The sequence below is a fragment of the Uranotaenia lowii genome, chromosome 2, assembly GCF_029784155.1.
Source record: "Uranotaenia lowii strain MFRU-FL chromosome 2, ASM2978415v1, whole genome shotgun sequence".
Lineage (NCBI taxonomy): Eukaryota > Metazoa > Arthropoda > Insecta > Diptera > Culicidae > Uranotaenia > Uranotaenia lowii.
This window is the reverse complement of record NC_073692.1, coordinates 312,587,455-312,716,775: the sequence shown is the minus strand read 5'-3', so window position 1 is coordinate 312,716,775 and position 129,321 is coordinate 312,587,455. Positions and strand designations below refer to the sequence as shown.

At 35.9% G+C, this 129,321-nt stretch overlaps 1 protein-coding gene across 1 annotated transcript; it reads right to left on the bottom strand.

Annotated features, from left to right (window-relative positions):
- Positions 1–8,124: 8,124 nt before the first annotated feature.
- On the bottom strand, positions 8,125–78,737 carry LOC129747772 (uncharacterized). Its single transcript, XM_055742120.1, has 4 exons — positions 78,476–78,737; positions 57,085–57,603; positions 21,456–22,157; positions 8,125–8,670 (listed from the first exon to the last, which is right to left on the bottom strand). The coding sequence occupies exons 2-4, from the start codon at positions 57,380–57,382 to the stop codon at positions 8,615–8,617; spliced, it is 1,056 nt and encodes a 351-aa protein (XP_055598095.1). The 5' UTR covers positions 57,383–57,603; positions 78,476–78,737; the 3' UTR covers positions 8,125–8,614.
- Positions 78,738–129,321: the final 50,584 nt, after the last annotated feature.

Sequence of the window (129,321 nt, the reverse complement as noted above, 5' to 3'; positions counted from 1 at the left end):
ACAAAATTGTATGAAAGTTCCCCTCCTCCCTTTTTTTCATTTCATTGGATGGAAGAAAGAGCATCAAACTTTCCTCGTATACAAACACTCAGCAATGGAAAATTTGGTTTCATTTACTCTATTATTTCTCTAGTTACTCAAAAACAATGTATTAAAACCTCCTCTTTTTTTCTTATCCCGCATTGAAAAGATAGAAGGGTCTCAAACAATGATAGAAACAATTTTCGCATCCAAATACCCTTTAAAAAAATTCAAAAAAAATCTTTGTGCGCTAAGTATAGCTTCTTACTTCAGCTTTCTTGGACACAGTGATTTTTTTAGCATTTCATAGCTGATCTACAGTCTTTTTCCCGAAGCATGTTTTTTCAGATTTTTTTCTTAGACTTTTAATAACGGAAAACTGACATGGTTGGAACAAACTCCTGGTGGAAGTTCTTAGCGCCCACGTATCTGGAATTTTGTCAACTTCACGTAGGTATTTTTGAAATTCCGCAAATCGACTGTACTTTGCAAACAATGAACATGGAAGCCGAAAGAAGGAAAAAATCTGCACAGTTTTTTTGAAAATCCATTGTGGTCTGCATCTAGGCTAGCTAAACAGCTGAAATTGTCCAGAAATACCGTATGGCGCGTTATCAAACGGTATAAGGAAACATTGACGACTATTCCGAAGCCTCAAGCAATCGTCGGAGTGGAACTGTCGACCGGAAAATGCGTGGTAAGATTTTGAAAATGATTAAAAGGAATTCCAATCTGTCGGATGTTACAATTAATCTTTTCTGTTATATTTAAGATACGATATGAGCGCATTAGCAAATTCTTATTATTTGTAAACCCATTCCCTCATAAATGATTTGAAGCGTGCTTACACGAAGCAAGCAAATAATTCATATTTGAAATCATCAAACCGTTTAACACTGAAAAAAAACGGAACAATCTGCCTGGCATAGAACAACCTGGTCTTAAAAAGATCGAAAAAACAAATTGGCACCGAAAAGTTGGCAGCATTTTTTTTTCTCACTTGTCAACTGGAGGGAAGTTTCCGGAAAAAAGCGGACAAGTGCGGTGGCTGGTGCGTCGTGCGCCGAAAAATTGGGTGGTTCCCCGAGAACCCCGAGCACAACCGAGCCGAGACGGGCCGAATCTGGAGGAAATTTTTTTTATCTTGAAACCCGGAGTGTGGTGTGTTTGCTTGTCAAGGGAATAATACTTCCCAAGTGGAAAAAAGTAGCTGGCCACGTCGTTCGAGTCGGATCCTTGGTGATTTCGACCATCTTAGGGCAGGAGTGTCGCCCGCGTCTGTAAATTGAATTTTTAACTCGCACGTTTTGACTCGCCAACATTCATCATCGTCCGGAAGGAGGAGCCTCTCGGATAGCGGCTCACACTTGTATTCTCCGCCAACCGGAGGGCACGCTCATCAACTTTCTATCCCATTGTGCGGCAGTTCCGGGAAGCGCGCTGGATCTCAGCGTTTTTTTTTGGTGCTGATGACAAGTCACCAGCAAGGTGCTATGACTGGATTGTCCGACGCGAAGCTGTCGGCGAAGCGCGAGCAGGCGCGAAGACAGAAGGAGGTTCGGTCCGGAATGGTGGCGCGGTTTAGTGGTGGCACAACAGTTTTGCCCAAAATTTTGGCAAGGAGCCTAGAAACGAGCGTTGGGTGCGGCACGGGTGAGGTCATCCGAAGCGTGTCGCACAGCCCGGGAGATAGCAGCAGACAAATAGCAGCGTGGCAAATACGGCGCAAGTCGGTGCTGGCAGCCCAAATCAAGCATGACGCATCATCAAAGGAATCTTCGAGGGAGGCGCGATACAAATACACGTAGGTCGCTAAAATCTTAACTTTTATGGGGGGAACAACAAAATGGGTTCATTCAAAAATGCAACAAAATTGAAGTTGCCAACAATATGTTTGCTATTTTGTTATTTTTATTTTGTGGCATCGACAACAGAAAGCCTCCATCACACGGACCATGATTTGGCCGGAATATTCGGGGCTGCCCATAGTACCGTGAGGAGAATTCGATCCTGGGTAGGAATCAAGTCGTATCGAGCTAGCAAACAGCCAAATCGGACCATAAAACAGAATAAATAGTGTGGCCAAAATCCTTCGACCAGGTGCTGACCTAGTCCGACGGGTGTCTTCTGATGGACGATGAAACTTATGTCAAAGCTGACTTCGGGCAAATCCCAGGTCAAAAGTTTTACTTGGCAACGGCTCAGAAGATGTTCCAGCTAAATTTAAATTTGTTTTTGCCTACAAATTTGCACAAAAATCTAGGATTTGGTAGGACATTTGCAGCTGTAGCAAAAAAAGAAAGTTTTCGTTACAAATAAGATAATGACGTCGGAACTATACCAAAAATAGTGTCTCCAAAAACGAATTTTGCCGTTCATTTGATTCCACGACCATCCTGTAATGATTTGGCCAGATTTGGCAAGCTGTCATTGTAGCAAAGTCGTTCAAAAATGGTATGCAGAGAAAAAGGTCCAGTTTGTTCCGAAAAACCTTTTTTTGATTTTTAAAATAAATCACCTGTAATTACAAAACCTGTAATTTTAAATTGTTTTCCTTGAGAGTTAACGAAGATTTATATATTATTACAGCAAATGTCCTGTAAAAAAGTTGTACACTAAGAATTAAATGTCACGTAATCATGTTTTCGACCTGTAAAATTACGGTAAATGTCCTGCTTCTTTTTGTTACAGGACATTTGCGTAAATTTACAGGAAATATTTTTTTCTGTGCAGTTCCGCCCTTTTAAGAAATAGTGGGCAATCATGAAGAGGAGACTCAAGGCAAAGGATAAGGTTGTCAAATCAGATGAAGACCTGGTAGAATAAGATAGCCAAAACGATGGACGAAAAAGGTGTGCACCACCTAATGAGCCGTGTTCTAGGCAAAATTAGAGAATTCCTTCGAAACCATGACGAATAACTTTAACCGTGTTCTTTCTTAAAAGTATGAAGAAAACACTTTATTCGTATTTAAAAAAGATCCGGAATTCAATAATAAATAACTGACAGCTAATTGTTTTTTATCCAATTCTATCTGAAGAAAGCTTTAATTCGTGCTACTGGTTCTTTTTATTTTTTTTTTCAAAAAATTTTACTTTGAAGCAAATCTTCATTAGGGTTTTTAGCTTTAGGTTTATGAAGATCTACAGTTTTAGATGGATTATTTTCGCCTTTTGAGTTGATTACGCTGTGAAACCAATTATAGTTTCACTTCCGATGTTTCGGTAGTTTATTTCATCTTTATTAAGAATTCTATAAAAGTTTCTAAGTTGTTTAGTGTGTGGTACAATTTTTGGAAAAAATTTGAAAATTTACATTACTTTTAAAAACCTTGTTTTCTTGTCTAATTTGAGTTTTTCGAAATGGTTGAAACTGACATTTTGGGCGAAGAACATCGATTTTGTAATGTCAGAACTGTAGTATATTGAATGGTAACTCTAAATTTTATGCTAAAACGCTCTCAGTTGTACTGAGCTTTCGAGATGATTAATAAACGGAAGGCTCAGCTGCTGATCGAGAGATCAGTTGAATCTGAGGTCTAGAGCTGACAACTTGTCATTATTTTATTTCGTTGGAAGAAACCCTAAAGTGGCGACGAGGAAACGTGAAGTGTGAAAGGAATTATAAGAAAGTGCAACAAAGGTTGTTAAATGTGGTGAAATAAAAAAAAATTGAACGTGCATTGGGTTTTACATAAAAGAAAAAAAAAAAAAGGTTGAACCAAAGAGCGCCAACGGGCTGTTGCATGCTGGACCTTTTCGTGGAAGCTGTGTTCTGCAAAGGCATGATATAATATGGTTTATAATTGAATACAAAAAATAACGACGAAACGAAAAGTTTTTTTTAAAAAAAAGTAGATATCTAATGACCATTTTTTTTCCCTCTTCTTATTGTAGGTAAAGTATTTGGAGTTGTTAAAGAACAAAGCTGATCGAGTCTATTGTTACTCAACAAACCACGTTTATTACTACATCAATCAGCATACTACTTGGTTGCTACTAGCGCTGGTAATTTGATCCATCGCGACGTTTCATACTAGTGTGATACATTCCGGATTTTGTTGCATGCAAAATTTGTGTTGCATATGCTGCACCAGTAGATAGATCAAGTGTATATCGCTAAGTTATCTGGAAGTTGTTGCGCAACATCATGGCGAGCAACATAGTGGGTTCAATTGAACCATATGTTCCTGGAACTTCGTTCAGCAATTATGTTGAACGTTTGGGATTTATTTTCCAGTATAACCAGATACCAGCTGATTCGAAGAAAGCTTTATTTATTACTCTTTCTGGGCCAGCAGTTTTTGAAGAGCTTAAATTGTTATATCCAGCAAGCGATTTATCTGGAATACCGTTTGACGACATCATTAAGAAATTGAAAAGTAGATTTGATAAAAGCGATTCGGACTTGATTCAACGGTATAAGTTCTATATTCGGGTACAGCAGCAAGATGAATCAGCCGAAAACTTTGTTTTGGCAGTTAAGTTGCAGGCTGAATTTTGCGCGTTCGGTGAATTTAGAGATACTGCTATAAGAGATAAACTATTAATGGGGGTTTTCGATAAAAATTTACAACAGAAAATGCTTGCAGAAGAGAACCTAACTTTAGCAAGTGCAGAACGGATGATCATAAATTGGGAATTGGCAGGAACTCGGGCGCAAATGATATCAGGCAATGGGGTTCAAGGAGTTGGCTCTGTTAAGACGCGTTTGGGGCGGAAGGATCAGTTCAATAGCTATGAATACGGTAACAATTTTAGGAGAAATAGAAGTAGAAGCCGGTCAAATAATAACCGCTTCTCTAGAGCTGATTTTCTTCGCAATCCCAACAAAGATTACGAAACGAGAAGACATAGGGAGCCAAGGGATATCAGCAGTTCGCGAAGGGCCGGCCAATTTTACAATTCAAGAAATCTCAATGGAAATCAACCGATAGTTTGTTACTATTGTAACAAGGTGGGACACGTAGTGAAAAAGTGTTTTAAGTGGATTAATGACAATCGTAAACCCACGGTTAAGTTTGCTGACATTGAACAGCCAACGGTTCAAGCTGGTACAAGCCACAATATGCAGTTGGAAGAGTTGTTCAAGCGGTTCAATACGCAAACTGATGATTCAACGGATGACGAATCAGGTGATTTATTTTGCATGATGGTTTCTAGTAATACTTCTGCTAGTGAACCATGTATCACTGGTGTTTTAGTACAGGGGGTTTATCTAAAAATGGAGATTGATTGCGGGGCTTCTGTATCTATTATTGGAAAGCGATTATTTTTCAAACTTTTTAATTTATCTGTGAAGTTTTGTGAAAAAAAATTGGTTGTAGTCAATGGATCAAATTTAAATATTTATGGAAAAACAATGGTTGATGTTGAATGGAATGGGATGAAAAAGAAATTGGAATTGATTATTCTTGACAGCGAAAATGAATTTTTGCCTTTGCTTGGTCGTAACTGGCTTGACCAATTTAAACCTTCTTGGAGGGATGCTTTCACTGGTTTTTCAAGGGTGAACAATGTTTCACAAATATTGGGAAAAGACGTTGTGGAACAGCTTAAGCTTAAATATGCTAAAGTATTTGAACGAAATTTTACAAAACCTATTCTTGGATACGAGGCAGACTTAAAATTAAAAGAAGATACGCCTATTTTTAAAAGAGCTTATGAGGTGCCTTATCGATTAAGGGAAAAAGTGGAAAAACATTTGGAGATGTTACAAAAGGAAAATGTTATTACTCCAGTAGAAACCAGCGAATGGGCGTCTCCTGTAGTGGTGGTCATGAAAAAAAACAACGAAATACGGATGGTTATTGATTGTAAAGTCTCCATAAACAAATTAATTATTCCGCATACATATCCCCTGCCAATTGCACAGGATATGTTTGCAAAATTGTCAGGCTGTAAAATGTTTTGCGCACTTGACTTGGAAGGAGCATATACCCAACTCTCTTTATCTGAACGATCCAGAAAATTCATGGTCATAAACACCATCCGTGGACTTTTTCAATATAATAGACTTCCTCAAGGGACATCTTCTAGTGCTGGTATCTTCCAATCTGTCATGGAGAAGGTTTTAGTAGGGCTTGATTTCGTTTTTGTTTACTTAGATGATGTTTTAATTGCTGGTAAAAATTTAGAAGACTGCAAGGAGAAGTTGTCTGAAGTGTTGGAACGGTTGCAAGGGGCAAACATAAGAGTCAATATAAGTAAATGCAAATTTTTTGTTAAAGAATTGCAGTATTTAGGACATATTATATCTGAAAAAGGGTTACGTCCCTGTCCTGATAAGGTAGCTACAATTAGTGAAGCCAAAACACCTAAAAATGTCAGTGAATTAAAAGCTTATTTGGGATTACTAAATTTTTATGGAAAATTTCTACCAAGATTATCAGCGAAACTTTTCTGTCTGCATCAACTTTTAAAAAAAGATGCTAAATTTCAATGGGACGATAAGTGTGAGACTGCTTTCCAATCTAGTAAGTCAGCCTTATTGTCAGCAAATATTTTAGAGTTTTACGATCCCAGCAAACCTTTAGTTGTAACGACCGACGCTTCTAGTTATGGTCTGGGTGGTGTTATTTCACATTTAATAAATGGTACAGAAAAACCCATCAGTTTTACGTCATTTTCTTTAAACAACGCACAACGCAATTATCCTATTTTACATTTAGAGGCCTTGGCAGTGGTTTGTACGGTAAAGAAGTTCCATAAATATCTATTTGGCCAAAAATTTATTCTATTTACAGATCATAAACCGCTTGTGGGAATTTTCGGCAAAAATGGGAAACACTCTATTTATGTAACAAGATTACAAAGGTACATTCTTGAATTATCCATTTACGACTTCGAAATTATTTACAGACCGTCAACAAATATGGGAAACGCTGATTTCTGCTCGAGGTTTCCTTTAACACAAAATGTTCCTACAAAATACGATGAGGAATTTGTTAAAAACATAAATTTAAGTCAACACCTTCCAGTAGATCATTCTTCAATTGCTAAAGAAACGTGTAAAGATAGGTTTTTACAAAAAATTGTTTCGCATCACCAAAATGGATGGCCTGAAAGATTGGACAAGGAATTACTACATGTATTCTCTAATCGACATGATCTTGAATATTTAGATGGGTGTTTAATTTTTCGCGATCGTGTAATAATACCTAGTTGTATGAAAAATTCGGTTTTGAAACTTTTGCATGGTAGTCACTTTGGTGTTGTCAAAATGAAACAAATTGCTAGGAGATCTGTATACTGGTTTGGTATTAACAAAGATATTGAGTCTTTTGTTAAAAGTTGTGAACCCTGTATACGTATGTCAGTGGTTCCCAAATCCAAAGTAAAAACTGAATGGATACCTTCTGACGAACCTTTTGAGCGAATACATGCAGATTTTTTTTATTTTGGACAGAAAACTTTTCTGTTGATCGTGGATAGTTATTCCAAATGGATAGAGGTTGATTGGATGAAAAATGGAACTGACGCAGATAAAGTAATTGAAAAGTTTGTAAATGTTTTCACACGTTTTGGGTTACCACAGGTTGTCGTTACTGATGGCGGACCTCCTTTCAATTCTATGAAATTCAATTCATTTTTAGAGAGAAATGGTATAAAGGTTATGAAAAGCCCACCATACAATCCATCAAGTAACGGTCAAGCAGAGAGGTTGGTAAGAGTGGTGAAGGAGGTCTTGAACAAGGCGGGTAAAGCTAGGTGTGTTCTTATACCAATGCACGGAATCGTCCATCTTGTGACCCTTGTGACAGGCAATCGTAATCGTAGGCATGGTAGGCGAACAATTCGCTGTCAAAAAGCGCACCGTCTCCACCCCCCACCAATGAGAAACTTTTAGTACCCCTTGCCTACTTTTCCTCAGTATGCACCCACCCTACTGGAGGCACTCTGGTCTTGAAGAAATTTTTGTTTGATACCAACATAAGAAATTTAAAAACTGAGGACCAATTAAATTTGTTTTTATCGTACTATAGAAATAGTTGTTTGACGAAAGATGGACAGTTTCCATCTGAAAAATTGTTTACATTTACACCTAGAACTCTTTTAGACTTAGTTAATCCCAAGAAAAGTAAAAAATCTACACCGAAAATAATTTTCACTTGAAAGGTAAGTGACATCTGGAGTGAATTTGCGCCATACGTAAATTCATGTGAATTTTAAGTGACCGTCAAGTGAAATCACTTAAGTGAGCGATCAAGTGAATTTCAAGTGAATGGCAAAGTCAATTTAAAATGTTTGCTCAGGTCATTAATATCTTTCGTTGTAGAGGTTTTTAGGTGAAATTTCGGAATATCAAACATTAATCAACTTTGTTTCTACAAAACAATTATTTATTTAAAAAAAAAAACAACGTAAAAAACGTCACTTTTTCTCCTTATTTGGGTTCAAAAAGATTTTTCGGCTTCGAAAAATCATTGACTTCCTCACTTTGACGAGACATTCGGGTTGATATTTTCTGAAATAGTAATAAAAAAAATTAAATTTAACTAGTATTTATTGTTTTGCATGATACCTACTTTAATTGCACTTGAATATTTCCAAAATAAATCATCATCGGAAAACGTATCCGAAACCTGATTGCTTCAAAAAGGTCTCTGCGACGTGTTAACCGGTTCACACGATGTTTCTGTCGGTCGACCTATGGAAAATATCATTGTTTAATAACATATAAATTACTTTAATTCTGCACCCCTCAACTCAAACAAACCTCTGTTGTTTCTTTTCCAAACAACAATGAAATAAGCCAAGTTGGGCCATCTTTGGCCCTAGGCAAAGTCGTGTAAACGCAGACAAATAAAAAAAAAAAAAAAAAAAACAATGAAATAATCAATACTGACATTGTTGACATTCGCTATGCAAAAAATCACTTGAATTTTAAGTGATGGGCAAGTGAATATTGGCTTAAGTGACCGGTCAAGTGGATTTCAAGTGAGCATCGAAGACATTCAATGCCGGTCACTTAAAACTCAAGTGATGAGCTAGTGTATATTGATTCGGTCACTTAAAATTCAAGTGAGAGGCAAGTGAAATGTACATGAGCCACTTGAAATGAAGAAATTCACTGAGTTTTCACTTTTAAGTGAATCTTCTAGTGTTTTTTAAGTGTGATTTTGGGTTCAGTGTAAGATTACAGACAATAATCGTAAAGATGTTATTGGTTGTGATGGATTAAAAAGTAAAGATGTTCATAGAGATCCTATATTGAAACTTAAAACAGGGGATTTGTTATGGTACAAAAATCATAACCCAAAAGATTGTTCGCGATGGATAAAGGCAACCTTCATCAAGCAAGTTTCTCCTAATGTTTTCCAGGTGGCAATTGGAAGCGTTATAGCCAGGGCTCATCGCGAGCAATTGAAGGTCCAGGGTCGTACTGAACGCGGAGTTAACATTGTGGTCCCCTGTAAATCGGTCTTAAAGAGGAAGAGGGAAATATCATCGAGCGATGAAGAGTTTTGCGGTTTCGATGACCTGGAGTGTGGAGCAGCTCAAAGGAGCACAAATCAGCCATTGGCATCGTTGTGTCCAAGACGATCAGAACGATTAATGATTAAGAAAAAAAAGATGTGTTTCTAAGTGAAACAGTTCCGAAATTTTATAAGTTAAATTTATTCAAATAAGTTGAAGTCGAATTTTATAAAAGAAATGTTTTGGATTAACAATCGAAGGTATAAAAATCATTAGAGTATTAATAAGAGAATATAAGAGTTTCAATGGAAACTATTCGAAAATTACTAAGAAAAAAAATGTATATATTTTCATACTTACAATGAATTCGAACAGAAAAATTAAGTTAAATTTGTTAGTCATGTAATAGAAACCTAAAGGGGAAAGAACTGTAGTATATTGAATGGTAACTCTAAATTTTATGCTAAAACGCTCTCAGTTGTACTGAGCTTTCGAGATGATTAATAAACGGAAGGCTCAGCTGCTGATCGAGAGATCAGTTGAATCTGAGGTCTAGAGCTGACAACTTGTCATTATTTTATTTCGTTGGAAGAAACCCTAAAAGAACTATATGGGATTGGCTCATTTGTACTTTTATTAATAGATAGTTTACTTACAATAATGTTTTTGCACAAGAAGATAACTAACAACAAACTGTTATTTTGTTGAATATTTTAATGGGATTTTAAAAACTGAACTATTATAGAACCCTTGATAAAGGTGAAATTAATCATCGAAACGTCGGAAGTAAAAACTACAATCGTTTTCTAATCGACTTAAATGACCGATAATAACCAAACTAAAAAAAATCGCAAGCGAAAGCAAAAAAACGGTTATGAATATCTACGGAAACTTGCTTTTTCGCCATCTTTTCAGTCTCAATCTCACCCCAAAAATGATTAACAAATAATAAAACCCAAGAAGGTTTTGCAGGGAATTGAATCATTTTTTGCTTATAAAAAGACGGAATAATTTTATAAGCAAATAAACTACGATCTAAATATAAAGGTTATTAGGAGTGTGTACTAGACATCCCCGAATTTGTATGGCAAATTTCAGACTTGTAAAATGTTATGCGCTGCAGGCTAAAATTTATCCTAGACTTAGTACAAGATCTCATGCAAAACTTGGGTCACATCGGACCCTTTCCCTTGTCGCTCAACAAGCCTGATGTTTGTATGGGTTTTTGAGACATTTTTTTCGGGAGGAATATGACAATCCATTTTTCTATCAATAACTTTGGTCCCTTTCGGACGGTTTCTTTTAAACGCAATTTATCTAAAAGCCTTAATTATGACCAATATTTCATCCGAAGACTGCATTTCGATTTAAAAAAAAAACGAACACACACATATAGGATCTCAGTGAAACTTCAAGTTTCTTTGAAGAGATCTAAATTCTACTTAAGACTAAGCGTACATCTTTCAAGGATATAATGGCTAGCATTTTACTAATGTTTTCAGATTTTTATCGCCGTCATAACTAACCGATCAGAAGGGAAAAAATAAATAATATCAAGATGAGATATTTTGATACTAATTTTTTCCTATCTAAATGAGTTATTATTCAGTACTCGTAGGATGTTAAAATATCTCAAATTATATCAAAAAATCTATGCGATCATAGCTAAATTATATCAATTTTAGATACGCTCCTTTCTTGATTATATCTCATTCAGATAGCATAGTTTGATATTGGACAGAACAAAATCTATCAAAATTATAACTTATCAAGATATGAGTGCTTTGAGAAAAATTTCTAGTGGAATGTCAATAAACCACTTTAAATGCTAGGACCATGCTCAATTTTTGGTTTCCCAAAAATTGGATTCTGTTTTATGAATCTGTTAAACGAAACTCATTAATGCACGGTTTGGGCCGTTGACTTCGATGTCCGTGTTTCATAAAAAGTTGCACGTATATCAAAATATGATATAATCATTTTATTTTAGGACAATCCGAAAAAAATCTTAATCATTGAAAATGAGCTCAATCCCATTCAAGTCTGTCAATCAGAATAAGACATAATTCAGTTTGGAGAAACTTAAATTCGAAAATTTAGAGTACTTAATTATAACTGAATCAGATGTAAATATCTTGGTGAGATACGTTTGAGTTATTATTTCGATATGCTCTCCTGATCGAGTATACTATAATATTTTAATGGCATTTCGGCGAGATGAACTCTAGTAGAATGAAATCGAAAGATATAGGAAATTATAGGTGGATAGTTAAAGCTAGGGCGCTTTGGAGAAGAAACATTGAAAAGTGGTTCTGAAAATGTAAGTCTAGGGCATGTGGGAGAAAGCTCAAACTAATCGGTTGAATCTTTTCTCGGCAACGGTTAATTCTGTATGGGAGGCGAAGCAATCGCAGCTCGCATACAGAATCAACCCGATGCATGGATTAGATGTGTACCATACCAACACACCTAAAATTCAACCGACCAGCGACTTACTGAACAATCTTGAAGGCGCATACAGATCTAGCGATGTATGCTGTTTTTTGGGTCTCGCTAGGTAGTTTTTGCTACTCTTTTGTTTCACATATTGAACTGCCCGACGCACCTTACTTTTTGCAAAGTACCGCGAAGAACAGTGTTGTAAACCCATTTCCCCCCCTTTATGCCAATGAAATCTATGTTTTCTGATTTTTATCGCCGTCATAACTATGTGTGCGCCGGGTAGTTCAATATGTGAAACAAAAGAGTAGCAAAAACTACTTAGCGAGACCCGAAAAATTTTATAATTTTATATTAAAAAATAGGGACATTTTCCAACAGTAAGTCAGTTAGGACAATGGGCTATAAACCCTATCAAATGGTTATGTTTTAAGGAAAAAATTCGAGCGGAATAGTGCGAGGGCCAGGGTTTTGTATAATGGCAAAATTTATTTTTTTTGTACTTAAAATTTTATAAGATGTTTAAAAATATAGCCCTTAATTTATGCAGCATCATTGTCCATCTTTCGATTCTAATTGATGTTTGGTCTTAACACAATTTTAAGGACTGCGATGTGTAGGATACAGATGAACAATAATAGAAATGAAAAGTATGAAATAATTATTAAACATTTTGATCGACATAAACATGGAAATGAATGGTTCTAATTGAGTGTGTAAAAGGCCTTTTTAGAAACGGTTAGAATATAGAAAGAAAGGAGGAAATAAAAATGTTCATGAAGCATCAGTTGATTAACGAATTTTGGCAGTAACGGACGTTTTCCAAGTGTTTGTCCGGAAGACGCCTCAGAAGGATCCGACAATGGCACAGTCATGGCTCCCCGGATTAAGTGAGTATCTTCCGCGTTTAAAGTGCGATGTGTTAATAAAAAGTGAAGTAAGAAAAGGTGAATCAGGTGAATTTGAATGAAACCTTAGAAGCTTATTTCCGATTAAAAATAGCAAGCCAAATTATTTGAAAAAAAAACTAGATCCAAGATGGTAATTTTGAAAATAGGACTTCGATGAGAAGGCGGAGATCCTAGTAAATGATGCATTGATAAGGAAAAAAATAAAAAGATATTTCATATGTAAAGGAACTTCGATGGGAAGGCGAAGATTCTGATGCATTGATAAGGAAAAAATAAATAGATACTTCATATGTAAAGGAACTTCGATGGGAAGGCGAAGATTCTGAAAAAATAAAACAAAATGAAAATTAAAATTAAAATCAAAGATTATAGAATAACACACCTAATGGACTTCGATGGGAAGGCGAAGTTCTTTGAATACAATATTTGACTTCGATGAGAAGGCGAAGTTGAATTATTGATTAGATGTGGAATTTCGATGAGAAGGCGGAATTCTAAATTACAAAAATATGAGAATTGAAAAAAAAAACGGAAGGCTTCTAAGATTTCTTTCAAGAGTTTTAAATTAAAAATTCGAGGATTTAGATAGAAAAAAACCGATGAAAAGAGGAAGTTGAATTATTGATTAACTGTGGAATTTCGATGGGAAGGCGGAATTCTAAATTATAAAAATAAGATAATTGAATAAAAAAAGAAAAAAAAACGGAAGGCTTCAAAGATTTCTTTCAAGAGTTTTAAATTCAAGGATTTAGATAGAAAAAAAAGTTTGAGATAAAAAACATTTAAAAAAAGGATGTGCCATAAAACTGATTTATAATGCAAAAAAAAATACAAACTTTGATTCAATATATCCTTAAGTTGTTGAAAAAAAAATTGACAACGAAATTATAAATTTAAAACTAGGAACAATTGAACAAAAAAAAAACAAATTCCAAAAAGTGGAGATAATAGAAAATATGAAAACGAAATCAATAAGTTCACATAGTGAAAGAAAATTCAAAATAAATTAGAAATTCTTAAAGACAATTAAAAAAAAAAAGAGAAAAAAATTAAATCTTGATACTATGTGATGAGAAAACTTTAAATTATATAAACGTAACCAAAAAAAAACAGTAAAAAAAATAAACTTCAATGAAAATGAAAAGTTAGAATTATTATGAAAAAAAAAAATCAGCGACAAGATAGAACAAAACATACCAAAATTTGAGAAATATATTTTCAAATAGAATCTAAAATAATCAAAAAAACACATGGTGAAAAAAAACTAAAATGAATTATAAAATTATCAAGGACAGTTAAATAGAAAATTGTCAAAAAAGATAATATAAATCAAGCATTGATCAAGGCAGTAGCAAGAAAAAAAACAGTGGAACGGTACGGTGAGAAAAAATAACAGTGTTCCAAATATTGGATTACAAAGCATCAAAAATGGTTTAAATTGAAACGTCACTGAAAAATTAGTTGAAAATTTATAATCCAAAATAAAAAAAAGATAGAAATTAAAATAAGCGGTGCAATGCAAAAAAAAAAAGTTGAACAACAGGAAAAAATATTATGCTACAGAATCGAATAATCATAAAAAAAACATGATGAGAGAGAATTATTGAAAATTGTTCAAGAGAAAAACGAGATTGTGGAATTACCAATAGAACAAAAAAAATCATCAAAGGAGAAATTTAAAATAAATTATGATTTCTTCAAAACGGTAAGATAGAAACACATAACTGAAATTGATGACAAAGGAAAAAGAATGGTTGAAATTGAAACTTTACTCAAAACAAAAATTAATCCAAAATGCAAAAAAAAAACAGCTATGAAAATGTTATGAGACAGAATCGAATAATAATCAGAAAATTGTGAGGATATATTCAAAATAAATTAAAAAATGTAAAAGATGATAAAATAGAAAAAAACCGGAATCGTAAAATTAAGTGATGAGAAACAAAAAAATACAGAAAAAACTTTTAAATAAATTTTAAATTGTTCAAGACCGTATGGTAAAAAAAATATGTTTATGAGGAGAAACAAAAAAAAAGTTAAAAACTGCTAAACATTTGATAACCAAAAAAAAATTGTTGAATCTATAATCAAACAAAAAAAAAAGCGATAATAAATAATCCAAATCTGAAAAAATGCAATAAAATTTTTAAATATTTACCAAAAAAAAATGGCATTGAGAAAAATATTTAAAGATAGAATCTAAAGGTGAGAGAAAATTTTAAATGAATTATAAATTGTTCAAGATGGTAAAGTAGAAAAAACGGAATAAAAAGAGAAAAAATATTAATAAAAATTTGAACTCTTCTAAATGATAATTAGAAAAACAAACCGAAATAGTGAAATTGTATGATGAGAAAAAAAACAGTCCCAAATATTCGATGACAAAGATAAAAAAAAACATTGGTTTAATCGGTTAAAAGAATTTCGATTCATAAATGAAAATATAAAATTAAGAATGAGCCACAATATATTGAGTCAGAGTACAGGTCAATTAATAAATTACAAGGAAGGACTCACAATCAATGAGTCAGAGTACAGGTCACTTTTAAGCATATAATTCAGATATATCGATTAAACTAAGTTTGAAATCAATTTTATAAAAGAAAATATTGCTTCTATAACTACGTTTGGGATAAATTTAAAAAAAATATATATTCATGGACTTGAATGTAATGAAAATAGAGCCACATAGTTAGGCATAACTGAATTGAATTCAAATCATCGGTAAAGAATTGAAAGAATCAAATTTTCTGTTCCATAGTTCTTATTGGGATTTGGGATGGAAAAAAAATCACACTACAAACTCAAGACAAATAGTTTTGAAGTTGATAGAACCCAAAATTCATTAAAAAACTGAAAATTACCGTTTCATGTTGAGCCTTGCTCAAATTATAATTCTGATTGGAGATTTAAATAAATATTCTCAACTTTTGATTTCAATAGAGATTTTCAAAGGTTCTAGATAAACACAATTTTCTATAAAGAACTTCAAAAATAAGAAAGGTTAGCGAAAATTCGTGTGCAACATAAATATAAAAATTGGATACCATCGAAAGAAATAGCATGTTTTTCTTGACTTTTATTTAAATAAGAAGCAGTCTTAATATCATCAAAGCGTAAACTTTTAAAGAGTAGGGGCGAAGGAGATTGTAGGATACAGATGAACAATAATAGAAATGAAAAGTATGAAATAATTATTAAACATTTTGATCGACATAAACATGGAAATGAATGGTTCTAATTGAGTGTGTAAAAGGCCTTTTTAGAAACGGTTAGAATATAGAAAGAAAGGAGGAAATAAAAATGTTCATGAAGCATCAGTTGATTAACGAATTTTGGCAGTAACGGACGTTTTCCAAGTGTTTGTCCGGAAGACGCCTCAGAAGGATCCGACACGATGTTGTCTTTTTTTGGACCGCGAAGAAATCTAAACCAAGTAACACCGAAATTCAGCATTGTATATAGTTCAGAATTCATTGGACCAAAAGTTACAAATTCAGTATCTTTGGGCCACCGGAAGCGTTGTGTTCAATTTTGTGGATTTTCATGATTAATTTTATGTCATTTGAGTTTGTTCCGAACTGCCTTAGCAATTGATAAACTTGCATTTGTCAATACAATGATCAAGGAAACTCGTTAAAACCGTAAAAATAGAGACTGATCAATGTTACCCCAGAGCATTAAATTCTAAACAAATACGAAATCTTTTTTTTTCAGGGATTTTCATCCAGTTGGATGATTCATCCCGTAGAATACGAAATCGATTTTTAAATCAAATTTAAAGTAGTCTAATAAATTTCTGCAACCATGTATTCCATGTTTCTAGTATTGGTTTTATTAGACTGAGTCGATTTGGGGTCATTTTTTTATTTCTTAAACCCTGGGGTCTGAAAAGCTTAGTTTTGGCCCAAAACGCATACCTCATTTTTTGCAGAATTTTTAAGTAACGTTTACATGAGTAAATTTCAACTTTTAGGTTTGTATGGGAAAATTGAATATTTTCTTTTTAAAAAATCAACATCATTTTTGTTTCTTCTGTAGAACCGAGCCAGCTGATTTTATTGTGCCAATTTATAAATTCTTGAAAAGAATTTTTTCGCAGAACAACTTTGTAGAAGACCATTACTTCGTATTTTGTTAGGCAAAAAAGTTATTAGCTGTTTAACAGGGGTTTGTCTTTTCGCATTGATAAACAATAAGTTCAATTGACATCACTGCTGGAGCCTCGCGAGGTATTGCATGACTACTTTTCATGCAATACCTCGCGAGGCTCCAGCAGTTATGTCAATTGAATGTATTGTTTATCAATGCGAAAAGACATACCTCTGTTAAACAGCTAATAACTTTTTTGCCTAATAAGATATGAAGTTACGGTCTTTGACAAAGTTTTTCAGTGGAATATTTCCTTTCAAGAATTTATAAATTGGCACAAAAACATCAGCTGACTCGGTTCCACAGAAAAAAACAAAAATTATATTGATTTTTCAGAAGAAAATATTTAATTTTTCCGTATAAACCTAAAAGTTTAAATTTGCTCATGAAAACGTTACTTAAAAATTCTGCAAAAAATCATGGATGAGTTTTGTACCAAAACGAAGCTTTCTACACCCAAGGGTTTGAGAAATTCAAAAATTACCTTAAATCGACTCAGTGTAATGAAACATGCCATATTCCCCTTAACAGAAAAAATAATCGAAAATATTGAAAAAAGTGATCAATCTTACCCCGTTTTACAGTAATTTATTTTGTCCGTGCGAAAACTGACATTGACTACAACTACACGGAAAAAAAATGCATGGGTTTTTCAAATACAGGATCATGATAATTTTACTATGTCCACGATATAGTATTTTCTACCACGATTAAGTATTTTCTACCAGAAATCTGGGCTAAAGTACTACGATAAAGTATTTTTACTATGCGAATTTTGACAGCTCATAGTAATTTCCTCGTGTCTAAATTACCATGCGCATGATATATAGATATTGCACGATTCGTCTTCTTGCCATTACTATGTGCATGATAATTTTGACATACCTGCTTTCGAATTGTCGGAAATACTATACTCATGGTAATTTCTTCATTGTTCCTCTTAAACTCGACATTTTTGCATATTTTCACTTTATAAAAAAAGTAATTTTACGCTCAGATCTAGTAATTTTACTATGCGTTTGATTTTGTTAAATATCAGTCAGTCGGTTGAAATTTCGGTACGAAGAAAAAAAATTTCCCCACGACTACTCCGTTGCCGTTTGAAATCGTCCGGCGCGAATTAATTGTGTTTTAATCGATTTGTGATGAAAGTTCGCAAACACTGATTTGGCCAATCAGCTGTGCAGGATAATGACAACGCCCTGAGGATGGACACCGGAGGATGGAAATCCACAATAAACTGTTGCTGCCGGAGCCGGACAGCTGATCAGATATCGTCGAAAATTCATCTTTCAGGTTAGTTAGATTGTGTTCTATTTTCTTTCACGCGCTGCTAATTGAATAAGCAAATTAAAAAATACAATCCAATGTGTTCAAGAAGGATTTATCCTCTGATTTACTGTTTTTCTTTTCAATTTGTTTTAGTGTCGGCGAATGCGGTTCTCGAGTTCCCCAAACGGGGGACCCCCCGGACACAATTGGCCGAAGGACATGAGATAGGGGCAAAGGATTCAGAACGGAACGCAGTATCAGCACATCTGCCGTCCCGGGAAATGCAGTTTTTCAGGTGAGTGGAATTGAGTGTTTTTTTTTAAATTAGTTTAAATACTGTTAATTAAATAGATCAGTGATCAGTTTTTCTATAATTTCTTAATATTATTGTTTTTTTTTTTCATTTTCATTTCAGATGATAAGTGAACCTGAATCAGTGAAGCTGTTCTCTCCGCTGCAGCCCGAGTTCCTCGACCATGGTGTGGATTCAATGAATAAAAATGCACTTTAATAAAACGAATTTTAGTTTTCTGTTTGAGCTGAAAGATTATTATACCATGCTAGTTTTGTAATATATATCATGATACAATACTTATTTTGATAATAATGCGTATTACTTTAATAATGGAAAATTGCACTTTTACCATGCACGAAGTAAACGAATTTATTCTGTCATTAGCAGTTTTACCACAAAATGTAGTCGAAATTACTATGCGCAGCAAAAACCAGCACATAGTAAAATTACTATGCGCGGAGTAATTTTAAGAACAAAACATTATTGACTCAAAAATATGGTTGCGTGTTGTTCATTTGAACCACGGATTTAGTAATTTTACTATGCAGTGTGAAGAACTTATGCAAATTTTTGTCAATTTTTTCACCATTTGATATTATATAAAAAATATTTCAATTCATCAGAATATTTTGAGTTGATATTTTTTATGTGACAAAAGAGACAGGGATTTGAAAATGTTGATAGCAAGTGCGTATTTTGTTTTGTCAAGTACTGAAGGTGTGAATAGTATGAAACTCTCTCATAACTGACCGTTAGAGTTGCCAAGAATTTCTAACGGTCTTTTTTTGTCAACTTCTTCCGTGCTGGCATATTGGCAGAATCGGAACGCAATTTAAATATCTTTAAACAGAAAGTTTTGAGAAAAAAAATCTGTTTCATAGCTTGTGTACTCCCAAATTATTTTACAGAAAAATATGAATGTTTAAATGCAATACCATCTTTCGTTTTTCTTGAATTTTTATCATTACATTTTTCTGTAGTTTTAACGTGTTTAAAAAAAATTACAAAAAATAATTTTACATTGATTTCACATAAATTTTATTGATGCAACAATTGCCATGAATGATATTTCCGTTTCCTTATTTCATAACCGAACATTTTCCAATGAAACTAATTATAGTTACGACAATAGAAATTGAGTGGCCAAAAACGGAAAAGTGAATGGATGCAATGTTACTTTTTTTTGTATAAATAAAGGTTAAGCAAGTGTTCAATTCAAATCAATAGGGGAGATAAGGGCATAACGAGCACCCAGGGCATAATAAGCACTACTCTTTTCTACAAAAGTACTTATTTTCTTAAATAAATTTTCATGAGGATTTGTATCGTACTTCCTACAGCATTAATTTTTCACAAAAACAGGAATCTCCTTATCATCTTTACAGAGACATTTAAAAAATCAGCTAGGTTCTCAAGTAACGAAAATATTACAATTGAGCATCACGAAATATGCTCTTATGATCTTAAAATAACCTTGATCGATCAGTGCGTATCACTGCAACATGATGTACACATTGTTTCTTAATTTTTATCATCATAAAATTTTTGATTTTTCACTTTTATCAATTTTAAAACACGTTTTTACTTAAATTTGTTGACTCGAGGCATATAGAGCACCACTGATCGAGGCACGATAAGCATTTTCTGCCGTAGAATCTAGCAGTGAATTAAAATTGATTTATAGAGCCACAACTTGACTAGTTTACATCCGAGACAGTAGGCTGTGGGCCAAGAAAGCGGACGAGTTTATTTTTTGACAGAAAAATTTGCTGCAGTTTGTGATACATGTGAAATATTCGGAATTGGAAGCTTTTTGATGGCTAAAGTCCGAGAAATGGGACCGACTGACCTCTGGAATAGAGGCCCACCCGAAATAAGACCTACTAGTTAGCCTCGATTCCTGCGAAGAAGCAATGCAAGCAGTTTTCCCAACATCCCCTGATCCAGTCCAGTTGATTTGATGAGCCCGTTCTGTATTATTTTCAGTCCGTTTATTTATTTATATTCTATTTTAAATTTATAACCAAAACCCAATACAATCATATGAAGCGTTCGGCAGGAAACTCCACGCTTCATTCCTTCCTTGTTCCTGTATCTTTTGCGTTTATCATCACATGGTTGTAGTACCTAGTATCTGCAATGCATGATCTATGTATCTGATACCATGTTGAAAAGAAAAATGAGGAACGCAAGTTTATCATTTTCCAGGATGCATATAAGTTTTATACATGTTGGTGTCAGAAGAAGAAGAAGAAGAAGAAAAAGAAGAAGAAGAAAAAGAAGAAGAAGAAAAAGAAGAAGAAGAAGAAGAAGACAACTTGACTAGTGACCGCCAAACAAAGCACCAGAATTGTTTATATTTTACAAACAGACCTAGATTATTTTGTTATTGCTTTGTTTGATGAATCTACGACTCACCTGACTTCATTGAGTTGAATACGCTGCTAGATTCGCCGGCAGAAAACGCTCATCGTGCCCTGATTAATGGTGCCTATACTGCCTCAGGGGAGGTTCTCATTATGCCCTTACAGTGGCTGGTTTTCAGCTTTTGGCAAAATTTTTAAAATGCATTTTTTAACGTTTTCATCTAGTTTTTCAAGTTTCAGCCCGTCAGAAAATAGGCTTTTCAAGTGTCTGAACACGAAACAATAATGTAAACTCCAATTTATAGCTATTATAAATAAGCGTTTTCCTTAAGGTGGGCATTATGCCCTTTTCTCCCCTATCTACCTCTTTAAAATATTTTGGAGATCGAATTCGCAAATAGCGCGAAATAGAAGAGTGAAAAAGTAATTGTAAATAAGTACCTACTTTAAGCGTTGTGTCGCAAATTTCAAACGTGATTCGAATAATGCTAATTTGGTTGCAAAACTTGTCGCAATGTCAAGACGCATTTCCGAAAATTCAATTTAAAAAAAAATCATGCGAATCGAAGTGGTTACTTACCATTTTCAATGTGGTTACCTCCGAAGTGATGAATAACTACAGGCTGTTGTGGAATGATCGGCGGATTGGTCGTTGGCGGTTGTATCGGAACCGTGGAAGACGCTGGCCCCGGAGCCGTCGTGGCTGTCGATGGATCAACCATGCCAGGAGGAGCCGCAGCCATCATTTGACCATCCGATGTTTGCTGCTGCTGTTGACCGGATTTTGAGGGTGGCGAATTCGACGATGATTGTGAGGAGGCATCGTTGTGACTGTCTGACATCGATCGACACGTGCTGACCACGGCATAGATTGGCACATTTTCCGTTTGCGGATTCTGTCCATGGATGAATGAACCCTTGTCCGTTATGAGCTCCTCGACATCGTTGTTAGTGACCAGGTACCAATTTTTGGATTCGTTTCCGATCGGTAGATCGAACAACAGATCCAGCGAGGTTGAGGGATCCCGGAAGTTGCGTTTGTTACGATTTCCGGCCTGCCTTACGGTCGGATCGTAATAAGTCAGTTCGTTTTCCAGATCGTAGTACTGCGGATATTGGTTCAGCTCGCTCACATCGGATATCTCGTTGCCCGGATAGACCGTCACTATTTTGGCCTTTTCGGCGTGCACGTGCTCCAGAAAGGTGGAAACGGAACCGGGCAGGAATTTCTCGTTCGGCGCCAACCATACCAAGGGTGCCCATCTTCGAACTAGCACATCCACTGAAATGAGAACAAATATATGACGCAAAGTTTATTCAATTATCCAAAAATGTGCATCTTTCTTGTGAAGTAGTTTAAGATTTGGGTCATTAATAATAATAAGTGGAAAAATTCGAACAGAATGTCTAAACCATTTCTTACATTAACTATAAAAGCTCCATAAAGAATTCTATTACTACTAGAGTTGATGTAACAAGATTTGCTTTAAAGATAGCATTAATGCCAGAAAGTTTTCTGAACGGCTTCCTAGTGTGTTGAAATGTAATGATCATAAAACCTAAGCTACCAGCTTCATTGTTTACGAAGTCGAGCACTAGTGGCTGGAGACAATCTTAAATGCTACCGCAGAGCAAGACAAAAAAAAAGCAAACGATGCGGTAGGAATGTTCATCGGTGCAGAAAAACGTCGCATTATGTAACCCTAACGAGCGCAGTTCTCATCTAATGTGTAGGTACGCGGTAGATTGGCGCATTTTCCAGCCTGATGGTTTTTCCTTTACTTACTTAAATTTGCCTCCAGCACAAGATAAGCACTTAGAAACCCCGCAGCTGCGCAGCTGTCCTATATTCTAAGCTCACTGAGATCCAGCAGCAGTGCAAAATAACCTAAAGTGCAACAAGCCGTGCAAAGTTTTTTCACCACATGTCATCATCATCGAGAGCGCAAGTGATACATGTTATGCCCAAGGCTTTGGGAAAATGAGACAGACATATAAATATGATATGAGTCGCTTTTTCAGCAATTTAGCTTCCTTAGTTGCGAAATTTTAATCTGTTGAACAATAGGCGATGGAAGCGGTGCTGAATTTGGGTGATGGTTTTCCACTAGTGCAAGTGGGATGCAGCTAAAATTTCACCCAACTTTTGACAGATCTTACGGGGTTTTCTTAAGGAGAGAAAGAATAACTTTTCGATTCCATCGCCCATTGAAGAAGTTTTTTCGTTGATCTATTTTTCTTCGCAGACTTTTATCTATATCAATAAATATAAAAACGGATTTCTGTCTGTCTGTTTCATATAGACTAGAAAACTACAGGATCGATTTACTTGGAACTTGGATGGTGGGTGCTGTTAAGGCCTGGAAAGGTTTTTACTATGGTTTGAGACCTCTCCCTCTCACTGGAAGGGGAAGGGGGTCTCTCAAATAAAGGACAAATGATGGCATAGTTCGAAAACTGATCATACAAATCAAACCAAATTTGGCATGGGAGGGTATTTGAAGTCAAGAAATGTTTCCATGAATATTTACAAATTTTACATAGCTCGAGAGCTTATTAAGCTAATGGAACCAATGGTATTGGTATAAGACCCCTCTCTTTTTTCAGTGAGGATATATGGAGGGAGGAGGAAGGCCTCCGTACCTTTTTTGCACAATTTGAGAACTATTCGAGCAAATGGAACCAAGTTTGTCTTGGAAGGGTATTTGGGTACGAGAAATGGTTCTACGAATATTTGAATAATCCTCCTTCCAGTGAGAAGATAGAAAGTGCGGAGGGGCTCTTAAAAAATGTTCAGCTTAGTTGGAAAAATACTCATTCAAATGGAACCAAACTCAGCGTGGGAAGGTATTTGAATACCAGAAATGTTTCTATGATATTTCTATAACCCTCCGTTCTTCCAGAGGGAGTCCCATACCATTTTTCACATCACTCGAGAATTTATCCAGCAAATGGAACCAAATTTGGCTTGGGACTGGGGGAGGAAGACTGAATAGAAAAAAAATCCTTCAAACGTCAAATTTCTCTCATCAACGTACCGACCAGTGCGAAGGTTCAAAATTTTACTTTCTTGTTTAGTGATTTTGATTAAAACTTGTTTGATGCTGAAAAGCACTTGTTTTGCATAAAACAATGATTTAATTAGGTTTTGTTTTGCTCTGGCAAATTCTTGCATCATCATCATCAGGATGTATTGAGTCGCTCAAATTTCGTTAAAGTTTTGAAGCTGATGAATAAAAATGGTTTGATTATTGGTTGTTCTAAAAAAAGCTAAATCTAAATTTAGCACTTAAACAACTGAGTTACATGACTCGCTAAACGAAACTAATCATCTAAAGTTAAAATTTTAACGATTACAAATCTTTTCAACAATTGCTGGCTTATTGCCGAACAGTAAAAAAACGATACAGAAAACGATACAGCAAATTTCAGTCTTCCTCCCCCAGGCTTGGGAGGGTAGTTGAGTACGAGGAACGAAATATGGAAAGAGGGAGGCTCCTTTACAATTTTTACAAAACTCGAGCAAATGAAAACAGATTCGACATGGGGGCATTCGGATACGAGAAATGGTTATATACTTATTTAAGATTCCTTTTACCTTCAAATGGGGATAAAATTAAGGAAGAGGGGAGCTCCCATACAGTTGTTTGCATAAACCAAGAACTTATCTAACAAATGGTGCCAAATATGATATGGGAACAATCATGCAATCGAACTAATGATACAGAATTTGCCATGGTAATGTATTTGAATGCACGGAATGTCTTATGATTATTTGAGACATAAATAGGTACAGGAAGCAGTGTCCAGCACAAAAACGCTAATCCGCTAATCACTTATTAATCCGCTAACTTTCGGTTAGCGAATTTATTTTCTCGCTAATTTTTTCATCAGATAGCCGATAAGAAAGTTCGGCTAATTTTTAGTTTCGCTAACTGAAAAACGCTATTTGAAGCGTTAATTTGGCCATAGACTTATAGATCATAAATTCGGCATCATTCAGATTTAAAATTTTGAATCCCATCTGCAAGTATTTAAATTTTCGTTAAAGATTGATTTCAGAAGCTATTCGAACTCGATTTTGACTGGAATCATAGAATAAGCGTCTTTTTGAATTGTTTTCACTTGAATTTATGTCTTAAGCATAAGCCATTTTTGAATATAAAAAAGATGCAAAAGTTGTGAAAAATTGAAATTTAAAAAAAAAAACAATAAATAAATCAATCTTTTGAGTATTAATGTCAAAAAAGATGAAAAACTACGGACAAAACAAATCATCTACCTAAAAAGAATCTTTGTATTAGCTGATGTAAAAGAAATTATTAAGTGATGAATATTTTGAAAAATTTGATTCAAAAGTTTTTCCTTTTATTTTTCACCAAATACGCTAAATAAAACTAAAAGTTGGCTGACGCAACTGATATGGACAGAAATATTACAAAATAAGTTCGAAAACTGCCCCTAGTGGTAACCTTTAACAACTTTTCTAGTCAATATTATAATTAAAACTGGCTGCAACATTTGTGTTTTGCTTATCTTTTTCAAAACTTTCTTCTGTCGATTAGCGATTAGCGCTTTATTACAGATCGATAATTTAGCGGTTTTAATTAGCGATCGCTAACTTTGACCGAGCTAGCGATCTAATTAGCGCCGCTAACTTTTCAGTTAGCGATGTCGAACACTGATAGGAAGGATTTAATTTAATAGCAAAACTCGAGAATTAATTACGAAACTAAATTTGGCATGAGAGGGTATTTGAGCACAGAAAATTTCTGCGATAGTTTAAGAGCCCTCCCTCCATTCAGTGGAACAATTAAAAATGGGAAGTGGGTTGCATATACATTATTTTTAAATATTTTGGTAACTAAGCGAGAAAATGGAACCAAATTTTCCTTTTCGTAAAAATAATATCTTGAATACTTGCGCTATAATATAAGCGAGGGGCCCCCCTATACTCAAGCAAAACAAGTTTGTCCTGTGCAAAATCAGCACAGATTTTTTAAACTTTCTGCATTTGAATACCATTTTTTCACAAAAAATCCGGACAAATCTAAGCAGCATCCAGCTGAATCAAAGAAATTGAAATATTCCTTTTAAATCAGTCACTGAATTAAGAGTTTTTTTTTTTATACGGGATTTTCATCCTCTGCCGTAGGTCGTCAGGCCGTAGGTCGTCAGGCCGTAGGTCGTCAGGCCGTAGGTCGTCAGGCCGTAGGTCGTCAGGCCGTAGGTCGTCAGGCCGTAGGTCGTCAGGCCGTAGGTCGTCAGGCCGTAGGTCGTCAGGCCGTAGGTCGTCAGGCCGTAGGTCGTCAGGCCGTAGGTCGTCAGGCCGTATGTCGTCAGGCCGTAGGTCGTCAGGCCGTAGGTCGTCAGGCCGTAGGTCGTCAGGCCGTAGGTCGTCAGGCCGTAGTAAGTAAGGCTTCTAGTAAGTGAAATAGCTACAACATTCAACATACAAATTAAAGTACATTATTAGTTTACATGGTTTTCAAAATGTTTCAAACGGTGTTTTGAGTTTTGAGCTACCACCATATTCGAAGTTCAAAATTTGCGATCCTCACTGTACTTTAGTAAACTTTACACACAAAACACTAAATCACACCAACACTTTTACACACACACACACACACACACACACACACACACACACACACACACACACACACACACACACACACACACACACACACACACACACACACACACACACACACACACACACACACACACACACACACACACACACACACACACACACACACACACACACACACACACACACACACACACACACACACACACACACACACACACACACACACACACATCCAAACACTCACCTACATATCTCATGTGTACGTGGTTGTTATTTGTTTTACGTTTTACCTACATATATCAACAACGACTCCACCTTGCAGCTACTTTGCTCGGCGCACATTTCGCTCTCGCCCGTTGAGCCCGAGAGCGCTCTCTCGGCACCCACGCGCAATCTCCACACGCACCCCGCGCAGTGCTGTGTGGAGCTTTTGCAGAGGCCGAACTCTCCCGCGAAACCCCACAAAACACAATCGTTGTCCGCGCAGCACCAAATAAAATCTGTGTATCTCGGCTCGATCGAAACCTTACCGATTTCGTTAGCCCCTATACCACCTCACACCGATGGGACTGACCTGTGCAGTTTGCTGCTGTCAATCGAAAAGCCCATTCGAAACCGCGGTGCCCGTGTTGACTTCGTGTGGACTGTGGTGCGGTGTTGTCTGAGAGAGAATCAAACAAACGCAGGGTAAATTGTTGCAAATTTTGACTTAAAATCTACAAAAAAAGTTACCCAAATATCCAAATCGATCCAAATTGCACTTTTGATTTCTTTTCTTTCTCGGACTGAAGAAGTTCACGAGCAGAGAGAGAGAAAGGGCAGAGTTGGTTCACGCCACACCTCGATTCGGAAGAGCGATCGAGAGAGAAGAGAGGTTATGTGCCTGTTGTATGAGAGGAGGCGTCTCAACCCGTGGAGCTCTCACTCAGTGTAGTGTAGGACGAATTTTCTCAAATTCATTAACTGATTAGGACAGGAAGTCGACTAAAGCTTTCCAAATTTCGAAACCGTTTGCAAATTGTTGGGCTATTTTTCTTTTTTAAATGTATATGGAACGAAAGTGATTGATTTTTTTTTAATTTAATATTTGACAAATATTGTCTAATTGAAAAATAATTTCATTCGTGCTCAGAATTATAAATCAGATTGAAAATTTATATCATTGAAACAAGGCAGCAAAATTCACACAATATTAGTTCTTATTGTTGAAAATAAGTAAAAAATTCATTTAATAAATTTGTGCACTTTTTTACCAAAACTATTGAACATTACAAAGATTTTGAAAAAATTCATTTAATGATCAACTTTCCCTCTGTCTTCGGGAAAGTTGATCACTGAATTAAAACTTTTATTACTAAAATCTTTGTAATGTTCGATAGTTTTGGTAAAAACGCACAATTTATTGAAATGAATTTTTAACCTTGTTTTGACTCCTTATATAAAAAGTGATAAAAGTATTAGTTTTTTCATTTTTATTTCTATTCAGCAAAAAATGGATTTTTGACGAAATTTGAAAAAAGCTTTGAACAAAATTTAATCTCCCCGAGAGAAATCTCATATTTCTTAAAGCATGAGCTAAAATGTTTTGAAGTCTTCAACAAAGATGTTGAAAAAGCGTTAAAATCTTCTATATCAAATACTCAAAGATTTTCTTGAACGATGACATCTGAATGAAGTGAGCCAAAAAAAAGTACAAATGTCCCGATTTACAGTTTGTACCTATTTATCTATGAAAAATATCGGTGTTTATCTCTTTCTACCTCTTTGCATTATATTTCATTTGAAAGATGATAGCTTTTTACTAGGTTAACATCAAATTGAAGCTTAAGAATGCAGAAATTTAGATCGATCGACTAATGTACGCTCAAATAACCTTTTTTTGTATCAGAATCTATCCTTTATTAAAATTGATTTATTAAAATTCGGTTTGTGATGCATGTAACTTCGGCAAGTTTGGATTTCTCAGAAAATTACATAAGAAGAGTATAGTTAAGAATTTCTAAGGATTGAAGATCCACATTTGCATTGGATGTAACTATTAGGCAAAACGATTAAGAATATCGATGTTGGATGTGTATTAGCTCTGATAAAGTGGTGAATATGTTTTTTCTCTTAATTTGGTATGATAAAAAATAATTCGAAAAACAAATAAATTGGGAAAAATTGCACGAAAGTTTGTATGTAACAAAATTGCATACTATATCATTGCACAAAACCTATAAATCAAGTAATTTCCTTTATCGAATAATTCAATAAAATCAAGAAAACAAAAGGTGAAATAAATCCCATCTTCTCTTCCACAATTTGTTGTTTGGTGTTGTAATCTATCGAATATTTGATACTTTTTTTAATTTACATAAAATACTTCAAACTTTATCTATTCCCCTTTCAGGTTTTTTGGGAATTTCGAAGAGGGGGAGAGGGTGGTGGACAAAAGAAGAAAATGATATTTGTTGCTGTCTACGTGTAATGTAAATCCCTTATCGTAGATCCCTTATCGTTATCCCTTAGTTGAATTGCTGGAAACCAGCTGGAATTGCTTGAATTGCTGGTTTCCAGCAATTCAAATTGCTTGGAAATCAGAATCCAGATTGCTGGAAACTATCTCTTTCTTTCAACACGACCGGTTGTATTTAGTATCAAATTTATATTTCAATTCAAAATTGTTTTTTGAATACTGGCTGTGTATTATATACGTGATAAAAAAAATAAATATAGCTGTTTTTCCAACAATTCAAATTGCTAGAAATTTTGCTGTAAAGGCAGAAGGACATAAACACAATTTTTTTCTGGTTTCCAGCAATAAAAAAAGAATTGCTGTGTACTATAAAATTATTCTCGACTAAAGCAAATATCTTGAATTCAGCATATCATTTTAAAATTTATCATTTTTACATTATTTTCATCATAAAACCTGTCTCATAGTTAAATGGCGATTTTCAAATCAAGAATGTTTTCAATCTTATCTTATGATTCTTATGATCTTATGATTCTGTGTTTTGACTTTTTATTTTTACTCTCAATTTACATTTTCCAATGTAACTTTTTTTCACTTTTAGTGAACTTTTTTGAAAAAAAATTCGTCATTAATATTAAACCTGTTAAAATTTTTATTCTTAATTTAAAATCGACTTTACATGAAAACGGCTTTTTGTGTTTCAAAGATATGAAATTGAATTAAATATTTCAAACTATGATTTTCAACTTTGTATATAATGTTCATTTGTAAAGCTTAGTTCTTTTAGAAATGGGACACTTTCTTTTGCTGATAGCTCATCTACTATTGATCGAACATTCAAAATTTTGACAGCAAAATGCTGCCTGTAAATGTAATATCAGACCTATTTTTTTCAAAATTTTAAACTTACGGGTTTCTGAAATATTTACGATGCAAAAGAAAAAGAAAAAAAAATTTGCACAGATTCCTTCAAAATCCATCATTTTCAAATTGATAACTGACAAAACCGTTGATTATTCAAAGAATTACTATGTATGAGTTTTGAAAAAGTATGCAAACACTGTCAAAAATGTCCACAAAGTTCAAATCAAGCATTGGAGTGAAGCACATGATCGGCAACTACGTCTACGACAACTAAGTCTCATATAAGAATTTTTAATTTTTAATAAACAAAAAACTAAGTGTAGATCGCTGAAATGTTCAAGAAAAAAAAATAACTCCGATAACCCGAAAGTATTGCCTAGTTATGAGTCATCCAAACTTAACCTCAAACAACAAGATTTCGCTAGTTTCAGAGCTCGTAAGCGCAGCTTACTAAGATGTACGCCGGTTCCGAAGCAATGAAATAGATGATTTCTGATGGACGACAAAATTTATTTTTTTGTTTGTTTCGATTATAGTCGTTTTACCATCTTTATGGCATTCGTGACTTGGCGTATCGTTATTGAAAAACTATCCGGTACATCTGTGTTCGATGTTTACTCTTGGGCTCGAACTCGCGGACATTGGCTCAGGAGACAACAGGCTTGCCAACTGAGCTATATCGCAAGCCCGTCCGACAAAATTTATGAAAACCCCTATTTCAAACAATTTTAGCTTTTGAATCCTTTAACATGTCTGCTCGTGACAAGGTCCCTAGCAGATCAAATTTTATATTTGCTGATTGTTTTGTATAAAATATAATTCTGCTCCTGTGGAGAAGTACAAATATTTTCAAAACGAAAACTATAGTTTTCACTGTTTTTAAAAAGCCAATAAGAATAATCTTGTAGATACCCTTCGCAACCGACGATCTAAACTAACCGATTATACTTTAGTTCAATCTCATGATGGATTCACTTCGTTATTGACAGATTTTTACAGCAGACATTCCATTGAAAACGCTTTTCAGTAGCTCGAAAATAATCAAGTTTTGTTAATTTCTAAACAGCTGTATCCACCAAATTGCCTTTAGTTTCTTTAAAAAGAGGAGTATTGGACTGATAAATAGCAGAAATTGCGGGAGGAGAATGCAGCCACCTGAAATACAGATTAGACGAAGCATAAGCTCAAAAAACTGATAAATATCATGACTGAAAAAAGTTTGCGCCGGCCGATGGGAGATACCAAGAATAAAGAAGAAATTTTTCTTACAAAAAACGATAAATAATTTTTTTCAAATTATTCATGTATTATCATAAGATTGCCTTCATTTCCTTCATAGAAAGTATTTCCATCAAACGAATGGTTTTTGAGATACACGCATTCGTAACTGTTCCATTTCTAAATGCACTGTGCTTTAATTTGTTTCTTGAAATTTGTTCTTGAAATTATGTTTTATATTTGAGACACTGAATTGGGGTTCTGAATAAAATTAGATTTCACTCTTGAACTCTTATATTTGTATCACCATGGAATTGAAATTTAATTATTTTGCTTTTTTTAAAATTCTAAATTCTTAGTTTAAAATCTTAATGTTACTCCCTAATTGTCATGAGGGAAAAATTTAATCTACTACCAATTAAACACATACCACGCGATCAATGATTAAATGAAAAACGTTTTCAAATATCTATTTATAGATTTTGTTCTTAATCAGAGATTTTTGGATAGGATAGAGATATTAAATAAATTGCGAATGAATTTTGCATTTAACATTTGTAACCAGAGTTTTCATCTTCGTTCATTAATTTAACTCTGCCGTCATTTTGGCACGCGATGTCTTACCAATAATTGTTTGGAGATATCAGACATAAATGTTTTTCAAGGCAATATTTACACTGAACTTATTACCAGTTCCTTTGTCAAAAAATTATAAGGGCTCCCCGAGAAAAAATCACTAGCCCTTTTTAAAATTGATCGATATTTGAACCGATTTCGGTAAACTATTCATTCGGATCATTGATCAATTAATTGTGGAAAATTAATAAAGTTCATGTTCAAGATTGTCAAGGTTTCTCAAGGTGTATTATAAACACACAAATGCTTTTATCGCGAGTGCTGAACAAAACATTAGCAGCAACAAACAATGCCCATAAATAAATGCCACTGCAAGATCATAAAAGTCATGTTTAGGAAATGATTCATCAAATCCGCTCCACACACTTCCACTTAATGCAAACAAATTATGATGCATTTACGAGCAGTGGCGTTGGGAAACAAAAATATCTACCTTCATTCAACAGAAGCCCAATCAATAAAAATGGAGCCCATTCATTTCCAGTTTTGAAGGTTGTAGTTGCGCTTTTTCTCAAGCAGCGTTATTGAAAACTGTTTCTGCCTATTTTAAATCACTTTTCATCTCCGGTCGGTTTATGATGTTTGCTTTCTTTTGAGCCCCGAAGGTTTCTTTCAGTCAGGCGGGGCGAAACGATTATAAATTTTTTATTGATTTGAATGTTTTCTGAACCTTGCACCGAAGGTGATGGTCTCGAATTCGATTTTTGGGAGTGTGAAGGTAATCTACGCTTGATTGTTATTTGTTGTTGCTTATGAGTTAAGCTTTTTTTAGGCTGCGGTAATTACGAGTAGTGCCAAAATTTTGGACCACCTGTGAACAAGCAACAAACGTTTATTTTGACGTGTGCCGTCGAAAAAAGGCAAGATAAAAGCATTTTTGCCGCATCACTTGAAAAATTAGACCGAATAAACGCGTGCTGTTTGCTCGATTACTTTAACGAGTAATTGTACAAGTACCTAATTTTGGCATTTTGTAACTTTATTCGTGTGCATCACAATAAAAAAAACTTCATCAATTTATTTTGTTTGTTTCGATTATAGTCGTTTTAACTTCTTTATAGCATTCGCTAGTTATATCAACGATGCAGTTGGCGGAAAGCCATTGAAAAATTTATCCGGTACAACTGTGATCGATATTTACTTTTGGGCTCGAACTCACGGACGTCGGCTCAGGAAGCAACTGACTTGCCAACTAAACTATATCACAACCCCCAGAACTGCATCCAAATTAAAAAATTCTTCAATGATTTCAGGACTTTAACTTTGCATCATTACTTTTTTATGGACGATCCCTGAAAGCCCAGTCAAAAAAACTCCTTAATCAGATCTCGAGTATCAATTTGAAACTCCTCACCTGTTTATCTTCGATTTTTACAAAATTTATGATATAGGAAACCTCATAGTAACTCAAAAATGTTTTTTCAGACAATATTCAGCTACAACTCTTCATTTTTAAGTTAAATGTTCAAAGCCAAAGTGAACCAATTTAAGTGAAAATAAACTTTAAATTTCTCGAGTTAAAAATGTCGTATTTTAAGTTCGTTTTGTATCGGAGCCCCTCTTATAGGAAGTATTCAAGGCCTTTGAGTACAAAAATTCACGTCATTCTGACCATCCGATTATTGTGTCACAAAAAAACTCACATTTGTTTTATATAAAAATTTGTTTTGGGCAGATATGCTGTAACAATTACAAATATGGTAAAAGTTCCATTAGAGCTACTCTCGCTTAATACAGCATCTTGGTGAAGGTGGCAACTCCAGTTTTTTACGCTCATCTCGCGTCCACATTAACGGGACGTACTTTTTCAAGCGCACCAACTAGCGATGGCCATCATACAGATTGGGAAGTTTGCGTGCAGTTTAGCGAGATTACCTGGCTGGAGGATCAGGCAGGAAGGGTCGGAAATTATGATCCCAAATGGTGGAAAGTTACTTACGTGTGAGGTGAGTTTCCCCATCAACTTGCGCGAGTAGTGTCTTACAATTTAGACTAGTTGATTTGCATAGTGGGATAGTTATTCAAAAAATATTAGTCATTTAAGTTCTTTCTTATGCAAAAATTTGTCTCGAGAAAACATTTAAAGTAATTTTGAAAAAGGAATACCAAACGCTTCCATGAACTCCTAACTGTCTAGTGAGGTAAGTGTTTTATTTTTCAAACCTTTTGATCGAAAACCACTTCTGCATCCGAGTGTGATAGGTGATCCGGATCAAAAGTCAACGTCACAAATTGTTGTTGTGACGCGGCGCAACGGTTCAGTGAAGGAATTTAAACGCCAAACTTTCGCTTTCGATTCGGAAGGAAGGACATGGCGGCGACGTTCGTGTTATGGTTCCGTTTTAGTTTCATTTATCATCGTTTAGATTTACGTCACAGGTCGTTCGTTCGTTCGTTCGAATGCGATAAAGAAAAGTGATCCGAACGCGGAACTTATTGCAGGCGACCCTCAAATTAAAGTCATTAGCTGAACTTTGAAACGATTAGGAAAAGATGGATGATAGATGTTACTTTAATAATTGTGCGGTTTACATGTATAAAAAAATAAGTGAAATTTATCATTAAATTCAACCTTTTTTTGTCAGTAAATGAGACATGGAGACCAAAACTTACAAAGTGCCTGTGAAGGTTCATGATTAACCACACTCCACTTCATACAAAAAAAAAAAAATAAATGCTTCAAATTATTATGAAAAATATACCATGGGAGTAAACATGGGAGGATGAGATTTTAATGAGGACAATGTTACAGTTGATTTCCTGAGATGTTTTGCTGTACAGAGAAAGCTGCTGAAAATACAGGACGAAGTCGTCACGACCTCAGGAAAAGGTGAAGTGTGCTGATTTGAATGAGATTTTTTTTTTAAAAAAAAAAGCTTAGTTTATACGCTTTTCTAATTAACACATTACGGACCGCAAAGAAATCTGAACCGTTAAACATCAAATTTGGGCGTTGTTTATCTCAGAAACCATTGGGAAAATTCTACAAATTCAGTTTATTCTTGTTTAGTTCATATGTTGAGAAATAAGATTTATTATAAAATTTATAACATTTGAGTTATGCTTCCAAGTTTAGCACACATGCGGTGAGCGGAAAAACGAGATTACTCGTATTTAGTCCGCAAAACAAGGAAGAATAGTTTGAACATGGCTTCAAACGCCATCATTCCAAAAATCGTTGGAATTTTGAAATCTTCTATATTTGAAGTTTTTGGGAAAGGGCAGACCCGTTATAGGCCGTACTGAAAAAAAAAACACAAATAATACACACTAAGATTGTAAATTTCGGCATAATGACTCTACGAACCACAGGCGAATTTTTAAAATTATACGAAGTTCTTTTGCGAACCTTCTCGAATCTCGGGACGTTTCATTTCTCACTTTAATTTCAGCTCGTGCGTCTGATTTATAGATGTTCAGTTGGAATAGCGAGAGCTGCAATAATCCTGGCGGAAGGAACCATTTGTTCAGATCCACTAACAAAGTTTGAATTCAAATCTACAAAAGTACGAGGAGATAACCGGTCGCCGCATTCAATGCCTTACCGGGTTGCTGGCAAGGTCGAAATCACAGGCAAATCTATAGCTTCACAGAATTTTGAGCCAAATTTCGTCACAGAATCTGTGTCGCTGAACACAGAATTTAAGCAATTTTCACAGATTTCACAGAATTTTAAAATTTTGAACATTTTTTTTTTCCAAAATTCATTTTTTTATTTCAATATTAATTTGGAAAATTATCTGTGAATTGGAAAAATATGATAAAAATGGTAATGTTAATTAATTTTTCTCCAGTAAAATGTAGAAAAGTAGCAATTTGACATGATTTTTAAATGAAATTAATGAGGAAAGCATCACAGAAAACAGTCACAGAAATTTTGGGTAAAATCACAGAAAGTCAGATTTTTTTTTCGTCAAAACACAGATTTTTTTTTCGGCAACCTTGGTTGTTGGAGCAGAAAACCAAGATTAGAACTCCCAAGAACCAGCTGAACATCTAAAGAACATTCCCCAGCCAACAATTTGGTAGGTATATCAAAAGATATACGTACATCTATGTCAACAATAATCATCGTATAAAACGTTAGAAAAAAGCATATACCTACCAAAAGTGGAGGCGATATACGTACATGTTTTGATTATTTTCTGATTGACGACTTCAACTGCATCATTTAAGATCGTATTACGATGTTTGATGCACTTTGGTACTTTATGTTACATTGATGATTTGTTGTACGTTACTTTGAACGAGTCGATATCTACAAATTTACGATTTTTTTTTTTTTTTTTTTGTTTGTTGTTTATTTATTCTTGCAATTTAAGATAACAATCTTTTCAATCACTGCAATTGGTTTTACTGGGATTTGCAATTATTCTAGCTAATCTTCTCTACTCTTATCCTATTCTAACCTGGCTAAACACTCTCTTTTAAAAACGTTAATGTTACAATTCATCTTGATCTCATCAGGTAACTGGTTCCAATAGACAATGCCGCGTACAAACAGTGTGCCGTTGTAATGGGAAGTAAAATTTCTCGGAATAACCAATTTTCTCACTCGATTGCTTCTGAAAGGTATGAGTTTCTGGTAGAGGTAGTTCGGTGTCGCTGTTGTAAATATCTTCTGTATCATGATGTTCGAACGATGCTTGAAGAAATCGTAAAACGAGCAGCCCATGAACTTCCGGTGATGTATGCTCATTCTCGCGTATCGATCCAGCTTAAAAACCCACCTGATGCAATGATTGATGGCAATACGTAAACGATCCATTGCCATAGCTGACGCATTTATTAAAAACTCTGAGCCAAAGGTAAGATGCGGTAAAATTAGGGTTTTAGCTATTTTCAATCTAAAGTGCGGTGGTAGTATGCTCGCTGTCAATTTTAGATGGCGTAGGACTGCATAGATTTTACCACATAGTGCGTTGACTTGTTGGTCCCACTCCAGGTTACTTTGGAAAATTATTCCAAGATTCGATACTTTGTCGACGTACGAAACATTAGATGATCCCAGGGTAATGACCGGCAGTTCAGCATTCATTCTATTACGGGAGATGAGCATCACGTTGGATTTTGAAGTGTTGATACGTAGCATATTCCTATCAGACCAAACTTGTAAGCGCCTCAAGTCATCATTCAATAGTCGAGCCATTATTTCGATCGAGTCGGTAGACGAGCAGAGGTAAAGTTGAACATCATCGGCGAACATATGTATTTGACAATGGCTTATAACTGCTGGCAAATCGTTAATAAACATGCAGAACAGTAGAGGTCCCAAAACTGAACCCTGAGGCACACCAGACATTACTGGAACAGGATCTGAACAGATTCCATCAATACTCACAATTTGTGATCTTCCAGACAAGTAAGACTGGATTAAGTCAACAGCTCTGCCAGAGAAGTTGAATTTCGAAGAGAGTTTTCTCAAAAGCTTCACATAGGAAACTCGGTCAAACGCTTTGGAGAAATCAATCATCATCAAAAATGCTATGCCTTTTTTGTCTACAGTGGCGTGGATATCGTCGTGTACTTTAAGAAGTGCAGTAGTTGTACTATGACCGGATCTGAATCCTGATTGATTGGAGTTGAGTAGGTTCGTTGTATTCAGATAGTCAGTTATTTGAATTTTAACAATTTTCTCGAATACTTTTGATAACGCACAGAGTAGACTGATTGGGCGAAGATTGTTCATATCAAAACTTTTCCCCTTTTTCCGAATCGGGAGAATTTTTGCCATTTTCCATGCACGAGGAAATCTTGAAGTTTATATGATTAGGTTGAATATGAACGTAATTGGCTTAATCAGCGAAGGAAGAATCAATTTCAAAAATCTTATTGAAATGTTGTCCGATTCAACAGAGTTCGATTTGATGGATGATATGGCTAGAATCACGTCATTATCTGCAATCCTAGAAAATCCAAAGCCATGAGGATTGTCCGGAGGGCGAGCAATATTGTGTTCATCGATCATAAAACTTGTGGCAAAGTGGTTATTAATTTCATTGACAGAGTTGATAAAAATATTATCACTAGCCTTTTTTGGTTTTACGGCAATATCTTTTAGTCTTTTCCACAATACTCTACCTGAATCGTAATGCTCGACAGATTGCTGAATGAAAGAAGCTTTGGCTTCATTGATCAAAGTCGTTACTCGATTTCTAAGGCGCTTGTATTCTGTTTGTGAGGAATCGGTTCTGCAGTCAATCCAGTATCTATATGCCAAATCCCTCTCAATCATCGCTCTAAGTATATTGTGATTAAACCATTTGTTCTTAACTGTAGATTTTACAATACGTACCGGAACGAAAGTATCGAATAGTTCTATGATTGTTTCATTCAACAAATCGACAGCCAAGTCCAAGTCGCCAATTGAGTACAAATTAGACCAATCGATCGAATTAGCTGAAGATTCCAATCCAGTCAAGTCAATGCGTGTAAAGTCTCTCATAGTTATACGTTCAATCAAAACTCTTTTAGAAATGTCCAGCGATGCAAAAATGACGTCATGTCTGGAGAAACCGGGAGCAGAAACTTGATTGAAATTTTGAACGAACTCCAGGTTGTTCGTCATCATAAGATCAATAAGAGAGCTTCCTCCTTGATGGTAATGAGTAGGGTTGTCGTTCACACAACTAAATCCGAAATAATCGAGAACGCTATAAAATTGGTTTGACACTGTATTGTTTTTGGTGGGATCTAAATTGAAATCACCAACGATAACTGTGTGAGTGTACTGCAACGATAACTCGGAAAACTTCTGAAATAACTTATCAGAACAGTTGTTTCTTGGTGGATTGTAGAATAATCCAAGTAAAAATTTTCTTGAGAAACATTTCAATTCACCAAACACATATTCGGTTACATCTCCAGCGCTTGCATCGTAAATTTCAGATTGCTCAATGATTTTGAAGTCAATCGCATTTCTGACATACACACACAATCCTCCACCTCGGCTATATATTCTGTCGTTACGAATCAATTTGAAACCTTCTATAAGTAAAATTTCATCCGAAATGGTTGCATTGAGCCAAGTTTCCGATAAGCAGATGACATCGATTTTGCCATTCAAAAAACATTGTTTCAGCTCGCTAAACTTGCTAAAATCTCTAGCACAAATACTCTGGATATTTATATGGCAGATATTCAGCTTGTCATCCGGAAGAGCAGCATTCATAACAGCACGGGGTATGTTTGAAAAATTCAAGTGCGTACGGGCATTGTTGTTCACTTCATTAGCCATTATCAAGATTTAAAGGATACAATTCTGGAGAGAGAGTTAGCAGGTTAGAAGGAAGGATTTGAGCTAAATTAAAAACAAGATGTACATATTTTTCTAATTCGTAACACATCTCAAAAAATTCATATCAATAACAAGACTAAGCTAAATGGCCCTATTTTGACCCAGTAGAGAGAGAGGAAAAAAAACAGCAGCACAGCACAGCAGCAACAGCAGCAGCAAGCACCAACAGGTCCAGCAGGTGGCCCAAAAATAAGGATAAAGTGGCCTGATCATTGTTCAACCGTTGCTCCGAGTTGTTCGAGGGTGTGCACAGGCTTTGCAGTACCGTCAGCGCTCTTCTTGATAAAAACGGTCCCGCTTTTCGTAAAGACACTATGAAGATTTCCAGCCTTCTTGAGTTTCAGCGTTCTCCCTTTAATCTCACGGGCCAGGGAGGTGAGGTTCTCATTAAAGTAGATACGGGTTGCTACTTGAAAGCCAAGATTCGCTAATGTGAGATTTCGATTGGCTAAATAGCGAAAAAAGAAATCGTCCCGTGCAGCACGGAACGCGAACTGGAAAAGGATTGGGGGAGAACTACCAGCAGCGATAGGAGTTTTAGCTATCCGTTTAGTGTACACCAGTGGTTGTTGTTCGCCGTATCCAAGAATAGCAGCAATCTTAGCAACGAAAAGGGAGAGATCTTCCTGGGCGATAAATGGAACTCCAAATAACAGGAGATCATTTGCTTTTTCCAACCGTTCCGCAAAGTTTTGATTCCGCTCGGTTGCAGCTTTCAGCTCACCACAGTAGTTGGTCAACTTGTCCATCCTCTTAGCCGTTTCTTGCTGCATCTGTAAAGTTTCCTGTCGCAGGGAAACTATCTCGCCCCGTATTTCAGTTGCATTCGAATCGATTTTTGCGTTCGTATCTTCAAATAAAGAACGCATTTTAGATAGAAGAGCGTCGAGGGAATTCACACTATCATTTTCGGTATCACTAGACCGATCAAGGTCTTGACAGCTACGTTTGAAATTGCTTGTTTTGTCTTTAGTGGTGAGTTTGGTTTTATTACTCATGTTGCACTTGTGAGTCTTCTTTGAGTGACCAAAATAAAAAAAACCGGACCAACAACCGCCAAGCAAAAGAGTTCTCGATGTTTTGTTGTACAGCGTGCTTGAACTTTTGTACCCTTTTATCACTAGGGAAATCAAGTTTTCACTAAGTATTCCAACTTATACGATTAGTAGAGAACGGGTTTTAACTTTTTAATGTACAAAAAGTACTGCTGAAGCGAGATATCGGGGAAAAAATACTTAAAGACCACTAGCACGTCACTTGCTCTATCTGGTTCTGTACATCCCTTCAGAAAGATCCGATTTGGGGCGGTTTGACATTAAAAATCATCATTTATACGATGTGTGTAGAACTCTTGTACGATTTCCATCAATCCGACGATCGATTGGCGATATAAGTCACCCTTTATGCGAGGTGTTTTGCGGTCTTATACGATGCTCAGAGATTTGAACATCGATTGACAACTTAAGATACAATCTATACGAAGTGCGTTGTACTTTATTACGATGTGAAGCATTTTAGCATTCGATTTACTGATAAAGCGACATTTTATATGAGGTTTGATGTAATCTTGTACGATTTGTTCCATTAAACGATTTTGCGAACCTTTTTATGTAGCATGTTATGTGTGGAACTGTGATGGTAATACGATTCTAGAAAAAAAATACAAATGCCTGATGATTCAAATATATTTTTATTCAACCCAAATTTTTAAAATTTTGATACACAATATGGCAGAATATTTACAAAGATGAATTCCGTCACTCACACCATTTTTAACTCCATATCACAAAACATCGGATCCGGACTATCGTTTGCTCGCTCCTTTCCCGACGATCTTCATTGATTCCCTCTGTGAATGTTTTCAGTTATTCAGCGGAAATGCATGGGCCACAGTACATCCGGTAGCAATCGATTCATTCATGAAAGATGAATTCACTTGTGTATTGGGACTATTTTCGGGATGGCCACGGATACTTCTGACAATAAACTGAAGAAAATGCCGAATGATAAAATGCCGAATCACACCTGAAAATAAAGAGAAAATTCATTATTGATTGTGATTTTCTTTATAATTAACTAACTAAATGAGATTTAGAGTACATTGAAGATTTCAATGTAATGAATATATTATAATACATTAGAGTTTTCCTTAGAAAGTAGGAAAGCACTTGAATTATTGTACAACATATCGTAGCATAAGAAGATTACAAATTAATAATTTGTTAAGAAATAGTAGTAGAACCGCAGTTTTGGCTCGGATTTTAATTTAAAATTAGTTAACTTTCAAACTTTTAGAAATTAAAATTATATTCAGCTTTTAAATTCTGACTCAGATTATAAGTGATGGTTCCAGAACTCACCTTTTTCTCTTTCCTTCCGTTCCATTTCCATCTCCTAGACGCGGACCTGAATTATTTCAGAATTTTGTCCTTATCGCTTTGCAATTCAGCCAGGTTTTTGCTTCCCTTGGTCTCGAGCCGCTCGAGCCAAGCGTTTTCTGCAAAATTGGTACCAAAGGCACTCTCAATAGGCATCCGTGCCCACCAGAGATTCCTCGGCATCGTTCTCCGATGATTTTCTTATTGGGCCATCACTCACTGTAAATAAAAAATCATAAAAATAATGTTGTAATTTGTGAAATTAGCATGGTAGTACGTAGTACCTAGTTGGTGTTTTAACTTACCTTCATTTAATGGATTTATTCATTTTGGTAAACACGATTACCCCAGAATCAGGCAATTACAATTACGGAAACGGTTTATCCACCGGCGTAAATCTAGCTTCGAATTTTGGTTTCTTCTTCAACAGCTCGGAGCAAGTGGCGCGATCCCGTTGGTACCTTCAGGGAAGATTTATTTTGAATATTCAATTAAATCATCAAATAAGATGACTACCTACCTGATTCGGTTAACTCCACGGAAAATGAAAACGTTGTATGCTGTTGTCTGCGAACGCTCTTCCGGCGAGCTGAGGAATCTTTGGGAGTATCCGACGTCGACATCTTGACCAAGGGCTTGTTTTTCTCCAGCTTAACCCGATAGAACCTTTCGGATTTGAGGGAAAATTATTCGCTAATCGTCGATCCACCGTCACATAGCCGCCCGAAAACGCAACATAAACAACTTCAATCATTTTGCGATGATAATTGCACGATCATCCACTACTACTTATTTTGGTACACTAAACAACATTGAATTGTCCCTTTATGAGATGATTATTGGGCATACACAAAAGTGAGAATGAACGATGTTTATGTGTGATTCATTACGAGTTTATCTGTAGTCAATAACGATTTCGATACGAATGTAATTTATGTACAAATAAAATGCATCTTAAGAAATCTTTGTGATTGTTATAAAGTTTCATCTGACATCGGTCGTACTAAATACGACTTCATCCAGCATATCGTAACTAAGTCGTATTTCATTTGATTTTAACACCTTCTACGATGAATATAAGATATGGTCGAGTGTTAGGTGTAAACATTTACGATTCCGATTCGAGTTGAATCCATGTACGACTTTGACGATGATTTCCTTTACGATTTCATGTTGGCTGGGTCAGCCTTTTTTCAGGCAAAACGCCAGTCAAACCAACAAACGATAAATGTTTTTGATTTAAAAAAGTGTTATCTTTTGCAGAACAAATCCATCATTTCCATGAATATATCGAAAGGAAACCCTCTCGAGCCTACAGCAAAAATTTCGCAGCTTTCAAACAACTACAGTAGAAAACCAAGTTGGCAAGTCTGTTGTCTCCTGAGCCGATGTCCGCGAATTCGAGCCCAAGAGTAAACATCGAACACAGTTGTACCGGATAAAATTTTTAATAACGATCCGCCAACTGCAACGTTGATAAAGTCGCGAATGCCATAAAGATGATAAAACGACTATAATCGAAAGAAAAAAAAATTACTTCACCTATTTAACGAGCTAAGAAAAATACTTACATTAATAAACAATAACCCGCAAATTGCATCGGTGGGAAACCTATAGTTCATAACAAAAATATGCTTAAATGCTTAACATCTCGAGTTAGTTTTGCTTTTTCACATAGAAAAGGATTTTTTTTATGAATAATCAATAAGTCACTTAAACGCAACCAATTTGCGAGTCACCTGATGGGCCACATAATGTGGGGTATCTTGGTTCAATTTTTTTTTAGTGTTTTTATACACATTCATAACTTAAAATACATTTATTCTATCTGTAAAGTTGTTTTTATGCCAAATGAAGAGTTATGAAAAATATCCTGTTTATTTTATTCAACGCGATATAGACAAACATAATTCCTATATAATAATTTCGACAAAACGTCCGCGAGCCAGGTTTTTGAAACTTTTCTTTTTTATTCCATCATCTGATACTGCTAAAAAATAACTTAATGAATTATGAAATTACAGTTTGGTCGACTTGGCATGTTATTATGGGATCGGACGCACACTACTCAGATGCTCCCCGTCGATGGAGTCATCCTACACCGTTCGCGGACTGCCGTTGGTTCCAGCTCCTCTGCAGGGCAGTCATGATCCGAGTGAACCCATCGCTGACCGCATGCCAAGTGTTGGAATCTGCACACATCCTCTGTACAACGTTATCTGCTGTCGTGTCGGGCCCACAGGTGGCAAATATGGAAGTACGTACCGCCGCAAACGTCGGACAGACAAACACCACATGCTCAGGTATTTCCTCTTCTCCACCACAATCTGGGCAGTATGGCGAAGCCACATGTCCAAACCGGTAGTGGTACTTCATGAAGCATCCATGACCAGTCAGGAATTGCGTCATATAGAAATCCACTTCACCGTGCCTGCTTCCGATCCAGCTTCCGATGTGCGGGATCAGACGATGGGTCCACCTTCCTCTCGTTGAGCTGTCCCACAGCTGCTGCCAGTTGGACATCGAGTCCTCATTGGCAAGGTCTCGTACATTGGGCGTGTCTTTGTTGTCGTAGCAATAGACATCCTCCTCAAGCAAAACCGAGATGGGCATAACACCCGCTACTACACAGGCGGCTTCGGACGACATGGTCCGGTATCCGCTGATAACCCGCAGGTTCATCCGCCGCTGAACGCTGCTAAGTCGCTGCAGGTTACAGCTTCTTCCCAGGGTCTGCCTCCAGGCCGCTGCTCCGTACCGCAAGATCGAAGTGGTCACGCTTGCCAGGATCCGCCTTTTGCTGCTTTGGATGGCCGAGGAGTTCGGCATCATTCGTGTGAGTGCGGCCGTGGCCATTGCCGCTCTCTTGCACACGTATTCGACATGGCTCGTAAAGCTGAGCCTGTCGTCAATCATCACCCCTAGGTACTTGATTGTGCGTTTGGGCTAGATGCAGGCATTTGAAGTGCACCCAGCTTTCCACTGCCTGGATAGCTACCGTGGCCAGTAGCTCAATCTCCGCTGTTGAGGAGCCTCTCGCCAAGAGGACTATATCATCCGCAAATCCTACGAGTTCAGCTCCCGATGGGAGGCTCGTTCGTAGTAGTTCGTCGTAAGTGATGTTCCACAGAACCGGGCCGAGTATTGACCACTGTGGAACACCCGCCGAAACCTCTTGTGCTCGCAAACCCTCGCCGGTCATATACTGCAGTTGGCGATTGTGGAAGTAACTTTCCAGATATGCCGGGATCCTCATTTGGATGAGCGACGACGCAATCGCTGTCCAACTGACACTGTTGAAGGCGTTCTTCACATCCAGAGTGACAACCGCGCAAAAGCGGAGCCCTCTCCTCTTGGTCAGCCTGGCTCTGTCCGCTACCTCGATGACCGATCAGATGGCATCTACGGTGCTGCGGCCTCGACGGAAACCAAACTGTTTCCCCGAGAGTCCGCCTTCGCTTTCAGTATACCTCTGAAGTCGGTTCTGAATCACCTTCTCCAGGACCTTACCCGCTGTATAAAGTAGACAGATCGGCCGGTATGCCGATGGGTCTCCTGGACGCTTACCCGGTTTTGGCAGAAGGACGAGTTTCTGCCGTTTCCACGTATCAGGGAACACCCGTTCCGTCACGTATCGTTGCAACGATGTTCGGAACATATCGGGGAACTCCCTGATCGCGGCCTTCACCGCGACGTTCGGAATGCCGTCCGGTCCGGGGGCCTTCCTCGGTTGGAGAGACTTGGCGATCTCGCGAAGTTCTCCCACCGTTATCCGCTCTTCGACGTTGGTGTCCCAGTTATACGGGACTGTAGGCCAGCGGGTAACATCGTGCTGTGGGAAAAGCTCATTGATGATGACTCTCAGTTTATCGGGGCACGTTTCAGGTGGTGCACCCCCACTTTTAGTTCTGCCCATGACTATCCGATAGGCATCACCCCATGGACAGTCGTTGGCGTCACGGCATAACTGCTTGAAACGTGCCCTCTTACTTGCGTTGATGGCCCTGCGGAGGGCCGATCTCGCGCTTGTGAAGAGTGGCCTACGCTCCGTTCGCTCTTCTTGGGTCCTTGCGTTCTGCATCCTTCGCCTTGCCCTATGGCAGTCGGCACGCAGACCCGCAATTTCCTCCGTTCACCAATAGGCGGGTGGCCTAGTGTTTTTATGCTTGGCCCTTCTCGTCATCGCAGCATCGCAAGCGCGAGCTAGAACCCTCGTCAGTTCTTCCGCGGACAGGTTGTCCAGGTTCCTCTCCCAGTGCATGGGCCCATGGGTTGCTACGTTTTTGCTCGTTTGAAGTGTGCGTAAAAACACGCTCTCAAACCACTGGGCTCGCTATACATGGGAATTCTCTTTCTGAGTTTCTCATGTATAGTTAGCTAGTGTAGAGCAAAGGCGGGAGCAATTCATGGGAGTTTTTCATCAACATGCCCTCTAGCCTAAAATTTCAACACCTATCAAGCTTTCTCCTATTGGCGCACTAATGCCTGTCTATCCACCTTTCTTTAAAAGTTCTTTTAAATAAATTCTCTCTCTAGTTTTCATTCCACCGCACATGCCATTACAATTATAACGATACAAATTACGGCGATTTAAATCATATAATAGGTATAGTTCTAGAGTTATTTGTATGGTCATTTGATGATGATTTTTGGATATTGAAATAAAACGGTAATTTTCCACCGAAAAGCCTGTATAGAAAAAATGGCTAAAAACCCTATCAAATGGTTAAGTTTGTAGAAAAAAAAGAACATGGGAACAGTGCGAGAACTTAGGGAATTGCATGCAGGTAAAATTTCATTTGTTTTTGAGACCAAATATTAAGAAATTTTTATAATTTTTGCTCCTAAATATATGCAGCATCATTGTCCATCTTTTGAGTACATTTGTTTTTGAAAGAAAACGTTTAAACATTCAATTGAGTCCAAACAAAAAATTACTGTTATCGATGTTTTGAGCTTTCTGTGATAAATGACATATACAGATACAGATATAGACAAAACAATAATTTTGAAAATGTTCAGATTTCAGATACGTAAAAACCATAGTGATCAAAGTTACCCCGAAACTCGAAACCTGGTTTTGTAACAAACATTTAATTATAACCACCAATGTCGTTCGAATTTACTGCAATCAATAATCATGTTTTATACTCCTTACCTCAGTAATTGTTCCAAAGCTTTTAGTTATTACGAAAATGCAACCGCTTCCAAAATATTCAAAACTGAATGAAAAAAGTGATCAAATTCCCCCAGTTACGGTATCTATTTTTTTTATATTAGCATGATATTACTGGTTAAAGTATGAGTTGTAAATCTGTTGTTACACCCTGATCCACTTAACATTTTTGTAGCTTTCGTTTTTCCTTAAATTACATGATGATTGAAAATATTTTATTCGTATAAGGTTGGCAAAAACTTTCAGCATGAGTTAATTCGAAATGTGCCATTCAACGAGAATCTAAACGTTCGTGGGATCATTGCTTTTCTAAAAAACACCCTCTTTGCTTGAATGACTATTTGTTAGCCGCCATCAGCAAAAGTGGTAAATGCACTTGGCAAACCACAAGGTGTAATTATTTTCCCTTCAAAGGTCTTTTCAATTCCTAATAACTAAACAGAGTGTGGACTGCGGAAAAATGGCGAAAAAGTGCAGTAATTAGGCTCACCAAATCATCAGTCCAAGAGATATGCTTTTAATGAAGTCTACCATTTCAATTCCATTAGTTTTTTTTAGCTGATTCCACAATTTAACTTGATGAATAGTGGGATTGCCGTTTTTATAGAAAGAAATAGATCTGCACATTTTGTTAAGCAAGTTTTGATTTCTACCTTGAGGAACATAGATTGAGTAACATTTTCTATGCTAGAACACTGCATACTATGCAATGCATATTTAGTGCATATTTTGTGACTGAGTGATTTATCAATGATGATATTTTTTTCTAAACTTTGTTGTTTTTAAATTATTCCACTTCAGTTCTTTTATCTGTTATCAAACATAACACTTGAAATTCTAATTCGGCCTCTATAGTTAAGAGCTTTAAAGCAAACGGGCAAAAGAATATAAATAATCAGACAGACATTATCATTAAACTGTTTTCAACAAGACTGAGCCGAATACGAAACTATCATTTCTAACAGCTCTATTACGTAACGATATAAATGATTCACTCAAATAGCCCCGGACTAAACGGTAAAGTTTGCCCCGTTCAGAAACTACGAGAAGCTGCAAAACTCAAAGAAAAATACAACACGTCTTGAACAAGACGTGGAGAAAATGCAAAAAAAAAATACACGCCGCTCACCTCGACGTTTGTCAGGCTCTGAACTTGACTTTGAACCCTATCAATGGTCCACCACCAACTTTGTTCGGACAGCCTCTCACGTCGATATGGCTTGATTCGATCGATTCAACGACTTATCGTGACAGGAGTTTAGTGCCTTTTTCAATGATCTGATTCAACATTTAAGTGTTCGCTTAAAAAAAAACTTCAATTTATCTTATTGAGCATTGAACTGCCAAAGATCAACTATATTTATAGTTGTGAAAAAAAAAATCTTGCAAAAACAAATTTGCATCAATCTAGTAATAAATTTACCACCCCAACCAAAAAGAAGCCCCGAACAACCTCCGGCAAGAGGCGGAAAAACACACACGCGATCGGCGATCGTGATCTCGTGAAATCTTTCCCTCCGCTAAAGGGGTGTTTTTGAGTAAGTTATTGCATCTCGTTTAAACACGTGATTCGGGGGGCAAGAGAAAGTGATAGTGTCGTGGTGCCTGTCTGTGCGGTTTTATTTTTAGTTGTTTTCCAGCGTTTTATTATAATTTTTTTCTCTTGCACCCGGACCTCTGATTGCAGCAGGTTGGTTGATAGTGCAGTTTTCGTTTCGTTTCATTTACTACGTGAAGACAAACGGAAGTTATTTGTTTTTAACGAGATGTTTATTCTGGCTACTGTACTGCACTGGAGCCGGATACTTGTTGAAATGGCTCAAATTAAATAACCTTTTTGGCTCTCTTACAGAAAGGCATAGGGAACGGTCAGTTGGGGATATCATTAATTAAGGGTCCAAGACCCCACTTTATAGGTACCAATCGACTCAGCTCGACGAGTTACGATGATGTCCGGGAATTTGTATGTTCCATAAAAACGTTCTTAACACATTAACTCCTATTCTAGGTTTCACGATTTTGATGAATTTAGTATCAAAAAATTGGATTTTTTTTCCTGTAGGACCTATCTCAAAACCAAAAAAAAAAAACAAAATTGTTTAAAAAATTTCTATTCCATAGAACATATCTTGCTTACGTTGGCTCCAAAATAGGTAGCCATTTGCTCAGCAGCAGTAACCAGCAATCGCTAAATTAATTACAGAGGCGATCGAAAATTTGTCAAAAAGTTCATCAATCAGCCGAGAATCGACCCCACGACATCCATCATGAGAGTTCAGAGAGCTAACCCTTTGACCACTAGTGAGCGTCGAGAAACGTGGCTCTCAAACTTAAACAGTTTGAAATATTTCGAGAGTAAATGAGCTTGTTGATTATCAGTTCGATTATCCCCCAAAAAACGTACTGACCACCTTTTTTAATATTGAGTTTGGTAATTTTTGCTTTCGAATTTCTTTAATCACTATTTTTTTTATAGATAAATCATATATAATTCAGAAATAAAGAATCCATCATTGTGTCATATGTTTTCAAAGATAATTTACACTCTGTAAGAAAGCCTCCAATCCACTGTTAAGTGTATTAAATCGGGTTTTTGTTATAACACTTTAATTGATTTCCAATTCCGTGAATCAAATTCTTTTGATATTTTTAAATTATTTTCCTCTAACTATGAATCAACTTGTGAGGCTAAATATTCAAAGAAATGGTAGCGCCAAAAACTATTCTGGTGCTGATGTTGGCAAGACTTACATATGTATTTTTTAAGGTTGTATACTGTTTACCGGAATTCCATTTACCGGAAGTACCATTTACCGGAATACCATTTACCGGACTGTACTATTTACCGGAATTCCATTTACCGGACTATACCATTTACCGGAAAACCATTTACCGGACTATACCATTTACCGGAAAATCATTTACCGGAACTACCATTTACCGGAATTTTTTTTTTAAACGTATAAATATGGGTTGTATCTCATTTCCCCAAAAATTTTTGGCAGGATATATCTCTCCCCAGAATTTATCATTTCTCAAAAAAAAATTCACCAGAATTACCATTACCATTACAAACAAGAATTCGAAAAAAAATGAACTTGTACCCATAAAAACGATTTTTCAAAATATTATTCTTTGCGGCAAAGCCGCAACCAACGAGGATGAAGGGGCTGAGGCGGCACAAAGCCGCTGAGGTTCCCAAATCCGAGGAGGCCGCCGACCCGCCGTCGGAAGCGGCGGCCCTATTACATTGGTCTAGGTCTGTCGGGGCTTCCTAGGTCTGCGTGAAAGCTAGGGGTGATCCTTTAGCCCCGTCCGCCACGCGACAGCGTGAAGGACAATATGTCTTTCAAGTTCGAACGCGCAGCGTGAGGAGTCGGATATCAAAGCGATTTTTAAATGGTTAGCATGAAATCAATTAAAATACCCAAACCTTGCCCAAAAATAAGTTTCCGGGTAAACGGAAAACAATCATAGGATCATACTTAATCCGGTAAATGGCATTCCGGTAAATAGTGCATTCCGGTTAATGTCATTCCGGTAAATGGTTCATTCCGGTAGATGGCAGTCCGGTAAACGGTTCATTCCGGTAAATGAATTTCTGGTAAATAGCAGTCCGGTAAACGGTTTTCCGGTAAATGGAATTCCGGTAAACAGTATACAACCATTTTTTAATAGTTTATTGACGCTTTAATCTCAGAGGTCTTATGCGACTCGGAAACTACTGAACCGATTTACGAAAACTTGGCAGGTGGGGATATTGAAGGCCGGGCAAGGTTCCTATTATGGATCGAGACTCCTCCCCCTAACAGGAAGGACGGAGGGGGTCCCCCAAACAAAAGACAGATGTTTACATAACTCGAAAACCGATCAAGCACATGGTACTAAACTTGGCATGTGATGTATTTGGACACGAAAAAAATTTCATTGATTATTTGACACCTTTCCCTGTTTCCAATAGGGAGATACCAAGAGGGAGGGGCCTCTTTTATATTTTTTAACATAACTCAAAAACTGATTAAGCAAATGGAACCAAATTTGGCATGGGAGGGTATTTGGGTACGAAAAATGTTCTAATGATAATTTTAAAACCCTCTTTTATTCCAATGGGGAAATAGGAGAGGGGGAGGGAGGCTTTTATACAATTTTTTGAACAACTGAAGAAAAAATCGAGCAAATGGAACCGAAATTGGCATTGGATGTTATCATGGTACGATAAATGTTTCCCTGAATCTTTGGTATCCCTCTCTCTTTGCAGTGGGGAGATAGTAAGAGGGAGGGGGCTCCTGTACAATATTGTACATTACTCAAAAAGTGTTTAAGTAAATGGAACCAAATTTGGCATGGGATGGTGTTTGAGTACGAGAAACATTTCTATCATTATTTGAAACCCCTTCCTTCTTCCATTGGAAAGATAGAAAAAAGAGAAGTGAGGTTCCCGTACAATTTCAATTGCTTTGCTCGAGAACAATTAGAGCAAATAGATCCAAACCACTGACCACCACCACCATCCATACTGACTTGACATTTGATTTCGTTTGTTGGATAATATTTCCAGCAGTACACAATATCGATTCCATAGTGCGCGTTGGATAAAATGCTACCCCAGTTGGAAAGTGCCACCCAAATTTTAATGTGAATTTTTCCTTCAGGGATTTTTTTTTTATAAATTATAGAGAAAACGATCGGATTTTTGTTCTAAGTGTCAGGAAGCGATGATACAATTCTTTGCATAACTCGAGAACTTATCTAAGAAATTGAATCAACTTTCACTTAGAAAAGGATTAAGGCACGAGAAATGGTTCTATTTTAATTTCAGGCACCACCCTTCTTCCAATGAGTCCGATAGTGGGAAGGGCCGTATTACAATATTGTTGACATAACTTAAAAATTAATCAAGCAAATCGAATCAAATTTTGCATAGGACGGTGTTTGGGTACGAGATATGTTTCTAAGATTGTTAGAAAACCTTCCGCCTTGCAAAAAGGAGATGAAAGGAGGGGATTCCATATAATTTTGATGTATCGCTTAAGAATTTATCATCTAATGGTACCAAATTTGTTTGTTTTTGGGAACGAAAAATGGGTGTGATTATAAGAAACGCCTGCATCCTTCAAGTAGTAGGGGTGGGAAGAGGAAAGGGCAAATTTTGTCATAAATCGGGTTGTACTCCATTTTCCCGAAAACCATTGCCCAGAATGAAAAATCCCCAGAATTCCAATCGCCAGAAAGAACCATTCCCCAGAATTTTTTTCCCCAGACGAACCATTCCCCAGAAAAATTTTCGCCAGAATGTACCATTTCCCAGAAATTTTTCACCAGAATGAACCATGTACCAGAAATTATTTCGCCAGAAGGGCCATTTCCCAGAAAATTGAAACCATTTATCCTTACTAGAAATTATTTAAAAAAAAAGGAATTGTTACAAAAAAAATGGGGTTTCATAACTTTATTCTTTTGCGGCAAGGCCGCAACCAACGAGGATGAAGGGGCTGAGGCCGTCGGAAGCGGCGGCCCTAAGACATTGGTCTAGGTCTGTCGGGGCTTCCTAGGTCTGCGTGAAAGCTAGGGGTGATCCCTTAGCCCCGTCCGCCACGCGACAGCGTGAAGGACAAAACGTCTTTCAAGTTCGAACGCGCAGCGTGAGGAGTCGGATACCAAAACGGTTTTTAAAGGACCATGGTAAGCATTGAATCAATTAAAGTACCCAAACCATAAACAAAGCACAATATTGGTTCTAAAATAAATTTAGTTGGAAAATTTCAAAGTCGTAGTTTCATTTAAAAAATCATTTTGAAAAAATTAATTTCGAATCATATGAAATATTCAAGAATTCATTAGAAAAAAAAAACAAATAAAAATACTAGGGGAAAAATCTGGGATTTGTGCTATTCTGGTAAATGTTCCATTCTGGGGAAAAAAATTCTGGGAAATGGTCCATTCTGGGAAAAAAATTTCTAGTAAATGGTGCATTCTGGGGAATTTTTTTCTGGGAAATGGTTCATTCTGGGGTTTGATTTCGGGTATTTGTCATTCTGGGAAAAATTCATTCTGGGCAATGGTTTTCGGGTAAATGGGATACAATCATAAATCGATCACTTATCAATAAAAAGGGACCATCTTTTATGAGACAGGCTATTTGCATACGAATAAATTAAGACCCTCCGTTTTTTTTCAGGACGAAGTAGGAAAAGAGACAAGTTTTTTTTCTTATTATTATCAAACACATCGAGTAAAATGCGGTAATGGACGATGTTTTTATGGAAGTTCATGAGCCCTCCCCACTTTGTAAGAATGGGAGGTGGAGATTCTATACCAATAAAACATACATTTTGGCAAAATCAGAGAACTCATGAAAATTACTAACACAAAGTGAAAAATTCAGATTTAAAAAACAAACTTAAAGATTAAGATACACTTAATAATATGAAATCATCTTTAATGATTTATGCTGAAATTTATTTAAAAAGATGCCTACAAAAAATGAAAAATTTAGATAATTTTAATAAATTTAATTTATTTTGGCAAGGTGTAGCAGAGCACACCGGATCAGCTAGTCTTTAAAATAAAAATGAATGATTTTCTGTCTGTCTGTTCCCTAAAGATTCAGAAACTACTGGACTTCATACTGATTTTTATAATAGTTTCAGAGCCCACCGACTTGGTAGAGGGGGGGGGGCTCCCATACAAAAATAAAATAATATGTGACACAATCTGATTAATATGAAATGAATTTGCGGCTTTATCGGTGAGGGTTAAAGAGTTGAAATGAAAGACGGATAGGAGATCAGAAGAAAATTCTAAGGTGGTGAAAAGAGCGAAGAGCATTTGAAATAGAAGCTTGACCACATGCTAAATTCTTTGTCCCGCATCAATTAACTGTATTGAAGAAGTAGTAGTAGTAGTAGTAGTAACTGTATCGAAAAATGTAGTGCCTTCTCAATTGGGTACTACTTCTTCAATACATGAAGTTTTTATAAATTTACAACATTCTTTGTAATCAATTTTGATTTTGTGAAAGAAAAAACTCAGAATACATGGATAACGATGTTTTCCATACAAACATCCGTCCAAAAAAGAATGAAATCGTCTGCTGGGCGATAATGAACCTGATTTTCTACCCGGCACCATTTTTGATTACGTTCATCGATTTTGACGAAACTTGGCCTGGTATAAGATCAAACATTTTTACATCTTTGGACAAAATTTCAAGATTTTTCAATGAAAATTGTCGAGGATACAGCAAATTTAATGAAACAATTCCAAGTTTCCCTTTTTTACGGGAATAGCTCTATCTTTGTTTCCCGTCATGGTAAAGACTTCAAATTTCGTAGAGTGTTAGTTGGATAGTTGAACTAGATTGTATAATATTTGCATGAAAAAATATCATCCGGGAGAGAAAAGGCAGCTCGTTAAAGTTGAAAGTGGGTGCGCAGCTTCACGCTATTTCATTCTTTTTTGAACGCAACTGTATGTTCGTGTGTTTGTTTGTTTGTATGCAACTCATATAAATCAAGACCGCCTAACCGATCAGCTTGAAATTTGCCACGGGTATGTTTTTGGAAGTGGGTAAGGTTTTACTAATAGTTTGGAGCCCCCTCCCCCCCCCTCTCTCACTTTAGAAAAGGGAGCCTCCCATACAACTTTAGTTTTTATTCCCACGAACCAAAAGTCATGATACCCATTTTGTCACGGGGAAACAATGCTATACAATTTCTATATGTATCGTGTCACCAACATCTATTTGCTAAGTGTTAGTGAATCCCGTTTCTAAGCTTTTTTTTTCTCAGATTTAAGCATTTTTGCCTTGAGAGAATTGTAGATGAAAGCTCAAATCTGAGAAAAAAAAGCTAAATCTCAGGAAAAAAGCTTAAATCTCATTTTCGTAGGTGATGGAAAGAATTATAGAAACATAAGCTATCAAAGAACGGAAGAACATAAGCCGTAAATACCATGAATTTTTCAAAAAAGATACGCGTTAGCCAATTTCACCACGGTGAACGTGATGAAACCGGCGAACACGAGCAATCGAGATCTGCCGATCAACTGCTGGACCTTCTATCGAAACACCATGTATAATATACATTGTATATTCCGCATGTGATCTTTCTTAAATCTCATAGCATTCCATTTTCCTTTACCATTTTAATTTCCTTTAACTGGCTTGTTTTCACCATCACCATAGGCCGGGAATTAGAAACGACCTTCTTAATTTAAACGTGTAGGTAGTGGACAGCAAATTTGGAAGTGAAACTTAAATACGGTGCAACTTCAATCGGATAACATTAAACCAAACGGATAGCTAAAAATCAGGCATCAGATAAAGTCCTCCGTTTTTTTCACTAGCACCTTTCCTGGAATGCAAGTATGTTACCAAATAAAGTTCAACAGTTTAATAAAATGATACCTACTCAACAATTTAAGCTTAGATATGAATAATTTGTGCCATTTTTCGGCGCAAAATATTCTGACAGTTTGTTATGAAAGCTGAGAAAATTTGATTATGTCATTGGTTACCATGATTTCCAAGAAACGCATTCAAGAGGCGTACAAATATGATGGTGAGATAAAAAGGCGAAATCGTAGAGCGAAATAAGAGATTGACGATATTTTTGTGTGCCAACTCTAGCGCGAAAAGAAAATCGCAATAATGAGCCTACATTTAAAAAAAAAACTGGGTGCTCGCCTGTAAGGAATAAATTCCTTCTCGAAGAATATAAAAATTCATCGATATAGCCGATGAAATAATTTCACAGAATATACAGCGTGCGAAATATGGATGCAATGATCCAATGTTCGAAAAATTGCCAAAGAAAGCAGTTATAAAAATTCTAAATGTTCATAGGCTAGCGCAAACTAAAGCTAGCAGCTGCTTTTTCGTTCCAAAATTGGGTGGGACTTGGCGGCAAAAACGACCAAATCATAAGGTGGTTCGTACCAGTTGAGTATTTTGGCGTTAAACGTTACCTACACTTCTTTCTATCTGCGCCAAAAACGCTGAACTTTAATACCTAACTTTTTTCTGATTTTGATGCTGACGAGTGAGCGAAAATAGACAAAAACGCAAACGTCCACGTGAATATTGTGGATTTACTTTTAATTGTACACTACTATAATTGGTAGATTTATTGTTCGACCGCGAATAATTTAAAGGTTATGTATGGGCTTTCCGTTCTTATCAGGTCATTTATAACAATTTTTATATGTGCTTCATCCAACGTTTCGAATTATATTCATTCTTTATCAAGGAACTAAAATTAAATACAGGAGCATAAAACATATTTTCCAATAGTTAATGTTCACATTAATCACTTACTCGGACATTCGTGTTATTGTCCAAAGTAGAAGCACTCCTAAAGCGTTCATCAATCATCGGAATTCTGGCTATAAATTTTTAATTTGAATTCTCATTTCATATTGGAAGTGAGGAGGAAAGCTTGTGTGTGATTTACGTGCCCAATATTCTGGTATCGGCCAGGGCGTCCGCGCCTACCCCTTCGACTTGGTATGAAATTGGCTTTCTGGTGAATATAAATTTATTGCGGAAATCTTGCGTTAACATACTCAAAATTCAGAGCAAAATTGTATTTTAGTGCAAAAATAACCTAAAAAAAATTCAAATTGACTAAAGTTTCGAAAAACAGCTATTTTCGAAAATTCGTCAAAAATCCTTTATTTCGAATTTTGATAATTGAAAAATGCAAAAATGTGCCAAATTACGTCAACTTTTCAATGCTCTCTTCAAAATTTATCTGGTATGACTTGAACCATTTTGACGATTCGTTTATTGAAAAGTACGGTTTTTACACCACTTTTCTACATTTTTTGTGGGCATGGTCTTAAAAAAAAAATACTTATGTGAAACGTATAGCTTCTAACTTCAGCACTCTTGAACACTAAGTAAATTTCTAAGCATTCCGTAGTTTATCTACAAACTTTTTTCCGAAGCATGTTTTTTCGGATTTTTTTTTCTTAGACTTTGGATAACGGAAAATTGAAATGTTTTAGTTGAGTATTGTCTAGAAACATATTCGAGTTACATTACGAGGTTTTCAAAACTATAAATTTTGTAAAAAACGGTTGAGAAACAAGAGAAATAAAGCGGTTTTAAGCGAGGAGTGTCAAATTAACACTCATAGGCACGATTAGGCAGTTTATTTCCTGGGCTTTCAGGGTGCTTTCATAAAAATAAAGTAATGATGCTAAATCAAAGATTTAAAAAATTCATTTAGGGCCCCGAAGAAATTGTATTATTTGAATGCACCCGAACAAAGACAAGTCGCCAAACTTCCAATAGTGGCATTTTGACACTCAAGAGCGGATAAGGAGTAAGGTAAGCAAGGTAAAATTTCTGACCCGGAATTTTTCGATCCCTGGAGTTTGAAAGTCTTAGCAATCATTCCTCCTGACCATGTTGGGTTTAAAGTGATTGTGCATAATTATTTTTCCTCTCACGTTTCATCTAATACTAATTGGTTCCAGCCTTATTGATAATATCTTGATATATTTTGATTAGACCTAAACAGTTTTAAAGTGTCAAACGTAAAATTTTGCCTGTGGTAAAATCAAACAAAAAAATCACTCACCAATTTCCCGATCCGTCAACCCAGCGAACTCATTCGTTGAATACGACGAACATTCCTTGGCCGCCAACAGTATTGCAAGCACAGCAACGACTAATTGCCATGATCTCCTTAAGCACATGGTACCGATTCGTGCAGTTTTTGGGAACAATTTTCCCGGAACAGAAGCAGAAGCAGGAGGTTCGTCGCTTGATTGGCACGACCCGTACAACTCACTTGCCGCACCGGAATCGGAATCGGAAGCACAAAGTTGCTTTTTGCCATCAACTCTGACGATTGTTACATATTCGCAGCCGGGCATCGGAGTTGATGCCTTGAAAACGGCAGAAGGCCTTCCGGCAGCCACAACACTCCCAAAGCAACGGGAAAAATCACTCACTAAACCACAATTGCACTTTCTTCTTGCACTGATTTAAGCAAACTTCCTTTCTTCCTTTGCCACCTCTTCCTCATCGATTCATTGAGCTACTGCTGCTACTGATGATGCTGATGATCGTTGTGCCCATTTTCACCACCCATTGCCTGTGGGAAAAATACAGCAATTTATTAAGACGCCCGATTGGGGTTGATAAACGAGGCAAATTTATGGGATGGAAAACTTCGACCTGCCTGCAAGCAAACAAGTGCGAATAGGAGTTTCACTATTTTCACTTGATCATTTCGTATTTGCACCCGATAACTTGTCGACGTTTCTATTCACAAGCACATTTTATTTCTTCATTTTTTTACAGTTCTGAATTTACAACATATTTGGAACCCGTGAAGATATATCACTCAAATTTCTTACACCAATAATAACCTTGAAAAATCCTCCATTCGTTACATATAATCATCATAAGCTCAGTACCCATATATTGTTACGTAGAGTGTTCCAACAAAGTTTACACCATTTTGACTGGCCACGTACATTCATTAATTGGACCATTGTCAGTCTAGCAACGTCCTTCACGCTTTTCATTCATCGTACAGCGTATATCGTATTCATAACTCCTATTCACATTTATTTTCCTTTTTATTTTTCAGACTTTTTTGGCAGAAACCCCAAACCATAGACGGGTAATTGAGTAAGTGAACCAAACGGTGTGCGTACAGGTAAATTTATTTCTTGTTTGTTACCCGTTTTCGTCTTCCTTCCATCAAATTTTCATTCATCCGATCATCCATTCAAAACGAGCTCGCGCGTTACGAAACTGTGACTGATTTGTGTGCCACTCGCTCAATAGGTAAGAGGTTCAAAAATTGTTGTGCCTTGTAACGCACAGTGGCCTTTGTAACATCAACCATTTCATTGCATTGCATTGTTGTTGATGCTCGATAGAAAATGTGCCTATTTCCTCGTAGTTTCGTAAGCTAAATAGCAAATCAGGTGCCAGGTTAGGTATGTTACTAGAGTTTCTGTCCTTGAGACGCACGAAACTGATGCGCCTCGGCCGGTACGGGAACTGACATAATTTTTATGCTGTCATAAAAACGCGACTCCCTAGCACTTATTTAATGAACGAAGCGTTGAAAGTGTGTGTATCATCACATTGCGTGGAGAAGTGCTGATGATTAATTGATTATGTTTTGTATAAATACTAAATAGATACCGTCAACTGGGGCAACATACAACAATTTTCAACTTCAATGGCTTCTAAAAAACTTATGCTCACAGTTAATCCTACCTCTTATGCATCAAAAGTTTTAAGGTTGATGGGACACCAAACTGACATAGTCAGAAAAATTATTTGTTTTACCAGTTGTTTTTAAATTTACAAAAACATGCAATTTTCACCCTACTAAGAAAAAGGGGCAAGTTGCAACAAACCCCCGAAATTAATGAAAAATCAAATGAAAACGTTTGGAAATTTAAAGTTTTTGATACATTTGTGATGTCATAACGCATAAAGCACCAATTGCAGGTTTGGTTCGAATTTAATTTTACATTTTTTCTGTCAAAAATGTTTTTAATAAAAAAGTGTTCATCTGCTGCATACATTTAGGGGTAAAAAATACTACAAAATATTCTATTACTTTAAATGATGTGAATAAATCTTAGGATGGATGAAATTTTAATGTTAATAAACGCATAATGCAAAACAATCATATCCGAGCATATGGAAACGCAATTTATGAGATTTAGTTCTGATTTGCATTTTGTTGCATTTTGCCCCAGTCAGCTAACTGAATTATAAAAATATTTATTTAAAAAAATTTGGTGATTGTCCGAAAAATATTTATACACCAACAGTGTTGGTATTGGATAAAGAAAGCAATATAAAGTTTGTAGGTGATATTAAAGAGCCTGTAATAAAAACAAAAGAGACGCAATCTGATCCTTTTAAGAATAAATCATCTAGCAACCCCGCTTTCATTTGAGAGCAGCACTGCTTTGCTTCAAACTTCACATGACTTCAATTTTTGTTGCGTTTACTTTTTTCGGAAGTGGTTTTTGGTCTAGTCTGCTGTTTTACCAAGCTGTTTTTTGGTATTGTCATCAATCTAAAAAATTGCAATCATGGAGTGTTTGGCAAAAAAATTGTTCTAACAAAACCTGCTTCGGATTTAAAAATATATTTTTCTTCCGGTCCCCGACTGAGCCAAAAAAAAAACGGGAGAAATTGCTCGCATTCTGCCATCTTTCGGGGTATTTTGTACTGGAATCCGCAACTTTCATTGGTAAACTTTCCATTTCGACTCCGCTGATCCGGGAACATCTTGTGCAGTCAATGAAAACTCAAAATTAAAAAAAATATATCCTACATATTTATCATTAAATAAAATCATAACTTACCAATTAAGTACCAAGAAATAAGTCCTTGAGAATCTAGCTTGTAATTGAAATAAAGCATCCAAAAACTGTGTTTTGATTACCCTTTGTTTACAGATATGAATGATAATACTTTCGCTACCGCCGCTTTCGCAATTCCAAATTTTCCAGTTTGACAAGTCTTTTGCTCGATTGGAATGACACTGACAGGAAATCGAAAATTCCAATCGTGACATTTTGTCTCTTTTGTTTATAGAGGCTCATTAGGTGATATCATTAAGCCAATCCGTCATACGAGGTAATGTTTTTTACGGCATCGAAAAATGTGAAAATTTGAACATATATTGCTCGATTTTTTAAATTTTTTATGAGAATCAAAAACTTTAAAAAACTTTTTCACGATGTTAAAAACAATGTCATCATCAATTTGTTATCATTCAATGATAACTTTATTACAGTATATTGAAATAAAAATAGAATGAGTGTTGTGGTATAGAAATGTTGCATCTAACCCTGCTTTTGCATGATGCCCCGTTTGACGGTACGATACCTCCAGTTATATGAATCATTTAACGGTTATGTTAAGGTACTAAAGTAGTCATGTATTATTTCATTTTTTTCCATTTGGACTTTGGGATTTGCACGTGTTGTCAGTGATTTGAGAATATTGCGTTTCTAAGCAGTATCCAAATGGGAAAGCAATACGAGTCCTGTCGTACAGAAAAATTTCAAATATGATTCCAATCCCTGTTAAACGCGAGTTCTTATCCCACTGCACAGTGCACCTCAGTTCACGCGTTCTCTCAGAAATCGACAGAGCATGCAAAAATTTAAAGTTGAGTCACCGAACTTAAAATAGAAAGGTTAATTTCGGCGACACTCCAAGAACGCAAATTCGGTTTGTCCTGCCGAGATACCTAGAGGCAACGAATACGAATGCGTACATACGAAATCAGTTTGAATCGTACACTCGTAAGGTTTGCTCGCATTTCATTCCCGTGTTTTTTTATATGTGTGCTTTCAATCGTAGCAGTCGACTTCTCAGGCAGGCAAACACGCGTTTCGAAGGGAAACATACAAACACGATTCGGATTGTTTTCGTGTGTTTCTCTGGAGGGCGTGTCTTAGATTATTTCGTGGCACTCGCCCAAGGCACGCGTATGGTGTGTTCCTCTCTGCCGATTAGATGATGCAAAATCGCCAGAGAGATCGTTACGATCCCTCTGTCGATTTGAGTTATACTTTTTTGCTGATTCATGTTCATTGGGACAGTGGTGTAGAACATTAATCTAGCTATACGAATATAATAGTGCCCAGGGATCAAGACATAGACATTTGATGTTTTTGTTCAGTTTTACATGTTGTATTCAATTCAAAATATATATTAATACATGTAACACTTAATCAATAAACTAAATGCTTCTTATAGAACTTCAGCAACCTCCAAAACCATCAAAATGTATGAGAAAATTGTAGGTCTTGACTTGTTACAACTTTGTTTTGAAGACAGCGAACCATTTTATCCAATCTTTAACGTGTCAGATTAAAAAAAAACGGTTTTTCAAGGTATTTTCTATACTTTGACTGTAACTGCTGAGGGTGATGTAATACACTCAGACAATCATAATTTATTAAGATGCGTCTTATGAACAGCTTTTAAGAGTGCCAAATTATGTTCCATAAGAGTCTTATGAAATTCTTTCAGTTTTTATAAGAACATCTTACAAACAATAGAAGAACGGCTTTGTGAAAATATAATTAACTTATTCGTTCGTTCCATCAGTTTTTTCATCGTCTAACAAAGCACTCCCCATGCAGTTGAAGTTTTCTTTAAGTAAAATGTGATGGTGATCTATTTAATGGTAAGTTTAAGATGAAGTTCTTCTGGTAAATGTTAAATATATTTTTAAACTATAATGCAGTTTTTGTTTACTTTTCAGCATAATGATCGGAAAAAATTCACAGGATCAGATGATGAAAAATCCGTTGAAATCAAGGGTTGATATGCTGCTAATGGTGACATGATATTATTTCATACGAATTTGCCAGAAAATTAAATGAAAATATCAAGAAACTTGATTTTTTATTGTGATAGGTGAGATTTCCTGTTTCCATCCATTCCTCTTCTGTCTGTCTGTTTGTCTGTCTGTTCCCTACTCTGCGACGTAGTTCCACCTCCCCGTGGTGCAGAGTGGAAACGTGTCTACAGAATTGACCACCTGTAGATGTACGGCCAAGAGAACTACACGTCACACTTGGTACAGTCAGCTACCGACGGGCTGCGTGCCGAGTGTGGCAAAAACGTGGTGCGACTGGGCACCCTGGTACCAGTGCTCAGTTGCAAGAGGGAGGGGCCGTAACGTGTATCGGGTAGTCGCGACCCCGATATGCGGGACGACCAAATGTTTGGCGAATTTCGATCGATCTGCCTTTCGGGGAGGTTCCTGGCCCCGATTCGCGGATACGATTGACTCACGACAGACAGAGGGGCCTTGTGCCGTAACATGTGGGAGTCGAGATGGAGAAATAGGATATGTGGTTATCTCTAGACCCGAGGAGATGCGAGTTGTTCTCATCTCGAATTGGGTCAAGAGACGATATGAGCGAGGACCCTCAAGACACGAGAAGAGGTGGTAGAGTCGCCTCGAATCGTGTCAAGAGGATGAGCGGGTGAAGGTCTCAAGTCACGAGGAGAGACGGTTCAAATTGTGACAAGAGGCCATATGTGGGACTCGAGTCACGAGTAGCGGTGAACGGACTGCCAACCCGTAAGTCGTGAATCGTGACAAAGAGTGGATGATGATTGCTGGTGTAGGACGTATGAAACGAGTATCTTGCCGTGGAGCGCATTGCGCGAGTATGGTCTCCCATCCCTGGGTACAGCCTTCGTTGCAGGTCCGGATGGGAATTATGGCCAGAGGCCCCAGGTGGATTTTATGGCGTAGGGGTACATAGTATCATGAGTCGTCCAATTGCACCCATGGACCCAGTGTAGCAAACTGGGGGGACGCGGTGGCTCGCCGTGCCTTGGTATGCAATCCGTAAAAAGGATTTACCACCTGGGTGATCAACTAATAAAAAAAAGACTCGAAAACTACTAAACCGATTTACGTGAAACTTAGCAGATGGGCCCGATTTACGTAAAACTTGGTGGGGGTATTGGATGCCGGGGAAGGTTCTTATTGTGGTTTCAGACCCCTCCCCCTAACAGGGAGGGGGTCTCCCAAACAAAAGACAAATGTTTGCATAACTCGAGAACCGATCAAGCAAATGATACCAAACTTGGCATGGGAGGGTATTTGGTCACGAGAAATGTTCCTAAACTGGTTTGGTACCCCGCTCTCCTTTCAATGTGGAAATAGGAAGTGGGGAGGGGGGTCCTATACAATTTTTAGCACTATTCGAGAACTAATATAGCAAACGAAACCAAATTTGGCATGCGAGGGTGTATGGATAGGAAGAATATTTAAAGATGGTTTGAGACTCCTCCCTCTTTCCAGTGTGGAGATAGAAAAGGGGCTAGGGCCTCTCATACAATTTTTTGCAATATTCGAGAACTTATCAAGCAAATGGAACCAAATTTCACAATGGTGGTACGAGAAATATTTCTATGATTATTTGGGACTTCACCCTCTTCGATTGGCAAGAAACAAAGGGAAGAATATAATGCATTTTTCGATAACTAATCATGCAAATGAATCCAAAATTTTACATAGGAAGGTATGAGATTACGAGTCAAGTTTTTACGATGTTTGAGACCCATCTGTCCTTCCACTAAAGGGATAAGAAGGGGAGAAGGGCTCTCCCTTTTATGCATTACTTGAGAACAAATCGAACAAAAATACCAAATTCATTATGAAAGTATTCAAGTATATTCGAGTACGAAATTTTTTTTTTTAATTTTTCGAGATGCAACTCTCTCTCTCCAACGGAAAAAGGTAAAGGAGGAGGGATGTTTTTATAAAATATTTTTGGATCACTAGAGAACTTTTTGTTTAAATAAAATAGTAGGGGTTTATGAGTAGATTTTTTTCGATGATTGTTTAAGGCTTCTTTTTCCCCTGGCAAAAATGTTTATAAAAAAAAATATGCTCCATGTCAACCTGAACAATTTAGCTGAAGACATCAAATGTCTTTGATATGGTCTTTAAATGAAAGTTGTTGGTCGAACATGACAGCTAGATCTTTAACTACACTAACGCGTGTGACAGGTGTTTGCGGTAATGCGGTAGTCGAAGAAAAATGTTGAGTGTTTCCTCGAAAACGATGTGAATGAACATTTTGTAGCATTTAAGACCATACGGTTTTCGTGACACCAATTAGAAAAAGCGTCCAATTGAAGTTGTAAAAACTCTGCATTTTTGGGGACACGGATGGTATATATAGTAGAGTTTAAAATCGTTAACATAAGAAACGAGCAATCATCTCAGTGCGAGATTTGCGTCGTTCAGGCACAATGAATATATGAATGGCCCTAAGTGTGATCCTTGAGATATGATCTCCAATCTTAACATACATGCTTCAAGGTGGTGTCGGCCAGAGAGGGTACTTCGTGATAGGCAAAGTCAACGGGATCTTCGTCTGTTGCTGCTACGTCCCCTAAGGTGGTCTATGGAGAGGTTCGGCGTCATGATGGACAAAATCGTTGAAGGTCTCATGGGTAGAAGCCCCGTCGTCATCGGCTAGGAATTCAACGCGTGGGCCGTAGCCGGCTTACAAATTCCAGGGGTCAGCTTCTACTGGAATCTTTGGAAAGGCTGAACGTAGACCTGGGGAATGTAGGCGGAATGGGAGGGAGTCCACCATTGACAACACTTTCTGTAGTCCTTGCTGAACGAGCGACTGGAGGGTAAGCGACGCGTTCACCGATAGCGATCACTTTGCGATCCGTTATCATGTGGGCACAAGTACGCGAGCAGGTAGAAAAGGTACGATAACTTTAGCACGCCTCTGGAAGACAACACAATTCGACCGGAACGTCTTTGTCGAAGTGTTAAACTGGGAGCGGAGCTTGGAAAACCTGTCCACGGAAAACCTGACGAGGATTCTTGCACATGCATGTGACGCATGTGATTGTCATGACCAAGACGCAGTGTCGTCGCGAAATAGTCAACGAGCTGTTCCCACAGCACGAAGAAGTTACATGGCCGGGGGTCCCATAAGACTGGGATACGCGTGATGAGTAGCAAATTTCGCTGGAGGAACTGCGTGACATTCCTAAGTCGTTCCAGTTGAACAAAGCTCTGGGTCCGGCAGCCTCGAGCAGGCAATGTAATCTGCAGAAGCTCTGCAGCATGCAGCGGTTGATGAACCTGCGAATTATCAGCGCATACCGAACAGTGTCCTCGTTAGCTGCTAATGTTGTGGCGGGGGTCATGCCCATCTCGGTCTTGCTAGGGGAAGATATCATCTGCTACGATCACAGACACATGCCCGATGTGCGAAAACATGCCAGGGTGACCTCGATGTCCAGCTGGCAGCACCATTGGGACAGCTCGGAACGCTGCCAGTGGACCCATCGCTTGATCCCTAACTTCGAATTTTGGATGGATCTGAGACATGGAGAGGTGGATTTCAGCTTGACGCAGTTTTTGACTGGTCACGGATGCTTCATGTAGTACCACCATCGGTTTGGACACGTGGCCTCGCCATTCTGTCCAACCTGCGGTGACACAGTGGAGACACCAGAGCACGTGGTGTTCAACTGTCCGAAGTTGAAAGGGGTACGCACTAACTTGCTTGCCGCCTGCTGACCAGACAAGACAGACGACGACATCGTGCAGAGGATGTGTGAGAATGCCAATACTTGGCGCATGGTCAGCAATGAGTTCACCCGGATCATGACTGCCCTGCAGAGGAGTTTTAACCAGCACCAGTCCGGGACCGGTGTAGGGTGACTTTTTTCGTCGGGGAGCATCTGAGTAGTGTGCGTCCGAATCTAGCAGTAAAGCAAACAAAGATGTGACTTCACCTTCTGCGTATGCCGAGCTGCCTGGTTCGTCGCGTGCGTGTGTAGGATATCTCTACCGTTACCGTCGCGGAGTATCCGAGTAGAACGCACCTTCTGCGACGGAGGCTGCAGGGATAGGACAGGACCTTCTCCGCAGTCAAACTCGTAGAGAGAAGAGTATTCACGCAGCAGGATACTCTCGGGTAGAGTGGTCTCACGTCGCCGTCAGATGAGCCACTCGAGTCAGGCAGGATGACATCACCGTCGGAATTCATCTGAGTCGTAAGCGTAAAAGACCTTGAACTGGCACACGGACGGGCAAAGAGGAGAGGGCTCGAGCCAAACCAAGCGGATCCAAGATCTCGAGTCGTTAGGGGAGAGGTCATTGGTCTCTTGCAGTGGTTTCGAACAGGACGCAGCGCACGATAGTCGTGGAAACCAAGCGAGCCTTGGAGCGCTTTGCGCGAGTATGGTCTTCCATCACGGGTATAGCCTTCGTTGCAGGTCCGGATGGGAATTATGGCCAGAGGCCCCAGGTGGACTTTATGACGTAGGGGTACATAGTATCATGAGTCACCAATTGCACCCATGGACCCAGAGTAGCAAACTGAGGGGACGCGGTGGCTCCCCGTGCCTTGGAATGCAATCCGTAAAAAGAATTTACCACCTGGGTGATGAACTAATAAAAAAGATATGCTTTGACCTGAGAGGTAGATTCATCCTCTTGGACATAGGGGAACTGAGTACAAAATGGACAGAGCAGATTTTTTTTAAATTTATTCCAGTCTAAAAAACCGAAGGAGTTTAAGAAAAACTGTTGACGGTCCCTATGAAGTATCAAATTCAGCGTTTTGTGTGTTTGCTTAAAACACTTGCTTCCATTTTTTCGGATATTCGATGCTGCCTTGGAGGATGAAGCGAAGGATAGGAAGTATAGGATTGAGTTCGATGATGGAAGTTGATATAAGGCTTGGGTTTGGATGCATTTATGATGGATACTTTAAAAAATCTCACACCAGGTTGCACATGGTGTTGAAGACCATTTCCTGTCCTCTCTTCCCAAGAGCCCAAGGCGATGATCTCATGATTGTAGTTAAGGATGAATTTTGGGTATATGAGTTTCAAAGGATTCTTTTAACCGTGGGCGTCTTACCCCAAGATCCCCTACATATGTTGCAGCGCACATATTATGATCCTCAGTAGGCCGAAGGCGAAGGGAAATAACAAAGTCTCCCTGAATTTCCCTAAATAAATTTTATCACGTAAGAGCAAGTTCACTGGTGTTGGGAAAAAGTGGTAGAAATTTTGACACTTGTGGCACATTTTGAAAACTTTACCATGCAAAAACATTTTCAAGATCCTCAATTCAGTTCGGCCTTCAATTTTTTTACAACACGTGTTGTATTTTCGCATGCTGTGATGCAAAAATAGCAATATTTCTATCACATACGGCTGAAATAGAAACAGTGGTGTAAAAAAAATACAACGCCCCAAGATCTTGAAAACATTTTTGCATGGTAAAATTTTCAAAATGTCAAAATTTCTACCACTTTTTCCCAACACCAGTGAACTTGCTCTAAGTAATATGATATTTTTTGAATACATATAATGTTCTTTCGGCTGAAAAGAAAAACAATTTTGATTTTGACGATTTTTTTAAATAAGGTTGCAGAGCTAGAAATCGATAGTCTGGATTGTTTTTAGTTTCAGTGTAGGGGAGAAGCGGGCTATATGCGCCTATTAAGCAGAACACTGATTTAATCAAATATTACATCGAATAAGTCTACAAAAACTATATACACGTGTGCAGGCATCTGTTTTCTAAACATTGGAGTAATTTTTATCTTAAAATTTCCTTCCGTTTTCGAGAATACGATTGATTTTATCATAACTGTTGTCTAAAATGCCGAACCTCAAACCGTGCGGGCTAAATGCGCCTATTTTTGTTTTGAACAAAATTCCTGTTTTTTGGGCAATATTTCGGAATAATTTCATTGAAACTGCTAGAAAATAATAACTTCCGCACGACCAAGCTGAATTTTATAAAAATCTAAGTAAATTATAATTTTATGGAATAAAACAAAAGTTAGGGTTGCCATACTATGGAGGCAGTTCATCCATAAGAAAAACTTTATAAAATCTGTTTTTAGATCTTCAATTCACTGTTAAGATGTTAATCAGAGCTTAGATTTGAAGTTTCAATGATAAAAATCTTTTATTTATTCTGTTTAACCTGTAATTTTAGGATGGAGGCATTTTACAAACACGAAGGGGGCATACAAAAACACTCTCTTATTCCACTATATAAATATTATTAAACCTCCTTAAAAGCTTAAATATGTTTTAATATTTAAATTCATTTCAATAAGAAACAAAAAACATCCTAGTTTTTATTTTGAGCTTCTTGACGTATAATTTTTAAAAGTCGAAATATTACATCAAAAGGTATCAAACATTGCATGAGTTTTTAAATTTTTTTGAGCATATGGATTCATAAAATTCTTTCTTGCCTTATGTTCTACGCATACTAGCCTCAAAATGTATTGGTTAGTTAAGCTGTCTTGTCAGCCATTTCATCAAACAGCCGTAGGGTCATTTAACCCGATAGGCCCATTTAGGAAACCTTTCCCCTATAGCTTGGTTTTTCACGACGCATGTACCAAATTTTGATACGTAGCTCCTCTTGCCTGGACGCCATTTTGATAACTATAAAGATCTAATGTAAAAATCCAAATAGAAACATCATTGTAGACGCACACCTACTAAATGAGGGGTGTTCAGGTTTTTTATCTGAATGATTAGAAAAAAAATACGGCGAATTTAAGTTGATCATTTTTTTTTATCCGAACACTCTTTACTCATCATACTCTGCACGTGCTTAAAAAATCAAGTGAATGGTCAACCTCGATCGTGAACTATGGGTAGCCAAGATTCAATTGAAGAATGTCTGCTTGGCAGTTTAAGTGATTCTCCACTGCCGCCAACGAGCTAAAGCAAAGAGAACCTTAACAGTGAATAACGCATTTCGCGGTGCAATCTACGCAAAGACGCGGAATGTTGCAACGGAATTGTAAAACAGCAACAGCAATCGCGAACGATCGCGCGTAGAAAGCTCTGTCTTGAGCTAGGGGAAGCGAACATAAAAACACAGCAAAAATGAAAAAAAACAAAACAACTCAATGATCTATTCGAAAAATGAGCCTTCGTTTTGCTTTAATGGCCGTTGCTTGGTTGGCCCTGAAAGAAACGTGATCCAGGCGGCGTGAGCGACGGTTTGCAATTTTCAATTTTTCTGAATTGCGCTCTTCAACTTGTCGGCTGCTAGTGGAATTTGTCTACCCGGGTGAAATTCTGCCACGATCAATTGGAACTCCAAGACCATCAAGTGATGATGGTCAATGTTGGGTGTGGCAAGAAGTTTATAATTGAATGGCTGGTACAGTGCACTTGCCGTTGATTTATGCCGCTATTGTAAAATTTTGCACTCAAGCAACGGTTTCTGAAGAACAAGGAGGTACCGACTTTTTAGAACTGTGGCATTAAAACAAATTGTGAAGGTCGAACTTTTGGCTTCGCTTCAATGGCCAAACTGTCATAATGATAAATTTAAAAACAAACATTTATTTCACAAAAAAAAAATAAATTAAAAAACAAAACAAAAATAACTAATCAAAATTCTTTAAGAAAGTTCTAGCATACTTAAAACGTTGGGTTCGAATTGAATCTCCTTAAAAAATGTAGAGGCGAGAAAATTTGGTTTTCTAACCGAATACCTCAACACATAATGTCTTGATTCAATCAATGTTCCAGACTTCACTGGCTACAAACATTATCCTAGCAATGAATCAAATCGGGTTGATTTGTCTGTTTCGTCAATCTAATTGCTTTTACCCATTCCCAATCGCTAAATTATTCGTTTTCGTTCAACAATGCTACCACACCTTCTTTGATTAGCTTGAGTCAATGTTTATGGTATGTGTCTACCTGCTGTTTCCTCGCTTCATGGGTGGCTTTTTCTTATTTAATTCCGCCATTCACCTGAATTAGTTGCTAAGCTATTAGATATAGTACTGGATAGTAGGTACCCATCCATCATAGGTAGATATATCTAAGGCCTCGAGAAAGCTCAATGAAGTTATGCTCATGCTCATCGCGCTTCCATTCACCAAAAAGTGCACTGCTGCGGCTGTTTGCCATTCATCTGTCGTCGTCATCATCATCGTCGATTGTTTCTCGGTTCGGTTCGGTTCCAATTCTGAAGCTAGCTGGCGTAGTCTTCTTCGCAGTCGTCACAGTCACAGTCTTCGGAGCATGATAACGAGGAGAGATCGATTGTTATCGCCGCTACATCGAGAGTTTGGTTAGAGTTGGATTGAAGTGAACGGTTTTGTTTCAATTGGATCTACGATGTGGGCCGTTCGTTACTACCTAATAGTAAAATTTTTTGCTGATTTGCACCTGGTTTGTCGGTCCTGGGAACTGGGGAGCACTCTCACTAAATAATTAGCTAAATGGATCCTGTGTTCCAGTCTTTTTTTTATGATTTTCGATTATTGAAACATAGGAAAAGCTCTAATGATCGTTAAGTCATCTTGATCTATAATGTACGCACTGCAACATGATGTACACATTGTTTCTCAACTTTCACCACATTAATTTTTTTGTTTTTCACTACAATCAACTTTAAAACGCGTTTTTACTTTAATTTGTTGACTCGGGGCGTATAGAGCGCCATTGATCGGGGCACGATTAGCATTTTCTGCCGTAGAATCTAGCAGCGAATTCAACTCGAGAAGTCAACTGAATTATAGAGCCACAGCTTGACTAGTTTACATCTGACGATTTAACCTATTCGTTAGGTGTCGGAAAGGTAATCAGAAGACTCGAGTTCGATTCCTGATCGAGGTGAACGGGTAGTTCGTCCAAAACCTAGGAGGTGAGCTAAATTTTTATAATGAACCTAAAGTTACAAAATATGGAAGTCGCGTTCATCCATGGTTAAAATATTTGCATTTGATTAAAAGTCTGGTAGATCAATTTTATTTGATTTGAGCATAAAATAAGTTTTTAAAGAGAGCTTTCAATTTCTTAAAAAAAATATTCTGCACTCAAATCAAACAAATCCAATCATCCAAACTCTTTTGCAAATTCAAAGGTTTTATTCTTTGATGAGAATAAATTAAATTTCCATAAAAAAGTAAGAGATCAAAATTCGACAACCAAATTTTTAAGCTTATGATCTATTGAATTCTTTAACAATTCTATGTTGATTGTTAAACTCCTTAACATGCTGAATCATTTTCTGAATTTTAAATCTGCATTTTGAACCTGAGTTCTTCTTCAAAAATTGAACAATGAATATGTTCCTGAATTTCTATTCAATTTCTGAAATGTGCAAAAAAAAAATACGATTTCCGAATCTTTATTCGAAATCATATTTTATGAACCAAGTTTTGAATCTTTTATTCAAATTCTGTAGTCCTGGTTGAATCTAAATTCATTATTTCAATTATTTGTTTTTAATCTGTATTAGGAATTTGAATTGAAATATGAATTTCAAAAGATGAATTCTGAGTTTTAAATTTTGGAGCGCCATTTAGAGTAAGGTTGTCAGATTTTTTTTCAGCCTGTATACGGGCCGGACAAACCGGGCAATTTTGATATAAAAATCTGGCAATATCCGGGCATTCGATTTCATATTGACGACCATAAATCCGGGCAATTTCCGGGCAATATGGAAAATATTTTTTTTTAATAAAAACTCATCAATTGATTTTGAACCGTATTTTAGGCTACCAAAAAAACTTTCATGATAATTTTTATAATACTTGGTTAAAAAAAAATCATTTTGGAGGTGTTTGTTGTTTTTTTTTTGTTTAATTTGCCAAATAAAGTGAAAAATCCGGGCACTATCCGGGCATTTTTCAATGAAATCCGGGCAACCGGGCCGGAGTGTGAAAAAAGTATTCAGAATGCATATGATTTTCGAAAAACATGATTCAAATTTAATATGAAACGCAAATCCAAATTTTAACCAAGATTACAAAGCAGCTGTTCATTTCTTATTTCTTATGATTGTTCGAACCGAAAAGCAAGAATCCTAAACTGGATACAGAATCCGAAATACGAAAATAAAAATACAATTTTGGTTCTGGGAATATAAAACCAGAACCTCCGAAACAAGGCCGTGCGAACGGGGGGGGGGGGGTTTAGGGGTTAAACCCCCCCCCCATGAAGGTTTTTTCCAAGTAAAATTTCCACCGTAGTAATGGAAAATTTCTTGATCTTAAAATGAACATATTTGAAAATAAGTTTTAACAAGCAAATCAGAAATTTGTCTCGCCTCTGGCGGAATTTTGTCTGAGATCACCCTTGACTTGAGACATTTCGATCTACGACACTATTTGACGTTCACGAATTGAAACTAACTTTGATTGTGAATTTCAATTTGCAGTTCAATCGACCTTTTGTATTGGGACTTAAAACCTGATATAGAAAACCCCTACCTCGTCTTAAGAATGGGTTTTATTAAAAAATGTTACTAAATAAGAACAGAGATTGAAACGAACCATTTTTTTTATTAAAAATAATCGTTTACGTCATTATAAATGTTTTGCTGATATAAAATATTCTTAAAAACCCAATTTTAGACTAGATTTAATTTCGTGGCTTTTTGTTCTTCCAAATGACTCGCAACAAAGGTTTTAATAATTTACACAGGACCACAAAATTTACATTTTTCTGGATGTGCAATGAATTTAGAAGGTAATTTCAAATAATTTGGGTGCTCCGAATCCAAATATGCAATATTTCTACCAGCTTTTGTTATTAAAATGAATTTTGGAAAAAAGTAAAAATCATTTGACAAATTTCAGCACATTTTTTACAAGACTCAAATCTAAAACATATTATTTAAAAATAAAAGTTTTCTATGAATTATCAACTTTCATCAAGACTTCAAGTATCTTCGAGTCCTGCGAAAAACGTTATAACTATAAGCCTTATGTTTTTATACATTTCCTCATTTATCAAATTTCTAAGACAAGTTTTGAACCAAAATAAATTTAAGCTATTTTCAAAGCATAAATCTTATTATTTGTTTGCAAGTTTCTACACATATGTTGAATAAAATCATATTTTTGCTGTAATGTCAAAAATACTTGAAATGATATTTTTCCATTTTTTTAACTGTTGAATTTTACTTTTTAACCATGCATAATTATCATCATAAACAGAATCAGAATCAAATATGATGATGAGAATGAAATATTTAGACGTGAATTTCATTTCTATGAACAAGTGAGAAAATTTGGAAAACCTGTAACAGAATTCTGAACTTGGGATGGATTTTTGAAGTTTTGGAAATAAATTTTAGTGTAGATTGTTACTCTTGAAAAACCTTACTTTTGAATTTAAAAATTTGAGTGTAGAATAGAATACCTCGCTTGCATTTTTGAACCATCATGGGGGGTGGAAGGGGAGGTTTAACCCACAAAACAACCCTCGTTCCTGCGGAAATGCCAACACTATTGGTGTAAACATATTTTTTGGACAATCACTATTTTTTTAAAAAAATATATTTTTATAATTTAGTCTCCAGTCTAAAAGCATAATAATGGAAATCAGAGATTCACCTTCTAAATCTCGTTTCCATATGCTGAAATATGATTATTTTGCAGCACGCGTTTTTTAATTTCAACATTTCATCCATTCAAACATGAGTTTTTATGGTTTCAGCCAGTAGATTTTTTGCAGTATTTTTTACCCCTAAATGTATGCAGCACCCTTATGCTTTTTCTTTAAAGACATTTTTGACGGTAAAAAAATGTAAAATTGAATTCGAATTAAACCAAAAATTACTGCAATCAGTGCTTAATGCGTGATGTGCGTGAATTTTCAAACGTTTTTATTCGATTTTTCATTTGAAGCTAAGGTTGTTGCGACTTACCCCTTTTTTTTGTTTTTGTAAAATTAAAAATAACTGGTGAAACCAATAATTATTTTGACTACGTCAATTTGATGTCTCATCAACCTTAAAATTTTTGATATAAAAGCGGTATGATTATCTGTGGACATGAGGTTTTAAAAGCCATTGAAGTTGAAAAGTGTTGCATGATGCTCCAGTTGACGGAATTGTGAATTATTCTCCGAGATGAACAATTGTTCAATTGAAAAAAAACTGAATAATGAGTTCTTGTAACTGCCTTGACCATAGTCGGAGTGATCACCCCTCTCTCCTCCTAAGCGGGAAAAAATTGTTATTCAAATACACGAAAACGCTCGAACTTCTATAAAAATTTAGAACCTTTCCTTTCCCACTTCAATTTTCAAAAATTTTCACTCCGTTAGAATAAAAGTTATCAAAGAAGATCCATTTTATCCAAAACTAACCAACTCAAAAATTTCTACAAGACGCCGTACCTCCATAACTAGAGGGTGATAAACAAAATATAAAGTTTTTCAAATTTTGGCACAAAAATGCTGTTCCCCTTTGTTATTATCTCAAAGTCGTTCAAAAATTTAAAAAAAAATCCACTTTATTCATGCATTTTTTGTTTCAAATAAGAAACGATGGGTTAAAATATCGAATTTAATTAGTTCCATATTATAAAAAAGTAAAAAATTGGAATGAGAGCTTAAAATTTAAGAAATTTGAATTCGATAACAATTTACAATAAGAAATGATTCTAGAATTGATGAGAACAACGCTGTATTTCTGAATCCCTATTAAAAAAAAATGCACCTAACCAATAAAAAAATACCAGAATTTTAAAATCAGTCTTAAATTTACTGCAATTTTTATCAAAAACTTATTTCAAATATTTGCTTTTTCTAACGTATAGTTAGTAGAGGGTTGCAAAATTAAATCATTCAAATTTCGGTGTATAATGAATAAATAGATAGTTGAAACATTTCTTGAAATTTTCTGCTATTTTCCAGCTCAGGAAACTTTGAGCAAAAGTTTAAAGTAGGAAGAACAAAAAACAAAAGACGGGCGATTCATTCCTCAGGCCAATTTTAACGGAAAACTCAACAACAATAATAACAACATTGAAAAACTATACATTTTTCAAGCATAAAAGAGATCCCTTTCGTCAGAAAATTTTTTCGAGCATAAAAGAGATTCCTCTCGTCAGAAAAATTTAACTCTGTTTAAAAACGGGTCACGTTGCCAAAATATTTCCTTTTTGCATAAAATAATTTAATGTCCGCGAGTTCGAGCCCAAGAGTAAACATCGAACACAGTTGTACCGGATAAGTTTTTCAATAACGATCCGCCAACTGCAACGTTGATAAAGTCGCGAATGCCATAAAGATGGTAAAACGACTATAATCGAAACCAAAAAAATAAAATAAAATAAAATAATTTAATGAAACATCTACATTTAGCATTCCAGATTGCCCGGATTTATCCGGGCTTTCGCAGTCTTTCAATGAAATTTTCGAGACAAGTCCCGAATGCCCGAATATTTTAGAAAACTGCCGGGTTTTGCACTGTTTTATTAACATTATTTGAAAATTTTAACAAAAATATCAAATTCAATATCTCAAATAATTTTTCACTTTTTCCTCGAATTTTTTGGATTGTTTTCTAGAATTTACTCGTCTGTAGAGCAAATTTTTTAACTCTTGGCAAGTCAAATCAAATTTTAAAGTTCATTATTAATTTCCCTTATGAAACTTTTTCATTATTTTTTTTATCTTCAAATATTCCTGCTCCGGAATTAGGGTTCCAATAATAATAATTATTAAAACAAATAAATCTCATTCGAATAACATATAAAAAAAAGCAAAAGCTCATCACTATATTGTTAAGTAATCCAATATTATTTTCTTGCCCCGAATATTCGATACCTACTGAAAAGTAGCTTGCGACTTAAAATTTACAACGAATAGGTATGAGAAAATTTGAAATAAATAATGGGCCTACAGTAAATCGTTCTTTTAAACAATAAAAATGCGATAAAAAAAATTTTTTTTTTTTTGAAATATTAATTTTGTGTAGTTTATAAAGAATTTTTTCAACATAATCCCAGCCATAAGGATACCAAGCTAGTAATTAAACATGAATTAAATGCGGATAACTATCTTAAATTGAAAATTACCATTTAAAAAATTCACCATTATTTGTCTAACTAATGGCGCCGAAATATAAAAATTATAAGAGTCGTTTATAAACGCTTGAAAACGATTTTGTTTTTTGAAAATTTAAATGACTTTTTGGATTTTTAATAGTATGTGGAATTCTAAAAGAAAGCTTGAACGGCATTCTATAAACTGACAAAGTTATATATCTTGTAATCTTTCCTTTAAACCTGCTTTAGACTTGAAAAGTTAAGTCCTTTTGAAAATCCTCTTGAAAATATTCTTAGAAGAACATTTCATGTACTTTATAATACCTTTCTTATTGGAATCATGTAGGCGGTAGAAGCAATGGATAGTTAATTGAATATTTTTTTTTACATAATCTATTTATTGACTTGATAATTTTGACATCATGTTGTATTTATTTTTCATACACCACATTCTACGATTGTCCAAAAATCAAAATTTTCTGCGGCTCAGAACAAACAAAATAGTTTCCCCTGAGATTCCCAACACAACGCACTGTCATAAGGTAATAAATTTTGCAACATGCCGTTCCTGATGATTTGTTGTTCCCAGAAGATGCATAAATACGGATTATTGATTTTTTTTCCTCCGAAAATATTCTTTTGTCATATTTTTGACATCTTGGTCAAGCCCATTTAGTCTATAAAAGTTTTCGTTCCTTATAAACGGTTCATAGACGTCGCGACAAGTTATTTATTAGCATGTTTAAACCTAAGCGGCTTGGAATGATTGTATGAGAACACAAATACTACAAATCAGTTTAAAAGGGTTTTATACATCAAAAAAGGTTTGAACCTGGATGGTTTTCTAGGACAATATCAAAGGGTTTAGATTTCAAGTATATGAATGTTGAAAGATACTCAAGTGCCAAAAAAAAAATCATATCTGAAAAGTTTAATATGGTTATATAAGTTGGAAATATTATACGCAAGTAAATGTCCTGGAGACTAGTTGTAAAAAGGTTTTCATGAAATGCGTTTTAAACCTTCATAAGATATTATGCATCGCATATAAACTAGGGTATAAAATTAAAAAACCAATCTGATATTTGTGTGCTACTTGTTATGCTTGTAAATATAGAACACTTGCAGAGAGCGAAAAAACGGGATATCTCATAGTCAAAAAAATAGTTAAAATAAGTGTCCATGAGGTAAATCTATATTAAAAATTTCGAAAACTACCCTTACATTTAGAAATTAACTTTTTTATTATATTTTTTATATTTTTTTGAATTCCGTGAAAAATTTCCAAACATGACTATTTTCCCGGTGTATGCCAAAGTTCCCGGTTTTTTTTCCCGGTTTCCCGGTGACGCGATAAAATTCCAAAGTTTTTTCCGGTATTTCCGGTTGTTGAGTCCTCAACCTTGAATTCTGAAATTTCAGTTCTTATTTCTTAACTTTTATTCTGTTATAAAATTCTGAATTCTAATTCTGGATACTGATTGTAATTTGTTATGGAATTCTTATCCCAATAAGTGAATTATACAATTTCTTGTGCTTTTTCCTATGCATTTTTAGATTCAATTGAGTACTGAACAAAAAAATTAATTCACGATTACATGAATTGCAATGCTCTGTTCGTTCATCTGGAACCACACACTATCATTTGCATACCAGGTACTTGTCCGAGTTGCATACGATCCGATTAATTCGGCTGGTACTGGTTTGACAATTCCTTCTTTCCATTCACGTGGCCATTAACTGGTACGATAAGCTAACTGAACAGCAGCAGCATAGGTAAGCGCGCACATTTTTCCACCCGCATGCATCCACTCTGCTTCGTAATCGATGCTTGTTGTTTTTGGTTTGTTTTGATATTTCCCTTCCCGCAGCCACGCTGCAGTTTCGTTAATCCTTCAGTCGTCTTACTTAAACTTAAGTTAAGGAAGAGAAAAAAATCCGCGAATGGTGCCACTTCAAAGAAAAATAAAGAAGAAAAAAAATCGGTACACAACACACACGGTAAACACAACAAAAACAAAAACAACAACAACACAGACACACGAAACGAGCGAACGGCGGAAATTTCACTTTCTCGACGACGACGACGATTCAACAACATGAATATGGCGGGCCTCCCCTTGTATGTAATCGGCCGGAATCCAGGCATCGAGGGACCCCACGCACTTGTCACGATCCTGTTAGCTAATGTGGTCGCATCATGTGCTTTGCCAAGCCAGCCGCTTTTGGGTAAGTGAATGGCGTGGTGCACTGTTTTGGTGATTGAATGCGGCAGCTTGAAACTTTTTCCGATATCCCCCAGTCGAGTCGAGAGGTTCCAAGCACATGGGGAGGTTTTTCGACCCCAAATTGCAGTTTTAATTCATTCAACAGCTGCCCTCAAATCCGCGCACTGATAATGGATTCGTTCCGCACCAAATATGTTGAATGAGATGCGGAAAGAGAAAAAAATCACTGGGATTCCATCCATTGATCATAGATTTTTCTTATTCCATCAACTTTAGGGTTGATTCGAGAAGTACTTCAAATTCACGACTCTTCTAACTATCGTTTTTTTTTTTTCTATTTTAGAATTAGACTCCTTTGAAACATATCACAAATCAGAACGATAAAACACACCTTCGACAGCAAACATTGCAGCACGCGAGACGGAAAGAAAAACGAAAGACTTCGATGCTCGACAAGCAACAAACCCGGAATCGAAATGACGACAAATCTCCAAACAACAACAACAACAAAAAACCACCCGAAACAACTTTCTTCCAAGACGCGCACGCGTTCGTTTTCTGGCAATGTCGGAAAGAGTTGGTGAAAAACACGTCCGTTTCGAGGCACTAATGTGCAGAAACTAAAATCGCGCCCCGAAGTCGACACGACGCCATCGTTTGAGTAGAGTGGCGTTCAGTTGAGTAAGCTCCGAGAAGCTACATAAGTTTACTACCGATCGGAGTGAATTCATAACTAAGTAGGAAGGTACCTATACGGAGTCGCATCGCTCCGTCCGAACTGCGAATCGTGTTGCATATGCATGATTGCATTAAATTTTTCCTGAAAGAGCGGCAGAGCAGAGAGTCGCCGAACTTTGGTAGCATGCAACATAACACGTGGGGCCGGGGCTCAGCTGTTTGCCGCATCTACTTCAGTGGGACTTTGAGAGTATGATTTACCCATATCATATTGAGAAATGACGCGGGAGTGTTATCTCGATAAATATTTGAAGATAATCCCACCCAGTAGATGCGGTAGATGCGGTAGATACGCAGGCTGATTATTGTTGACTTTTGACACGCATCCATTACTCAACACAAATCGGTACACATTGATTACTCTGGTGGAATTCCTTGAAGATGTATTTATCATTAACTGAGATAACTTAGATTACTTTTTTTCTTTAATTTTTATATTTTTTTACGGAGTTATACCGTAAAGTGTTATCATTAATTTCAGAATTTTTCAAAACGTATTTTAACGGACACAGACACATAGGATTTCAGTGAAACTTCATGTTTATTATAAGATATCTAACTAACGAACAACAGAAAGTGTACTATGTATGCCATAACCGAGATTCGATCTGATGAACCTTGGCGTAGACGACTTGAACTCTAACCACTACGCCAAAGCCGCTGGCTAAGTTCAGTAGCTCCACTCAAATGTTTACCATGAAAAAAGATTCCGCGTTTCGGGGTAACCTTGATCACCCTACTGATTTAAAGCCCATTTTTTTCAATTTTTATGTTTTTGTCAAATTTATGATGTATTTCATCTTCATCATAAACATAAAAAAAACAATTTTTTCCCGCATCTTTCAAGGTTCGAGCACTACCCGTGTTTTCTTTTTTCTTAATATCTCGACATTTAAAAGGGTTAGAGATCATTCTTCCCATAAACATTTGCTGTTACTGTTTGAAAAACTAATTAAATATGACCATTTTCGCTGAAATCTTAAATAAACAAAAGTTACACAAAAAGTAAATAAATGTAAAATTTCTTTCAAGTGCTTCAATTTCATTAACCCGCATTCTGATTGCACACCGTGTGTGTAAAGGAATTTATATGCCGTTGTCAGAACACTGATTCATGGTGAGTTTGCTATTGCTCGGAAAATAATATTCATAAAGGTAGCAAAAGATACCGTACAGTTTTGGCAAAACCAAACGACATAAAAGTTATTTAAGGATGAAGTACTTAGAGTACGAATGCTGCGAAAAATGATCGGTCTAGAATGGGTTATGAGTAATGTTTACTGTCGAAATTTAAAATGAGTTGAATTTTGTCTACTTATGCTTGATGTATAACCATCTAAACGTAGAAAACAGTTTTGAGGGAAATAAACTACAAAAATATAGCGTTTTCCGTGTGTTTCACTAGCACGGTAGGCAGTGAAAAAATGGAAAACGCTAAATTCATGTTTTTCATCTCATGTCGATACTATTACTTTCTGAAAAGGATTTTGTCTTTTTTAAAAACCTGATCTATTTTTCAATCAATGTGCATTAGAGTGCCCCAAATGACCCGACTTTTGGAAAAGTTATGTGCTGCAGGCTGGAATTAATCCTAGGCCTAGTGCATGATCTCATGCCAAATTTGGGCCAGATCGGATCACGGGAAGGGGTCGCTTAACGAGCCTGAAGTTTGTATGGGATTGTGAGACATTTTGTTCGAGAGAAACATGAAAATCCAGTTTATCATCAACAATTTTGGTTTCCTTCGGCTGATTTCTTTTGAAAACGGGTTTTCTTAAAGCCCAAACTATGACAATTTTTTTTTCCGAAGACTGCAAATCGATTCGAGTTAAAATAAAAAAAGTTATTAGGCTTCAAAAATGAGCTTACTTTTTTATAGGTGGTAAATATTCATCACGGTTAATGCTGCGTAGAAATGTTCGAACATCCCGACTCATTAACAATGTTGAATACCACCCTTAAAAAAGTTATCCCATTTTTGAAGCCTGATACTTTCTTTATTTCAACTCGAATCGATTTGCAGCCTTCGGATAAAATATTTGTCATAGTTTGGGCTTTATGAAAACCCGTTTTCAAAAGAAATCAGCCGAAGGAAACCAAAATTATTGATGATAAACTGGACTTTCATGTTTCTCCTCAAAATCTCATACAAACTTCAAGCTCGTTGAGCGACCCCTTCCCGTGATCCGATCTGGCCCAAATTTGGCATGAGATCATGCACTAGGCCTAGGATCAATTTAAGCCTGCAGCTCATAACATTTTCAGGTTTTGAATTTACAATACAAATTTGGGGCAGTCTAATGTGCATCAAATCTGAAATTAAGTCTCCGTTTTTTTGTTTTCTTTATAAGTCCTTTCGATAAGCCAAAACTTATCTATTAAATATTGTTATCGAATTCTGCTTTCCCTAGTTCCAGTGTGAGAAGGGGTCTCGAACTGTAGAAAAAAACTAAACTGAATAACGTCACATGCCACATTTGGCACTGAAAGAAGGTAGAGATCCAAAATGATCATAGAACATTTCTCGAGTAATGCCAAAAAGTGTAGAGGATTACTTACTTATTCTCAGCTTTCCACTGCAAGGAGGAGTGAGAAGTCTCGAATAATTATAGAAATATTTCTTTTATGAAAATATTCTTCCATGCAAAATGTGGTCTCATTAGCTTGATATCATTTTCATATGTGATGAAAGAAATTAGAGAAACATGAACTATCAAAGAACGAAAGAACATAAGCCGTATATATCATGAAAATTTCGAAAAAGATACAACGGCTCACCGACAGGACTTGAACCTGCAATCTCCGCTTCGGTACAACGGCGCGTTAGCCAATTCCACCACGGTGAACGTGATGGAACCGGCGAACACGAGCAATCGAGCTCTGCCGGTCAACTGCTGGACCTTCTATCGAAACACCATGTATATCCCGCATGTGATCTTTCCCTCTATTGATCTCTCTCGTTTCTCTAACCCCACCCATCGACTCGGGATTTTAGCCGAGCGAGCACATGGTCGATTGCTTCGGGTTTGCCGCAACTTACGGTCAGATGAAGAAGCAATCAGTGCCGCTCAAGGCCGCTTGTCGCAATCAGTGCCGCTTGATATCCCCCAAGAAGGAAGAGGTCTTCATTAATCATAATCCACCATGGGTGCACGAATTTACCGCAGTTTTACCATTTCTACATTTCTGCAGAAAGTGACATATCCGGCCCCATATCCTTGGTTTTTGTTGTGGATGTATGTATATTAGACTGGCCCAAATTTGTATGGGATGATTTTTACAACATTGTTTTTAACGCGGCACCCCCTAGATTGGTGCCTTTAGGTGAAAAAATGACTTTCTGAAAGTTTCAGGTCATTTGGCACAAGCACGAGCTGGCGCAAAGGACTTGAAATTTGTATGGAGATTTTCAGCAAAATGTATGGAAAATCGCCATACCTTCACTCTTTGTGCTCTAAAATATGTTTCCAGTATGCTAGAAAGCTCAGAATTTCAGGAGTTGTAGTTAAAATAATGACAAACAAGTTTGTAGAAGATTGTGACGGGATACGAGTTGACTGTGATAAGTTATTTGCAAATGAATGTGTGATTTGTTTCGCATTTCATCGATATATCGTGAACGGTATATAGGTGGATTATTAGTACTAACTAGATCGCATTGTCACACAATGAGATAACAGATAGAAAATTTGTGTCCTCGGCATAGTTGCAATTATTTGTTATAAAATAAGCAACAACTTTGCCGGGACACAAATTTTGTATATTTTATTCTCATTGTGTGACGATGCGATCAAAAAAGTGCGATTATTAGCCCATACACTGTTCACGTTATATCATAGAAACGCGACAATCACACATTCAATTGCAAATAACTCATCACAATTAACTCGTATCGCGTCACAATCTTCTACAAACTTGTTTGTCATTATTTGAACTACAATTCTTGAAATTCTGAGCTTTCTAGCATACTGGGAACATATTTTAGAGCACAAAGAGTGAAGGTATGGCGATTTTTCATACATTTTTCCGAAAATCTTCATACAAATTTCAAGTCCTTTGCGCCAGCTCGTGCTTCTGCCAAATGAACTGAAACTTTCAGAAAGTCATTTTTTCACCTAAAGGCACCAACCTAGGGGGTGCCGTGTGGAATATAAGGATTTTTTTTGTTATGGGCCAGTCTAATGTATATCGTGTAGCTGTTTGTATATTCTGGATGAATGTTTCAATCATCAGCGCAAACAGTTCACAATTTATTATGTTTTTACTTTCATATATTTTCATAGGTATTTCGGCATCCGTGTATAAAGGGTGTTCGGATCAAAAAGTGGTCACACCAAATTGCGTGTAATTCGGTTATATGTCGATTAAAAATATTAATATTAAAAATATTTAAAAAATGTTTCTTTTTGAAGTTCATTAGGTTTTATTTGTTTGGTTTTGATCATCGCACTTTCTTGTGTTTTTCTTTAACTGATATTTTTCGGTGAATTACGACGATAAATATAACTGCTGTTTTTTACGTTGCGGCTTAATGAATTTCAGCCATCCTCAGAAAAAACTTGTTTTGCCGCATGTTTCCTTTACGGCCGTCGTACGATTTCAGTTAACCGAAACGTAAAAAAACAGCAGTTATATTTATCGTCGTAAATCACCGAAAAACATCAATTAAAAAAAATCACAATTTCAATATTCAGTCATTATTCTTCAGGAAAGGCAGCAACCGCTTTTGAAGACACTCTTTCACGTAAATTTCCTGGTTGACAGTTCCGGTTGCAACGAAAATGTCGCTTCTCAAGCCTCAGGTACATATAGCTTGCCAAACGAGATATTTCTTGGCAAACTTTCAAAGTTTAATATGCTTCAAAATGTCTACCTTTCCCTTTCCATTAGCTCTTGGCCAGGAAGCTGTCTGAAGTCTGCCTTGGCGTAGGTTTCATCGTACATTTCCACGCAATCAAACTTCGTCAACAATGTCGTATGCAGCTTCTGAGATCTTGTTTTTGTTTGTTGTAACTTTTTGTAGGTTTTGCAACAAAATTTGTTATACGTTTCATATCATTATAGGATTATTGCATAAAACTCAGAAAAACAGCATTTACCAACTAACGTGGAGGCAATATATGTACATTTATATTTTTAACTTCTGACTTAAGCGATGAGAATTATACAAATTAGACGATATTCAACAACTTGTTCGTACATCCTGAAAGTATGCGAGGGAGCGCAAGTTTTGCTTTCAATGCATGCAAACCGTTGCCAACGGCAATATTTGCTGCTTCTATCATTGGACATTTTTCCCAAATGAACCATCAGATTTTAAGCAATCTGATTGCACTGCTTATCAAAGAGAGAACAACAAGGTTGTTTTCTCACTTAAAATCTGCAAACATGCCGGACTGTTTATCATATCCGACTAATACCAACTTCAAGTATCGATTTTTACGATAGTTTACTCATTTGGTAGGAACTGCGATACGCATTTACATTGTTACAGATTGAGCTATAATTTCTAATGCGATTTTATGTTTGCTGGGAACTCACTACCTTTTTATAAGTCCGGATCGTTTTTAAGCTTCATGTTGTAGACGAAATTCTCAACTTATTTGCGACATCTCGAACGGAGAGGTTAGTGTTGCGCTTGAAAGCGCTAGCCGCTCTTCTGCTTGTCAGTGCGACTCCCGGCTTTCAATGTCCCCCAGATCCGGGCTTTCTAGTGTCGCAAACGTTTTTTGAACACTTTTATTACTTCGTTGAGGGTTAATTTGGTCACATTTAATGCTCCTCTTGCTTGGATGTCAAAATCCAAATAGAAGCATTAGTCAACTTTTTTTTCTTTTAAGATATCTTGTATTTACATATATGCTAGTTCAAGAGGATGATTAGGCTCTCTTCTTTCTATATGATTAAAAAGTCATTCCTGTTTATTCTTCTAACTCTTCTGTTAACTGTTTTGTCTCTAAGCTCTTTTCTTACATTCAAAACCTTATTTGTTGTGTATGTACAGGATTCACATATTTTTTTCATTTTTTTCAGTACACATTTTTGTGGTTGCTGGCCTATTGAGTGTGCTTGTCAAGGTTGTACCCAAATATTTTGTTTTCACTTTTTCTATCTCCCGTCATTTTATTTAACTGATTTGGGATTCTTATCATCACTTGACTCTTTTTATTGTTTACCGTGAGCCCAACTTCTTTCAATTGACTTCCAAGTTCCTTTAGAATAGATTCTAGTCCTTTTGACTGTCGGTTATGATTAATAAGTCTTCCGCATATGCTAGCAACATCAGTGTTCCAATAGTTTCAGCCTAACAACTTTTTCCACCATATTTTTGACTACGTGTTCCATTACCAAGTAGAACATAAACGGCAAAAGTGGACAACCTTTTTTTTATTCTCACCGCTCTATATCCCTGTTCTGGTAACTGACCCTGCCATCTTCTTCTCATACTATCTTTAATACATAACAGGACCCTGCACAGCCATTTTTTTTATTTAATTATTCATAAAAAAAAAACATAGTGTTACACAAAAATTTCAACAATTTGGCGGATTGGAATCTTGGCCCGAGATGTTGCCGTGGCCCACTGCTGCGTCTGACCATCCTCCGGAACATCGAATTGATTAATCACTTTTAAAAACATAAAAAGCCGTTAGATTTATTTTTAGTCACTATTTAAAGCACCGGAAGAATCTACTCATCAAATATTCCACCGAAATCGAGTCGTTCCATTTTAATTCAATTGAGTTTTACCTTCAATAATAACCGAGTTCCCAATCTGACAGATTGATTGCAGATTTTCTAGCAAAACGGATCAATTGCTGGAAAATTTTCAGCAAAAAAAAGCTCGAAATGTAAGTAAAACGAATCATGTTAGCTGGTTTCCAGCAAAAATCTGGATTTCTCTGGACGCTTCCAGAATTGTTTTTCGCTGGATATCGAGGCACAAATTTACTGTGTGTCAATTTAAAGGCATGGCATCCTTAATAATTGTTCGATTTTTTTTTGAATCTATCTAGTCGAATATTGCAAAAAGCTTTTTACATATCTACTTGCCGCAAACATAATCTTCCCTGCATTGCAACCTTCTTTTAAGATCCTCCCAATTGTTATGTTTAAGTTCATTTGTTCGATTAGCTCTCTAGCTGTGCAAAGAGTAGTATTGCAGTCCCCCTTTCCCCTTTATAGGTCGTCATTGTAAGGAGGAAGGGATGCCAATTATACATTATAAACATTTATCCTACCTAAAGACCCTTGCATGCAAAATTTGGTTTATTTTACTCGATTGGTTCCAGAGTTTACCAACATTTTTATGGAAGCCCCCTACCCATTTCTATTTCTTCGATGGTGCCAGATAATAATAAAAATATTTCTCGTACCCAGATACCGCCCCATGCTAATTTTAGTTCCAGTTCCATTCCATTTCCGAAAAACGACCGGTTATTTGAAAAAGTCCCAGAAAGTCGATTTTTAAGCAATAAAATTTTCTCGAGATAACATCAGAACTCGACATTTCATGCATTTCAAGTCATTTGCCATTAAAATTAAAATTTTGGTTTTTCCGATTTCCTTTGGTACCTCCTTGAGGTCAAGGTCCGGTATCAGGGTACGGGACCTTGGACCAGGATTAGAGCCATGTATTTAGGATTCATAATCCGGGATCAGGATCAAAATAATTATATATTTTTCGATCGGGAGTGACTTAAAGGTTTTGTTCGACTATCGATCTTTCGCTCAAGAATTAAAACACTTTTTATGTGCTCATAAAAAGTTTTGTAATTCTTGATTGAAAAGCCAAAAACCGAACATCACCTAAAAATCAAATTCCATGATCCGGGAATAAAATGGGGATTTGATCCATGATCCGGGATGCACAGGATCACAATCCAAGATTCAGGATAAACTGGAAGTTTACATGAAATAAGCAGTGTTGTTACATGTAAATACCCGACTCATTTCTAGCCACGTTATTGACGTGGATTTTTCTAGCTGCTAGCTACGTTTCGGAATCATGATCCAAGATTTGGGATCAAATGTATATTTCAAGATCAGGATTCGGGATAATATAGTATTAGAATCAGGACCTAGGAGTTGAGGTCCTTGAATCAGCTTGTCGATCCGAGATCAGTATCGGGATCATGATCTAGGATCAATGCAGGCTTCAATTGAATTTAGGCAATCTGCAAACAATTCTTATCAAATACTTTTGAATTTGCCTTATTTATAGAACAATTTTTAACAAAATACATAACTTTATCGTAATTAGGTTGAGAAATTTCCGAGATCTTCCAAGATCACCCCTCATCCGAACAGAGATTATACGAGCCATCATAAAATGGCCTAGTAGGTAATAAAGAAATCCGGTTTTTTGGCTTTGTTTACCTGCAAATTTATGCGATGACCATCGACTGGCCAGCTACTGCACTTGGCCGCAGGGATTTTGAACAGCACCATGTTAAGTGATCCGGTTGATTTTTTTGTTCCACCTTCCCCTAAACTGCCGCCTCCTGGGGGTTTCAGGCTTCCTTCGCTTGCTTGGGGTGTCGCATTTCGCGAGGCGCCCCAAAGTTCATGATGAGGGTTTTTTCGTTTTCGTTTCGGGGTATTTTCTCCAAATGCTGGTGGTATGATACTTTCCTTTTCGTTTTTGCAGTTTGTCCGAACTGAATTAAAACCTCGGGCTCGGAATGCAAATGTTGATTTTCGCCATGCAACTGTTCAACAACTGCAAGAAATGCAATTGACTTTTTTCTCAAAAGCTTTACCCGCAATTAAGCACCGCTGTCAGTGGATGGTGTAAGTTTTATTCTTTTTTTTTCCTTTTTTTGCTTAATTTAATTCGTCTCGACCGTTGTAAATATCTGACTGACCTTTGCAGAAGGTTTTGTTCAATTTATTATGGTGTTGCAGAATGTTTTTGTCTCTTTTCATTTTTTGCATCCTTCGTCAAGGTAAAGGTGCAGGTCGAGCTCGCTGGAATGAAAAGAATGATTCAGTTGTGATCCATGGTCAGTTATGGACGATTTAAAATCATGCAAGGATGTCTGAAAAGCGTGTATCTGAAGTTAATTCACGATCTGGACATGATTTATCATTTTATTTTAACATCTTATTCAAAGAAAAAAAAAAAGTTAAACATCGCTATTTCATTTCAAATATCAACTGTAAAATAGTAATTGACATCCCGGTGAAATGTTCTCTTGGGAAACCACATAAGGGTGTGTGTGAAATTACAACTTTAATCGATTTTTGATTTCGTGGGAATAACTGATGGCGTATTCTTTTTTATTCCGAATTTGGCTCTGAAACCGTCAGAATAAAAAAACTATTTCCGGGTTTCGATTTATTCCATACGTAGGTGTGCGTGAGAACGAGCGCAATGTTTACATGCAGCTGTCATTTTGTTCTCCCTTCTGGATTTCTTCATTCGGTTCTTCACATCCGGATTGCCTTTTTTCGTGATTGCCTTCTTTCGTGTCTCGTGTCTGCAAATCGTACTGTCTAGTGCACTGGACACTAGACAGTACGATTTTGCTTGGCTGAGAGGTTCAAAATCGCGGCAATAATCATTTTCCCGTTCATTATTTCAACTATTTTGCTTTCAGCCAAAAACAGCTGTTTAATGTTTTGACAACAACGTTGAGAGTATTGGTGAACTTCTCGCAAAACTAACTTTCTTCTCAGGGCGACTCCGTCCGTTTTTCGAGCGAACCTAGGTTGCCTCTCGAGCAATAAATGAGCACGATGACAGCAGTTAAAGCGAACCTAGGTTGCCTCTAGTTTGCCTCCAGGTGAAAAAAAATACGGTATAAGTTTATTATTTTGTATGTTTTGTATAGGAAATCGCAAAAATTTGTTCAACAAAACAGACGCAATATTGGCAATTTTTTATATTGTTATCCGTTCAGCACTTCTTTTAACATCAAAACTATAAAAAATAACTACTTAAAAATAAAGGCTGATCAATAATAGTTTGTATTGAAAGCTTACTTAAAAATTGACATTTGAAAATCAGTAGTTAAGGAAACTGTAAAGGGAACTTTTTTTTTGTCCATTTTTTTTAACAGAATGATACTGTAATTTGAGATTTTTTTTATTATCTGACGATAAGCGCAAGGTATTCCCTTAAATATCTAAATTGGTTCATTTTTTGCGACTAAAAACATATTATTTTTTAAACCTTTATGTTCCGAAATATTTGAAGTTAGATTTTTTCGTTATTAAAAATTAAACCATATTTCAAATGCACATAACTTTGTCATTCTTCAATGGAAATTATAAAATAGCACATCAAAATGCATGGAAATTTTATCACCTTTTGGAATAAAAAAATCAAAAATAAAATAATGTTGGTATCAAGGTTCTGACTTTCTGTGGTATCACTCAAAAAATCTGTTATGGTTCTCTATGATGCTATTTTTTTTAAATTTAATTGAAAATTCATGATGAATTCAGTCTTTTTAACATTTTAGTTGGGAAAAATCAATTAACATCACTTAATTTATAATACTCGTCTAATTCAAGAAACCAAGAAATCTTCATTTTATTTAAGTCAAAACAAAATTATAAGTTTGGAAATCCATTCAAAAATAAAAAAAATCTGTTAAGTCTGTGAATATTTCAAAATTCTGTATTCTGTGACACAGATTCTGTGATAAAAATTTGCTCAAAATTCTGTAAAATTACAGACTGTTCTGTGATTTAGACAACCTTGGTTGGTATGTGTGGGATTTCGAGACTAGAGAATGTTGCTATTTATGAAAGTTCAACCAATTGTGCAATCATGGAATCAAGTTTTACATCAGAAAATATTTGGGTACGATTTTTTTGAATGAATGAATGAATGAATGAAGAAAATGTGGATATCAAGGCCGCGCGAAAGATTTTTCCAAGTAAAATTTTCACCTTAGTTTCGGAAAATTATTTAATCTAAAAAAGTGTTTAAAAATAAATTATATGTAGCAAAGCAGAAATTTGGCTCGCCTTCGGCTGAATTTAATCTTAAATAACCCTAGGCTTTAGACATTTAATTTTACGACACTATATGACGTTCACGAATTGAAACTAATTTTTAATTGTTAATTTCGATTTGCAATTCAATTAACCTCTTGTAATGAAACTCTACACTTCTTCTTTTTCTTCTTCTTCTTCTTTTTCTTCTTCTTCTTCTTTTTCTTCTTCTTCTTCTTTTTCTTCTTCTTCTTCTTATTCTTCTTACATCAACATGACCAAAACATGTAGGCATCCTGGAAAATGGAAGACTTGCGTCATTCATTTTTCTTTTCAGCGTATTATCTGTTACATATTGCTATGCATTGCAGATATTACTACGGCCAGGCCAACCATGTGATGAAAACCGCGAAAGATACATTTTTTTTGTTTCGATTATAGTCGTTTTACCATCTTTATGGCATTCGCGACTGCGAAAGATACAGGATACAGGGGCGGAATGAAGCGTGGAGATCCCTACCAAACGCTTCATATAATATTTTGAATATGGAAAGACCTAAATATGAATTTATGTCATTTGGGAAGTATATATGAAATATTGATACATTAAATGCTGTTATGGAATTAGTAAATTACGAAACTTACCAACATTATACTCACCGCAATAAGAATTAGAATAAAGAATATTACATTTGGGTTTCTGTGAATCAGTTATCTTGCCTTTGTATCTTTCCGTCTACTCTGTGGATAGTATGATGGGTTAATGACATTAGCTCAAGTCTATAATTGCAAAAACAAAAATTTGAAGTAAATACTGCAAAGCCTAAATTGATATTTCGAGAAAAATATTTCAAAATAGATTCGATATTTTTTCACTTATTTTCAAAAACGACAAACAAGATGAAGCCTACATTTCTTAGATTCATGAAGCTTTGGAAGCGCTATCTACATTCAATTTTTTGGACGCTTTTGCTTAAAAAAATGCTGCGTCGTCATAAAACCAATTGCGAAACATCGAGGAAAAAATACATTTTACCTTGAAGCGTTGATGACTCCTCCTCCAGCCTCCTCTCGCTTTTAGCTTCACGAGATTGTCTACGTAAATATTAGCACACATGTTTCATCACTATTTCGTCTCATAATTTTCACAATTTAACAACATTACACTTAACAATTTCTAAATTTCTTAGAATTTTCGAGGGATAAAATTTAATTTCACAGAGCTCCTGCAAAACACGTCATGTCTCAACCGCTGACTACTTTGATCTCCTGTAATTAAACTCTACACTTAGCATACAAAAACTCTACTTTGTCATTAGAATGGGTTTTTAATAAGAAGTCCAACTAATCAAAATTAATTCATCGAATACTAATGTTATACATCGACAAGTTTTTTTTTAATAAAACGAACACACACATATAGGATCTTAGTTATACTTCTTGTTTCTTTGAAGAGATCTAATTTACTAAACTTTAAGGCGTACATCTTTCAAGGATATGATGGCTAGCATCTTACAAATGCTAAAACCACCAGCATACAGAAAGAGTACTATGTATGCCGTGACCGAGATTCGATCTCATGACCTCTGGCTTAGAAAACTTGAACGCGAACATGTTTTTTAAATATTCTTCAAGATAGTAAATCACATTTGAAAAAGTTTTGATAAATTACATAAGACCAAAAAATTTACATTTTTCTGAGGTGCAATGAATTTAAAAAGTAATGTTAACTAATTTTTAATCAAAATATGTATGAAAATTTTGTATCAGGTTTTGTTATTTTAATAACTTTTCAAAACAGGCTAAAATCTTTTAAGGAAGGTCTGTACTTTTTTGACAAAACTTGAAAATTAACACATAACACTTTTAATAAAATTTTTGAATCAATTATTTACTTTCATCAAGTTATCAAGCTAGTTCTGCGAAAAAAGTTATAGAAGTTTTTTATTTGTGTACTTTTTTCATTTAACGAATTTCTAAAGAAGTTTTGAACCAAATTGAATTTTAACTACTTTTTAAAGCATAAATCTAAATATTCGTTAAAACGAATTGACGAATGAATTTTTTTTTCTGCAGTAATGTCAGGAATAATTTTAAAGATATCTTTCCAGATTTTAAAAAAACTGTTGAATTTTTCTTTTTTAGATCATGCAACATCATCATCATCAAAATATTATTCCTTAATTGAATAAAATATAATAAACGAAATCAGAACCAGGAATCAGGTTTCTTCTTAAATGTAGGTTTGATAGTCCATCAGTTATCAATGATTGATTTCACTTAAAGCTGACAGATTTGAAAACTCCATATAAACAAAACTAAAATTTGACAAACGATTCGAGTTCAGGACATAGAAACTACCAAATCAATCATTAAAACATTAGCACTAAAATACTGTTTCCCAAATTATACAAACTATACAGTTTTAAAAAGGTAAGGGGTGTTCATGGAAAAAAAAATCCTTCTTAAATGTTAAAAAACCTATCTTTTTCATCTTCATATTTTGTTAAAATTTTCTAATGATTTTACCATATTTTACCGAACAGTTTTAATTTTCAATTTTTAAATTAATTCATCGAATTTTCAAGTCAAGCCATTTTAAATTTTTAGATATGACCCATTCCAAGCGCCCCTCAACTGGAGAGCCGATTTTCATTTTTCATTATTAAAAATAATTTGCCTAGCATTTGAAAGTTTATTTCTTGAACTGCATTTCCATCAAAAAAATTTTAGTTACCTTTTTTCGGAATTGAATATGTTGACGTTGAAATTTAAAAATTTACTACGAAAATAAATAAAATATTTAAACAATTATAATATTTCTTATTTGAAACATAACTTTGACAAAAAACTAGCAATATAAAAAAATTATTGCAAACTGATTGTAAAAAACCTCTTTTAAGCATGATATTAGATTAAAAATAATCATAGCAACTTCATGCTCTAGAATCGGTAATAAAGGTATCTATTTTTAAGCGTTGTGACGTCACGATAATTCTACTATTTTTCAGTTCATGATTCCTTTAAACGTCACATACTGTCGAAAATTGGAGATCTTTTCAAACTTTTTGAGAGGAATTTTTTCTGAATGAAAATCGGTTCAAAAGGTTGTGAGTTGCACCCGGGTAAAGTGTGCGTTGTGACGTCACGAAAATTAATTTCCTCTTTTTCGGAAACGTCCATGACTTCTTACTTCAACACTCTTATAGCATTTCTTCAAAACAAGTTTAACATAGCAACGCGCTTCAATAAATGAATTTAATTATTAAGTTTTTAATGAAATTAAGAATCATATTTTTTCGCATAAAAGCGGTTATTTTAAAACGTTTTTAATAAAAAAAAAAATATAAATTTGCGCTTGTTGAACACTTGATTCGAGAATAAACAAACAATCATAAACATGAAATCCTCATCGATTTTAAATAGAATATTTGTGATTTATACAGCAGGTATTTTTTATTTATTTACATAGTATTCCGTCTCACGACATAACTTGACGAACATAATTTCTAAAATTCACTCGGTTCATAGCAACCGTTCTCCAATTTCTCGGGCACCCCACGTTCGCCAGATCACGCTCCACTTGGTCTAACCACCTCGCTCGTTGCGCCCCCGCTCGTCTTGTCCCTACCGGATTCGTAGCGAACACCTGTTTTGCAGGACAGTCGTCCGGCATTCTCGCAACATGTCCCGCCCAGCGTATCCGACCAGCTTTCACCACCTTCTGGATACTGGGTTCGCCGTAGAGTCGCGCGAGCTCGTGGTTCATCCTTCGCCTCCACACTCCGTTCTCCTGTACGCCGCCAAAGATGGTTCTTAACACTCGTCGCTCGAATACTCCGAGTGTACGCAGGTCCTCCTCGAGCAATATCCATGTCTCGTGCCCGTAGAGAACAACCGGTCTAATAAGCGTCATATACAGGTTACACTTCGTACGAGGGCAAAGTCTTCTCGACCGCAGTTGCTTGTGGAGTCCATAGTAGGCACGACTTCCGCTGATAATTCGCCTCCGGATCTCACGGCTGGTGTCATTGTCTGCGGTCACCAGTGAGCCGAGATAGACAAAGTCTTCGACTATCTCCAGCTCGTCGCCGTCGATCATGACCTTGTTATTACTGGACAAGCGGGTTCGGTCGGTCTCGGATCCGCAGGCCAGCATGTACTTCGTCTTGGACGTATTAATCATCAACCCAATCCTTCCTGCTTCGCGTTTCGATTTGCAGTAGATCTCCTCCTCCGCCGCAGATGATCTGCCGACTATATCAATGTCATCGGCAAAGCAGATAAGTTGACTGGATCTGTTGAAAATCGTGCCCCGCATTTCGCCCACCGCTCGTCGAATAACACCTTCTAGCGCCACGTTGAACATCATGCAGGATAGACCATCACCTTGTCGAAGCCCCCTGCGCGATTCGAATGAACTCGACAATTCACCCGAAATCCGCACACAGCACTGCGTTCCATCCATCGTCGCCTTGATCAGTCTGATCAGCTTCCCGGAAAAGCCGTTCTCGTCCATGATTTTCCATAGCTCGTTACGGTCGATCGTGTCGTATGCGGCTTTGAAGTCGATGAATAGATGATGCGTAGGGACTTGGTGTTCACGGCATTTTTGGAGGATTTGCCGCAATGTGAATATCTGGTCCGTCGTAGACCGTCCCTCCATGAAGCCGGCCTGATGATTTCCCACGAATCTGTTTGCTTGTGGCGTTAGGCGGCGGAGTAGGATTCGGGACAACACTTTGTAGGCGGCATTGAGGACAGTGATCGCTCGGTAGTTCTCACAGTCCAATTTGTCGCCCTTCTTGTAGATGGGGCATATTACCCCCTCCTTCCACTCCTCCGGTAGCTGTTCTATGTCCCAGATCCGGATTATCAACCGGTGTAGGCAATCGGCCAACCTGTCCGGGCCCATTTTGATGAGTTCAGCTGCGATGCCATCCTTCCCAGCCGACTTGTTTCTATTCAGCTGGCGAATAGCTTCCTTAACTTCACTCATCGTTGGGAGTGGCTCCTCTTCGTCGTTGGCTACGCCGGCGATGTACCTTCCCCCACCGTCTTGATCTCCTGCATGTGCGCCGTTCAGGTGTTCATCGAAGTGCTGCTTCCACCTTTTGATCACCTCACGATTGTCCGTCAGGATACCCCCGTCCTTATCCCGGCACATTTCGGCTTGCGGCACGAAGCCTTTGCGGGATGCGTTGAGTTTCTGATAGAACTTTCGTGTTTCTTGGGAACGATGCAGCTGCTCCAGCTCCTCGAGCTCCTCCTCCTCCAGGCGGCGCTTTTTCTCCTGGAAAAGTCGGACTCGCTGCCTCTTCCGCTGTCGGTGATTTTCCACATTTCGACGGGTGCCTCTTTGCACTACTGCCGCCCGCGCGGCATTCTCTTCGTCCATCACCCTCCTACACTCCTCGTCGAACCAGTCGTTCCGTACAGCAGGTAGTAATCTCTGATTTGAATAAAAATAGTTATCTGAGGTTTGAAAAGAAAATTTCAATAAGATCAAGTTCTTCTCTAAAAGAATGAAAAAAAACGCACTAATACCTTAAATTACTTGCTAAAATTATGTTCAAACAAAATAACTAAGTATCTATGGAATAAATGCATTGAGATGAAAAAATCTTTAAACATGGTAAATTTTATAGATTAACATTTTCTTTAGTATAAATTCATAACACTTTAAAGGAAAATAAATTTCTCATTATTTTAAAAAGGTGTCCAAACTTTCACCTCATAGATGGTTGCTAGAAAATCCAAATCGAGCCGCGATTCACATTAAATACCGCGAAGAGACTTTTAACTGAATAACAGGATTAAAATATGAAGTTACTAGCACAGGGTTCCATGCCAAATTATGGCATGATGATGCTTATACTACGAAAAGGGGTCGCGCAACAAACCTTAGGTTTGTATAGAATTGAACGGAATTTGTTCGGGATGAACAAAAAAAACCTATTAAACAGTTTTTCACCAATAATTTTGGTTCTTATTAATCGATTATTCTTTTAATTTCAGTGTTTTAAAGCTTAAATTATAACAATATTTCATCTGAGGAACGCATTTCGATTAGAGTTATCATAAAACAGTTATTAAGCTTCAAAACAGGTACCTATATAACCCATAAGAAGCTTATTTTTGAAACTCAATATTTTTTTTTACCATAACCCTTATCGAAATGGGACCTTAAGATAAACTGTTTGTCATAACGAAAGCTTTATGAATGTTTATAATGAAAACAAATCATCCGATAGGGGCTTCAGAAATTGGTGCAAAACTGGGTGTTCTCATAATTGCATACAAATTTTAGGCTAATTGCGCCATCTATTTCCGTGGTCCGATCCCCTAAATTTAGCACTGCACTTTGTGCTAGGCCTGGGATCTATTTTAGCTTTTCATAAGTCGGCTGATTTAGGCACTCTAGGGTCCATTAACTAACTTTTGATAAATCGCAGGATTTTGAAATTATCATTTATTTTTCCTTTCCTTTGCAATTAAATATAGAAAAGATTCAGAAACATACTTCAACGCTTTTACAAATAAATATTTCCTAGCATATATATCAGCACCAACATGAGAAAAGGGTATAAAAGACAAAATAAACAAAACCCGTTTTCAGTGGATTCAAATAGCCCAATAGGAGCTCTACTTAACACAAAAACCGTTTTTAGCTGTTCAGTTTTCGTAAGATTTATAATGCAGTTTGAGCAAAGGATCTAAAAAAGTAAGAGCCGTAAAATGACATTATCCTCACACAGATTGTCTTTTACACCCTTTACTCCACAACAAAGCAAACGGTCTAGATGCAAAACATTAAAAGGGGAAAAATGCGGAAAGCTATTCACTCACTCCTGTAGCGAGAACCATAATCCTTTGTCAAAAAATAGGGGAAATTTTATCTCCATCTCACTCACACATATGAGACATACAGCACAAAGCAAAGGGTGTAAAAACAATTAGACGAATTTCATACTCCAGCTAGGGTCTATAAACAATTGCGAGCTATTTTTCCATGATAATACCGTCGTATCGATAAAAACATATTTAGAATGATCCTACGCATCGTTTTGACCATATAGACTTGGAAGATTCCTCGTGAATTTTAATTAGCGATTTAAAAAAGATTGCAAAATTTTCAAACGCGTTTTTCTCGAAACGTCATATATGCACATAGACCCTTTTCTCGTGTTGGTGCTGATATTTTTTTAATAATATTCACATCATCGCACAAATAAATTTCAAAAACAATTTATGTGCGCGGTGTTGCAAACCTAATCTGTTTATATGAGCCATTCCCTTAATTTTTTGGGTATAAATGGATCGATTTCATCACCAAATCCCATTCTATGTTGAGTATTGGACCATTTTTAGTAAATTAAGCATTAATTTTATGATTATATTTTGATTTATTTCATGTAGCTGACCATAAAATTTCGTGACATCACAACGCTTTGCAAAACCCTGCTTTAAAAAAATGGCGCATTGTGACGTAACGACACTGAATCGCTCTAAAATAAATTTAAATCAACATTTGAAAAAACCAAAACTAGCTATTTGTTGATTGTAATAAAACGATACTTTTCTGAAATTTTCATAAAATTTTCTCGAATAGGAGAGCAGAAAAATGCGGTTCTATAAAAAAAACTGAAAAGTGGAAAAAAGGCTGGACGTGGTGTGTCACGATTTCTTTTGCTTATATTTTGATAGCTATTTGTTCAAAAAAAATACTTTTGATTAAAAATTGTAACGAATTTAATTCTGAACTAAGGGGTTTTTTTTTAATATGCAATATGAACTGTAAAATCTACAAATAATATAAAAAAAACTGTTTTGCAAACGTTGTGACGCACACAGGGGTAAATGCACCTAATAAGCGATCAAAATTATTTGCGGACAAACGGTAAACGGTAGACATTTGATGTCTTCGCAACATTTTAAAAATAACGAGCATTTTAACAAGTAATTTTTAGATATTATTTAATAACTTTTTTAGTATACGATTTACAAACTTGGTATATTTGAGAAAGTTGTTCAAATTGTTGAAACACAAAATTTTGTGGAACATTTAAAATACATATTTCAATTAAGAATGAAGATAAACTACAAAATATATAAAATAATGCCTGTTTTCAGTAGGTTATAACCTTAAGAGTTCGGAAGAGTTCGTATAATTCTTTGAGTGGGTTTTGTTGGTCAAGTTATTAGCTTTTCATTGATATATAAATTTAACATTAGTTTTGGATAGAATTCTCGCAAACTAGCAATCAATAATGAGCTTTTTCCTCTAGAAACAGGAAGAATTGAGGGTTTTTTTCTTTGAATTTTAAGTGTTGAAATGTGTATTTGAAATGTTCCACAAAATTTTGTGTTTCAACAATTTGAACAACTTTCTCAAATATACCGTATCGTAAATCGTATACTAAAAAAGATATTAAATAAAAACTCAAAATTACTTGTTAAAATGCTCGTTATTTTGAAAATGCTCGTAAATTTTATGATTTTCATGCGATCTTAATGGTGTCTTCAACAAAGTTGTACAACTTTTGTGAAGACATGAAGTCTCTAAACTAATTATTTCAAGAAATAATTTTTCTTATCTCCCTTCCAGGTGGAAAAATCATTTTTTTCTTTCAACAATTTGATAGATCATTAAAAAATATAAAAATGTTGCGAAGACATCAAATGTCTACCGTTTACCGTTTGTCCGCAAATAATTTTGATCGCTTATTAGGTGCATTTACCCCTGTGTGTGACGTCACGCTAGAATGGGTAATATACTTTTGAAAGTTTGTCTACGTTCATCGATTCAGAATTTTTGTGTTCTTTCTAAAAACATTTTTCAAATCCGTGTTTTGGAAATATTGGTTTCAAATTAAAAAAAATTTGCTTCAAAATAATTTCTGAACGGTCTAGGTTCAGAAATTATTTTGAAGCTAATTTCTAGTTCAGAATACGGAACATCATTTTGAAAAAAATATCATTGATTTACCGGAAATATCATTGATTTGAATCTTTCATTGCGATTTATTTTTGAAATTTTGATTCATTTAATCAGTGAATTTTATTATTTTGTGTCATAATTATGAGTAAAAAAATAATGTTAGAAATTCATTTCCTTATTTATTGTTTATTATTGGTATTGTTATTATTTGAATTTCGAAAATCCCTCCCATTGACGGGTCCTTCCTTCTTTGCCAAACAAAACCTACTTAACTTTGTGCCAAAAATGCACTGAAATGAACATTGCGTCAAAGATGATATGATTGCTTTCTCGTCACTGCACTGGTGTAAAGACTCGAGCTCTCGATGTAAGGACCTACATACAAATATTCAATCAAAACTAGAAAAATATGTAATGGAATTTCCTCCTATTGATAATAAGGTTGCCAGATTTTTTTCAGTACGTATCCGGGCCGGACAAATCCGGACAATTTTACATATAAACCTGTCAAAATCCGAGCATTTTACATCAAAATTGATGGTCATAAATCCGGGCAAATTTTGGCAAAATCCAGAAATTACTCAACAAGAATCAAGAAAAAAATTAATTAAAAAAAAACTTTAAATAAAACTTATCGACAGATTTTAAATCGTATCTTAGACTTTCCAAAAACCCTTCAATGATAATTTTACAAAACTTACTCAAAAAAAAAATTGTATGGAAGGCATAAAAAAATTTACTTCACAATTTGTTTTCAAAAGCTTTCCAAAAGCTCCCTAACTAATCTAAACTCTTCTATGGAGGGCATGGTATCGCTAGTGTTTTCTTAATAACTTCCGTTGTTTTTTCTTTTTTTGTTGATCCGTCAATTGACGTTTAATGACGTTCGCTGAATAACTTCTCCAGATCAAGATAATTGAAGGCTTAAGACACGTAAATTAGTAAATTTTGGAGGCCTTTTTTCGGCCAGATTGCTAAATTAAAATTGATATTTTTTCAGCGCCTTTTCAGCAATAAATTGTTTGTTTGGAAGAATCGTAAAATTTATTTGATATCTACAAAATTAAAGTTTGGACTCACTCCAATTTCATAAAACAACATTTGTTGAGGTAGGTTCGCGAGTCTCGAAGCTTAGACATCGCTGTAGTTTTTTTTTTGTTATCGTAAATCTATATTTGCATTTCAGATCAAAACGACTAGAAAGCCTTCTAGTCGGTCGACCAACTGGAATATCAAACAACGAAAACCTTCGAGTTTCTCTTCATCTTTTTTTATCTATCTTTTACAGTTCTCGTCTATCATTCGAGAAATTTTTATTTTCCGGCATATTGTCGGAATTGACAACACCGTCTTGTTTTCGTTAGACGGTTTTTTGAAGGATAACAAGCCAGCTGCCGGTTGTCGAATGATGGTCGATTAGCATAATCGAATTCCGTTAATCGAATATTGGTTGCCCGGTTTTTAAGAGAAACTACACAAACACACCCCAAAAATATGCGCATAGGAAATAGATTCAAACGGATAAAAATTGAGGTTTAAAGTTAGGTTCAAAGCTATCAGTCGCACGTGCACTTCCATCGACGACGATGCGCCACCTTCTTACAAAAATGTCGTCCTTTCGGCCGTCGAATAGCTGGGTCTGTACCGGTACCCAAATGCCAAGGTCGAAAACCCGTTCGCCATCGATGAAGGTTCGGTCGAAATCTTACAAACCTTGTTGACGGTCAGCGGTAAGTGTGACATGTGAGTAAACAACGAGATTCATGAGATAATTATGTTGAAAACAAAAAGATTAATTTTCCTGGTTAAAAATGTGCAATTAGTTTCAAAAACACACAAATAAAATTTAAATTGTTTAAAATTTTAACAAATGTCGATGGAAACTTTGTACCAAAGTTTGGCGAACAGAAAAGGAAGTTTTTTATGGTATGGAGATAGAACATCGAACGATGACTAGAAATGTGTTCTCGTAAATTTTAACCTGTTCAAGATAAATTTTATTAGGCACTGAGGAGCTTAAGCTGGTGTTTTTGAAGGTTGCTTTAGGGGTTAAGTTTTAATTTTTAAGCTCTATTATAATCAAACCTGAATCATCTATCTGTAGGAATATAGATAAATTCAAATAACCAATATTTAATTGATAACGATCAAGGTTTTTAATTGCACTCTCAAACCCCTAAATATCCGCTGAAATGATAATAAAAACATGAAAATCTTCGACTTAGAGTGTTTTTTTCCAAACACAAATGAAATTGATTATATCATAGATTAAAAGATACATCAGGTTTAAAAACGTATAAAAATTTATTCATGAAAATGCTCTAATCACCTTTCAATTGAAGACCATGGCAGCGAAGTTTCTGGAGTTTTTTAGTGAAATCTTCTGTTGTGACTGTAAATCAGTGAGCCGGCAATGTCAACAGCTAAACAGATTGAAGATAAAGGCAGCATAGAGAGAGAGAAACAAAATGCGGATGACATATTATTGGCAAAGGTCGTTAGACTCGATATCTTAAATGAATGAATCACCCCCGACCGGACCGACAAACAATTCGTCGCCGGGGCAAGATAAATAAAAATTATTGAAGCCACTAAGTTAACCCTTCAATTGCAGACATTGCAGATAGAAGAAGATTAGAAGAAAATTACAGGTGTTGAAAATGATCGCAACTATTGTGTTGTGTTAGACTCAACCCTGTCCGATTCTAACATTTCAAAATAATTGATCTGTGCTTGAACAAAAGTTAAGTATGTGGTAAAATTGCTTCTTAAAAATTTCTACCTGCCCATTTTCAACACCTGTAATTTTCTTCTAACCTTTTTCTATCCATCTATAATTTTCAAATCTTGAAATGTCTCATTATGAGAACATAACATTCACCAATAAGGCCGTAAAAATAAATTTCAAAACAAAAATCACGGTGATTGCTGACAATTTGCGCCGGGAGTCTTCAGATTTTCCCAAAAATTGAAAATTTGGTTCATTTTTGCGACTTAAAATCACATGTATTTTTTCAGATTTCTAACGTTTTTATTTTTTGAGTTAGCTTCGGTTAGATTTTTTTGAAAATAAAAAATAACCATTTGTCAAAGCTGCATAACTCTGTTATTTTTCAACGGAAATTATAAAATAGCACATCAAAATGCATTGAAATTTTATCAGCTTTCCAAATAAAATAGTTGAAAAAAAAATTAAATAATGACCTTCAACATGAAAAGTTGTAAATAAACTTTAAATTGCGTCTAAAAGTACCGTCTGCACCAGCGAATATTTTGCAAAAAATACCATTGTATAGCTCGATTCATGATGCAACTTTCATCTGAAGACACCAAAGTGGGCCATTAACACCTTGAAGAGTTATGAAAGAAATAATGACAACATGGAAACAAATGAACTTACCAAAGCAGGTAAAAAACACTACTTTTACGTGCTTTGTAGAGTGTTTGCAGCAAAACTGACTTTAGATTTTAACCAAAATTCTTAGTATCGCATTGTTAATGTGATGTAACTAATAAGTGGAATGTTGCTTTTACAACCTTGTAACAGTATCGACTTTGCTGAAAATATTCTTCTTGAACATCCCGATTTCATTTTGATAAATATCGACTTCAAAGAACATATTTCACTTGAGCATCCCCGTTTTACTCAATCTAAAATTAGATTGCGAGTTCTGCTTCCGAGAGAGGTCTCCAACTTCAGGAACTCACGAGAGTGCTGCCTACCGAGGCACTCAACGGCGTCAACCCTCCTTCCGAGGGAATTCCACCTATGACGTCATGCAGGAATTCCATAATGAGATATTTTTGCAACTGGGGTGTGATCGCTTAGCGTATGATTTAGGTGAAGCCTGTTATCACCAGCTGTTTTGGTAGGCGCCAGGTCAATAACCCCAGCACTGGGATAGTATGAATGTAGTGGTGAACCTACTTATCGATATCGCTCCACCCGAACTTAAACCCGAGATAGGAGTAGGGTGGTCTAACCGGTTTTACCGAAACCGGTAAAACCGGTAAAACCGTCCATTTTCCAATACCGGAAATACCGACTTTTGGGACGGTAAAAAACCGGGATTTCCGGTAAATTTTTCATCAACTTTTCATCATCTTTTCATCAACGGCACTGTAACAAAATTGACACCGCTAAATTTTTTTTTACCAAATATGTATGAGTACAAATACTTATATTTTGTTCAATCAGTTTCAAACTCTAAGCTCAATAAACCTTGATACAAGGTTTAAGTATGTGAGATATGATTGTTGCTAAAACTTGCCGATGTACTTTTTGAATTAAAGCTAGAGTGGCGTTTAAAAAAAGCATTGATAAGCTGCCATCTCGCACTCAGATAAAATATTTTCATGAAACTTTACACATTTCAGTTCAGCTATCGAACTAACGCTTCACAACATTTCAAGACTGTACAAGTGAACAATGACTGAAAAAAGAAACAGCTACAAGAAATTTAAGATTGCTTGATTATTATATCACAGTAGTTTTCATTGAAAAACTGAAATTTGGTCAAAAGATGCGAAGATGTTTTATCTATAAACAGGTCAAGTTTTTCAAAATCGTTCTAAACAGTGAAGGGCTTTCAAAAATTAAAAACCAAAAATGTTGATTAGGAACTTCCTACTTTGTTTTAAAAATTAAAATGTTTAAATAGAGCCAGCATTTAAACACATGTTGAAATATTTGTATGAAATTTCTCTATCTATATTTTCAAGTTAATTGATGAAACTCTGTTGTTTTTATTTTTCATGCTGTTGAAGCATTTTCTTTTTCCGACAAAGCAGTAAAAAAGTTTTTATAAATTTGCAACAGTATTATAGCAACAAAGAGCGTATGGTTCAGATCCAAACAACTATATTTATTGCTGAATTTTGATTGATTTTTTAGAAGATTTTCTTTTCCATTTGTTTGTTTTAATTTTGGAAAGGCAAACATAATGCTATCACGACCTAGGTTGCGAGGAAAACATTCGTATTTAAGACAACAATAATCTGTAATTTTGTGAGTCAACCAAAAACTTTGTGACAGTGTTCGATTTTAGTTTGGTAATTGATTAAGTCATTTTTTAACTTTTTGTATATCAAATTTCGTATCATTTTCATGAAAGACTATAAAAACTTTTACTAAATCTGTAAAATCTATTCTTCAATACTGTTCTACAGAGTTTAGAACAAAAATTCGTCGCAAACTAACTTCTATTATTTCTGCATCCTCAATGTGAAATTAAAATAATAAAATGACGATGATAAATATCATGATTATCATGAGGGTGATGATAGATTTATTACAAAGTGATAATTTAAAGGCTTAACAATGTTTTTTAATTGAAAATGTTGCAAAACCTATTGCGTTATAAATTCTGCGCATTTTATGCCATTACTACTGCAATTAGACGAAACCTTTTCATGAATTCGATATACTTTGAAAATACCAGTTTTACCGGTTTTATCGGTTTTGAAAATTTTGAATACCGAAATACCGGATTTGAAAAAAACCGGTAAATCCGACCACCCTAGATAGGAGGTTTGATTTCGGATAGGTGAAAGGAAAACAATTTTAATAAGAAGATATTTTCTTCGGGGAAGTTCGTAATTATTAGTTCGCTAATAATTACGTAGTTCCGGCCACGAAGATCAATAACCAGTTTGATCTGAGGGCTGATTCTTTTCTCGTCCACTTTTCTTTGAACTGTGAAGCAGGAAGGATCGGAAATAATTTGAAGTTTCGCGCGTACAAAGAGGTACTAATTTAAAAATTAACTAGGTCTTCAACAAGTTTTTCAAGTTACTTTTTTCCCTCAGTTTTCCCTCCGAGTGCATCCCATATTAGTGCTAGTTTTTTAAGTTCGATCAGAGTTTGAAGAAAGGGTAATTGGTTTTTTTTATTGCGATCAAAGTGCGTAGTGGTTCATTAATTTCTATCACAGATCACCGGAGGTGCCGATTAACCTGCAATCCCGAACGACAAGTCCACAGGAAAGCGATACCGACTTGCGAGAGCCACCCAACAACACGTGGTACATTTCGACCGACAAGAACCCCGTAGGTCGGCGAAGCGGCATACGCGAGACGGCAGCTGAGCAGCTTAGTGGATCCATCCCCAGGAGAACCCACGATCAGGATTTTCCCGGAAACCGGGTAAAAATAAGGTTTGAGCAACCGACAAACGAGTGAGTACTCATTACCGAAAACAACAGCAGCATTTTCTTCTACTACCCATCTAGATCATCGAGTGATCAATCAACTGCGATAGCTCAGCCGGTTAGGTCACTGCAGTTTTCGAACCCAGCAAGCGTGAGATTACGAGTTCGAATCCCGCTGGATTTCAAATTTTTTTGTGTTGCTTTGCAATTTCACCAAACTCGTTTGAGCGGATCTGAGATCGGTCCGGAAATGATGATGACATAATATGATGATCGTTAATTAATTGAACCACAAATAACCAAACCCCCAAAATCGCACTATGAGAATTTCCTAGGAAAAATTCCTTAAATTGGCTATTCTAACAAATAGCACTCTACCACCGTTAATACTGAGGGAAATTAAATAAGCCAGGAAGCGCTTGCGAGCGCTTAGAGTTAGGGGGAAACACCCAAGTTGAAATGTAGCAGCTAGTAGTTGGAAAATCGAAAATCTAAAATGTAAATCCACCCACTAACCAAACTATTCTAATGGCTTAATATAATAGATCTACAAGTCAAATGAAACTTTGTTGCAGTAGCTTTTATTTATGAGTTGAAGATTTCGTTTTTTTTCGGGTTTCGTTGTTTCTACTGGAAGATTGGGTTGACTTCCGATGTTTTTCAGCCCCCAATTCTCCCTCCTAAGCAGTCCTAAGGAATTTGTTCAGGTAAAGTAGGTCGAATGAGGATTTTTGAGAAAATTGATTTTCTTTTTGCGTTGGTATTTTTGTGACCAACAAAGACCTTATCTTCGAAGTTGTTATTATTTTCCAAGTAGCTTGTTCAGAGGTCTTTGGTTGGAATCGACGGTTTGAGGAACAGTGGGGTGATCGGTAATCCAGGGCCATGCAAAATACACCCACCCTATTGATGGGTCTCTTGGCCGGGCAAGCACTAAACAGATGGTCTCTTCGGGGTGGCGCATCTAAATCATCCGCTTAGCACCTTGATTACTCCCACGCCCAACTGCCTCCCGTTGCAACCTGGTCATATACTATATAACTTATTAACTTTTCGATCAAAGATCATTGTGAAGCATAATCAATGCCAATAGTAGAAGGTTCAATACCTGTGTTTGGGATCACAAAAATGTGATTAAAAAATGAAATATTGACGTGCTTTACATAGTTTTTATATCGGGAGCTAAGCACTGAACACCAAAATCATTTCCCATTTATCAAAAAAGTATGAGAAAGTGGCACAAATGTTGTAAAAATAATCGAAGAGCTCAGTTTGGTCAGCCCAGGCTGTAAAATGATGAAAATATGATACTTTTGCCGTATTCGTTTTCTACATTCGCCCAGTTTTGAGGTTTACCATACTAGAACGAACATAATTCGTCGTCAGTGTTTTGCTACCTCGATCGCTCACACACGAATCTTCAGTGTTCCACCGTCCATTTTAAATCAAATCTGGGGAATTACGGATGCCAAACTGAGCGCATAAACTTCTAAAAATGACAGCAAAATTTGCAAAACTTGTTGTGACCTGGTGCAAAACTGGGTATAAACGAATACGTTATTAGATTTTTGGATATAACATGAAGTCAATCTACCGCCCCTACTTTCATTAAATTTGATCATTTTTGAAATTCTTAATGAAATTGTCAGAAAAAGAAATATACTTTGGGAAAAAATATCGCGAATTCCACATTGTAAGTTGAATCTTTTTACGATTTTTTATTGCATCCGATAGTTTTACGCTCAGTAAGTCATTCAACTAGTGTGCATCATTCGACATCAAGTGAGTTAAAAAAATGTTTAAATGATTCAAAGCAATAAATTAAAGACTATTTCGCCGAAAGAAGCATTGAAAAGTAACCAAATCCGTGGTTTCAAATTTCACATATAGGACTGTTATTCAGGTATATGAAGGACAGCCACGAATTGATATTTTTTTTGAAATTTCTAGAACAAAACCTCTTTTTTTAGTGTTTTATTTTGAAGTCTTATGTTGACCTAAAATGACGAAAATTCATATGGGACTGTTATGCGAGTAGGGGCAGTCTGAAAAGGACGAAAAATAGTGTTTATTACCTGCTTTGATATGTTCTTATGTTTCCATGTTGTTAGAAGTGCGCGCTATCTCCATATGTGAGTGCAGTTGTTCGACCATTGTTTGTTTTCGATGCAACTTTTCAAGGTGTTTATGGCCCACTTTGGTGTCTTCAGATGAAAGTTGCATCATGAATCGAGCTATACAATGGTATTTTTTGCAAAATATTTGCTGGTGCAGACGGTACTTTTAGACGCCATTTAAAGTTTATTTACAACTTTTCATGTTGAAGGTCATTATTTAATTTAATTTTTATTTATTTAATTATTTATTTAATTTTTTTCAACTATTTTATTTGGAAAGTTGATACAATTTCAATGCATTTTGATGTGCTATTCTATAATTTCCGTTGCAAAATAACAGAGCTATGTAGCTTTGAAAAATGGTTATTTTTTATTTTCAAAAAAATCTAACCGAAGCTAACTCAAAAAATAAACATATTAGAAATCTGAAAAAAAATACATGTGTTTTTAAGTCGCAAAAATGAATCAAATTTTCAATTTTGGGGAAAATCTGAAGACCCCCGGCGCAAACCCGTCAGATAATAAAAAAAAAATCCCCTAATCTTAATTAATAAAATTTTCTAGAACTTTTCAAGAGAAAATCGAATCAATATTTTTTTTCACCACTCATCAGAGGGTTCAATCAATGCTTGCCGCGCGCTCGGCGCACAGTGCAGTGGCTTTCCCACGCGTTGCACCCGCACCGCGCCAAAAGCCCCAGAAATCGCGCAGAAAAACAAAGAATTCAGTTGACCATGACAGCGAATTCATTAGCCACGCGAGCACCATGGCTTCTACTCGTGACGATCGCGTCTGATGATGGCTTTTGATCATTTTCAGAGTTCAAACTGCGACGACATGACCTCACGGTTTCCGTATTTTTACCCTATGAATGGCCAAGAGACAGTTAGCGAACCGATGCCAAGAAACTGAACACGGGATAGGATCAGAGCGCGCCCGCTGGGTGAAATGGCGATGAATTGGTTCGAAACATTTTTTTTCTTCCTCTACGGTACCATTGCAAATGATTGGTCATTATGCACCTCCATGACGGGTGATTTCTGTGATTTAGTTTTTTTTTGTTTCAAACCGTTTTTGCATACCTACCTACTGCATCTTTGAAAAAAAATGGAGAAAGGTTTTAATTCGCTGACAGGTGGATTTTATTGAATGACGTCGAAGGGGCAGTTATGTAAGGAAATCAAACGTAATTGATACATGCTGGATCAGCGTTGCTGGTATACGGAACTAAATAATCTCATACTAAAGTATAGTTTGAAGAATTGATCCATGTTTAGTCCACAGTCAATATTGATCTTGAAAAACTCAAATTAAAAATCGTTTTAACAATAATAATAAGTTTCGATTTGTACCATTTTACTCAAGCTGAACTGAAAACGTATTCAAGTAAAATTGACTTCTTCTTCAAACACTGACAAAATTTAGCGATAAAGCTTAAATAAGCTTTTTTGATCAGATTTTAGTTTTCATCTCCAACGCTATCAAGCCAAAAAAGGCTTAAATCTGCTTTTTCGGTAGCAACTTAAAACATCTTCTTACTGAAGAAGATAGTAAGTTGCTATCGAAATACCGGTATCTGTACATTTTTTGTTATACCGTGGTTGAATTAAAGGGAATCTTTCGATTGCTTTGATTCAGTAGAACTATTCGACCAAGTAGGCTCACAACTACAACACACAGCCAAAATAGTCATGCCCATGACGAGTTTCGAAAATGGACCACATGAGGTCCTTTGAGTCAAAGGGTATAACTGCATAAATGCTAATTTCGAGAAACACGCTTTTAAATTGCTGTGTTTAGTCTTTTTCCATATATTTTTCAAAAAATTGTATTTTTCTTTTTAGACACGAATAATAATAGTAGGGGAGAGTGGAGTATCGTGGGCCATGGGGAAACGTGGGCCACTTTTAATATCTAAGATGTGTGTTAAGATAAAAATCTCAAACCAACTGTCATCGTCGTCGCTTTGCGTGAGCATATACATACATATTTCTATATGTTGTTGACTGGAATACGCATCATATGCTTCTTTTATTTATCAAGCTAAAAAAAAATTAGAAAAATTTACTTACATAATAAAAAAACATCCACTAATTTCATCGATGGGGAACCTAAAGTGCATAACTAAAATATGCTCATACGCTTATGATCTTAGTTTTGTCATGATCTTTCACGTGGAAAAGGAATTTTTGATGAAACACCAATAAGTCACACAAACGTAACCAATTTGCAAATCATAGCTTGTGGGGAATCGTGGGCCACACATCTCGAACCACCTATATTTTTATGTTTTTATACACATTCAGAACTTAAAATACGTTTTTCATATCTGTGAAGTTTTCTTATGCCAAATGAAGAGTTATTAAAAATATTTTGTTCATCCTATATAAGAAATTTTGCCAAAACGTTCGCGAGCCAGTTTTTGGAATATATGCGATCATATACAGCTCTCTTTTTATTTCATCATCTGAAATTGCTTTAAAATAACAAAATGAATTAAGAAATCACAGTTTTGGATCAACTCATAAACTTTGCATGTTATTTGGTCAATTTGGATTTGGTGGCCCACAATTCCCCACCATTTTTCAAAATCCAAAAAATTTCAAACAGTCAGAATTTGGGGAGAATAACTAATTAAAAATTAAAAAAAAAAAACCTTATGATACCTTGAAAATGTACCATACCATTTTTTATTTTCATTTCATCTTTTATAATAAAGAAGTTATGGTATAACGAAAAAAAGTGACCCATGATTCCCCACTCTCCCATAATGTATTTTTCCTTGGATGGTAAAATTTTTTAAAGAACATTCTGAAAATCTTAAAAAAATCACGATTCATTTTTTTACCTAAAAATGTATAAAACGTCACACAGATCTTAGGATCTATCCTGCTTGTGTATATCTAAAAAAAGTTTCATAAATAAGGCTTTTCAGAAACTAGATACCGATCACAAATCTATCAAAAATGTTTAGTTTGCGTTTGGTAATGTTTTTGCATGAAAAACTTTCACCATGACAACATGAAAACTTCAAGGTGACCCCCAGGGGCGGATTAGGCTCAGGAAGCCCTAAGAATTATTTTTTTAATATGCCAACTAATCGAAAATAAAAACTCTTATAAGAGCTGGTTGCTTTAAAAAATTCGATTCGTAATTTATTTAATAACTCTATCAGCCACTAAAATTTTCAAGTTAAGAATAATCTAAATTAAAATTAAAATATTTTTATTTCCTCATTGATAGCTTGGCCTGTGCTTCATCGAAAGCAATATAAATATTTCCCTCATAACAATTGGGAAGTAACATTAAGATTTTAGACTTGGAATCCAAAATTTCAAAACAAAAAATTAAATCAAATTCTATAAACAAACGTATTTAAGAGTTTAAGAGCGTAATTCGAACCCTGAAATCAGATTATATTCAGAAACACAATTCACCTATTTTATATTTAAATAAAGCTTAGTTCTTTTAGAAATGGGACAGTTAGGAATGCGTGTATCTCAGAAACCATTCGTTTGATCTGAATACTTTCTATGAAGGAAATGAAGATAATTTTATGATAATTTATGAAAAAAATTGAAAAAAAATATTTATCGTTTTTTGTAAGAAAAAGATCTACTTTATTCTTTGAATCTCCCATCGGCCGGCGCACACTTTTTTCAGTCATAATATAGATCAGTTTTTCAAACTTATACCTTGCCTAATTTGTATTTTAAGTGGCTACATCCTCCTCCTTCAATTTCCGCTACTTTTCGGTCCAATACTTCTCTTTTAAAAGAAACTGAGGGCAATTTAGTGGATACAACTGTTTCGGAATTAACAAATTTCATTATTTTTGAGCCACTTTTCGAGCGTTTTTAATGGAATTTCTGCTGGCAAAATCTGACAATAACGAAGTCAAACCATCATGAGATTGAACTTAAAGTATAATCGGTTAGTATAGATCGTAGGTTGCGAAGGGTATATACAAGATTACTCTTTTTAGGCTTTATAAAACAGCGAAAATAAAAATTTTCGTTTTGAAAATTGTAGCTTTTTTTCCACAGGTGAAGAATTTTGACAAATCATTATATTTTATACACAATAACTACAAAATTTTATACAAATTAATACTTTAATATACCCGGGACCTTGCCACGACCAGGCATAGTATAGGATTCAAACGCTGTTTAAAATAGGGTTTTTCATAAGTTTGTCGTTCATCAGAAATTATCTGTCCCATAGCCTCGGTACTGGCTATACAGCTTACGAGCTCTGGAACTAGCAAAAAATGGTTGTTCAAGATAAGTTTTGAATCACTCATCACTAGGAAACACTTTCAGCTGATCAGAGAAAAAATTGTTGGACATTTCAGCGATCTACACTTAGTTTTTCGCTAACTTAAAAATAAAAATTCTGGTATGAGACATGATTTCCTTGATGACCCTTAACCGTAGTTGCTGATCATGTGCTTCACTCCAATGCATGATTTGAACTTTGGAGACATTTTTGACAGTGTTTGCATACTTTTTCAACTCTCACACACGGTAGTTCTTTGAATAAACAACGGTTTCGTCAGCTATCAATTTGATAATGATGAATTTTGAAGGAAACTGTGCAAAATTATTTTTTTCTCTTTCTCTTGCATTGAAAATATCTCAAAAACGCGTAAACTTCAAATTTTGAAAAAAAAAAAAAAAAAGTCAGGTAGTACTTTTTACAGGCAACAAAATGCGGTCAAGAATTTGAATGTCCGATTACTAGTTAACGAGTTATTAGCGAAAGAAAGTGTCCCATTTCTAAAAGAACTAAGCTTTATTAGCTGATTTTACCCGGCCTTGCTCGGGTTCACATAAAATATAAATCTATTTATTTATTTGTTTAAGTCTTTGACTGCTGCCATACAGACCGAATGTTAAGAGGCGAATGAATTCAGAATTTAAGGCCTCTATAAAATAAACAAAATAAACAAACAAACAAACAGACCGAATATTAAAGTTAACTTATATTTAAATTAAAACTATGTTAAAGCTAGGGAACGTTACGGATTGCACATTTAAACATTCAGTGTCTTAAATTAAAATAATATCTTCAAATCAATATTTGAGAAACAAGTTTTAAACGCAATTCATGAGAAACAAATTTACACTCAGAGACAAATGAGGAATTACTAAATTTTTAATTCAAAAAATAAATTTTATTTCAATTTCTATTTCATAAACACAGCAAAAATTGTTTATATAAGGTGTTGAAATTTAAAAAATGTTTTCTAAATGTGACAAAAAATAAATTGTAAAACAAAAATCAGAATGTAGAATTTTCGATTTCGAATTCGATTCGACCCATTTAAGCAACTAAAGAATTTTTTAATTGATTTTCTTAAATTTCAATAATAATCAAGAAGCTAACAGTAATTTGGCATTATTCATAATCATACTCATGCTTATAAAGTGAGCATGCTAGATTTCCCGGCTTTATAAATTTAATTCCCACTGGTTTTCAATGTTTCTCTTCATGTTTTTCATATTTTTCTTTTAAATTTCAATAATTCCCGGCATTTTCTATTATATTGTCTGGATAAAATTCAGGAATATTTTTTTAAGTCTTTAAATCAATTTAAGTAAGTAAATTCCTCACAAATAACGGTAAAGTTGAAATTTAAAGCTGTAGCGTATTTTGAATATAAATTAATAAATAGAAACCCCTCGTAGATCGAGGCTTTTATGGCATTATTCAGTGGTACCAATATGAGAAGAATTAATTATGTGAAGAAGAGATGTATAAATAAAATAAATACTTATCGGTCTCTTTACTTGCGGACCAGCCAACCGACAACACCTATTTTCAATAGCTCCCCGAAAACCCCGAATTTAACAGTGGCGACGTCGGAGAACAAGTTTTTTTTTTCGGAAAGCGTGTTTTGTGCGGAACCAGTAAGAGTGTGATATATCTTCAGTAGTGAGGTCGTTTGCGATTTTTTTTCTTGTGGCCATTTATGTGGCAAGTGCCAGCGCTAGTGAGCGTCACTTCTGATAGAAAAATAAATTATAAAAAGAAAAAGATTTACATATCACGGCCATTTCGAGATCGTTTCCGGGCGAAACTAATTTCGCGAAGACTTGAACAAAAGGGAGACGCGAATATTCTTCATCGGTAAGCTGAGTAAACTAAGGTACGTGCAACTATCCTGTCCTTAACTTTGTGATATATTTTAGCAAATTTTCGATCCGGTGCATCCAACATGGCGTTGATTGGCACGATCGATCCCTACATTTTGGGTACATCCTTTGCAAACTATGCAGAACGTCTTGAATTTTTCTTTTCGTGTAATAATATATCTGATGAAAAAAGCGAGATTTATTTTTAACATTTTGTGGCATGGCCGTTTTTAATGACGTGAAATTATTATTTCCCTCGGTTGATTTAAAAACTTTAACGTACAAACAAATAACAGATAAATTAAAATTGCGTTATGATAACACAGATACGTTGGTAGTGATTCGAAACAATTTTAGAAGTAGAAGACAGGAATTTACTGAATCTGGGGAAGATTACATTTTGGCTTTAAAGCATATGGCGGAAAAATGTAACTTCGATAAAAGACCCGAATCCATTTTGGAACAATTGGTTCATGGCGTTAGAGAAGATATTCAACAAATTTTGTTCAACGAGGAAGATCTTACGTTAGAAAAGGCAGAAAAAATTATTAAAAACCGAGAATCAGCAGCTAGACAGATGAGGGCGTTAAATTCCAATATGCACGTGAATTCGGTGAAACAACGGTTGGGCCAGAGAGATTGGAGGGGAACGGAGAGGTACAGAAATAGAGCAATGCGTTTCGATAGAAATGCTTTTCGGCGTGAAAGTTACTCGGTTCCCAATAGATCAGCACCTGGACAAAAATACGTACAAAGATCATCTTCTGGCGGAAGATATTCAAACTACAAATGTAAGTTCTGCGGTGATATGGGTCATATTAAAAGGAATTGTACCGCAAACTGAAACGCGAAGCAGGAAGGATTGTGTTGATGATTAATACGTCCAAGACGAAGTACATGCTGGCCTGCGGATCCTAGACCGACCGAACCCGCTTGTCCAGTAATAACAAGGTCACGATCGACGGCGACGAGCTGGAGATAGTCGAAGACTTTGTCTATCTCGGCTCACTGGTGGCCGCAGACAATGACACCAGCCGTGAGATCCGGAGGCGAATTATCAGCGGAAGTCGTGCCTACTATGGACTCCACAAGCAACTGCGGTCGAGAAGACTTAGCCCTCGCACGAAGTGTAACCTATATATGACGCTCATTAGACCGGTTGTTCTCTACGGGCACGAGACTTGGATATTGTTCGAGGAGGACCTGCGTATACTCGGAGTATTCGAGCGACGAGTGTTAAGAACCATCTTTGGCGGCGTACAGGAGGACGGAGTGTGGAGGCGAAGGATGAACCACGAGCTCGCGCGACTCTACGGCGAACCCAGTATCCAAAAGGTGGTGAAGGCTGGCCGGATACGCTGAGCGGGACATGTTGCGAGAATGCCGGACGACTGTCCTGCAAAACAGGTGTTCGTTACGAATCCGGTAGGAACAAGACGAGCGGGGGCGCAACGAGCGAGGTGGTTAGACCAAGTGGAGCGTGATCTGGCGAACGTGGGGTTCCCGAGGAATTGGAGAACGGTTGCCATGGACCGAGTGAATTTTAGGAATTATGTTCGTCAAGTTATGTCGTGAGACGGAATACTATATAAATAAATGAAATAGGAAGTGCTGTCAACCCCAGGCACCATTATTTAGACCTTTGATCAAAATTAATGGCCTCGGTCAATCACGGAGTAGCAACCATTGACGATGTGGAACTTGTTCTACTGAGCCACGCCTGCGATCGTGGGATTTGAAATGCATAGTTTGTAATGATGATTTCATTATAGGAATCTACTTCTAAACGAGCAAAGTTTTGAAAAAACGGAGAAAAATACATGCATAATAAATTTAGTTTTGTTGATAAAGCATTTCAGGTTCAGTGATTTAAAGTTAAGCTAAGCTATTTAATTCCTAAATATTCCGTATTCCGGAGTAGTTGATTTTTGTGGTAATTTTTTTTAACATTGAAAGTATTAAGGGGCCGTTCAAATATTACGTAACGCAATTTTCGGTAATTTTCAACCCCCCACCCTCCTATGTAACACATTTTCATCAGATTTTCTATCAAAAAATCACAAACCGTAACAAACTGCTATACCCCCCTCCCTAAACGCGTTACGTAATATTTGAATGGTCCCTAAGGCAACTCTTATTCAAGTTGTACAGATTTATCACAGATCAATTTTGTGGGCCAAGCGCCAAAAATATTTTTCGTCTAAATCCAACAGCTTTTCCTTTTTCGGGGCACGTTTCAAGTTTCTTTCATCGTTTATCAAACTTCTGGTTTTCATCATTTGTGTTTTGCGTTCCTTATTTTTATTCGTTTTAGAAGATCTTATTTATATTGTTATCTCTTTGTTTTTAAATATTTCTTTTGATGGTCTTTTGATTCACCCTTATTTCTTTTCTACTCATATCTGTATATATAAAAATGAATGTTTGTCTGTCTGTCTGTTCCCTATAGATTCGAAAATTACCTAACCGATCAATGTGAAATTTGGTATGAAATAGTTTTTTGAGTTTCTAACATACTTTCAAACCGCTCCGACTTGAATAAGGGGGAGCCCCCAAACAAAATTAATAAAAATTTGATTTAATTCGAACAATTTTCGGAAACTAATTGACCGATCAACGTGAAATTTGGTGTGTGGCCGTTTTCAAGACCGGGAATGATTTCTATAATACTTTAATATCCCTACGAATCCTAAAAGGAGGGCTCCCATACGAAAATAACTAAATTTGGAACAATACGAACAATTTTTGAAATTTACTGAAGCGATGACCGTGATATTTGGTGTGTGGCCGTTTTCAAGACCAACTAAACCAATGTCTAAATGTTTTTAGAAAGACTCAAGACAATCTAGAAGCTCAGATACCATGCAAAATAGTTCGCTCTTGAGTAATGTTGAAATAAGCTTCCTTTATAGCTTATTTTCATTTTAATAATTCTTACGAACTTAATTTTTCCATGGAAGGGGTAGCAAAGCACACCGGGTCAGCTAGTTTACAATATAAGATTCGATGACAGGATTAACTTTTCTACCGGGTGAAGGGGCCTTTTTCGTAACTGCATACATATCGATCGATTTGCGTATAATTACTACTTAAGATTAAGCCACTATTCCACGACGAAACTAGGAAATCGAATTGGTAGTTTGACGCCCGCACCACATTCATTCGTACGATGTAATGCTCTAAGCACACTTCAGGGTAATTATGACAGGTGAAAATAGATCTATTGCATGCATCTTGGGTTTCCATCTAGACAGAGGTATGAATGACGGAGCTCAACAACAGCGAAAGCCATCATGTAATTTCTCTTCGTAGTTATAATTGTTACTGCACAGAAGGAAAGTAACGATGATCTCCGTATTTTGATCTCTAGGAGGTAATGACACAAATAAATACACACGTAGGTACCAGATAACACCTCAACAATCGTTCGTTGCCGTTTTGTTCGCCTTGTGCTTGGTTCTTGGATTGAGGAGAAAAATCGAAACAAGTTCCATCTCTTAGTGCTTGTGATTTGTCTCCGGTTGCAGTAAATAGCATAATGGAAAAATTCAGTGATTCAATGAATGAAAAGACGAACCGCCAAATTCCGAATGAACGCCGAAAAGGAAACGTCGGGGATACGCGTGTACACAAATATGTTTTTTCGACTGGGATGTTCAGTGTGAGGAAAAATTAAAACAGAAAAAAACAAGTTCAATCTTAATATAGTCGAAATATGCAACAGAATAATAAAAGAAAATTAAGAGATGGTCGATATTTCCGGGAGTGAAAATTTCATTTGAATTCAGTAAATATGGCGTCTTTTAGCGCTCATGTTGTGAATTCTGTTTCCACACAGCACGCAGCAAGCTACATTGGCGGGCTTAAAAATGTCGTAGATGTGTGCGTGTGTTGTATAGAATTCCGAGAGCGGGATACGTTTACGAAAACGATATTTCTCTGGCTCTTTGATGAAGAAGGAAAAGGCGAGAATTATAAAAAAAAGTCTTTCTCCGCCTGTTCTGCACCTGGTGCACCAAGTGGAGGCTCTTAAATCGAAGGACGGAGATGAAGCCAGTACGCAGACTCGACGGAACAAATGCGGTGAGATCAATCCTGTTTACGAGATTATGGGAAAACTATGATTGGGGAATTGTAATCTATATGTGTTAATTTGAATACTTTAAATTTCATGTTCTAAGTGTCAGTGAAATGATTTTTAAGTAACACTCAAATTGATTTTTTTTAAATAACAAATAGAAACAAATAAAAATTTTAAGTTACTTTTGCTTACGACATAACCCGTTTAGAGATTTGAAATTCATGTTTTGGAAAATTGTGTTAGTTTGAAAAAAAAGAACTTCGGTATGATCGCCATAATTTTGAATTAATCATAATTTTGAAATTTAATTTTTCTCATTACATCTGAGAAATGTTAGAATGTATTCATCGAGTTTTTTTTATTTGGCTTTTAAAACTGGAATACTTCTTAATGAAAGAAGAATTTTTGCTTTTCTTTAATTTTTGATATTAGTCAAACTTTTTTAATTTGAAAACTCTACTTCGGAAAATAAATAAATGAAAGTTTGGTTTTGAAAACTGTTCCATTTGAAATACTTTAATACTGAAATTAAAAACTACTTGAAGAAATATTTTGAATAGTTGAACATCTTGAAAATCAAATCTTGGGAATTATTTCAAAGATATTTTGGAAAATTGGGAACTTCAATGTTTGTAATTGGAAGTTATGTTTATTGTCTTTAATGTTGTATATTTGAATAAATTTCAAGTATGTATTCATCAACGAAGATGCTGTGTATGAACAATCTCAGACATGTTGGTAGTATGTGCTTATTCGGATTATTTGCTCTAATAATTTTACTTTTCAGATTCGTATCCTTTTTTAAATAAATTATATTTTCACTTATTATATATTACTGTTTTGTATATCCAATATTTAGAGTAGTTTTCCTTATTGCCCTATATTCTTTTTAACCATTATTTATTTCTAGAAGGAATGCATCTGGGGTTAACCCAAAGAAATAATTGCAAGCGGCACGGGTAGCCGGCCATTGTAGGTTTCTGAGGGTTGGATGCCTTCCTTCGACGAACCATCGGACCGTGGAAGCCCTAGAAGAAATTCGAAGGCCAAGCCACACAGCCATAGGCAGGACCTTGCTACCGATGGGGGAACCATACATACATACATACATACGTAGGTACCAGATAACACCTGACACAACCTTACAAAACTGCATCTGCCGTTTTATGTTGCATAACAGGCTCTCTATCAATAGATTTGTGTAGCTTGAATGAGCAGAGCTTAAAACTGTTATAGGAGGAATTCTGAATCAGAACTATAGTCAACATTCACTTTACAGAACTTCAACTAAGAATACGAAGGGATGAAATTTAGCAGTAAAAACAATTTTTAGTTCAATACACTCTTCGTTAATTTATTAAAAAAAACGTAATTTTTTTCGTTGTTGTCAAAGCTTTTTATTTGGCATTCCGCATTCGTTTACAAGTTGATTTTGAGCTCAGTATTTTTTGTTACTGTGAAGCTTTTTTTTTCTCTTTAGTTAACCACATGTTCACTCGTTTATAGTCGATCGCAAGTTAACAAACATCATTTCAAACTTTTGTTTCACCTGAACACATTCGCCATTCAAATGTAGCGTTTTGTCCGTTTTGGATGAAGTCGTGCACATTTCGCTGTTGCCACCCACTGGAAGTTTGTGTTTTATAATCACGACATGGCTTAAGTTAAAAGAGCTCATGTTGCTGGAACGCAGAGGAACAGAAGAAAAAACAAGAGCTAACAATTAAGGCTGCCACTGACTAGGAGGAATGTGACCAAGGAAATTAGGTCTCGGTAAACAATAATTAATTGGAAAGTACACAGCGACCAGAGATTGTAGCGGAAGTTTTAACTGTGGAGCTAAAATGGAAGAGGCTATAGCTAGTAGGTAACAAAAAATCTCCACCAGTCGACTAGCGCGTTGTCTGGACGGATTTAGATGGAGGATTTTCAAACCAGTATCTCTAAATTTTTTGTGATTTGTATCGTACATTTATGGTGTTTAACGCAAATTACAAAATTTTACAAATTTACAAACTTCAGCCTTTAAATAAGAAAGTATAGAAACGTTAATAACTTTGAACTTTCATAACTTTTTACTCTGATGTTATTCTTTATTGAAAAATTTCTACGATAGGTCGATTATTACACTATTATCCCATAAAATTTGAAGTTTCTAGAATATTTCTTACCTGTGATAGAGCAGTTCTACAAAAATCTGACATTTTCGATCTCTACCTTTCAAACTGCAATGCCTCGCAGGTACGCAGAAATATGCGTTTCCTAAATTCAGAATTTCTTCAGAATTTATTGTTCATTTTGATTTTGGTTTTTTTTTATTTAATTTCAGAGTTGAAATCAGATACTTGAAACTGATTCCGAATTATGGAGCTTTTGGGATTTGGTTTTCATTGAATTGTTAGATTTATTATTTCATTAAATCTCAAAATCTGAAATTATTCCATTGATTTTTAACTTAGACTAGCCGACCCGGTGTGCTTTGCTACACCAATAAACTGTGGGAAAATAATTTCACTATAAATAAATTTCCGACATCTTTACCATGACAGCTTTCCCTTCAAATTATTGTCGGAATACAAAGAAGAGTAGATACTCTGAAAAGATTTATTTAAACTTGATCTGAAATTGTTTTTCAATTATTGTTTTAAATCTGATATTAACAACTCGTTTTTATTTGCCTTCCTCCCCTGCAATGTGGGGAGGGTGTAAAATTTGGTTATATTTATTTGATGAGCTCTCTTCCCAATTTGTTATCATCTGCTAGATTAGCACTCGAATTATTTTAAAAAAATATATGGAAGCTCCCCTTTCCCCTTTCTATCGTAAACTCCTACTTCATCCCGCTCTTCCCGTTGGAGAGAGGGATGAATCTCGAAACTTAAAAAAACATTTTTCGTACTTGAATATACTCCCCCTTCTTATCCACCCTATGGAAGGACAGATGGGTCTCAAACATCGTAGAAACTGGACTCAAAGCCTTAGACCATGGGTGGCCAACATTTTCAACAGGCGGGTCAATTTTCAGAAATGAGATTGGCTAGCGGGCCAAAAAAAATTGTTCTGATGTATTCAAAACAATGATAATTACAGATTTTTGAAAGAGCTATTAAAACAATTGCTTAGGTCACATAGAGTAAAAATTAAGCTTGCTAGATTGCCCGGTTTCATCCTGGTTTGCCCGAATATTTAATACAAAATTTGAAAAAACTCCGGTCCAGCTTGGTTACCCGGATTTTATTGAAAAATTGGATTAATTCATGTTGTAAAGCAGACACTGCTTAAAACTATTCTTAAAGAAAAGCACATGTATCAAACTAGTCTACGTTACGGTCGACGAAATAAAATAAATAAATTTTGCCAAATCGAACAAAAAAAATCATGAAAGGTTTTGTGGAAGCCTAAAATACGATTGAAAATCTGCTGATAACGTTTGATGAACATTTTTTTCATGTTTTTTGTTACTGATTTGCTTTTGATATTGCCTGGAGCGCAAAAAAAGCCCGGATTGTTGCCAGGTTTTTAGATGAAAACAGTCCGGATTTTTTCGGCCTGGATACGCGCTGAAAAAATTCTGGCAACCTCAGTATAGATTCATCTTAATAAGTCATTTTAGTTACTTGCGTATTTTTACAAATTTTACCTCATTCGAAAAATAGTATAAATATTACGCAATACGAAATTAATTAGCCCAACTTATGTATGCAGTTCAATCTTTTCAAAGCATTTTAAATCTCATTGGTTCATCCATCCCAGCAATGTCAAATGGCGTTACTACAATGGACATAAAGTTAATTTTATGGTCTACAAATATAGAAAAAGAACGCCCATTTTCCAAAGTTTTGAAGTTCACCGTTTTTCTTAGAAAAATATGATAGACAAATAAAAAGAAACGCAGAATGGTACGGACCTCAACCTCAACTCAATCCAATTCTTTAAAATTTTTCAATTTCTAGGTTTGACAAGTAAATTTGGAAAACCTTCTATGAACAGGAAGAATACGAATTTAAGTCTTCTTTAATCAATGCACCTTTTTAAATTCAAAATTTTGCTACAAAAAAGTCGTTCTCCTGAGAGATTTGTCAGTACCAAACCGGTTCGAGTTGAATTTTAGTACTCAACTGTAAATTCTGTCTAGTTTTTCATTATTGGTGTTCAAAATTCAGAGCAAGATACCAATTGAAATATATTTGGGTTTGGATTCAGTGTGGTGTTATACCAATGTTGCATCTAACCCCGCTGTTGCATGATGCCTCGTTTGACGGTATATTCGCATTCTTTTACGTTCGAAGAAAATTACAAATGTTCGAAAAATGTATGGAAAATGGCCAAACACAACAACTTAAGAGTGTTTTCTCGAAATTAGTTTTAAACAATTTTACCCCTTTGTCGTATATCACTTAAAGAGATTTTCATATCTTTGTTTTGAATTTAGTTTGAGTAGATTGAGATATGTTTTTCCAAATGATATACACAGACAAAGAAAATCGATCAATTCTTAAAAAAAATGGCTTTTCCTAAATGAGCTTCGCGGGCCACAAAAATTAGGTCGCGGGCCACATGTGGCCCGCGGACCATGGGTAGCCAACTTTTTCAACAGGCGGGCCAAATTTCAGAAATGAGTTTGGCTGGCGGGCCAAAAAAGCTCCAGAGTATTCAAAAAAAAAAATCAAATAATATCAAATTTTTGATAACACTATGAAAACATTTGCCTAGTTCACATCGGGTATAGAGTTATCTTAATAAATCATATTTGTTACTTGCAAATTCTTACAGTTTTTGCTCCATTTTATAAGTTGTAGAAATATTGTGCATTACGAAATGAATTACCTCTTCCAACTTATTTTCAAGTTCACCGTTCTCCTTAGAAAAATTTGAAAAAAAAAATTAAAAAAAAAGCCATATGGTTTTTTGAAAAAAAGGAACGTTTACCAGCTTTTAAAATTTAAAATATGTTTTTTTTATAATATTGATTTTTCGTAGTACGGACCTCAACTCAATCCAACTCTTTTCAAATTTTACAGTAACACAATTTGACAAGTGTATTGGGAACGCCTTCTTGTAACAGGACGAATACGAATTTAATTGTTATATAATCATTGCACCTTTTTAAGTGAAAAAGTCGCTCTTCTGAGCGATTTATCAGTACCAAACCGGTTCTAGTTGAACCTATTACCCAACTGTAATTCCAGTCAAGTTTTTCATTATTAATGTACATAAATACAGAGCACATTACCAATTGAAACATATTTTGATTTGGTTTTATTTTCTTAAATATACCCTTTTCTGTTAAAGCTTAGCAATAAATAATAAATTGGAAAGATTACAGAGCAAACTTTCAATATTTTACATAAATTACATAAGTTATTAAATTTTGATGAATGAACTAAGTTGATGGAATACAATTTGATACGATCTTAAAAACTATCTTCCTGGGGGTATTCTAACTCTTTAATATTAAAACAAGAGTCCGCTTGAATGCTCTTCACAACAAAATCCAATCGGAAAACATTGAAAAATGAGGGATGGAATTTACAGATAATATAATACAGACGGTATTTTATACCGTATAATATTGATAATTTAAAAATTGTAATAGTACCTAATTGTTTTTTATTCAGCGATGGTATCTTTTTAGTAAATTTATATGAGGCCCTCAGAGCCAAAGTGGTATAAGAGCAGGTATAAGTGCAAATTATCAATTTTGAGTAAATAATGCCAAACGATGCTCCATGTTTTAAATTTGATTATATTATTTTTTCAGATTTTTAAAACTTTATTCGCATAATTTTACGTTTGAAAGAAAAAAGCACATGTCAAAATGTATGGAAAATGGCCAAACATTACAATTTTAAAGCGTGTTTTCTCGAAATAAGTTTTAATACAATTTACCCCTTTAACTTACATCAATTCAAAGATATTTTTAGAGCTTTGATAAGAATTTAGTTGGTGTAGTGTAGATTCAGACATGTTTATCCAAAAGACATATCCAGGCCAAGAAAAACGTTAAATTCTCAGAACATGGTTTATCAAAAAGAGCTTCGCGGGCCACAAAAAGTTGGTGGCGGGCCACATGTGGTCCGCGGGCCACATGTGGTCCGCGGGCCATAGTTTGGCCACCCATGCCTTAGACCCTCCTATATGAAATTTGGATTCATTTGCATGATTAGTTATAAAAAATTCAATAAATTGTATGGAAAACCCCCTCCCACTCTTTGTATCTCCCCGATCGAAGAGAGTGGAGTCCCAAATAATCATTGAAACATTTCCCGTACCCAAATAACCCATATCAAATTTGGGTCCATTTACTTGATTAGTTCTCGAATTTAGCAAAAAAAAAAAATGTAAAAAAAACCATGTTAATTCCCGCAAACCGTATAAAAAAACCGTACTGATTGCGGAAAACCGTGTAAAAAAAGACCATGCAAATTCTGTAGCTCTAAAACATGAAACAATAAGACATGTAACTTGACACTTAAGAACTGAGACCTGAGACTTGAGACTAGAGACATGAGACCTGAGATCTGAGACCTGAGACTTGAGATCTGACAATTGAGATAACTGATATCTAGACCTGAGACTTTAGACATGAGACGAGAGACTTGCGACCTGAGACCTGAGACTTGAGAATTTAGACATGACACCTCAGATCTGAGTTCAGAGACTTGAGATCTGAGACCTGAGACATGGGACATGAGACCGGAGACCTGAGACTTGAGACTAAAGACATGACACCTGAGACCTGAACATGAGACATGAGACATGGAACATGAGACCTGAGACCAGAGACCTGAGACTTTAAACCTGACAACTGAGATAGCTTATACCTAGACCTGAGACCTGCGACCTGAGACCTGAGACTTGAGACTTTAGACATGGTACCTGAGACCTGAGTCCAGAGACCTGAGACCTGAGAACTCTCAAGTCTCATGTCTCTTGTCTCAGGTCTTAGGTCTCAGGCAGGCTTCAGAATGTCATTGAAATGAAATTCAAACTCGTAACATTCGCATGACATTCCCCATAACATTTCTCAGAGACTTGAATGACATTGAAAGTCATCCAAAAAATGTTACGCAAATGGAAAAAAATGTCATTGAGTTTTCGTCAACCAAAATGTCATGGAATTTTTCTTCTAAATAACATTTCTGCCTAGCGAATGTCATCGGTTCGGTTGGTTCTACGAAAGTCGCAATGATATTCGTGGATTTTAGTAGGTGTGAATGTCATTAAAAAATGTAAAAATGTCCCTTTTTCGTCTGTTATTAAGTTCATTGATCGCAAAAAATAAAATAAGATGCCTATCCAAAACGCGTATATTAATTTGTTGCCGTATTTTAGGCGAGGGATTGCAGTGGAGAGCGAATTCTTTGCATTTGGAATGGTAATGATCAAAATTCCACAACTGCTTCACAAATTGCAACAATTTTCACTCACGCACATTTTCACTCTCTCTGAGCACTGGTTTCGCTCATCTTAACTCAAACCTTCTCATTTCCCCTGAAAAATAGCCCCAAATTACCACAAATTAAATCATTGGATGCAAAATTTGTGTGATCATTGACGATGGTTCTCCGTTTATCTCAGTCCCCTGGTTGTATGGGAGATTAAACGCGAAATTAAAACAAATTAATGATGAAAAAACGGCACAAATACCGCGATAAATTAGTTTGGCTCCGATTTCAACTTGCGACCCCTCTAGTGAAAGGGTTTGACTTGTAGGTGACTAGTGTTAGTACCGGTAGAAATAAATTTAGCTCCGATTTCAACTTTCGACCGGTCAAGTGAAAGAGTTTGACTTGACCCTATTACTTGACCGGTCGAAAGTTGAAATTGGAACTTATCTAATTTCTAAAGGTACTAACTCTAGTAGCCTGTACTAGCGAAGTCGCGACACTATTTTTCGTCACCTACAAGTCAAACCCTTTCACTTGACCGGTAGAAAGTTGAAATCGGAGCTAAACTTATGTCAACCGGTACTAACACTAGTAGCTTGTCTCATGTCTCAGGTCTCAAGTCTCATATCTCTTGTCTCAGGTTCCATGTTTCATTGCTCTTGTCTCATGCCGCAGGTCTCATGTCTTATGTTTCATATCTCATGTCTCAGGTCTCAAGTCTCATGTCAGGTCGGGTGTCAGGTCTTAGGTCTCATGTATAACGTTCTTAGCCTCAGAGCTAAAATGTTTCCAACATCAAAAATTTCTAAGTGTTCTATATTCTGAACTATTTTCTGTCGTGTTAATTTGTGAAATTCGTGTAAAAAAAACCGTGTTAATTCCCAAAAACCGTGTAAAAATAACCGTGTAAAAAACCCTCGTAAAAAAACCTTGGTGTATTTGAGTTTTATTTTGTATTTAGGAATTTCTAAAAAGATTACCGCTGAAACCTTATCGAAGACTTCCTCTACATGTTTTTAATGGTATTTTTTTAGTTTTCATATAATTGTCTGGTAGAATTGAACACATTGATGACTAATTATAACTTAAAATTTATAAATTAACCAATGAAATTAATTGAAAAAAAAAACTGAAAACTGCAATGAAACTGCATACTACATCATTGCACAAAACCCATAAATCAAGAAATTTATCTTAAAAAAATTCAATAAAATCAAGCATACAAAAGGTGTTAAAACTCTCTTGTTCCACAATTTGTTTTTTTTTTCTTGTAATCTTTCGGACATTTGATAAATTTTTCGAAATTTCCATAAAATACTTCAAACTTAATTTATTTCCTCCTTCGGGGTTTTTGGAAATTTCGAAGGGGGGAGGGGGGGGGGGGTATTTGGTGAAAAAATAAGAAATTGATATTTGTTCCGGCCTTATTGCAATCAAATACCTCGCACCGGTACCACGTGCGATTACAGCCAGCGTGAATTTGATGGACTCCCTTCGGGCCCGAGGTAAACCACCTTGTGTTGGCTGTGGTAGTCCTAGACTTAATAATAGAGAAACTATGTATTAGACCGCTGCAAGCTTTGTATGGAAACTTCAAATTCTTAAGTTTTTTCACCTCCCATAACTTTTTTTGGTTGTTTTTGCTGCCAGAAATAGCAATAATTTTTTTTTAAGCGATCCATCCAGTCCTGAATTAGCGCAACGAGTTTTAATTTTGTATGGAAATTTGTATGGGAAAACAAAATTTTTCATTCAAAAATCGTCAGAGATTTTCTGAAAGTTCCAAAAAATATAACTTTGGATGAAAAATGTTCCTTGATTCTTGCAGTACATTTCTTGCGAACAAAGCACAAACCTAAATTGTACCCCAGAAAAGATATTCAATGTTATATAAAATTTATGTTTTCAAAATTCATTATTTTAATTATATCGTTTTTGACTGCTTGTTTGAAAGCTGTGTAACAGTAGGTTGGAAATAAAAAATCTCAAAAAACTGCTTTGCATTGCCAGAGAATTTATTTACTAATATAACCTTTGCCATAGCATTTCATGAAATTATTAACAGCTCTAGCAAGCAAAGTCTGCCATTTTTGAATACTTTTTAATGGATTCAGATTTTTTATATTGAAATGGTTATAACTTTTTTCATGAAATTCTTAGCTGCTTGTCATGCAAGCAAAAAATGAAGCTTAAGAATAGTGAAATCCAAAAATTAAAGACCGACTTAATTTCAAGCTTAATTGAATTTTCTGGATGATTTAATGTGCAAAAATTTCTTCTTCCATACAAATTTCCATACAAAATTGAAACGCGTTGCGCTAACTCAGGAATCAACCAAATCATCTCAAAATTTACACTGATGCTTGGGGACCCAAAAGGCATCGAAAAAACACATGGGAGCAAAAAGTCATTTTTTGCAGCGGTCTACTATGTATATGTTCGAATTTTCGAATTATATCTTTATCTTAAATCTATCGATCTCCGTGTTTAAATAAGTATCCCTTTCCTCTTTCTCCTTTTCTTTTTTTCTATCAAAGTTTTGAGTAACGAACGATGAATTCAATACTTGAATCCTTGAAACGAATAAATGGACGACAATGTGAAAAAAGCTTTGGTGATTTATCTCAAGCAACACAAACAATAATGGTCTCCCGGCTCCATAAAACTAAATGGTTTGAGCCGTTCCAAATAAACGAATTGTAAAAAAACACTCATTTTTATTAAGGATTTTAAGTCTAGGAACAACTTTCTAGAAGAATACAGGTAGTTTTGATTTAAGCTGAAAAAGTTATATGTAGATCTTTTCGTTTATATTTTCCCATAAATTTTGTAGGAGGATAAATGTTTTCAACGAAAATATCTGCAACATTGTTCGCTTAATTTTTTTATGCCTTCAACAAACTTACTCCTGAACATATAATCTCCAGTGTTCGGTACAAAACTGCTAGTCCGCTATTCGCTAGTAAGTCCGCTAAGTTAGCGGTTTAATTTTGTCGCTATGTTTTGATTGATTTAGCGAATTAAAAAGTTCCGCTATTTTTTGGATCCGCTAATTGAAGACCGCTTACTCCCATATATTTATATCAATCTCTCGAATTATTATTGATAGAACAAACTTTTTTTAATTAATCAAGTTAATGTGACATTTGACTGATTGCTTAATTGAATTCATTAGAGGAACGCGTACTTGAGTTAGAGAAAAGATGTATTTAGTGTCATTTTTCTCTCTTTTGGCACTTTTTTTTCTCTTCATCAGCGTTTGTTTTCAAGTGGCTGAGATATTTTCTTTCCAAAATACAGTTTTTTAGAGATTTAGAGATTTAAGATAAAATCACCATTGTAGCCTTCGTTTTAAGTTCAAATAGAAATTTTTATAAATGTTCATGTTTGATAATGCTCCTGCAAGCTTGAAAAAAGGGAAAACAGGTTAAAAAGATTTTGAATGAGGCTGTTTTAAAATGATACCAAAACAACCAAATGGAATGAATTGCACAAAAGATTGTTTGTATCAAAATTGCATACTATCTACTTTGCACAAAACTGATAAATCGAGTAATTTTTTAACCAATATTAAAATTAATAAAAAAAAAATAGCTCTCATCTTCCACATTCTACTCTTTTGCTCTTGTAATTGTTCGAAAATTCGGTTGTTTTTATTTGTAGAACACAGAGATTTGTTAAAATTCCTATCTTTGACAGTTTTTGTTTTGCTCATATAATTTTATGAAAATTCGATCAATTTATCTAGTTTTGAGTCAAATACTTGAAACTTTATTCATTTCCCCTTAGAGAGTTGTTAAAACCGAAGGGGAAAAGAGCGTAACTAAAGAAGAATTTGATATTTTTTCTGGCCTTAATGTTGGTCAGCGGTTAGCGATTAGCGTTTTAAGCTTGTATCGATAACTTTTTCGGCACATTTAGCGTATTCAATTAGCGATCGCTAACTTTGTATGAGTTAGCGATTTGATTAGCGGTGCTAACTTTTCAGTTAGCGATGCCGAACACTGATAATCTTGATAATGGAACCTTTAGAAGTATTGAACAGTGTCTCCAAGAATATTAAAGGGATTAAAGTAAAAATTCTCACTTAGTTCTTGGAAATATCGAAAAAAAATTGCATAGTCAATTAATTTACTAAGGTCTGCCTCAATTCGAATGTAAATTAAACGATTATATTTGATATCTGGCGGCACTTTAGAACTGTATTTTTGTCACTAAAGGATAACTAATATAATAAAAAAAATATCGAAGACAGCAAATAATTGAAAAAAATCGTTGAAAAATTCGCGGGATTCTCATTTCACTGTTGCCTTTCTTTTGATTTTAAACGAAAATATGAATATGAAAAGTAAAAGCTAACTTAAAATCTCTGTAAATTTTTTCAATGTGCGTCAAAACGTTTTTTAATTGGTCGACAAAGTTGCTATTAAACTTCAAACCTATACGGACCATTTTTCTATGGTACGGTGTTGCCTATGATTTTTTTTGGGAAATTTTCACTTTCGCCATACCAAACAAAATTGAAGGTCTCTGAGGGTCACCTTAAAGCTATCCAAATGAGCTAACATTTTGCTAGTTTTGTTTCATCATTGATTGGGTTTTGTGTGTACAGCTTCGGAAAACAACTCAGAGTACTCCTTTACTATACTCTTAAGATGTAAATTTAAGTGGGACAGTGGGATTTTTTGCTTGTCGTCGCAGTTATTCCTAAAAAATTTAGCACGGTTAAAATTTAA

Coding starts and splice junctions, on each gene's coding strand:
- LOC129747772 (XM_055742120.1), bottom strand. CDS start 57,382: ATGCCCGGCTGCGAATATGTAACAATCGTCAGAGTTGATGGCAAAAAG. Junction 22,158..57,084: donor GTTGACGGATCGGGAAATTG/GTGAGTGATTTT, acceptor TTCTCATTTCAG/TGGATGTGCTAGTTCGAAGA. Junction 8,671..21,455: donor AGGTAACCACATTGAAAATG/GTAAGTAACCAC, acceptor TATTTTCCATAG/GTCGACCGACAGAAACATCG.